Source organism: Pistacia vera, unplaced genomic scaffold, assembly GCF_008641045.1.
Source record: "Pistacia vera cultivar Batoury unplaced genomic scaffold, PisVer_v2 Contig598, whole genome shotgun sequence".
NCBI lineage: Eukaryota > Viridiplantae > Streptophyta > Magnoliopsida > Sapindales > Anacardiaceae > Pistacia > Pistacia vera.
The window spans coordinates 368054-484337 of record NW_022196443.1 but is presented as its reverse complement, the minus strand read 5'-3'; the positions used below and the strand labels follow the sequence as shown (position 1 = coordinate 484337).

The 116284-nt window shown below is 36.7% G+C and overlaps 11 protein-coding genes, 1 long non-coding RNA gene and 5 pseudogenes across 13 annotated transcripts; 13 read left to right on the top strand and 4 right to left on the bottom strand.

The window, feature by feature from the left end:
* Positions 1-4213: 4213 nt before the first annotated feature.
* LOC116110168 lies at positions 4214-5187 on the top strand (annotated as a pseudogene).
* Positions 5188-6932: 1745 nt separating this feature from the next.
* LOC116110167 lies at positions 6933-7423 on the top strand (annotated as a pseudogene).
* Positions 7424-17879: 10456 nt separating this feature from the next.
* On the top strand, positions 17880-18852 carry LOC116110166 (annotated as a pseudogene).
* Positions 18853-25318: 6466 nt separating this feature from the next.
* On the top strand, positions 25319-28227 carry LOC116110131 (bifunctional phosphatase IMPL2, chloroplastic). The gene is given in 11 exon segments (XM_031396360.1): positions 25319-25397; positions 25400-25501; positions 25668-25689; positions 25691-25744; positions 26081-26175; positions 26267-26316; positions 26452-26576; positions 26851-26917; positions 27162-27251; positions 27656-27767; positions 27941-28227. Coding segments are annotated over 11 exon segments (852 nt in total). The 5' UTR covers positions 25319-25333; the 3' UTR covers positions 28012-28227.
* A 2758-nt stretch (positions 28228-30985) lies between these two features.
* LOC116110130 (probable receptor-like protein kinase At4g39110) lies at positions 30986-33302 on the top strand. Its single transcript, XM_031396359.1, is given in 2 exon segments — positions 30986-33280; positions 33282-33302. Coding segments are annotated over 2 exon segments (2316 nt in total).
* A 2313-nt stretch (positions 33303-35615) lies between these two features.
* Positions 35616-36407, top strand: LOC116110195. The gene is made up of 2 exons (XR_004124860.1): positions 35616-35805; positions 35893-36407. It is a non-coding gene; the product is annotated as an uncharacterized LOC116110195 (long non-coding RNA).
* An 814-nt stretch (positions 36408-37221) lies between these two features.
* LOC116110140 (SUMO-activating enzyme subunit 2-like) lies at positions 37222-42795 on the bottom strand. Its single transcript, XM_031396377.1, has 11 exons — positions 42672-42795; positions 42492-42581; positions 41561-41644; positions 41255-41473; positions 40495-40596; positions 39772-40230; positions 39420-39649; positions 39038-39131; positions 38769-38951; positions 38548-38645; positions 37222-37861 (listed from the first exon to the last, which is right to left on the bottom strand). Exons 1-11 carry the CDS (start codon positions 42702-42704, stop codon positions 37546-37548), a joined length of 1908 nt encoding a protein of 635 aa, XP_031252237.1. The 5' UTR covers positions 42705-42795; the 3' UTR covers positions 37222-37545.
* Positions 42796-46641: 3846 nt separating this feature from the next.
* LOC116110183 (protein CHROMATIN REMODELING 35-like) lies at positions 46642-52571 on the top strand. The gene is made up of 7 exons (XM_031396404.1): positions 46642-46800; positions 46906-46977; positions 47609-48117; positions 48439-48654; positions 48910-49068; positions 50609-52371; positions 52468-52571. Exons 2-7 carry the CDS (start codon positions 46929-46931, stop codon positions 52469-52471), a joined length of 2700 nt encoding a protein of 899 aa, XP_031252264.1. The 5' UTR covers positions 46642-46800; positions 46906-46928; the 3' UTR covers positions 52472-52571.
* Positions 52572-53756: 1185 nt separating this feature from the next.
* Positions 53757-54782, top strand: LOC116110165. The gene is made up of 3 exons (XM_031396393.1): positions 53757-53803; positions 53883-53959; positions 54403-54782. Exons 2-3 carry the CDS (start codon positions 53917-53919, stop codon positions 54780-54782), a joined length of 423 nt encoding a protein of 140 aa, XP_031252253.1. The 5' UTR covers positions 53757-53803; positions 53883-53916.
* A 24-nt stretch (positions 54783-54806) lies between these two features.
* Positions 54807-58889, top strand: LOC116110164 (annotated as a pseudogene).
* A 2415-nt stretch (positions 58890-61304) lies between these two features.
* On the bottom strand, positions 61305-66814 carry LOC116110127 (serine/threonine-protein kinase BSK1-like). Of its 2 annotated transcripts, XM_031396356.1 has the most exons (10): positions 66728-66814; positions 66025-66530; positions 65824-65959; positions 65015-65148; positions 64892-64940; positions 64216-64301; positions 63400-63588; positions 62812-62976; positions 62608-62721; positions 61305-62082 (listed from the first exon to the last, which is right to left on the bottom strand). In XM_031396356.1, exons 2-10 carry the CDS (start codon positions 66343-66345, stop codon positions 61831-61833), a joined length of 1446 nt encoding a protein of 481 aa, XP_031252216.1. In that variant the 5' UTR covers positions 66346-66530; positions 66728-66814; the 3' UTR covers positions 61305-61830. The 2 variants fall into 2 exon arrangements, with proteins under 2 accessions (XP_031252216.1, XP_031252217.1); XM_031396357.1 differs by lacking the exon at positions 66728-66814 and having other exon boundaries at positions 61308-62082; positions 65824-65976; positions 66025-66154.
* Positions 66815-68059: 1245 nt separating this feature from the next.
* LOC116110163 (nitrate regulatory gene2 protein-like) lies at positions 68060-74415 on the bottom strand. Its single transcript, XM_031396391.1, has 5 exons — positions 74325-74415; positions 71826-72533; positions 71351-71562; positions 70505-70728; positions 68060-69567 (listed from the first exon to the last, which is right to left on the bottom strand). The coding sequence occupies exons 1-5, from the start codon at positions 74413-74415 to the stop codon at positions 68829-68831; spliced, it is 1974 nt and encodes a 657-aa protein (XP_031252251.1). The 3' UTR covers positions 68060-68828.
* A 7495-nt stretch (positions 74416-81910) lies between these two features.
* LOC116110186 lies at positions 81911-83301 on the top strand. The gene is made up of 2 exons (XM_031396408.1): positions 81911-82358; positions 82449-83301. Exons 1-2 carry the CDS (start codon positions 81981-81983, stop codon positions 82917-82919), a joined length of 849 nt encoding a protein of 282 aa, XP_031252268.1. The 5' UTR covers positions 81911-81980; the 3' UTR covers positions 82920-83301.
* A 3880-nt stretch (positions 83302-87181) lies between these two features.
* Positions 87182-87793, top strand: LOC116110162. Its single transcript, XM_031396390.1, has one exon. The coding sequence runs from the start codon at positions 87182-87184 to the stop codon at positions 87791-87793; it is 612 nt and encodes a 203-aa protein (XP_031252250.1).
* Positions 87794-105156: 17363 nt separating this feature from the next.
* LOC116110160 (putative disease resistance RPP13-like protein 3) lies at positions 105157-106185 on the bottom strand. Its single transcript, XM_031396389.1, has one exon. It carries the CDS (start codon positions 106183-106185, stop codon positions 105157-105159), a length of 1029 nt encoding a protein of 342 aa, XP_031252249.1.
* A 4327-nt stretch (positions 106186-110512) lies between these two features.
* LOC116110159 (aluminum-activated malate transporter 12-like) lies at positions 110513-113002 on the top strand. Its single transcript, XM_031396388.1, has 6 exons — positions 110513-110903; positions 111019-111159; positions 111511-111783; positions 111863-111981; positions 112071-112208; positions 112292-113002. Exons 1-6 carry the CDS (start codon positions 110513-110515, stop codon positions 112943-112945), a joined length of 1716 nt encoding a protein of 571 aa, XP_031252248.1. The 3' UTR covers positions 112946-113002.
* A 1739-nt stretch (positions 113003-114741) lies between these two features.
* LOC116110158 lies at positions 114742-115541 on the top strand (annotated as a pseudogene).
* The last annotated feature ends 743 nt before the right edge of the window (positions 115542-116284 follow it).

Genomic DNA, 116284 nt, shown 5'->3' with positions numbered 1-116284 from the left:
TTCTTATATATATATTATTATATATTTTATTTCCATCGCTATCTGGAGCAAAGAATCTATGGTGGAGAGAATCCAAAACCTTACGAATAAAACATCGAACGATTGACTTTAATTGTAAAAGAATCTCTTTTGTGGAAAAATAAAATGAAAATAATAAATAAATAAAATAACTTTCGAGCGGCGTGAAAAGCATGGAAGGCGTACTACGCACTCCGCGTAAGATAGAAGAAAGCAGCAGTGATTAGTCCTTTTTAGAACTCTTTTCGTGTCCACTTCTGTTCACGCCTGAACTACAAGGTACAATTACACACAGCACACTTTCACCACCAACTTATAATTTTTAGGGATTTTTTTATCGTCAAGTTAGTATTTTTTTAATTAAAAATTTAGAGAATATTTTTGGGTGGTTTGATTATTGGTTTGGGTTGAGTGAGAAGATAAACATAGCGACAAAAAATACTTTAATAAGAGTTCAATAAAGGAGTTTATTTGCGTATTTTTCAACGTCGTTTATGTCATTATTGTATTTCATGAGATTATTTCAATTTTAAGGAATAACTATTAAACGAATAAGATTAGGACTATTCTTAACCACTCTTGGTGATCGAGTAATTGAATAGGGACTTTTATGGTATTACTTAAGAGTTCTGAGTTCGATTCATCTCGGTTGTTAATAGGAGTGTCATTGGAGGTTTATTCATTTGTTAACTTTAGGATTTCGGAGATTAGTTGAAGTACGCACAAACAGACTTAAACACTCTGGTCACAAAAAAAAAATATTATATCTTAAACTATAACACTCTTTTATTATCATATGAAAGGTATATGTATCGTATTGAGTTGTGGTCTTCGGTATTACTTTTTTATCAAATAAGACCATTACTTTGTCATTCCTAAGCCTCCGTATCTCTATTTTTGTTAAAACCCTTTTAGAATTTAGTATAGTTCATGGTTAAAGGAACATCGTTTTTGGGTTTAGATTGATATTGCTAATTTTTGAAAAAAAAATCAGAAAACGTTTTCGGAGAATGCTTTACCAAACGCAGCCTTATTATGCTACTGTAAAAGTACAACCATATAAAGCAGCATCACGCTTTCACTTCATTTATTTAACTTTCTTTTGTTTTTTTTTCCCATTTTACATTTACTTAGAATAAAGGTGAACACATACGTGGCGCATAAGCCCGCTAAAGACGTCACTTAGCGCCGTTTAGAGTGACGGCAGAGACCGGGGGGAAAGTGTGTTCATTACAGATTCTAACGCCGTTCCAGAAACCGTCTAAAACGACCTCACTCCTTCCCTCTCCTTCCTCACTGCAACAAGGAATCAAGTTTCAGTCTCTCGGAAAAAAACGCTCTGGTTCTCTCTCCAAAACGCCGCCGTTTCGAGATCGACTAACACTTAGGGATACGGTTCGGCGATTTCAATCTCGTCAGGTCCGGTTATTTCGTGTCTGTATACGGAGAAAGCTTTGGTTTTTGGTTTTTGTTTGTTTCTGTTATGACGATAAGCTGATGACTGAATGTATTTAATCATGTTCGATTTTTTTAAATTAATTATAATTCGTTTTGATAAAAATATATAGTGTGTTTTGACTGTAAGGGCCGTTTTTGAGGCGTGAATTGCGGATCTGTTTGACCTCCCTCGCTTGGATTTTAATTTTTTAATGGTTTCTAAAATTAGATTTCATTTAAAAAAAAAAAAATTATTTATTAGATTTGATTAGACTCACTCTGTAGTCTCCTTAAGAGTAGCAGATTGAACGATACTTGATTGGTCACTATTTTAATTTAGAGCAAGTGTTTTTCAGTTTTTATTTTTTGTGTTTTGATTTCGGTTGTTTGTTGTTGGTGATGGCTGGTTTGAAGAATAGTGAGTGTAAGTTTTTAATTTAATTTTTTTTATTTTTATCATCTTTACTGAAAACCGATTTGTTGGAAGTGTTTTACATTTCATTTGAGTGTCCACTTCATATTATTAAATGGGTACTATCTATCGTTTGGGTTTTAGTAAGTATTGTTTTTTCGACATGGAAGTTTCATCGAAGGGGGCTTTTGGTTTTTTCTTCTTTTAAGGGTTTGGAATTTTTTTTTCTGTTTTTCACTTGCTTGTTTTGGTATATTCTGGTTATCTAATTATCAAGTGATTGATTCTCAACGTTATTTGAATTTCAGAGAAGATACCTGGGTTTTTTTTTTCTGAGAATGGTGTGTGGATTACATTTCAAGCTAAAACTTGGAGGATGTGATGAGAATTTTAGGTTTTCAGTCGAAGTTTATATTGAGTTGTGTTTGAGGATGGGGTCCGCTTGCTGTGTTGCTGCCAGAGACAAGCGTATAACAAGTGGAGTGGGTAGTGAGCTCTTGCATAGGAATGTTCGGCATTCACCAACATGGACTTTCGTGGGATACCGAGGGCGAGTAGCTGGTAGGAGACTCTGTAACTTGTTTTCAGATGGAATAAGTCGGAATGATGGATCAGATATAATTGAATCGGCATATGCATCAAGGAGGGAAGTCCATTAGATAGTTGTCCGAGACTTACATGGCAAATCCCAGTTTCTGAAGGAACTACTGCTGGGAATGTGAGGACTCCAAATTCAGGTACACTTTCCTGATGTTGCTCTGGTGTATTGTTAACGTGTGTGTTTAAATGGAAATTACCAGTTGATTTAGTCTTTTTACATGGTGCTATATAATGTAATATTAGGGTAACAAAATCGTGATCTTACATGCAATTAGCATATCAATGCAACTCATGTAGAATAGGCAAGAGCCAACAAACATCTAGCTAAACCAAAATGACTTGACGGACAATTTTTCTAGGAAATTTTCCAATGATCAACCACTGATTATTTGTACTCATTGAGAGACACCTAGCCTATTGTATCTTATAAATTTGAATGTCCAAAGGCTCTTTTAATCACAGATAGCCTGAGAGTTGGCAAGTTATGCTCACTTTGGACCATTTATTAGTTTTGTACACCTCTACTCCTCTATGTTATAGGACCTTTTGTTTAGATAGTTGCTTGGGAGGAGCCGTGGATTCCATTGGATTTTGCAGCATGATATTTGTTAATTGCTCCAATACCTATCACATCTGAGTGACCATGAGATTCCACCGGAGTTCAACTTTAAGTTTGCTAGATAAGGAAATCTATGTATCGTGGACAATAATCTTAGATGTTGAAAGAAAAAGGAGGAAAATGTGATCAAACTAAAACATAATTAGAGTAAAACATGAATCTCAATTAATAATTTTTAAGGTTGATTATTAATTGAAATTCCTTTAGCTGGATGTTGACGCAAAAGACAAATAAAGAACATAAACATGAGGCAAAAGTTTTCTCTAGTTAATTTGGAATTTTTTTCTGTTCTTTCCTCTTCCTACCCTTCACTCGTAGGAGTGAAACTTATTAAGCTGGTCAATTTCTTCTTTGCAGCGTAAGTAAAATGACTTGTTGGAGTCATGCAATCATGACACCAACTTGGAGTTTCTTGAGACGTTTAGGTTTATCTTTCTTTATAGTTTGCTCTAGAAAAGTTAACACTTTTAATTTATAGTTTTTAACATGCATGGAAAATCTGTCCTATCTGGTGCACGTGCTATGCTTAACTTTAATATGTCAGAGGCATCTCTTAATGAATAGAGGAGCTACAATGGTTGAGCCTTATCTATGGCGCCATTTGTTGGTCATCGTATAATTGGAGAGTTCATTTGATGCCCTCCTTTGTTTTGTTAGGATAATTCAGTTGTTGGTCATGTATAATCAAATATTTTGATGCCTACCCTCTGTTTTGTTAGTATTATATTGTGAAACCAGAGCGGTATTTTTTAAATTTTGTAGGGCCCAGAGCTAAGTATGTCCTTTATTAATAATCTGTTGGGTCTACTGTAGTAAGTTTTTAAGTGCAAATATTAAAGAGAAAATAAGATACTGCAATACCTGTATAAGCCTAGGTATCCAACCCCAACAATTAGTTTATTAGGTGGTGACAATACTCCTTATAAAGACTAAGATTGCCATTAATCATCCATTGTAGGACTCCCTGAACTCATTAAATACCTTTTTCTGTTGGCATATCTGGATACTAAAATAAGTTACCTGTCAAATTTCTTTTTGCTAGTTTGATCTTACATTTTTAGTAAGCTCACTATGGTAATCTTACATATTTTTTTTTTACATATAATGACGATCAATCTATTTCAGAAATGTCTCTATGGATGTGAGTTTGGAACAGGTTTTTTTATTTATTTTATTTTTTTTTTGTGAAAGGCTAGTTTCATATGATTTAGATTCTTTTACTTTAAGTTTCCGCATTGAGATTTTTTTTTAATCTTAATTATGTATCAGATTAGGAGTCCTCGAATCCTCAGCAGTTTCACATCCATCTCCCCCAATTATCATTTTCAGTGCCATCACTTCTTCGTTGTTGGCATCCCCTTTATCATCCCAACATCATCTGTATCCCACCAGTTCATCCACACAAAGTGGCCCCGTCATTCTCCTGGCCATCCACTCCTAAGGCAGGTATCTGATAGCCAGATCTCAGGATTGAAGTCATTGAATGGATACTCCGTTAGTGAGGAAGGCCAGTGTCCCATCATGGAGCAATGAATCAACTGGGGGCTCCCATGCTGGGTCTTCAGATGGTTGGTCCTGCATGCCTTTTCTGAACTCATGGCCACGTCTCATAAAGAAAGGTGGTCTTTTGATAACGAGTCCTTGGGCTTGTCATGAGAAGATAACCAGATCCAATAGCCGAATTTCAGCTGTTGCTTCTATTGATAAGCAAACATGCGGTGCTTGCTCTAGCTGTTGTCAGAGCTTGCTGTGGTTGCAGTTCTAACCTGCGGCATGTTTTTCATGCTGAATGTTTGGAGAATATAACTGCTGAGATTCACAAGTATGACCCTCGGCCCAGTTTGTATTTTAGGGGAGAAAAAAACCCTTAAGTTGTCTGAAAAAGCATTGAAATCGGAGATGGAATCAAAGGCTAGAAGTACAAGAGATCAAGGAACCGGATTGTGGATAGCAATCTTGATCGTAACTCTTTCATGTTGGATTACCTTAAAAGTAGTCAAAATGAAGGAAAGAGTTCCAAGATTGCTTCCACTTCCAGCATGAAAAGCTCCTTAGGAAAGCCTTTCTGATGCGACACTTCTCCTTGGATCAAAAGGAGTAGGTCCCCATCAGAAAATCATTCACATGGAAGAAGGGGCTTTTCTGGACCAAATCTAGCAAACATACTGCTTCTCCCTGAAAGAGGTGATAATTTTTCTCTTGTTGCATTTCTCAGTGTACACTAAATTAGCCATTTCCCTGCTTTGGCTCATTGCTAAAATTTTATACCTTTCTCATTATGCGCTTACCAGATATTCTGGGGACTGCACACTGACCACTGCACACACATACTCATTCATACAAATTGATGTTGAAACCTTTGGACTCACCAAAAGTTAGTATATCTTCCCTCTTTTCTTCTTCACAACTTTTCTAAAGAAGGTTTCATGCATGTTTACAGATGCCATGTTTTGATCCTCTCTGGAATCTCGTTAGATGAGGAGCGGTGGCCGTTTTTCAGATATTTAAAGAACAAATCTTCATACAGACTTGGAAACTTAAACAATTAGTTACTGGAATTACTTTGTACAGAAGTAAAAAGAAATAGATAAAGGGGGTAATTATGCAAAAGAAAGAAGTTTGTAGAATGAAAATGCATTGTGAACTAGTGTCCTCTACTGACAGATAAATTTGTTTCTTGCTTGGACAAAATGAATTTTATTCTATTGAATTTGAAACCTCTGTATGGCTGGCTGGCTGGCTGGATTGTAACCTTACCTTGATGGGTTTGTTGTTGGATGACGTCTTGGGTGATCTCCTTTGTAAATGGAGAACGTATGGTCACTTTAAAGCAATACGGGACCCTCTGTATGATAAATTGAAATTCAGTTTGTTATATGCTCTATTTGATCGTCTTTTTATCTTCCAAATATTATTTAAATAGATTAATGGTTTTAGCCATTTAGCTTTCCCATTGTGTGCAGCCATGAATGTTACTAGCTCATAGCCATCTCATGCAGTGTTTAAAACCTAACACGGGGTATAACCCAGCAGAGTGGTTAGTCCCCGTTGACTGGTTTAACCGGTTTGATCGACGGGTCAAACAGATGTCAAAGGTTAAAATTTAACAAAAAATATTCTTGAAAATTACATGTAAGTTCTTATAGTTTAAAATCTTGCAAAACACCTCGAACACCATGTTAGCGTCAGCACATAGCTTTGCGATTCTGATCGATTCACTCATCGTTCACTGAAGTTGTCACCATTGTACTCATCGGTTATTGATCTTTAAAATCCCTAATATTATAGCTTTTAATTGTTTACGGTTGATGTTCTAATGTTTAGTTTCAATTAATAGAAAAATGTATAACCCGACCTGAATAAGGCTTCAAGGTCCCGGTTCAACCGATCGGGCCAGCCAGGACCTAAACCTATTAGATAATTGTGTCATCTCTCTTGACCTCACTAATTCATATTAACCTCTTGTAGGGCACTTAAGGAACAAGGTCAGGCAATGCAACCTGAACTGAGGCGGTGCTCAAATAATCCATTTCATGGCGGTTGTTTTTGGCCTTTCATGCTTCGATCCAACAAGTTTGATCAGGAATCAGGATAATATCATCAGACGATGGAAATCGTTAGTAATCCACAAACGACACCTGGCCTCATTGCTGCTACGCGGCAACATAGCCTGATGTTTCGTGTTTCACTCGATTATTACGTGTAGACACCAGATTGACATGCAAAAACCAACATTACTCCTTGCTACACCGTCACTGGATCACGTTCACTCTTTAAAGTCCCCCAATAAGCCCGAATATGCTCATCCAATATCCAATATACAACAAAATTCTCTCCAAATCGAAAATGGCAGATTTACGTGATGAGTGGGAACCCAATTCAGCTGACAGATGAAGCGGAACCCAGTTCAGTTAACCGACGAATACGGTAACCCCATGCAACTTACGGGTGTTGCTCTCACAAAGGTGAACCTACTGCTACGAGCCAAGTCCACGGCGTTGGTGTTGGTTTTCCACCGGCTGCTGCTCATTTGCCTGGTGGTGTTCATGATGAGAGTTCAGCTCAGCTGTTTCGTGGGAAGGTCAACATGAGCGTCGAGATTTGAAGCAAGAGTTGGACATGAGCGCCAGCGTGATCAGCATTTGGGTGCTGGAGAGACGATTCAGCGCTCGGGCAGTTCAAGCTCTAGCTCGGTGACATATAAATATATTATATATATATTCCCCATGCACCTTCTGATCTATTTTTTTTAATCTTTTTAACTCTAAAATTAATTGCCTTGGTGCATGCATACGCATTCTGAGGATGATGGGCAAGAGGAGAGGAAGAAGGACTGAAGGAAAAATAAAAGAGAAACTGGGGCAAGTGGGAAGAACAGGAAGAGCATTCACAGACTACAACATTTCCACCACCACACCACCACCCGCTCCAGGGCAACACCACCAGCAAGAGCAGCATCATGAGAAGAAAAGTATGATGGAAAGATCAAGGAGAAACTTCCTGGTATCATTCCCATTAATACGTTACGTAAACATATATATATATATCAACTTGTACATTGGATTGTGGTGTTATGATAAGCTTGTTTTGTGCTAAGATCGATGTGTGTTTTTTGTTTTTGTTCTGGTTAAACTTAAAACTGCAACTAGCTGTGTGCCATTAGGGCACAGGACTGAGCTAGCTTATAATTAAGTTGCAGCAATTAATAGGTTAGATCAACTTGTATGGATGTTTACGGCAATTCACAATGTTTATATTGTTAAATTTTGCTTCAGATCTTGTATTTTTTTTAGTGTGTTTAGTGTAATATTATTTGCCTACCAATTCATGGTGGGTTCATCTTTTAGAAGTTCAAGGCTCCGTTTGATATAGTTTTTTTAATAATATTTTCTGAATAGATAGGATAGTATTTAATTAATAGAATAATCTAAGATAAATGTATTGGGTATATTTTTGAAAAATTTTGATTATTTTTAACCCTTTACATTTTTTAATTTAGTTAAACACTCTCAATTATAAAGTTTATAAATTAATAAAAACACCTTCACTCACTCAATTGATTGTCGGTAGCCGATCATCACCGTCGGACGGTGGCTAAAAGTTGTTGGAATGATATACGATCGGTTAGATCTGGCTGGTTGTGAGCTGATTTGGTCGTTTTTTGGCCAGATCCACCTGGATCATAGATCTGGCCAGAAATGGCAAGATTTATAGCCAAAGATCTGGCTATTGATGCTCGTCATATCTTGGCAAGTGATTGTTGTTTGGTGGGTAGAGGTGTTTTTTGTTGATTTATAAATTTTTATTGAGAAATGTAATTATTAAATGTTTTGAGTTGAATAGAATATGATCGGATTTTAATAATATTAAAACAAACACGTTTTTCATTTTTTATGAAAAATAGTAAACACAATAGGGTTGGAAAAGTTAAACAAACAGGGGTAATGTAAGACAGTAAGAGTCAATATTTATTTCAAGGTGTACTGAAATATCTCATGCTATATCTAAGATGGCAATGGGCCCGATATTTTAGGGTACAGACCCGACCCGAAAAGGTCGGGCTTTATCCGGTGTCGCGGGGCTTGAGCTTGGCCTGAGCCTGATTTAAGGTCCGATCTCAAGTATGGGCGTTTGGGTATATCTTTAGGCCTGACCCGGTCTAACAATTTTAGTATTAATTTTACTAAATTATCTTATACTATGTATTTAATTACAAGATTATCCTACATATTATAACCATTTTTTCCCAAACTATAATCTCATCCCATTTGATGAGTTTCAAAAATAAATTAATATTTAAAACATTTTTTAGAATTAAAAATATGAAAAAAATTAAAATTTTAATATTTAAAATTCACATTATTAAATGGGCAGCTTGGGCTGGCCTAAGGTTACAAAAGCCCGTCAGGCCGGGCTTGGGCTTTACCTATCATAACGTGGACGGGCCCGACTGCTTGAGCCTTTGTCATGAGGTTGGGCTTAAGCTTGGGCCAAGGGGTACCCATCCCGGCCTAGCCCATTGCCATCACTAGCTATTCATTGTAAACCCATTTTACATGTTTTTAAAATAAATTTTTATTTTAACCCATAAAATTGATCGGTCTATCTCTTATTTTGTCGTGGATTCGAACTATTGTGTTAGAGTGTATTTAGTGTCTATCTTCGTTCTGTTGCTAATCAAAATTTTGTTGAAAAGCTTTAGACAAATACGTAGTGAATCATTATATATACATATTGTTGATGCTTGATTTTTACATCAATTACTCGCACGTGTAAAATGCTAAAAGACTTAGAAGTCACACGTGATATAGGGGGATTGAATTAAACAGAAATTTGTTGGGAGCTGGGTGTGGCAGTAAATTGAATAGGTGGTAAGCGACTTTGGGTTGGCAAGGTTGGACCGATTTGGGAGAGAATGGTGGTCGGAAAAAACACAACACCAACGCAACCAATCAAACCCACTAATCGAGCACCAAAAACCCAACGATTTGTGGGGGAAACAACCACAAATCATGATTGTCCCATAGCGGAAAGAGCTGGACATGGCCGGCAAATGGTGAGCACAGAGGGTTAGGAGAGGGGTGGGTTTTGAAGAGTAGAGGGTGGGCAGTTGAATGGTGGTTGTAAGGGGCGTTTTGGGTGATTGGATCGGTCGAAAAAAGGCTGAAAAGATAGGAAATCATGCAAAAAATCAGGCTGTGATTGGCAGGTGCATCGGGTTGGAGGTGAACGAATTAAGGGTGAGAAAGGCTCAGGGAAGAGGATGGAGGAGGCAATGAGTTTCAGGGTGGATTTCCGACACCAGAAACGATCGAAAATCTAGCTTGAAGAGTTAGCCATGTAAATGTAGGTGGTGGTGGGAAATGGTGAATAATGATGGCAAATGAGGCTTGGGCTTTGTAGAGGAGGTGATGGGGATTTTATGGGTGGTCTCGGAAGTGATTTTGGACGTCGGGATTTGCCGAAAAATGGAAAAAACTATTAACTACGACCTGCTAAAGTGTGTCGTCCCTTTTTCTTTTCTCCTCTCTGGTGACCATTCTGCCCTCACTAATAACAAACATTTGACCATTTTGCTCTTCACCACAACGAAAATTACTAGCAAAATTGTGCTTTGGGTACTAAAAAGTTATTTAAAAAGTGGGCGGGTATGAATTTGTCAATGGGCCATTTTTTGGATAGGAACATGTCGTCAACTCTATATTTTATTGATAATCTTTCTCCGAGGATTAGATGATGGCAACTAAATAACTAAATTGGGATATGATGAACAATTGAATAACAACATTATTTATATTATATATTGATTTCCGACACTTTGTTTGATAGGATAACATGAATATTTTTAAAGCACTTTCATTCATTAATTGGACCCCAAACGGGGCCTTACAAATTGATTTTGGGTATGATGTTAAACCATAACTCTACTTGTGGGCCTAATTGCCCAGACCCATCTCCATTTCAACCATAAATTTTGTATAAGAAGTTTGTTAAAATTTAAAGTATTTTTAGCATAAATCAAATTATTTTTTATTTAATGTATAGTATTTATTTAAAATATATAAAAGCTTTTTTTTTTTTTTAAAATAATAATAAATCAATGAGGGTATTTTTTTTCCTAAGAGGTGATTTCTTTTGGACGAGAAAGTTTTTTATGTATTCTATTACGGTGCAATCTTCGAACGAGAATATGTTACATTAGCATAATTATATTCATCAGGTAAATTATATTACACCCAGATGCACATAAGTATTTTTCTTTTTAGAGAATATTAATAGAATTTAAGGTTGACTTGACTTTTCACCCAATAAGGTCTTATTGGGTGAAGAGTTAGACACACCTCAAATTCTATCATGGTATCAGAGTTGGACCCAATTGAGCTGAGTGCTTAACCAATGGATAAGGAGTTAGAGCCAACAACTATCTCCATTAACAAGAATGATCCAACATATGGGCTTAACTGCAAAGGAGAGTGTTAGAGTCCCACATCGACTAAACATGCTTAAGCTTATTGGTTTATAAGAAGGGATAATTCTCCCATTCAACAAGGCCTTATTGAGTGAGAAGTCAGGCCACATCAAATTCTATTAGATTTGGTTTGAAAATGGTTTCCTTTTATGCCTTGTGTAACGAATCCCACATCGAAAGCGTAATGAGGAGGTATTGGACTTATAAATTGGAGAAGTCCCTCCACCTAATAGGTTAGCCTTTTGGATGTGAAACTCCCATCTCGTGACAAGTGGTATCAGAGCAGACCAGATCTGTCTTTCGATGTTAGGCAGGGGGTTCCACCTGTGACGAGGGCGTCACATGATTAGGTGAGGGAGAATATAACGAATCCCACATAGGAAGCGTATTACGGAGGTCCTGGACTTATAAATAAAGAGAATCCTTCCACCTAATAGGTTAACTTTTTGGGTATAAAACTGCCAGCCCGTAACACTTTGGTAATCTACCTCATCACAATTGATAATGATATTACAATTTAATTATTTGAGGCGTCTCTAAACAACAAACGCCAACACTTTGATTAAGACTAATAAATCCACCCCAACATATCAATGACATTTCAACCCTCCACTTTCCTCCCACACCAACTATCAGGTTTTGACAAATGTGAGGACATTATCGGAAAAACAAAAACTCAACTTCCTTTGACTAAAAACATCAACCACATATAGTGTTTAATTAAGTTCAAATTTGGCGTTTACGTATACAACTCGATGTCTAATTTTGTTGGGTTGCATTAAAACCATTACATCAAAGATATTGTTAATTCAAAGTATTGGACACGTATAGGCATTTGACCTCAAGTTAATCATTCAATCAAAATTAGACATTGCATCATAGAGTGTGACACATAAACCAATTTATCATAACCAAGTTTGTTTTGGATGATAATGACTTTGGATCTTGGTCCTGCACAGCTGAGCGTGAGGAAGAGTGATAGAAATTGTATTTGTCTCGCATCATCAAATTGGTGAACTGTTATAGTGTATATATGTGATTGTGATTCCTTCTCCCTTGAGCTAGCTTTTGAAACGAGTTATACCTCTTTATAAGCAATAACATGAGATGATAGTAAAATATTTGTAAAAAATGATAATCTACATATCGTTCATTTGTGTTTGACAAAATTAGACGATAATTGAAAAATAATCATAAAATGCTCACTCCTCTTTTAAACCAACTTTTGAGAGTGAGTTTTACCTAAACACCTTTATCATAGTATCAGAGCCAAGTTTTATGATAATGAGTTTGAATCTTGGTTCTGCACGCCGAGCGTGAGGAAGAGTGATAGAAATTGTATTTGTCTCGCATCGTCAAATTGGTGAACTGTTATGGTGTATATATGTGACTGTGTTCCCTCCTCTTTTGAACTAGTTTTTGAAACGAGTTATACTCCTTTATAAGCGATAATATGAGATGATGGTAAAAGTATTTGTAAAAAATGATAATCTACAAATCGTTCATTTGTGTTTTGACAACATTAGACGATCCATCGAAAAATAATCATTAAATTTTTACTTCCTCTTTAAACCACTTTTGAGAGTGAGTTTTACCTAAACCCGTTTATTATAGTATTGTTTTTGATGATAGAGGTTTGGATCTTGGTTCTGCACGTCGAGTGTGAGGAAGAGTGTATAGAAATGTATTTGTTCCACATCGTCAAGTTGGTGACTGTTATGGTGTATATATGTGATTTTGTTCCCTCCTCCTTTGAACTAGCTTTTAAAACGAGTTATACTCCTTATAAGCGATAATATGAGATGATAGTAAAAAGTATTTGTAAAAAATGATAATCTACAAATCGTTCATTTGTGTTTGACAACATTAGTGATAACGAAAAATAATCATAAATGCTCACTCCTCTTTCAAACCAACTTTTGAGAGTGAGTTTTACCTAAACCCGTTTATTATAGTATCAGAGCCAAGTTTGTTTTGGATGATAATGATTTGGATCTTGTTTCTACACTCGAGCTGTAGAGAGTGATAGAATTGTATTTGTCCCACATCGTCAAGTTGGTGAACTATTATGGTGTATATATGTGATTGTTCCCTTCTTCTTTAAACTAGCTTTTGAAATGAGTTCTACCCCTTTATAATCGATAACATGACAGGATAGAAAAAGTATTTACGTTTTGACAACATTAGATAATAATAAAAAATAATCATAAATCCCTTGAAAACTTGATAATGAATGTTAAAATTATATTTTTTTTTGTGGAATGAAGACTAATTAATTATGATTTAAACATAAATAATATATTTTACATTGTATTCGGATTTATATCATAAAATTTGAAATTATTTCTAAGAAAAAAATTGTATTCAATAAAATTTGATATAATTAAATTAATAAATTTGTAATTCGATAGCTTTATCATCAATGATCTATAATATAATCTTTATACATGACAAAAGTGAGATTCGTAACTTGTTAATGTTGGTGTATGACATTAATAAAAAATATTTTTTTTGTAATTTTATTTTATATATTAATGTTTTTGTAATTAATATATTTTCCAATTTAAGCACAAAAATTTTATAATGAGTTCCCTATTAGTTAAAGGAATCCCATAATTATTCTTATATATATATTATTATATATTTTATTTCCATCGCTATCTGGAGCAAAGAATCTATGGTGGAGAGATCCAAAACCTTACGAATAAAAACATCGAACGATTGACTTTAATTGTAAAAGAATCTCTTTTGTGGAAAAATAAAATGAAAATAATAAATAAATAAAATAACTTTCGAGCGGCGTGAAAAGCATGGAAGGCGTACTACGCACTCCGCGTAAGATAGAAGAAAGCAGCAGTGATTAGTCCTTTTTAGAACTCTTTTCGTGTCACTTCTGTTCACGCCTGAACTACAAGGTACAATTACACACAGCACACTTTCACCACCACTTATAATTTTTAGGGATTTTTTTATCGTCAAGTTAGTATTTTTTTAATTAAAAATTTAGAGAATATTTTTGGGTGGTTTGATTATTGGTTTGGGTTGAGTGAGAAGATAAACATAGCCGACAAAAAATACTTTAATAAGAGTTCAATAAAGGAGTTTATTTGCGTATTTTTCAACGTCGTTTATGTCATTATTGTATTTCATGAGATTATTTCAATTTTAAGGAATACTATTAACGAATAAGATTAGGACTATTCTTAACCCACTCTTGGGTGATCGAGTAATTGAATAGGGACTTTTATGGTATTACTTAAGATGTTCTGAGTTCGATTCATCTCGGTTGTTAATAGGAGTGTCATTGGAGGTTTATTCATTTGTTAACTTTAGGATTTCGGAGATTAGTTGAAGTACGCACAAACAGACTTAAACACTCTGGTCACAAAAAAAAAATATTATATCTTAAACTATAACACTCTTTTATTAGTCATATGAAAGGTATATGTATCGTATTGAGTTGTGGTCTTCGGTATTACTTTTTTATTCAAATAAGACCATTACTTTGTCATTCCTAAGCCTCCGTATCTCTATTTTTGTTAAAACCCTTTTAGAATTTAGTATAGTTCATGGTTAAAGGAACATCGTTTTTGGGTTTAGATTGATATTGCTAATTTTTGAAAAAAAAATCAGAAACGTTTTCGGAGAATGCTTTACCAAACGCAGCCTTATTTGCTACTGTAAAGTACAACCATATAAAGCAGCATCACGCTTTCACTTCATTTAATTTAACTTTCTTTTGTTTTTTTTTCCCCATTTTAGCATTTACTTAGAATAAAGGTGAACACATACGTGGCGCATAAGCCCGCTAAAGACGTCACTTAGCGCCGTTTAGAGTGACGGCAGAGACCGGGGGGAAAGTGTGTTCATTACAGATTCTAACGCCGTTCCAGAAACCGTCTAAAACGACCTCACTCCTTCCCTCTCCTTCCTCACTGCAACAAGAATCAAGTTTCAGTCTCTCGGAAAAAAACGCTCTGGTTCTCTCTCCAAAACGCCGCCGTTTCGAGATCGACTAACACTTAGGGATACGGTTCGGCGATTTCAATCTCGTCAGGTCCGGTTATTTCGTGTCTGTATACGGAGAAAGCTTTGGTTTTTGGTTTTTGTTTGTTTCTGTTATGACGATAAGCTGATGACTGAATGTATTTAATCATGTTCGATTTTTTTAAATTAATTATAATTCGTTTTGATAAAAATATATAGTGTGTTTTGACTGTAAGTGCCGTTTTTGAGGCGTGAATTGCGGATCTGTTTGACCTCCCTCGACTTGGATTTTAATTTTTTAATGGTTTCTAAAATTAGATTTCATTTAAAAAAAAAAAAATTATTTATTAGATTTGATTAGACTCACTCTGTAGTCTCCTTAAGAGTAGCAGATTGAACGATACTTATTGGTCACTATTTTAATTTAGAGCAAGTGTTTTTCAGTTTTATTTTTTGTGTTTTGATTTCGGTTGTTTGTTGTTGGTGATGGCTGGTTTGAAGAATAGTGAGTGTAAGTTTTTAATTTAATTTTTTTTATTTTTATCATCTTTACTGAAAACGATTTGTTGGAAGTGTTTTACATTTCATTTGAGTGTCCCTTCATATTATTAAATGGGTACTATCTATCGTTTGGGTTTTAGTAAGTATTGTTTTTCGACATGGAAGTTTCATCGAAGGGGCTTTTGGTTTTTTCTTCTTTTAAGGGTTTGGAATTTTTTTTTCTGTTTTTCACTTGCTTGTTTTGGTATATTCTGGTTATCTAATTATCAAGTGATTGATTCTCAACGTTATTTGAATTTCAGAGAAGATACCTGGGTTTTTTTTTTCTGAGAATGGTGTGTGGATTACATTTCAAGCTAAAACTTGGAGGATGTGAGTGAGAATTTTAGGTTTTCAGTCGAAGTTTATATTGAGTTGTGTTTGAGGATGGGGTCCGCTTGCTGTGTTGCTGCCAGAGACAAGCGTATAACAGTGGAGTGGGTAGTGAGCTCTTGCATAGGAATGTTCGGCATTCACCAACATGGACTTTCGTTGGGATACCGAGGGCGAGTAGCTGGTAGGAGACTCTGTAACTTGGTTTTCAGATGGAATAAGTCGGAATGATGGATCAGATATAATTGAATCGGCATATGCATCAAGGAGGGAAGTCCATTAGATAGTTGTCCGAGACTTACATGGCAAATCCCAGTTTCTGAAGGAACTACTGCTGGGAATGTGAGGACTCCAAATTCAGGTACACTTTCCTGATGTTGCTCTGGTGTATTGTTAACGTGTGTGTTTAAATGGAAATTACCAGTTGATTTAGTCTTTTTACATGGTGCTATATAATGTAATATTAGGGTAACAAAATCGTGATCTTACATGCAATTAGCATATCAATGCAACTCATGTAGAATAGGCAAGAGCCAACAAACATCTAGCTAAACCAAAATGACTTGACGGACAATTTTTCTAGGAAATTTTCCAATGATCAACCACTGATTATTTGTACTCATTGAGAGACACCTAGCCTATGTATCTTATAAATTTGAATGTCCAAAGGCTCTTTTAATCACAGATAGCCTGAGAGTTGGCAGTTATGCTCACTTTGGACCATTTATTAGTTTTGTACACCTCTACTCCTCTATGTTATAGGACCTTTGTTTAGATAGTTGCTTGGGAGGAGCCGTGGATTCCATTGGATTTTGCAGCATGATATTTGTTAATTGCTCCAATACCTATCACATCTGAGTGACCATGAGATTCCACCGGAGTTCAACTTTAAGTTTGCTAGATAAGGAAATCTATGTATCGTGGACAATAATCTTAGATGTTGAAAGAAAAAGGAGGAAAATGTGATCAAACTAAAACATAATTAGAGTAAAACATGAATCTCAATTAATAATTTTTAAGGTTGATTATTAATTGAAATTCCTTTAGCTGGATGTTGACGCAAAAGACAAATAAAGAACATAAACATGAGGCAAAAGTTTTCTCTAGTTAATTTGGAATTTTTTTCTGTTCTTTCCTCTTCCTACCCTTCACTCGTAGGAGTGAAACTTATTAAGCTGGTCAATTTCTTCTTTGCAGCGTAAGTAAAATGACTTGTTGGAGTCATGCAATCATGACACCAACTTGGAGTTTCTTGAGACGTTTAGGTTTATCTTTCTTTATAGTTTGCTCTAGAAAAGTTAACACTTTTAATTTATAGTTTTTAACATGCATGGAAAATCTGTCCTATCTGGTGCATGTGCTATGCTTAACTTTAATATGTCAGAGGCATCTCTTAATGAATAGAGGAGCTACAATGGTTGAGCCTTATCTATGGCGCCATTTGTTGGTCATCGTATAATTGGAGAGTTCATTTGATGCCCTCCTTTGTTTTGTTAGGATAATTCAGTTGTTGGTCATGTATAATCAAATATTTTGATGCCTACCCTCTGTTTTGTTAGTATTATATTGTGAAACAGAGCGGTATTTTTAAATTTTGTAGGGCCCAGAGCTAAGTATGTCCTTTATTAATAATCTGTTGGGTCTACTGTAGTAAGTTTTTAAGTGCAAATATTAAAGAGAAATAAGATACTGCAATACCTTGTATAAGCCTAGGTATCCAACCCCAACAATTAGTTTATTAGGTGGTGACAATACTCCTTATAAAGACTAAGATTGCCATTAATCATCCATTGTAGGACTCCCTGAACTCATTAAATACCTTTTTCTGTTGGCATATCTGGATACTAAAATAGTTACCTGTCAAATTTCTTTTTGCTAGTTTGATCTTACATTTTTAGTAAGCTCACTATGGTAATCTTACATATTTTTTTTTTACATATAATGACGATCAATCTATTTCAGAAATGTCTCTATGGATGTGAGTTTGGAACAGGTTTTTTTATTTATTTTATTTTTTTTTTGTGAAAGGCTAGTTTCATATGATTTAGATTCTTTTACTTTAAGTTTCCGCATTGAGATTTTTTTTTAATCTTAATTATGTATCAGATTAGGAGTCCTCGAATCCTCAGCAGTTTCACATCCATCTCCCCCAATTATCATTTTCAGTGCCATCACTTCTTCGTTGTTGGCATCCCCTTTATCATCCCAACATCATCTGTATCCCACCAGTTCATCCACACAAAGTGGCCCCGTCATTCTCCTGGCCATCCATCTCCTAAGGCAGGTATCTGATAGCCAGATCTCAGGATTGAAGTCATTGAATGGATACTCCGTTAGTGAGGAAGGCCAGTGTCCCATCATGGAGCAATGAATCAACTGGGGGCTCCCATGCTGGGTCTTCAGATGGTTGGTCCTGCATGCCTTTTCTGAACTCATGGCCACGTCTCATAAAGAAAGGTGGTCTTTTGATAACGAGTCCTTGGGCTTTAGTCATGAGAAGATAACCAGATCCAATAGCCGAATTTCAGCTGTTGCTTCATTGATAAGCAAACATGCGGTGCTTGCTCTAGCTGTTGTCAGAGCTTGCTGTGGTTGCAGTTCTAACCTGCGGCATGTTTTTCATGCTGAATGTTTGGAGAATATACTGCTGAATTCACAAGTATGACCCTGGCCCAGTTTGTATTTTAGGGGAGAAAAAAACCCTTAAGTTGTCTGAAAAAGCATTGAAATCGGAGATGGAATCAAAGGCTAGAAGTACAAGAGATCAAGGAACCGGATTGTGGATAGCAATCTTGATCGTAACTCTTTCATGTTGGATTACCTTAAAAGTAGTCAAAATGAAGGAAAGAGTTCCAAGATTGCTTCCACTTCCAGCATGAAAAGCTCCTTAGGAAAGCCTTTCTGATGCGACACTTCTCCTTGGATCAAAAGGAGTAGGTCCCCATCAGAAAATCATTCACATGGAAGAAGGGGCTTTTCTGGACCAAATCTAGCAAACATGACTGCTTCTCCCTGAAAGAGGTGATAATTTTTCTCTTGTTGCATTTCTCAGTGTACACTAAAATTAGCCATTTCCCTGCTTTGGCTCATTGCTAAAATTTTATACCTTTCTCATTATGCGCTTACCAGATATTCTGGGGACTGCACACTGACCACTGCACACACATACTCATTCATACAAATTGATGTTGAAACCTTTGGACTCACCAAAAGTTAGTATATCTTCCCTCTTTTCTTCTTCACAACTTTTCTAAAGAAGGTTTCATGCATGTTTACAGATGCCATGTTTTGATCCTCTCTGGAATCTCGTTAGATGAGGAGCGGTGGCCGTTTTTCAGATATTTAAAGAACAAATCTTCATACAGACTTGGAAACTTAAACAATTAGTTACTGGAATTACTTTGTACAGAAGTAAAAAGAAATAGATAAAGGGGGTAATTATGCAAAAGAAAGAAGTTTGTAGAATGAAAATGCATTGTGAACCTAGTGTCCTCTACTGACAGATAAATTTGTTTCTTGCTTGGACAAAATGAATTTTATTCTATTGAATTTGAAACCTCTGTATGGCTGGCTGGCTGGCTGGATTGTAACCTTACCTTGATGGGTTTGTTGTTGGATGACGTCTTGGGTGATCTCCTTTGTAAATGGAGAACGTATGGTCACTTTAAAGCAATACGGGACCCTCTGTATGATAAATTGAAATTCAGTTTGTTATATGCTCTATTTGATCGTCTTTTTATCTTCCAAATATTATTTAAATAGATTAATGGTTTTAGCCATTTAGCTTTCCCATTGTGTGCAGCCATGAATGTTACTAGCTCATAGCCCATCTCATGCAGTGTTTAAAACCTAACACGGGGTATAACCCAGCAGAGTGGTTAGTCCCCGTTGACTGGTTTAACCGTTTGATCGCGGGTCAAACAGATGTCAAAGGTTAAAATTTAACAAAAAATATTCTTGAAAATTACATGTAAGTTCTTATAGTTTAAAATCTTGCAAAACACCTCGAACACCATGTTAGCGTCAGCACATAGCTTTGCGATTCTGATCGATTCACTCATCGTTCACTGAAGTTGTCACCATTGTACTCATCGGTTATTGATCTTTAAAATCCCTAATATTATAGCTTTTAATTGTTCACGGTTGATGTTCTAATGTTTAGGTTTCAATTAATAGAAAAATGTATAACCCGACCTGAATAAGGCTTCAAGGTCCCGGTTCAACCGATCGGGCCAGCCAGGACCTAAACCTATTAGATATTGTGTCATCTCTTGACCTCACTAATTCATATTAACCTCTTGTAGGGCACTTAAGGAACAAGGTCAGGCAATGCAACCTGAACTGAGGCGGTGCTCAAATAATCCATTTCATGGCGGTTGTTTTTGGCCTTTCATGCTTCGATCCAACAAGTTTGATCAGGAATCAGGATAATATCATCAGACGATGGAAATCGTTAGTAATCCACAAACGACACCTGGCCTCATTGCTGCTACGCGGCAACATAGCCTGATGTTTCGTGTTTCACTCGATTATTACGTGTAGACACCAGATTGACATGCAAAAACCAACATTACTCCTTGTACACCGTCACTGGATCACGTTCACTCTTTAAAGTCCCCCAATAAGCCCGAATATGCTCATCCAATATCCAATATACAACAAAATTCTCTCCAAATCGAAAATGGCAGATTTACGTGATGATGTGGGAACCCAATTCAGCTGACAGATGAAGCGGAACCCAGTTCAGTTAACCGACGAATACGGTAACCCCATGCAACTTACGGGTGTTGCTCTCACCAAAGGTGAACCTACTGCTACGAGCCAAGTCCACGGCGTTGGTGTTGGTTTTCCACCGGCTGCTGCTCATTTGCCTGGTGGTGTTCATGATGAGAGTTCAGCTCAGCTGTTTCGTGGGAAGGTCAACATGAGCGTCGAGATTTGAAGCAAGAGTTGGACATGAGCGCCAGCGTGATCAGCATTTGGGTGCTGGAGAGACGATTCAGCGCTCGGGCAGTTCAAGCTCTAGCTCGGTGAGACATATAAATATATTATATTATATTCCCCATGCACCTTCTGATCTATTTTTTTTAATCTTTTAACTCTAAAATTAATTGCCTTGGTGCATGCATACGCATTCTGAGGATGATGGGCAAGAGGAGAGGAAGAAGGACTGAAGGAAAAATAAAAGAGAAACTGGGGCAAGTGGGAAGAACAGGAAGAGCATTCACAGACTACAATCATTTCCACCACCACACCACCACCCGCTCCAGGGCAACACCACCAGCAAGAGCAGCATCATGAGAAGAAAAGTATGATGAAAGATCAAGGAGAAACTTCCTGGTATCATTCCCATTAATACGTTACGTAAAACATATATATATATATCAACTTGTACATTGGATTGTGGTGTCTATGATAAGCTTGTTTTGTGCTAAGATCGATGTGTGTTTTTGTTTTTGTTCTGGTTAAACTTAAAACTGCAACTAGCTGTGTGCCATTAGGCACAGGACTGAGCTAGCTTATAATTAAGTTGCAGCAATTAATAGGTTAGATCAACTTGTATGGATGTTTACGGCAATTCACAATGTTTATATTGTTAAATTTTGCTTCAGATCTTGTATTTTTTTTAGTGTGTTTAGTGTAATATTATTTGCCTACCAATTCATGGTGGGTTCATCTTTTAGAAGTTCAGGCTCCGTTTGATATAGTTTTTTTAATAATATTTTCTGAATAGATAGGATAGTATTTAATTAATAGAATAGATCTAAGATAAATGTATTGGGTATATTTTTGAAAATTTTGATTATTTTTAACCCTTTACATTTTTTAATTTAGTTAAACACTCTCAATTATAAAGTTTATAAATTAATAAAAACACCTTCACCACTCAATTGATTGTCGGTAGCCGATCATCACCGTCGGACGGTGGCTAAAAGTTGTTGGAATGATATACGATCGGTTAGATCTGGCTGGTTGTGAGCTGATTTGGTCGTTTTTTGGCCAGATCCACCATGGATCATAGATCTGGCCAGAAATGGCAAGATTTATAGCCAAAGATCTGGCTATTGATGCTCGTCATATCTTGGCAAGTGATTGTTGTTTGGTGGGTAGAGGTTTTTTTGTTGTATTTATAAATTTTTATTGAGAAATGTAATTATTAAATGTTTTGAGTTGAATAGAATATGATCGGATTTTAATAATATTAAAACAAACACGTTTTTCATTTTTTATGAAAAATAGTAAACACAATAGGGTTGGAAAAGTTAAACACAACAGGGTAATGTAAGACAGTAAGAGTCAATATTTATTTCAAGGTGTACTGAAATATCTCATGCTATATCTAAGATGGCAATGGGCCCGATATTTTAGGGTACAGACCCGACCCGAAAAGGTCGGGCTTTATCCGGTGTTCGCGGGCTTGAGCTTGGCCTAGCCTGATTTAAGGTCCGATCTCAAGTATGGGCGTTTGGGTATATCTTTAGGCCTGACCCGGTCTAACAATTTTAGTATTAATTTTACTAAATTATCTTATACTATGTATTTAATTACAAGATTATCCTACATATATAACTCATTTTTTCCCAAACTATAATCTCATCCCATTTGATGAGTTATTCAAAAATAAATTAATATTTAAAACATTTTTTAGAATTAAAAATATGAAAAAAATTAAAATTTTAATATTTAAAATTCACATTATTAAATGGGCAGCTTGGGCTGGGCCTAAGGTTACAAAAGCCCGTCAGGCCGGGCTTGGGCTTTACCTATCATAACGTGGACGGGCCCGACTGGCTTGAGCCTTTGTCATGAGGTTGGGCTTAAGCTTGGGCCAAGGGGTACCCATCCCGGCCTAGCCCATTGCCATCACTAGCTATTCATTGTAAAACCCATTTTACATGTTTTTAAAATAAATTTTTTATTTTAACCCATAAAATTGATCGGTCTATCTCTTATTTTGTCGTGGATTCGAACTATTGTGTTAGAGTGTATTTAGTGTCTATCTTCGTTCTGTTGCTAATCAAAATTTTGTTGAAAAGCTTTAGACAAATACGTAGTGAATCATTATATATACATATTGTTGATGCTTGATTTTTACATCAATTACTCGCACGTGTAAAATGCTAAAAGACTTAGAAGTCACCGTGATATAGGGGATTGAATTAAACAGAAAAAGAGTAATATTTAAAGTGGTTCAGATGCTCAAAGCAATCCTACGTCCACTGCTATTGTATAATAAAAAAGAGAGGTCAGTCGCGTTTACGAGTTGAGTTACAGTTTAGAGAGAGAATACAATGAGAAGAGAGAGAGAGAGCTATTTAAGTGTAAATTAACTAATCCCTGAAAATAAGAGGGAAGTCCTCTATTTATAGTGGGAGAGTTCAAGATAATGATATAAAAAACTGCAAGTGGGTGAGTGCCGTGCGAATCATTTTTCTTGTGTGTCCCATTGGTCACTTGCCCGAGGGTTTTCCTCGATTAAAGCATGACTTTAACATGTGGCGATCTCCAGTTGTTTGCTGACCTGACATTCACCTGCTGCACTGACAGGAACCATACCACTTGCGCTAGATGCGACTAGCCGCACCTGGACAACACCGAATCCCTATGAGCTCTGACCATCCTTTACTGATGGCTCCACGTCAGTTCTACCTTTTCAGGCATAACATATACATATAGTGTCAACTTCATAATGTATTGTCATCTCCCATTAATGTTATATATGTGATGACTACCCAATGGTGAATTGGACTCATAAGACTTCCATTATTATTATATTTTCATTATTTCGTTCTTCTGATTGCATGGCCATAAAGCTTTATATATAAAGTGAATCTCCACTCCCATGAAACATGGGAGTGACCGAAATGCATTCACCTCCTTGGCGTTTCCTCTCCTTCACGTAGACTACTTGTTTCCATGGTGGGTGGTTGTTAGGATGACGAAGAGACGCACCTTCCTTTCTTAGATAGTTGCTTTTGGTTGTATTCAATGAATGATTTTGATTTTATTTATTTATTATAATATGCGATAATACTTACAAGTTTGTTTCGTGTTCAAAGTTGTATTTGTCTTACATCGTCTAATTTGATAGGTGATATGATGTATATATATGGTTGGACTTTCTTCTCGAACGAGTTCTTCGGTTTGAGTTCTACCTAAACTCATTTGAAAGTTAAATGTTTTGAGGCTGTGGGTTTTAACTAGCTGTTTATTGAGTTAACGACTTTTTTTCCACCCAAATAATGTTAATGACATTTAACTTTTGAAGAGGGGAGTCGAACAAAGAACAAACTCGGTCCAATTGTTAGGCTTTTGAAGATGGGAGGCCGATGAATCTTTTGATGGTGAAGGTTGAATTTTGGTGGTTGTGATTGATCGAAATTTACTTGGAAGGGACGACTACGAAACTCTAATTGCTTGATTGCTAGTGATTTGCGGGGTCGGCGAGAGTTGAGTTGAGGAGTTTTAATGAATAATAATCGGGGAAGAGAATGTGGTGGTGTAGGGTCGTAACGATGTCGAAATCGAAACGGAATATAAATTTGGATAACAAAATGATTTTTTAAAAGTATATGGGCGGAAAAGTGTCATTAAACTATTATTTGGGTGAAAAAAGACTTTCCTCATATTTATCAGAATGATGAGTTTCTTTATTATTATTATTTAAAAAAAATTAATATTAGTCTATTTTACTATTTAAAAAATAAAAATTAATAAGACTTAAAATTATGAGGTTCGAATTCATTAGAAAAATCGACACCTTGATCTTTCGGTTTTATAGGATATTTAATGGACTTTAGAGATTAGTTAAGATACATGTAAAATGACCCAATATCCCTGTTATCGAAAAAAAAATCGACAAGATATTTTATTTAACTACTTATATGCATATATTTTCTCTTTTTCATTTATATTTCCATTAAAATAGTTTAAAATAATAAATATAGATTAAAAATGAAAAGAAATTATACATGTATTAAACAATTGTATAAATATTAGTTTAAACAATTATAAAATTCAAATTGTCAAAAAAAAAAAAAAAACTCTCATCTGGAAATCCAACGGTGCAAAACACGTCAACTTCCACTAATTCAAACTCCAAAGCACTCACTCTTTTGAGACAGCTCTGCGTGCGGGTTCCTTTCTCACGTCGTCAGTGGTCACTTCCGTTCAGTCTTCTCCTCTCAACGCTCCCACTTTTCCCGCCTATTTAAACCCTCCTTCTCAAATGCACTCTCAACTTCACTTCCTCTCCCTGTCCTCCAGACCTCTCGCATTGGTTCCCTCCACTTCTCTCCACAACGGCCGAACACTCAATCTTCGTCAAAACGACGACGCTCTCTCGTTTATTCATCAGCTTCCGGCGCTTAAGCGTCCTTCGCTCTCTCTTCAATCAAGAGCCGCTAAAATCTCCGCTATGGCTTCTAATTCTAACCTCTCTAACCACGCTGTCGCTGCTAATGGAGTCGGCGAACCTGACCTCATCTCTTCGCTGACGTCGGCAATAAAGTTGCGGATGCTGCCGGAGAAGTTATTCGCAAATATTTTCGGAGTAAATTTGAAATTCTTGATAAAGAGGACTTGAGTAAGTAGTCAATTGAATATGTTTTGTTGATAATTTTTCTATAAGTGAAGTTAGTGTTATGATTTTGAATAAAGTTATTAATTTTTTATTTTTTTATTTTTTTTATTATTTATTTTTTTTTTTATAACTCTGATTGGTGTATCTTTGTTAATTTGAATCTTTGCAGGTCCTGTAACATTGCCGATCGAACGCAGAGGAAGCTATGATTTCAATTATATTAGAGATTTTTCCTTCTCATGCAATGTAAGTTATGTATTGGGGACTGAGAGAATTGAAGTCAGTAGTTTGCTAAAATTGAGGAAATGATAATATTTTCCTTATGTTTACTACTGTTTTCAGTCCAGAAAATTTGACAATTTAAAGCTAAGTGAAGAAAAAATATGGTCATGAGTGCTTTGTTTATGGTTTTTTTGATATTAAGATATCTATTGAGGAGAAGTATTCATTTAATTCTTTTTTCGCCTTTCCTTGCAATTACAGAGTAAAAGTTAAACATTTAAATCTTAATAATGCATGTAAGTTCTTGAAGTTTATTATTGATATGTTGTTGCTGAAATGATTGAAGAGTTGTAACTGTAGTTTTGGAGAGGAGAATGGATGGAGGTGTAAAGAGAAGTTTGCAGACTATGTTTGGGTTTTGGATCCAATAGATGGGACAAAGAGTTTTATCACTGGTATGTTTCTATCTGTTTTTTCAAATTACTGTCACTAAGTTTATGCTTTGAATACTTTGCCAAAGAAATTCTGTATGTTTACTCATGTCAGGGAAACCCTTGTTTGGTACTCTCATTGCACTGTTATATCGAGGGAAACCGGTAAGAATCTCATCTCGATTGGCAAAAGTTTAGTTATATAATTTTTTTCACCTTTACTATGTTGAGTGTAAAATTGCACAGTGAGTTAATTGCATAATAGGTTCTGGTTGAAAACTGGTATTCATGTGTTTGCAGATTCTTGGCATAATTGATCAGCCTGTTTTGAGAGAAAGATGGATTGGAATAAGTGGAAAGAGAACTACATTGAATGGACAAGAAGTGTCTACACGCACTTGTGCAAAATTGTCGCAAGCATATTTGTGTTGTTTTCCTATCTTTTGAATATATTTTTTCTCTAGCAAGACTAATTGTGCCTACTGCTAGCTTCTGAGCCCTTTGCTCCAGGACAGTTAAACTACATCTTTACAAGTCCTTTGCTGGCTGATATGCACAATTTGTTTGCAACTGTTTAAATAGTGATAAAAAAAAAAAATATGCACAATTTGTTTGCAACTGTTTAAATAGTGATAAAAAAAAAAAATTTTAATAAAAAATAACCTGCTTTCTCTTTGACCTTTTCCTCTCTCTGTTTAGATACACTACAAGCCCTCATCTCTTCAGTGGAGATGCTGAACATGCATTTGATCGTGTGAGAAGTAAGGTCTGTGCTATTGTTTAAAATTGATTTTGATAGTGTTCGTTTTCTCTTCAAATGCAGTAGTTAACAGGATGAAATGGCAATATGATTTGACCTTTGTGAGATGTTGACATATGATGTCTAAGATATTAAAGAAATTACAGTCTTCAACTATGGGTCTGTCAAGGTTTCCTTGTAACCTTATAAAATCCTTGATTTATTAATTCCCAAGTCTGAAGTTTTCCTTCCACTTATCAATTCTGTACAGGTGAAAGTGCCACTGTATGGTTGTGACTGCTATGCTTATGCCCTTTTGGCTTCGGGATATGTGGATCTAGTTGTTGAGTCTGGTCTCAAGGTAAACTGCATGCATTTAAGTCTGCAATAGTAATTCTGTTTTGTTATGAATTCACGCAAGTGTGGCTGTGAAGAAAGCACTTTCATTAATAAGGGAGATAATGCTAGCAATTCAAACTGGGGACACTTTGAAGAATAAATAAGCACCACCTAATCTTATTTGAATGAGAAGGCCGGGTTGTCCAAATTTCTAATGCATTCTGTAACTGGAGAGAATTTATCTCAACAAAATGCAGTAAAATTTAAATCACTGGCTTTGTTTTTACACCACTTGTGCACTTTTGTGTTACTTTGTGGTTGGATTTTGTATGGCATCCATGTGAATATCTTATTTCTTGTATTATTTGATGCCCAAAAGTGGGTTGATTTAATTGTCTTCGTCTAACTAAAACTGTGACTTCACAGCCATACGATTTTCTTGCTCTGATACCTGTAATAGAAGGTGCTGGGGGTGTTATAACTGATTGGAGAGGAGATCAACTTTACTGGGAGGCTTCTTCAGATTCACGTCCAACAAGTACATCCCCTTTTATTAACATTTTTTTTTTTTTTTTGGAATCTTTGTTCTTAGTTCCCTCGGGTTAAACTTTATGAAACAAGTTCTGATATCAGATCTGCAAATTTCAAAGGTGCCATTTAATAAATTGCATCTATTTGTCTTCATCCATCATGTTTTGTCCCATTATCCAGGTTTCAATGTGGTGGCTGCGGGAGACAAACAAATTCACCAACAAGCTTTGGAGTCATTACAATGGCAGTGAAGATTTGCATTTGTCTGCAACTCATGGAAAAATGGTAAAATTCCACCAGTTCCCTTGATCAGGAGTTGGGTTCATGTATTTATCTCGAGAACAAGCGTGACCATGGGGACTAAATGAACTACTAGAAATAAAATAATGATTATTGAGAGGATTAAATGTCATTTGTCTTTGCCGTATATCAACAAGAAAATTGAAATATTGCTTTATAGAATTGCTTTCAGTTTCTTTAAACAACTAGAAATATTGCTATATCAACAGGATTACATGACATTAATCTTGTTGGGTTTAAGGACCCTTAATTGTGGATTTTCCCAAAATGTTTTAAAGGATCATATTTTACAGCAAGTGTAATTGAAGCCACTTATCATCAGTTGTCAAACATCATGTATTTGTTGTATATGTCATGTCTCAATTGATCACAATCGGTATCTGTTGCATGTATAATTCATGTCTCGGCTTATTGCAAAAGTTGCCAGCCTTAATCTCTTATATAAAAGTTGTAATGGGAAAGGGAAAAAAGGGAACGGCAAAGAGAATGGTAACGAGAAAGGGAAAGGGAATTGTAACGGGAAAAGGAAAGTGAAAGGAATCGTAGTGGGAAAAGGAAAGTGAAAGGGAATGGTTATGGGAAAATGGAAAGGCAATTGTAATAGGAATGGGAATGGGAGAGGGAATGGCAATGGGGATGAGAAAGGGAATCGTAATTGGAATGGGAGTCGAAAAGGGAATCCTAATTGGAAAGGGAAAGGGAATCTTTATAGGAAGGAGAAACAAAATCTTAATGGGAATGGGAATAGAAAAAGGAATTGTAATAGGAATGAGAAGCGGAATCGTAATGGGAATGGGAATCGAAAAAGGAATCGTAACAGGAATTAGAAGCGGAATCGTAATGGGAATGGGAATTGTAATAGGAATGAGAATGAGAATGGGAATGGAAATCATAATGGGAATGGGAATCGTAATAAGAATGGGAAGGGGAATGGGAAAGGGAAACGAAATTGTAATAGGAATGGGAAGGGGAATGGAATGAGAATGAGAATGGGAATGGGAAAGTGAAGCAGAAACGGAAACGAAATTGTAATAGGAATGGGAAGGTGAATGGAAAGGGAAAGGGAAAGGGAAAGGGAAAGAGGATTGTATTAGGAAAGAAAGGGGAATGGGAATGGGAGTGCAAACGAGGAAGGAAAAGGGAAAGGGATGGGAATACGAAAGGGAATGGTCATGGGAATGGAACGGGAATATGAATGGGAATGGCAATGGATAACGGGAATGGGAATGAGAATGGGAATGGGCACAGGAATGGGAATGGGAGTGCAAATGGGGAAGGAAAAGGGAAAGGGATGGGAGTAGGAAAGGGAATGATCATGGTAATGGGAATGGGACGGGAATATGAATGGGAATGGCAATGGATTACTGGAATGTGAATGAGTATGGGAATGACTATGGAAATAGGAATGAGAACGGGAATGGGAATGGAAAAGAGATGAGAACGGGAATGAGAATGGGAAAAATTATGAGAACTAGTACAATGATAATAATTGGAATAGGAATAGAACTCAGAACGGGAATAGAAACTAGAACAAAAACAAAAACTAGAACAAAACCCAGAATAGGATTAGAAAAATGAGACGGTGAAGAAAATGCTTCAAAAAAACTCTACGATTTACCCATAATTAAAAGTCATTACCAGCCGAAAAATTAAAAAAAAAAACAGGGTAATCGGGGTTTTGTGGCTTTTTTGCTTGTTTTAGTTACAAATTTTTGAGGTAACATTTGGTAAAAGCATCTTTTGTCTTCAATCCATCATGTTTTATTCCCTTATCCAGGTTTCAATGCGGTGGCCGCTGGAGACAAACAAATTCACCAACAAGCTTTGGAGACATTACAATTAATGGCAGTGAAGATTTTCATTCACCAACTGCAAATAAAAGTAACACTATTATAAAGCAAGTCTTGAGTTCGATCCACCCGGATTGCTAACAAGAGTGGCCACTAATGGGATTTATCCGGCTGTTAATTTCAGGGTCTCGGAGAATTAGTTGAGGTATACCTAAGTGGACTCGGACACCCAATTTATTTTCCAATAATCGTTCTCAATGAACCATAACTCTCATCAGCTTTGAACTGAAATCTAAAACAAGAGTCACATTTATATTGAGCTGACTGATCAATACACATATGACCCTTAAATCTGAATTTTCGGAAAGTCTATTAAAGGATCAGATTTCCCCAAGTCTCATTTATCTGTTGCATGAATATGCCATGTCTCAGTTGCAGCAGGTTATGTTGGATTACTGACATTAAATTACTTCAATTGCATATGTTATCATTTTATTTTTTGTGACCACGGTATTCGGGCCAGTTTGCACACATCTCAACTAATCCCCGAAACCCTGAAGTTAACGATCGGATAAACCTTCAGTGGCCCTCCTACTAGCAACCGAGGTTAATCAAACTCGGGACCTTTTGAATAATACCTAAGATTATATTGATAAGATTCGCTATATCCCAATTTCCATCAGCTTAATTTGAACTACAATCTAAAACAATCAGTGGAGAGAAAGAGAGAGATATATATGGAGTTTGACGGGTTCAAATGGGTGTCTCCTGTTTAGCCCCAGCGCCATTTTCTGTTACCACTTACTAAAAAAAGCCTTACCAGAAATTTTACAGAAAAAGATCCTTCTCCATAAACCTTGCCCTTTTTTCAGGAATGCAAACTTCTTTCAGGCTGTCAATGGCTTTCCTCCTCTGAGAATAAAGAAAACTCAGTAAAAAATAACACCACACCCCCATTTTAGTAAATAAAAACAAAATCCTCTTCAAACATCCTTTATTGGATCCAGTTCTAAACATCCCTTCTTCAACCAGGAGGGATGGACATAGAAAAACAATAAAACTGAAATCAAACAAAAAAAAAAAAAAGAAAAAAAAGAAAAAAAAAAACTAAGCAATCCCATTTCTATGCTCCTCTATGTCGTCGTCTTCATCTTCTTCATCGATGGCTATCCTCCTGGTTCTTGTTTTTGCTTTTGTCTCCAGCCCCTTTACCGCCTTTTCAGACACCACCACCAGCTTCACTCCCAAAGATAATATCCTCATTGATTGTGGAGGCAAGTCCTCTTCTGCTCTTCCTGATGGAAGAACATTCAAAACAGATAAGGAATCCTCTCAATTCTTGCAAACTAAAGAGGACATTCAAGTTTCTGTCCAGTCAGCTGATGTACCTTCACCTATATATTTAACTGCTAGAGTTTTTACAGAAGAAGCGACTTACAATTTCCGTTTGACAGAAAATAGATGGCATTGGATACGTCTCCATTTCTTTGCCATGTCTGTTAAGGAACATGACCTGACGAAAGCATCGTTCTCCGTTGAAACAGGAAAACATGTTCTCCTTCACAACTTCAAACTCGAAAATAATAATCAAGTTGTCCTGAAGGAGTACTTGCTCAATGGGACTGACCCTACATTGTCTCTCAAGTTTATACCAATGAAGAATTCAATGGCTTTCATTAATGCCATTGAGGTTGTTTCTGCTCCGGATGACTTGATCAGTGATGAAGGCTCCAGTCTTTTCCCAATTAATAGTTATCCTGGTTTGACCAAATTTTCATACCAATATGTGCACAGGATTAACATGGGGGGAGCTTTGATCACCCCAGAGAATGACACACTTGGTAGGACTTGGGTGCCTGATGGTCCATATCTTAAGGATAAATCCTTGGCTAAAAGTGTCTCTGTTGGTTCTGATAGCATCAAATATCCAGAAGTAGTCACACCATTGATTGCACCAGTAGCAGTGTATTCTTCTGCTTCGGAGATGGGTGAGTCAGCCACAATTCAACCAAATTTCAATGTCACATGGAACTTTGATGTCGACACAACGTTTAGCTATCTGCTTCGGATGCATTTTTGTGACATTGTAAGTAAATCCATGGATGATCTATATTTCAATGTATACGTTAATGGGAAAACTGCAATATCTGGGTTGGATTTGTCTACCCTCACAAAGGCTCTGGCCACTCCATACTATAAAGATATTGTAGTGAATGCTACACTCATGTCCGGTGGACTCAGCGTTCAAATTGGTCCAATGAATCAGAATACTGGTACAAGAAATGCAATTCTAAATGGGTTGGAGGTTATGAAAATGAGTAATTCAGTAAATAGTTTGGATGGAGAGTTTGGTGTTGATGGCAGCAAGGAAGGTTCATCCAACCGTGGTACAGTAGCTGCAGTTGGATTTGCAATGATGTTTGGAGCATTTGTTGGACTTGGTGCAATGGTGATTAAATGGCACAAGAGACCCCAAGATTGGCAAAGGAGAAATAGCTTTTCTTCTTGGTTGCTTCCTCTGCATACTGGTGACACAAGCTTCATGACTAGCAAGACCGGCTCTCACAAGAATGGCTTTAACTCAGCTTTAGGCCTAGGCAGGTACTTCTCTTTGGCAGAGTTGCAAGAAGCAACAAAAAACTTTGACAATAGTGCCGTAATCGGTGTTGGTGGATTTGGCAATGTGTATCTTGGTGAGATTGATGATGGAACCAAAGTCGCTGTCAAGAGAGGGAACCCACAATCCGAACAAGGTATCACAGAGTTTGAAACAGAAATCCAAATGTTATCTAAGCTTAGGCATAGGCATTTGGTGTCACTTATTGGCTACTGTGATGAGAATTCAGAAATGATCCTGGTTTATGAGTACATGTCCAATGGACCATTTAGGGATCACTTGTATGGAAAAAATCTGCCACCATTGTCATGGAAGCAAAGGCTGGAGATATCTATTGGTGCTGCTCGCGGACTTCACTATCTTCACACTGGAACTGCACAAGGTATCATTCACCGCGATGTTAAGACCACAAACATTTTGCTTGATGAAGCATTTGTTGCCAAGGTAGCAGATTTTGGACTTTCCAAAGATACACCAATGGGACAGGGTCATGTAAGTACAGCTGTGAAGGGAAGTTTCGGGTATCTGGACCCAGAGTACTTCAGGCGGCAGCAATTGACAGACAAATCAGATGTGTACTCATTTGGTGTGGTTCTGTTTGAGGTACTGTGCGCCAGGCCTGCAATTAACCCACAACTGCCAAGAGAACAAGTTAATTTGGCTGAATGGGCAATGCAATGGAAGAGAAAAGGTCTGCTTGAAAAGGTCATGGACCCTCATCTGGCAGGTACTATCAATCCTGAATCAATGAAGAAGTTTGCTGAGGCTGCAGAGAAGTGTTTGGCCGAGCATGGTGTGGACAGGCCTACAATGGGAGATGTATTGTGGAACTTAGAGTATGCTTTGCAATTACAAGAAGCTTTCACAAAAGGAAAAGCTGAGGATGATGAGTCTGTTACTGCCTCCACTAATGCTGTACTTCCACCAACCACTCTTTCTTCCCCCTCGGACAATCGTCCGGTTACTCATCCGGAGGAAAACACAGGACCGGCACAAGTTGAGGCCATCAATTCACATTCAGGAACTGCAATGTTTGCCCAGTTTTCAGGGCTTAATGGTAGGTAAATTATGAATATGTTTTGAGTGATTGAAGAATGTGTAAAGTGGTGCAACACCAAACAGTCTTGTGGAGTAAATTTATACATGTGTAGCACTGATGGTCTGTTCTGCTTCTTCATGAATGGGAAACAGTTAGCATTTTGAACGTCCATGGATAGCATTTCTGATATACTAATGTACAATGTTGCTGAATGTTACAATTATTTGAAGTAGACATTTTTTTTTTTTTTTGTATTTTTGTATTTTTTTTCTCCTGTCTATCTTGTGCCTATGTCGCAGGGTATATAGTTCCATAGTGACACACATTTGTATCAAACATAATTTATGATCAATGTATTGCACAGATGGGTGTTATATGATGGTTTAGCTGTTTTATCAGAGTAGAAAAATATGCAAATTTTGTTGTAAATTTGCAAGAAAATGAAGAACAATTTTTTACTGATATGGAGCTTCATATCTGATTGTATGTTGGAAGACTAGCCAGAGCAACAGGAAAATAAAGGCAATTCTAGACCCTGATTAGCTGATTCAATCTCATAGGCATAACAAGGCTAATCAGAGAGACCAACTGAAAGTTTACACCAAAATTTAGTGCTTAAACCACCACCGAGTAATCCAGCGGTCAACTAGGACTCTTGGGTGCATTACTCAAGAGGTCCTGAGTTTGGTCCACCTGGGTTGTTAATAGGGATGACCATTGAGGGGATTTATTCGGCTATTAACTTCAGGGCTCCGGGGGATTAGTTGAGGGGCACACAAACTCGTCCGGACACCCCCAATCACCCAAAAAAAAAAAAAAAAAAAAAAAAAAAAAAAAAAGAAGAATTTAGTGCTTAAGAACTTGAATCCAATAAAAAAAATGCCAAGATTTTGTACTGCTTTCTGTCTCAGTATTAATATAATTGGTTATAGTAGATCTGTGTAGACTGTCTGATACCTTCACTTTTATTCGTATCTGCAGAAACTACAAGAAATTTTTTTTACTGATAATTAAAAACCTTGGCAGCATAATTTGTCAAGATACTGAAAAGTTATGAAGAAACTAGATTTATTCCATGCATGATATTGAGGCTTTACTAATTGATACAAAGAAAACCAGCTACCATACATACCGGGTGCTGGTTTTCAGAACCCAGGATATGGGTCCATAAAATGTGCAGTTCTTTAGCTCATGACAATAAGCCATTTCACACTGTGGAACTTGACGTTTGTCATTTATATATTTTGGTATCCGGGAGTGTTCGGGTCAGCTTCCGCGTATCTCAACTAGTTTCCTAGAATCCTAAAGTTAACGGTCAGGTAAGACTGCAGTAGCTATCTCCTTATTAATAGTCGTGGAAAAACGAAATCAAAACCTTTTGAGTAATACATCTAAGAATCCCAAGTAAACCGTCAAACTACGTAGAGATAATTAGGTTTGTCATATTCCATATCGCTAACAAAAGGGAATCTGAGATTTAATTTATAAGGTTTGAATTCTCGTAATTAGCATTTTAGACGAAAGACAGCTTAAGTGAAGACAAAAACAAATCAGTACCAGCTGAACTCAAAACTGATAATATATCCACCAAAACAATTACCAGTGGAGCCTAAAATTATTCAGGTTTGCTGTAGATATTCCAAAGGAATTAGAGATGGAGCATGCCCTTTTGACTTATATATATATATATATATATATATCCAGGTCAGCTTGCGTATACTTCAACTAATCTCTCAGGGTTCTGAAGTTGACAACCGGGTAAATCCCCTCAGTGGCTATCTCTATTAACAATCCAGATAGATCGAACCCAGGACCTCTTGAACAATACATTTAAGAGTCTTAGTTAACCGTTGGACCATCCAACGGTGGATAATGCGACTTTTATATTCCTGAAAGAAAGTGGTAAATGGGTTAGTTTTATTCCCACTCTACAACGTGGTGAGCCTAAAGAATGGTTTAGATCAATTGCTTTATTAACATATATCCTCAATAGATAAAAAGGAGCGGTGGGAACAAAAAGGTGTAATATGCGAAGGTAGATTTGATTGAACAAGAGCAAGTATAGATAAGGATGTGGATATAAGATATATAAAGCTAAACCAAATTAAGCAACATGGCATGGTTCAGCCCACATTTATAGATAAAGCCAATACCTCCTCCATATCAGTATTAAAGCTTATTATATAAAAAACCATTGACCCTGAAACTGTTTAACTCCATCGCTTTTGGATATGGATCAATATGAAGATGAAACGAGGTGCTTCGACATGGGTTCGTTGCAGACAAGTCTTCCTAAAAAGTAAGAAAAGACTTTTTTTGTTCATTAATGGTGGTGTTTAATTGTTGTTTATGAAATATTGAATGTTTATTATATTATGATTTGCAGAAGAGGGTTGTCAAGGTATTACTCAGGGAAGGCAAGATCATTTACGTGCATGGCGGATGTTCGAAGTGTAGAAGACCTTAAGAAACAAGAAAAACCAGACGCCAAGAAAAGGAAGGTCAAATATTTGAATAGGAATGAAGATGTGCAAAATAATATAATTCCTCAATATCCATGTCGAAGGGTTTCAAGTACCACCCACTTTGCCGCACCTTATGTTCATTAACCATTACGCTTCTCCTTCTGTAAATTTACATAATTTACAACCCAAATTTCCTTGGCTTCTTGTATTCTGATATATATATATATATATATAGTGTCACGCCCCCTCCCGGGTATCCCTCTCCCGCCGCATCCGGACACTCCAGGAGACTCGGGATTCCGAGAGGAGGGTGAATATTATCATGGGACAGGGACACCCTATAGACCCCTATAACAATTGTTTTTTTTTTAATGTTTGGCTTATGTACAGAAGTCAAAAACTGATAATTTTATAAATATATAATCCATTGGGCAAATTAATCTTCTAGTTTGATGCCCTTTTTTAGCTCGAGGATGACATGCCGGCCGGTTTCAATTTTTTTTTTTTTTTTTTTTTTGTGATAGAGGGTGTCTGGGTTAGTTCGCACGCTGCTTAACTAATTTCCTGAGACTCTAAAGTTAACAGTCGGATATATCCTCATAATAGTTACCTCTATTACCTCTCGAGTGACATATAGACCCTTGTAACAAATTTTTTGTTTTTTTTTTTTTTTTTTATGTACACAAGTAAAAAATTGACAATTTTATAAATATATAATCCGTTGGGCAAATTAAACTTCATGTTTGATGCCTTTTTTTACCTTAAGGATGACATGCCGTTTCTAATAGTGTCAAGTAAACGATTTTTTTGTTTTTGGTGATTGAGAGTATCCGAGTCAATTTACACACACTTTAATTAATCTCCCAAGACCGTAAAATTGACAGCCAAATAAATCCCTATAATGATCATCTCTATTAGCAAGTTAAGTGGATCAAACTCATGACTTCTTGCATAATTCAACTTTCTTGTTTTTGGTGATTGAGAGTATCCGAACCAGCGTACACATACCTTAATTAATCCGTCAAAGCCCTGAAGTTCCATAATGACCATCTCTATTAACAAGTCAAGTGAATTGAACTTATGAGTTATGACTCCTTGAATAATATACTCAAGAGTCTTAGATAACCACTGGATCACCCGACGGTGGTTAGTAAACAACTCCTTCGCACACATTTATTTCGTTTGCTTTATTAACATCGACAACTGGACGTATGGAAATAAAAGACAAACTAAAATTACCCAGATCGCAATTCAAGAAACTATGGTATTTAAGTTCAATTCTTTCACTCATTTAATCGTAGGGTCAATAAATATCCAACATTCCGTCACTAGCAACATTACAGTCTCATCTCATCCATTGTCAACCTAGCTGGGTAAAAATACATATATATTGTTGTTATACAGAGAAATGGAGGCTACAATTAAATACTTTATCTAACACTTACAAGATACTCTCCTTGTTACCTAATAATTAACACTTTATGCACCAAAAGAATTTTCCATTCCTCACTAATGGTACAAAATTAGGAAGTAAGAAGTCTTCCACAGTCAAAGGTTGATTCCCACCACCAAAACTATTGCAATCTTTTCTTCTTGTTGGTGACTGAATCAAAATCATCAAGCATCACCAAATCGTCATCGTCATCATCATCATCAAGCTCTTTAACCTCCTTGTGATTTCCAGTTCCATCAGCAGCATTTGGAATATCCACTTCCGATAATTTACGTTTCTTCCCAGAAGGTTCTGAAATTTCATCCACCTCAGTATCCTTTTCAGCTTCTGCTTGCCGTGCATTTGATGTGCTCCCACCGTTTCCAACCACTGCAGGAGCTTGTGTCCATCCAGTTAGAACCATTCCATCCGGCTCCTTTTCTTCATCAAATTCATCCCTGATAAAATTCCAAGTATGTGATATATATAAGCAGCTGATCAAACGTAACAAAAAATTCATGACAAATCATGAGAATCGGGATCCAAATATTCATCACAAATCAACCAATCCAAACAATTCATGAAGCTTTGGACCATGTAAATCGGGCAGTACTACAGATTTTACCACACAACTGAATCTTCAAAAAGTCATCCGAGTTAAAGCAATGAAAAGTCTACTTTCTTCCTACTGATATCTCAATGAAACAAAAAATACAAAAAAGTTAAGGCTATTATCATTCAAGACACTAATGGACCATCATGAAAACCAACACAACCATAAGCTAAGCCATGAGAATATCAAAAAATAAAGAAAATAATCTGATCAACAACAGACACTTGTAAATTTACCCTAATCCCTCTTGAAAGAAAACAGAGGAACCGAACCCCAAAGCAATGATTATACAAGCTAAAGATCACTCACATGAGTGTATTTTTCCAGCCACTATACCAAAGGCCTTGATATGAGATATTACAAAACATGCATGCACTTATAAAACTTTACGAACAGATTTGTAAGGGAATGAACACTCTCCCATCCCCAAAACGAATGGAAATTAAGCAGCATTCTGCAAAATTTCAGGAGCAGTCAATAGAATGTATTATGCTTGGCTTTGAAATTTGCCTTATTAAAGTAAATACAAACCTATGTTTGATATTGATACTGCAAACCAACTCCTGTTGAAGATCCTCTACAGTGAGCATCGTCCCACTATTAACTGGAGAAGGAAGTTCAGATAGCACCTGAGGCAAGAACAAAATTGATTTAAACTAGAAAATGAAGGAGAGCGGAAGAGATACAAAGAAAAATGCATGGTTGCAACATTAAAGCAGTAAAGTCATTCCTAGCAAAAAGACAAAATTTACCTTCTCAAGGTTGGCAGCATAATTTGCTACCATATCTTCATCAAGATCATCACCAACTTCATAAAGAAGGTTTGAACCATGCATAATCAATGGAAAGTTCATGCCAAGCTTGGCCTTAACAATTTTTTCCACAAAATCCCGCAACTTTGAGCGATAAGTATTAATCTCAAGCAATAGTGGTGTCTGTTTTAAGCAGCAGATTACCATCATGACTGAGAAAAACATATAAAGAGATTTCCACAATAGTGTTAAAAGGAAATAAACTAGACCTCAGAGCAAACATAGCAGGACTTGTTTGGTTCATAAGGTTCCACTGGCATAAGGAGCATCTTTCTGCTAACATGTTCAAGACAATACGTCATCCTGCATATAAGTTCCAAATAAGACTTCAGCACATTCAGCAGTTGCTAATCTTAGATATAGATACAAAAGGCAATATTAATATCATCAAGCAAATGAATTTTGCAGAACAGAGTACAGAAACAGACCATTGGTAGCAGTTATCTTTTTCAAGTATTTCAAACAAGTAAAAGAATAGTCTCAGTTAAATTTCTTTACTAACTTATCATTGTACAGAGAATAAAGATAGATGTTCAGCAGACTACGAATCACATTAACATAAAACAAAACCTAAACAGATATGAGCCACACCGATAGTTATCAGTATCCTTCTGTAGCACCTTGATTGCTTCAATCACAATCAACCCAGCTATAATAGCATTTGTTGTTGCAACAGCATGCACAATATTACCAGCAATGCCTTTGGCTTCAAAAAGGCTATGCAAAGGAATGCCAAAAGAAGCAGCCCGAATATTTGCAGCAGCTGTAACAAATTCTACTGCCAACTGATCATCTTTATCGAAACTCAGGTTTCCAATCTCCTGCACAAAAATATGTTATATATACAATATTTAGCTTTGAACGGGAAAAGGAAAACTAGTTAATCAAGAAATTCAAAGGTTTTTTCCAAACATTGGTTTAAAAGCATGAGATCAAGACAAACCTTTTCTCTCTTCAGAAAAAATTGTTTCAAAGCCTCAAGAAAAACTCTTGTACTTTCCAGAAGGGACCATTTATCCTGTGGATTCTTCAGACCCAAAGACGCCATGGCAGACACAGATGAAAAAGCATCAGTTAGGCAACTGTTATCCACATTTCCGTTCTGATGATTCAGTTCTTCAGACAGGAAATCCTTACTATATATAGGCCTTGGTCTTTTCCTTTTATTCCAAGTCTCTTCATTAGACAAAGCTAATTCAATGTTATAACCAAACACATGGTCATATATTCTTCTTCCATATTGGCCAAAATCTTCATCCTTTCTTCGTTCAAATACATCTTTTGCTTGTTCTGATGAGTTAGTAGCATCACTGGAGCGCACATTTAAATCATTTTCCTGATTCTTGTCTCCAAACAACTTAGCAAAAAGCAGGTCCTTAGCCCATACAATACAGTGAACAAACTGCAAATTCAACATAGACACCATTACCAAATAAATATTTTGTCAACAGCCAAGAAGAACCTGAGCAAATTTTGATGAATAAGATCTATACTATCTTAAGAGCAATCTTAACATAACAAAACCCACTTTCTTTCCCATTAAATTAGTAATAACAATTAACCACTAGTAATAACATTATAATCATAACAAGCCACAGTCAACCAAATATTCCATTTTCCAACACAAAACTAAACTTCACATGCTTGCAAAAAGAAAAGCACGCACCTTTGATGGAGTGCTTGTTATTGTACAGACAGGATAGGTTTTCGGTGCAGGTTTGGGCTGACATTCATAACATTCGGTTTTTCCTTTTATATGCACTGTGACCTGGTTCCATGAAATTGGTAAGAACCAAGGATCATGATCATGACCATCAGAAATGTCGAACAAATCAACACAACCAAATTAAAAGCATGAATATCTGGTCAAACAGGCAGAGAGAGGAAGGAACATGGATTTGTAACATTAGAAAGTAATAAACAAAAGCAGATTTTCTTTTCAACCAATAGGTGAAACTCAATATTTTAGATGCTCGGGTATCAACTACCAAGCATGAATAACAATACTAAATAAATGTCTCTAAGTCGAAATAATTCTTAGAAGTCCATACCCACACATCACATTGAATGCCAGCTTTCTTGAAGGAGACAAAATTTTCATAACAATTTTAAGTCACAAAGATCTCATCAATAAAAAATTACTTAACCTTTGCAAGTTTAAAAAAAACATGTGATGTACTAGGAGGAGAAAATAAAAGGTAATTCCCAATCTGGTTGCAAGTTGTTTAACTAAATTTTATTTGGCTGTTAAAATATCAGGTGGTTGAAACCTCTGTTATACAAAAATGAAAGCAAAATCAATTGCAGTAAACTCACAGTTCCAAGAAGTGGGCATAAAAAAGAAAATGTATAATTAGATGCAGTCTTTTAATAAACCCCTTTAAGGATATAGATTGTTGCCAAAGACTAAATATCATCTTTATTACCTGTCCCAGGAAGCCTGTAGTCCCACTTTCAACCAAAGGAACATCAGCTGCCAAGCAGAGGCGGTTCACATGCCGCCTTGCATCTAGATTGTCTAGTCCATTCAGAACAACGTTAAATTGCTTGAAGAAATCAACATTGAACTCAGGATCCTTAACATTGGCATGATGTGGTGTAATGCTCATGCCAGGCCTAAAATTTAAGACAGCATCGCGAGCAACCTGGTTTAAATATTGATGAGAGAGTTATGAACAACTTAAATAGTGCTTCAGCAAGCATTAAAAGAAAGACTCTCACTGCGGTTCTACCTTGGCCTTAGACTGGCCAACATGTGATTGACGAAATAAAAATTGCCTATTCAGGTTACTGACTTCGATGGTATCCATGTCAATCTGCAAACAGATGATTACAGAAAAAATTATTATATGCCAATAACACATGCCAGCACATGTTGCAAAAACTGAAGGAATTTCCGAAACTCGAACAAAAACTTTCATAGATAAGCGACAAAAGAAATATGGAAATCACCTATACTAATTGTAGCAAATAAATGATTTTAATTTAAGTTCCAAAAACGAACAATAATAAACATGTTACCAATTATCAAGGACAGAGGTAAGGAAAAAATGGTAATAGGATAAACACCAACTAGATGCCCCTGGATAATTAAGGAAAATAATGCCCAAAAAAAAAAGGCATTACACAGGGTTTACCTGCTTTATCCATATTTATATGCAAAGAATCCAACAAAAACGTCAGATTTCTTAATTGTAAAATTTAATATCAAGGGTGAACTCAAACTCCATAAAGAAAATATAACATAATCAGTTATCGATACCAACAACAGCTATGCTTTAATGCCAATACCCACTAACATCAAATTTGATATTTTACCATCAGAATCCAAATCACCATCAACATCCACACCACCTTTCAAAATTGTTCCACAACCAGAGTCTAAGAAATTCATTTGAACCCACTAAGCAAACTCAAGCACAAAACTAACTAACTCCTCAAGGTGGAATCTTTCCATTTTTCCTGTTCACACCAGTACCCAAATATAACAAATTCGACACTTTAAGCACCAAATAACTAAACCCCAGTAAATTAAATTACAAAATAAAAATAAAAATTACACATAATCACCCAGCTAGAAACCCTAGTAAAGCACAAGTAAACCAAAAACAAAACCCATACATAAATTTCTTCAAAATTAAAAACAAAAGCGAAAGCACTAACAATATGAATATCTTGAAAGCCGGAGAGAGCGAGAGTCTTAAGCAGCTCGCAGCCGATACCACCAGCTCCAACCATAAGCACTTTGGCGCCCTAAACAAAACAAAAATCAAAACCCGAAGATACGAAAATACAAAACCCTGTAATCCAGTTAAAATAAAAGTGGGGGGGTTTTGTCGGTACCTTTATTGCAGGTAAGTGTCCCTCTGAAGCCATTGGGACTCAAGGTAGAGAGACAGACACAGAGAGAGAGAGATAGAGGGGGAAACTGAACAGAGCGAGTCAAAGAGAGAGAAGTAAATTAGAATCAGAATATGAAATTTTATTAGTGCGAATAAATAATATTTAACAGAGACGAAATTGTGGGGGCCGTGGGGAATCGAACACGGGACGTGTTGGATGGTGGAGAATCTAAGAGGTCGTGACCCAAAAAGGACGGCTAAGCTTAATAATAAATTAATATTTTTTTTTATTTTTTTTAAGATCTAAAAAAAAAAAAGAAATATACATAAACAAATTTATATATTTTAAATTAACGGATTAAAATATTTATATCATGTTTGGTTACACTAATTTAGGGTCAAAATAGTTTATTTATTAGTGTATTACTAAATATTTTTAGCTGATTTATTGCATTTTAAAAGTGCTTAAAAGATTTTACTATTAGTGAAAAATGCTCAAATTATTAGTCCTTCCCGTGAGCCTTTTTTTATCTTATTTAAAGTGTTAAAATTAAAAAAAAAAATTCTATTTTATTTCATAAATTTGACCTATATCTATTATTATATATTAAAACTTTTCTAAAAAATTAATGCTTAAAATCTCTTTAATTTTATTTAATCTAAATAACCCCAAAAAAAAAAAAATAAATAAATAAATCTTCCACTTTCTACTAATGACCTATACTTCAATGAACTCGACTTGAATAAATCGTCTCAAACAAAGCCATAGACCCTGCTTAATTGGGCATACTTTGCTAGAATAACTTATTTAAAGTTTATAAATATTCTTTTAAAACACGTTATTTTGCATCTTTTGGGAAAGACAAAATCTGGGCTACTTCCCATAAGCCCTTTTTTTTTTTTTGGTGATCGAGGGTGTCCGGACTAGCTTATACGTATCTCAACTACTCATTCGGGGCACTGAAATTGATAGTCGAGTAAATCCTCTCAGTAGTCACATCTATTAACAACTTAAGTAAATCAAACTCAATACCTCTTAAATAATACATCCAATAGTTCTAGTTGACCGTTGGACTATGGTGGTTTCTCATAAGTTCCTTTGAGTTCATTGAAAGTGCCAAAATTTCCAAAAATACCATAAAGCTCTTTTTTATTTTTCTATCCCAACAATTATCAAATTTTTTGTAAAACTCGAACTCTCATAAATTCTATTCTAGTAAAACTCTATTTGAATAAACTATAATAAACGACCCTTAATACTCTTAGTTTAAAGTAGGAGATTTCAAGTGGGATTCAATTATTTTATTTATTTATTTAAAATGTCATAATTGCATATGATTAATTATGACTCTTAGGTGTATTACTAAGAGATTCTGAGCTCGATCTATCTAGGTTGTTAATAAGGATCCTTATTGATCGAATTTACCCAATTATCAACTTTAGGTTTCTGAGGGATTAGTTAGGGTCACAAAAAAAAAAAAAAAAAAATTGCATACAAACCCAACATCTTTTTGTTTGAGACAAATTGTATAATTAATTACATTAATATTGTTTCTTTTCTTTTCTCTTAATTATAAGAGTTTATAAAATAAGTGGGGAACAGGATAATCCACTCCCTAGATCGGATTACATTTTAAACATCAAATCGGATTACACTATTACCAAACAATCAAACAAAGCGGCGGCAGGTACGGACTCGTCACTCGTGGGCTCGGCCCCACCTTTCTATTCTTAGCGTGAGTATGACGGTGACGCCACGTTTCACATCTCCATTATTTCCTCTAACATCTTTTCTACCAATCATATTTTGCCAGCTCGTCGGACTTATACTAACTACGATGGGTCGAAGAATCTCGCCGCGATTATTTGTTGAGTCTTGAGACGTTTCCTCCGTCACCATCACTCCAAACTTCCAAAGTAAACACGAGACGAAAAGGGAAATTACAGTGCCACTGACAGACTTCTCTGTAGCCAGCGGAAGTCGCGGAGGAAGTCCAACCGCGCCTGCCAACTCTTCTGCATTATTTTGGTGGCCAATTACAAAGTGTTTGGTTCGGATATCTTGTATTTTTTTAAGGAACTGAAATCAGGAACCGATGATTTCTTGAAATTTAAAACTAGAATTGGAATTGATGGTTCCGATTCTTAGATACCCAGAACCAAAACTTGTAATATCGGTTCCAGTTTTGGGTATCTTGTAATAGGAAGCAAAAAAACCCTTAAAAACTTAAAATACCCCCCATCTGGTACTTGTTAACAAAAATAAAATTACAAATTATAAGTTCAAAATTACAAACTCCATTACTTTATAAAGGTAGATTTTCAAAAGTCAAACCAACTTACTTTAAATGTTATGAAATATAAACATAAATGTATTCACATTATTTTTTCTACAAAAGTTTTTATTAACCCCCATAATCTTTAATTTTATTTTATATTAGTCTCAGTTTCTGGTTCCTGGTTTCGGTTTCTATTCCTAACTATAGAAACCAAAACCGGAACTGCACAGTAACAGTTCCAAAAATTTGGAACTGGAACCTACTCGTTGACGGTTGGTTCTAGGTATGAACAGGAACCGAACCCCGGGTACCCGCCAATTCCAGTTCTAACCGATTGTTTTGAACACCCTTATGACTAAATACTGTTCTTCCAAGTTCATTTCAATCATAAAATGGAACTATAACAAGAATAATGAAGTGATAGTAATATTAAATGATATGGCATCTTATATGGAAGGCATTAGAACAATGAAGTGTTTGAAATGCCGACGAACCCCATGAAGATAGATAACATTATAGCATATGCAGATAAAGACAAACACATTGAACAATGACGTCAAAGGAACTCCGGGAGTTGAATTCTCAATTAGGTTTTACTGTTGATACTAATCAATCTGTTGATTACTTAAATTGCAATGTGATATTAAAAGCGAAGATTTCTTCATCCTGTATATATATAGGAAGGGGAAAACCTAGTGCACTTCAAAATAATGTTCTGAAAATCAAGTCTCGGTTCACGGTTTGACCGGTTAAATAGCTGGTTTAACCAATTGTTTACAAAGTTTAAATGCTTACACACACACACTTGAGAACTTTTTAGTCCCTATAGGTTTGAAATATAGAAAATACACCCCTATGATTAGTTCGAGTTTTGAATTTTTCGGCCAAATTCTAGCTGATTCTGACTGCTAAAGTTCAATCCGACACCACCACCTGAACTACCGTCCTCCACTCTACAAAACCTCTCTAACCTCAGAACTTGGCAACCCTTCGTTCGTCGGTCGTGACTTACAAATATCGTCGTTTTGGATTGATTTTTTGGCCAAATTTTAGCTGATTCCGACCTCCAACATTCAATCAAACACTATCACCTAAATCACTAACCTTCATTCTACAAAACCCCTATAACCCCGACACTGGTCATAACTCCCATATTGAGTTGAATTTTTTGACCAAATTCTGACTTATTATGGCATCAAAATTTCAATCCAAGACTACCCCTTGAACCACCGCCCTCCACTCTATAAAAACTATTTAACTTTGACATTTATTAGCTCCTCATTCATCGATGATTAAATTAGGGATTTGGGTGAACAATAAAATTAAAATTTTGAACCGAAAAAGAGGTCGGTGGACGGGTTGGACCAATCCGACCGACTGGTCCAGTCCTGTCTAGTTTTCAGAACATTTCTTTATAGAATTGCATTATGTTGGGTCGGGGCTTCGAATCCCATGTATGAATGGGTAGGATTGCCCATTTACCACATCGGATTACAAACAAACAAAAAAACTCCAGAGTACGGACTACGTTCCGCGCGTGAGCTTGACGGCGATACGCTTTTTCAATTTCTTTCTTATTATTTATTAACTTCTCTTTACAACGTGTCAAATATTTTTCGGTAAACTTCGCTTTGCATAATTTGTCCAATTATTTTCTGCCATCTCACCCGAACGCAGTAAAATTGTGATCCACAGGAGAATTTCTCCGCGATACCTTCTAGAGTCCGACTCCACTCTCACTCATCGTCGTCTCGCCTATAACTAAAACGGCAAAAAGAACACGAGACAGTGACGGTCAACATCTCTATGTAGCTGCCATTAACGGAAGAAGAGACGTCGTTTCGCTGAAATGTAAGTCGTCTATTTGACCTAAATTCAATGCCGATAATTTTCTTCTAATTTTTTGTTAGTTTTATGAGGTTTTTAGGGTTTGATTATGTTATTTTCTTTGTTTAGTTTATTGTTGATTCTTCTCAGCTATGGAGTCTGCAATGATGGTTCTTCCATTAAATTACGCCTCTCCAAACGGTAGGCCTCTTAAGTTATGTTTATAGAATGGTTTGTCGGTTTCATTTGTGACTGTTTGCTTGTACACATTGTTTTTTTCACGGCTTGCATGTAAGTTATTTGGATATTTGTTTTGATTGTTTGCATATCTCTATATGATTGGCTAATTTACGTGCTAGTTGTGAAGCCAAGAAATTGTTAATGTATATGTTTGTATTGTGGTCGAAAGACAAGTTTTAAGAATAATCTAGTTATATGTTCGTGTTCTTTTGTGAAGTGTTGAATTGACTATCAGCCTACGAACTGGTAAGGAAGGGACTAAAGTATTGACCTGTTTATTGCTTCTTCAAAGATGTAAAAGAAATACAATATGTGTTTGGTCTTTCTAGGGTTCATTGGTTTCCTCACTTTGAATTCTGAAAACACCCAATTCTTGACTTTTATGTTTTGACAAAGAAAGCATTTATAATTATCTCAAATTATGTTTTCCTTTTTTTTTTTCTCCTTGGTTTGGTGTAATTTAATGTGTAGTGGTTGCTTTTAAGATTTTTTATTTGTCTAGCATGGTTGATTTTTTATTTATATTTTTCTAATTGTAATGCAGTTGCTCATTTTCTGCTTGATTTGTGTATTATTTCATTTGTTTTGATAGAGTCGTATTCAAAGGGACATAAAAGAATTAAATTATTGAGTGATGCGAACACTTATGGTTGTACTACTTCCTCTGCATCTGTGAAAAATGAAACAGAAGAGAAGAAGGCAAAGGTTTCACAGAATATTGTCGATTATTCTGATCCATTTGCCATCTCAAATTTGCTTGATAACTTAGATTCTGGTAAATTTGGGAGTGTAACAAAAGACATAAAGGACCTCATAGATCGGAAGGTTCGAACATGGGGTGCTCTTTGTGCCAAAAATCCATTACTTTCAAATATATTTGTGAATGCTGAGAACCCAAGTAAGCAGGCTACAAAGTTGGCAAATCAAAAACCTATTCGAAATATCATTGATTTGGAAGATGACACAGAGGCTGTAGCTCATCCATTAGTCGTAGTTCTTTCAGACGATGAAGATGAGGAAGACAAGAGGCCTTATAATCCTTTTCGCGAGGTTGTCTTGACGCAGCCTCCTGCAGGACATTTTTTAACAAAGGACATAATGGTATGTTTCTCTAACAAGTCTAATCTTGGATTTCTTTGGAATCGTAATGCTGACAAGGATATATCACTCAATACTTTGATAATCAACTGTGAGCATTGAATGTAATGGGTAATCACTCTCCAAAAGAGGAGACATGTAAATATCAATGTTTTTTTGTTTTTACCATGCAAAGAAGTGACTGAGATGAGCAGAAAATAATATGTTTGTGTGTTCAATAAGGAGTACTATTCCTTGATATTTAATTGTCAAATTTAGTGTATTTTACTGTTCCGACGTCTTTTATATCATCTCTGAAAGTGCTTGTGTTGTTACCAAATTAAGGTTAGGGGCTATGTTGAGAACACAATTAAGGTTGGGGGCGACACACAGAAGATAAATCAAATGAAAGAAGAAAGTTTAGTTGGTGAAATTGCCATCAACAAAGATCAGGGTGTTTATGTTGGTGTCGAAGAGGATGATGATGATAAGACCAAGGCTGAAGATGATGGTTTGGGGGATATTTGGCAGGAGATGTCAATGGCATTAGAATGTTCTAAGGTACTGTGTTCTTTTTAATTTTATTTATCCTTTATTTATTCATTTCTGTTACGTTCATTTTGCACTAAAAATTTTGATTGTACAAGGACATGTAGGTTATGCTAAATTCTTAAAAATTTATATGTTATTTAATTTTTTAAGTAACCTGTATTGAATAAGATCTTTCCAACTTATAATTCTTTTATTGTCCTAACCATTCACCCATAAGTTCCTAAGTTATTGCAATATTTATCATGATTTTGCTGCTTTTGGTAGGATGTGGTTGAAGATAATTCAGCCAATGAACACATGGAAAAAGATGGAGAGGACTGTGATCATTCATTTATCTTGAAGGATGATCTTGGCTATGTTTGTCGTGTTTGTGGAGTGATTGACCGAGGAATTGAGAGCATAATTGAGGTCCAGTTCAATAAGGTAAGAGTATTGTTGTTTATTCATTATGTTCAATGCACCTCCACCTCTCTTATTTATTTATTTATTATTATTTTTTTTTAATTTTTTGTTAGCAATTATCTATGCAAATATGTATATGGTGATTCTTCCTATAAATGTTGATGTTGAGTCTGGGAAACACTTGATTTTTGTTTGGGTAAGTGCCTTTAGAGGGTTGAGAACATTTTTCATAAGCTATTGCACTTGATTTTGATAATGACACCGAGTTGAGTCAATGCTTTCAAGTGCCTTTTGGCTTAATACATTTGTTAATGCCTAGAAGTGACGGATTGGGTTGGAATTTATCTCACCTATTCTTCTTCTCTATTTTATAGGACTACTTGGGAGACATGACATTTTTACATCCCTTTATTCTCTGCTACCCCAATTATTTACATTTTGTTCTCTGAGCTTTAGCTTGATTTTATTGTAGTCTTTGGGTGCTTGTTAATTTGGAAACTTCTATATTAATATATTAAGAAAAAGCCCGAGTTTTTCTTAACCAAGGTAGTTGACTGAATTGTTTTCAATTGAGTTGGTGACTGAGTAAATTTTCTTCTTCTTATATCAAAATGACCGTATTAGCTCTGCCTACAATTTTAATAATATTGGAACTTATAGGGGTAAGAGGGTAATAAATCTGATGTTTTTTCATATGTTGGCCACAATATTGCTTGTGCATTTTTTGTTGGGATATTGTGGCTCGCTTTCCTATTTGTTTCCATGTGAAATTGTATGTCTTTAGGAAATCTATTTGGTAAAGAATACAATTGGAAATAGGAATATAATTTAGGAGTCCTAATAGGAATTGAAATATGAATCTTATTAGAAAAAGAGTATCTCATATACTACCTATCAATATAGGGGTGAGAATCAATTTAAGGTTATGAGAGAATGAGAGAATGTGAGAACATAGGGTATTTGATGTAAGGGTTATTAAACACCATGGGAAGAGTGTCTTAGAAATTGGGATTGTTTCCGCTCTAGGTACTGGGTTGAGCGTGGTTAGAAACTGAGATTGTTTCCTCGCTGTTTTATGTACCAGGTTTATGGTGTTATGTACTATTGTATATCGTGTTCATGAAACTATAGTAGATTTCTCTCATCCATGGATTTAGGCAGGTTATGTCGAACCACGTAAATATGGTGTCTTCTTGTGTGGTCTGATTCTATTCCTTTGTTATTTATCTCGAATGTATGTTTTCTGCTGCGCGATCTCCTAACATTTTTAAATCCCTACACATTGAATGGCCATATGGGCTTATAAAATATATACCAGAGAGTGTGTGAAATGCAAAACTAACTGTTACGATTTTGGGTTACAATAGCTTTAATTTAGAAGTTAGTTTTGTTAAGCATACAACCTGACTAGCATAGAATGACTAAGTTCTTAAGTTCTATTTGATGTTGCATTTGCATCTCATTGGAATTAATTTATGCAAATGATTAGGCTTGATGGCTTGTTTAGTAGTTGTCCTTGCTTGCTGCCTTAGATTTTGATTTTTCTTTTTGTTAAATTTAGGTGAAAAGGAGCACGAGAACGTACATGTATGATCCTTGGAATGGCAAAGGCAGAGATGCAAGCAACATAGATGGAGTTAAGTTGTCTGAAAATGACTTGATGGTGACTGACATTTATGCTCATCCAAGACATATGAAACAAATGAAACCTCATCAAGTAGAAGGATTTAATTTTCTTCGAAGCAATCTGGTGACTGATAATCCTGGTGGCTGCATTTTGGCTCATGCTCCTGGATCTGGAAAGACGTTTATGATAATCAGCTTCATGCAGAGCTTCTTAGCTAAGTATCCACAGGCTAGACCACTGGTGGTGCTTCCTAAAGGTATTTTGACAACATGGAAGAAAGAGTTTCAGACATGGCAAATAGAAGATGTTCCACTCTTAGATTTTTATACTGTGAAAGCTGACAGTCGGGCTCAGCAATTGGAGGTGTTGAAAAAGTGGGTGGAGCAGAAGAGTATTCTTTTCTTAGGGTACAAACAGTTCTCTGCTATTGTTTGCGACTCTGAAAACAGTAAGACAGCAGCCACTTGTCAAGAGATACTGCTCAAGCAACCTTCAATTCTGATTTTGGATGAAGGGCACACTCCGAGGAATGAGAATACCGACGTATTGCAATCCCTTGCTAAAGTACAGACACCTCGAAAAGTTGTTCTTTCTGGAACCCTGTACCAGAATCACGTGAAAGAAGTGTTCAATATTTTGAATCTGGTGCGTCCAAAATTTCTGAAACTGGATACCTCAAGGTTTGTGGTAAAGCGCATAATGAGTAGAGTACATATTCCAGGTTTGAGGAAGCAGTTCAAAGCTGGTGCACATGCTGCTTTCTATGAGTTGGTGGAGCATTGTCTTCTGAAGGATGATGATTTCAAAAGGAAAGTCACTGTCATACAAGATCTTCGTGAAATGACCAGCAAGGTCCTACATTATTATAAGGGAGATTTCTTGGATGAGCTACCTGGACTTGTTGATTTCACTGTGGTACTGAATTTGAGTTCCAAACAGAAGATTGAAGTTTCAAAGTTAAAGATGTTGGGTGGGAAGGGTGGCAAGTTCAAGCTTTCTGCTGTTGGGAGTTCTGTACTTCTGCATCCAAAATTAAAGTCCCTTCCTGAGAATAGTGTCCCGGCAGATGATAAGATGGATGAGGTTTTAGAAAAACTAGATGTGAAAGATGGAGTCAAAGCTAAATTTTTTCTTAGCCTGTTAAACTTGTGTGATTCTGCTGGTGAGAGGTTACTTGTCTTTGGTCAGTACCTTCAACCCTTGAAATTTTTAGAGAGATTAGTAGTGAAAATTAAGGGATGGAGTCTAGGGCGAGAAGTCTTTGTGATCTCAGGTGAATCAACTGCTGAGCAGCGAGAGTGGTCTATGGAGCGGTTCAACAATTCTCCTCATTCCAAAGTTTTCTTTGGATCAATTAAGGCTTGTGGAGAGGGAATCTCACTGGTTGGTGCATCCCGCATTATTATTCTCGATGTTCATCTTAATCCATCAGTGACTCGCCAAGCAATAGGCCGTGCATTTCGACCAGGCCAAACAAAGAAAGTGTATGCATATAGATTAGTCTGTGCTGATACCCATGAAGAGAAAGATCATACCACTTGCTTCAAGAAGGAACTGATCTCAAGAATGTGGTTTGAGTGGAATGAATATTGCGGTTACAGAAATTTTGAAATGGAGACAGTTGATGTGTCTGACTGTGGTGATCTCTTCCTGGAGACTCCACTATTAAGGGAAGATGTTAGAGATCTGTACAGAAGGTCAGTACTCAATTTATCCTTAACCCCAGTCAGAGTTCCCTAGTATGATTATCTATCTTCCGCCTTATAACACTCCTTTTTGGTATATTTTTTCAGGTAGATTCCAGCATTTGGAACTGAAGCAGTGAGTAGAATGCCATTTAGAAAATATGTATTCCGTCTACGTTACGAAAGCATTAACTTTTGTGTACAGGACTAGAGAAACAGGAAATGTAAATTTGTTCAGCTCAGAATTATCATTTGGATTTCCTTTCCTTTTCTTTTCACTTTTCTTTCTTCAACCTCCTCTGTGAAGAATGAACATTGCTATCTGAGTATAGAATTGTGGTACTTTCTAATTGAACGCTGGCAGTGTATTTATGGGCCAGGATTATCTATCCTCCATGATGGAGTACACTAGCACCATCAGACAAACGAACAGCACCTCTACGGACCTGTCCCTGCAGTGTAAGGGATCAGACAGTTTTGCTCCTCACAGCGCTCATACCACAGGATTATCTTTGGGACAATATTATCTTGGCAAACGAATCTCACAAACTTTCTAGACTTAATGTAACACTGAATTAGTATTATCACGTCAATTTACAATTTTGACTAAACATAAACAACCATATCTGTTCATTGTATAAGGAATGACCATTCCATAGGACGGAATGATTGTTCCTTGGAGATGGAATGGTGTTCCTAATCCAAGGAACAACTATTTCTCCATTAATAACTGTCATTTTTTCATGAAGGAATGACCTTTTTTAAGTTTTACTTTTTTTAGTTTTAGTCTAAAAGAGTGTTTATCTAAGTTTATAAGCTGGTCAAACTAGCTTATAAGTTCTAAAATTAAGTTGATCTGTTTGTTTATAACTTTTCTGAGCTTAGAAGCAAAAAAAAAAAAAAAATGTTTATAAGCTAGTTTGACCAAGTATATTATTATATTATTCTTATTTAATTTTAAAATTTCATAGTATACCCTTATTAAAATTTCATAATATACCCTTATTTAATATAGTATTATTTTTAGTCATTTTATAATAAAATGTACTTATAAATCATATTTTACTAAATACGTCAACTATTTATTAATTACTTATAAATACTTTAACCAAACATATAATTACTTAAAATTTCAAATACTCACGCGTTACTTATAAATTAATTTTCATCGCATTCTGCTACCGTTGCATTAAAAAAACATGTGAATAATATTACTGGGAAAAAGAAAAAAAAAAAAAAAATTGTCTTAATGGCAAGGGCTGGACTAATGGAAAGTAATAATTATTTGTGTCCCTAAAGAACATCTTTTTTGTCCTTTTTCTCTCTCTCTGTCAGACTCAGTAGGCAGTACCATTCCATTTCCCACCGAGTCCAGAGTCTCTGCAGCTTCCTCTTCCGAAACAAGCAGACCCCGCTTTTGAGTTTCTCTGCATATATCGAAAACGTATACCAAAAACAAATAGCTTTTACGACTTTATTTGATTCTTGAATGATTAACTTGCTTATTGCTCTTGTTTGTGTAGTACGTTATTGAAGGTTGGTTGAGTTTGTTTAGAAATGAAGCCGCCACTGACGGTTTCTCCGCTAGCTTCCGTGTCCGGTACTCTCTTCATCTCTTTTTTTATGTTATCTGGATTTTGTTGATGCAAGTTTTTGTTGCGTACAATGCGTGTGTGTGTGTGAACTTCGTGTTAACCATTTTTGTCGTTAGGATTTGTTGCTGTAAGCTGTGTAAGCTTACGTTTTTCCATGATCAAAACATCCGTTACTTAAGTAGCAAAAATATATGTAACAGTACCGGTAGCGGTACAGGTACTGTAGCATGAACCCGTGCTTTATTTTGTATTTTGTGCTTGTGTGTTTTATGATATGCATGTTGATGCTCTGTTTGATTGGGCACATTGTTTCCATATGCTTCAGTTGCTATTTTTATGTTTATTGTTGCTGTTTCTGATTGTTTGTTCTTTTACAGTGAGTGTCACGGTAGTTTTCAAATATGTTGATGCTTAATTCTTCTAATATAATTTATAATTTTGTTGATAGAGTCATATTCCAAGGGACACAAAAGAATGAAAATGTCTGGAGATGCAAAAGATTCCAGTTTAACGGCTTCCCCTTTTACTACAGAAGATGAAGCGAAAGAGGAGACACCAAAGATTTCTCAGAACGTTAACAGTTATTCGGGTCAATTTGCCTTTGCTGGTTTGAAGAATTTAGACTCTGGTTGTTTCGGAAGTGTCACAAAAGACATAAAAGGTCTTATGGAGCTGAAGGCTCAGGTATGGGGTCAGCTTTTCAGAAACAATCCTTTGCTCTCGCAAATGTTTGAAAATGCTGAAGAGAACTTGAGCAAACCAGTGTCAAAGTTGCCATCCAGCAAGCTCGTCCTAATGTCATTGATTTGGAAAATGATGTTCCGTTAGTAGTAATTCTTTCAGATGATGAAGATGAGGGAGAAAGGAGACCCTCTAATCCTCTTTGTGAGGTTGTCACGATGCAGCCTTCTGATGGACAATAGCATACCAAGGACACTGAGGTAAATATCTCTTGCAAGTGTAAATCTCATAATTCAGAAAAGTTATGTCTGTCAGTGCTTATTAAGTGGGCATTAGTTTATTGATTTTATTTTGTATTTTTCATTGTTCCAATATCATCTACATTCTTAAAGTGTGTCTGTGTGATTACCAAATTTAGGTTAGGGGCTATGCGAAGAGAACCATTCAAGTGGAAGAAAGAGTAGGTTTGGCTGTTGAAAGTGATTTTGAGAATTATGAGGATGTTGGTGTAGAAGAGAATAAGGTAACATATGAATTTCACTTTATGATTTTAACTTTTAAAGAATTGAATATGAGAATGGCTAGTGTGAAAGTATATTGTTGTTTGTGCTTGTTGAAGGATAAGGAAGCACCATTCCTTGGTTGTAGTTAATATACTTTATTGATCCAATGTCTCTTATATCCCATTGGAAACTCTGATTTGTGATTATAAAATTTAGGTTAGGGGCTATGCAGAGAGAACAATTCAAGTGGAAGGAAAAGTAAGTTTGGATGGTGAAAGTGATGCTGAGAAAGATAAGGGTGTTGGTGTAGGAGAGAATAAGGTAACTTTTGTATTTCACTATTTATTTTAACTTTTTGAAGAAGCGACTACAAGAATATGTTTGGTTGTGCTTGTTGAAGGATAAGGAAGCACCATTCCTAGGTTTTCGTTAATATTTTTTATTGATCCAATGTCTATCTAAAATTCTGATCTTGTGATTACTAAATTTAGGTTAGCGCTTATGCAGAGGAAACAATGCAAATAGAAGATAAAGTGTGCATGGTGAAATTGCTGTCGAGAAAGATAGGGGTGTTTATGTTGGTGTTGAAGAAGATGATGATAACCAAACCGAGATTAAAGGCGATGATCTAGGGGAAATTTGGCTTGAAATGTATATGTCATTAGAGTTTTCCAAGGTACTCCGTTTTATCAGTTTTCTTTATGTTTTATCTGTTTCTATTTTATGATCATTTTGCAATTAGAGGACTTCTGTATATTTATTATGGTTCTTGGTTAAGGATACTTTGCATAAACTCTTTTTATTTTTATGCTATTCTGTTGTGGAAATGTCCTGGGAAGTAGGCTTAGAATTTTCTGTAGAGATGACTAAGAACTCATTATTACTATTGATCATAGACATTATTACTGTTGATGCTTTTTAGTTCAGAGGAATGTGTGAGGTATGCAGTCTTCTAGAATTATAATTGTGTAGGGATGTTTGATTCTTTGACTCAATTTATTGAACGATATCTTTCCGATTATATATTTTCATTATCCTGACCGTTCATGCTTAACTTGCGGAGTTGCTGCAATATTTACTGTGATTTTATGCTGCTGCTGGTAGGATGCGGTTGAAGATAATTCAGGCAAGGGACACAATGATGAAGATGGAGAAGACTCTGATCATTCATTCTTCTTAAAGGATGACCTTGGCTATGTTTGTTGCATTTGTGGACTTATTGAGAGAGCAATTGAGAGCATAATTGAGGTCCAGTTTAGTAAGGTAAAGTTATTTTTGTTTATCATTTATCTCTTGTTTAAATTTTCCACTTTGATGCCTTAATCAGCTTAGCATCTGATACGACCCCTACTACTCAAATTTACAAAAGGAACCTTAAGGGCAAATAGCGGGTGCGCAAGTGGGAGTTAGTTATCCACGTGGTGAGAACAATGCATTGGGTGTGACGTTGGGGTATATATTGAGGGATTCAAATTGTAAAAAGAGGGATATCTTTTGAGTAGGAATTTGGGAGGAACTAGCCCCTCGAAGAGCTAGCTTATCTTTACGTTTACAGTCCTGTTTTTCTTATTTGATTTTCGCAGTGTTGCTTTTATTCCAGTTATCAATCAATACAGAGTAATATTCATAATAATGTTGTATTATTCATTTCTGTCGGGTGTTTGAACATTGTTTGTCTGGGGAATAAATTACCATCAATTGGGGTTGTGTTGAGCATTGAGGATCCAGGTTTTAAACAGTATCCCTGCTGGAAATTATTTTCCCTTGGGTTTTGATTTTTTATTTGTTAATAGTCAAAAGGAGCAGTAGAACTTACATGTATGATTCACGAAATGCCAAAGGCAGAGATTCAAGCAGTACAGCTGGACTTAAGTTGTATGAAGATGCTTTTTTGGAGACGGACATTGCTACTCATCCAAGACATATGAAGCAAATGAAACCCCATCAAGTGGAAGGCTTTAATTTTCTTCGTAATAATCTCGTGACAGATAACCGGTGGCTGCATCCTGGCTCATGCTCCTGGATCTGGAAAGACCTTTATGATAATCAGTTTCATCCAAGTTTCTTGGGCAAATACCCACAGGCTAGACCACTGGTAGTGCTTCCTAAAGGAATCTTATCTACATGGAAAAAGGAGTTTTAAGACATGGCAAATTGAAGATTTCCCCTTTTTTTATTTTACACTGTGAAAGCTGATAGCTGGGCTCAGCAATTGGAAGTGTTGAAAAAGTGGTGGTGCAGAGAGTACTTTTCTGAAACCAGCAAGGAAGCCATCCAAAGCAGGTGCAGACACAGCTTTTTGTGAGTCAGTAGAGCACCACTTCTAAGGATGATGATTTCAAAAGGAAAGTGAGTGTCATACAAGATCTACGTGAGATGACCAGTAACGTCCTTCATTATTATAAAGGTGATGTCTTGGATGAGCTTCCTGGACTTGTGATTTCACGTAGTAGAACTGAGCTGCAGACAGAAGAGTGAGCTTCCTAAGTGAATATTTGGGCAGGGAGGACAGGTATTTAAGATGTCTGCTGTTGGAAGTTCTATTTTTCTGCATCCGGAATTGAATTCCCTTCCTGAAAATAGTGTCCCTACAGATGATAAGATGGATGAGATTTTAGTGTGAACTGGATTTAAGAGAAGGTGTCAAAGCTAAATTCTTTTTTATATGTTGAACTTATGTGAGTCTGCTGGTGAAAAGTTACTTGTGTTTGGTCAGTACCTCAGCCCTTGAAATTTTTAGAGAGATTGGTTGTGAAAACTAAGGGCTGGAGTCCAGGGCGTGAAATTTTTGATCTCAGGTGATTAAGTGCTGAGGATAGAATGTGTTCCATGGAGCGCTTTAACAGCTCCCCTCACTCAAGAGTTTTCTTTGGATCAATCAAGGCTTGCGGTGAAGGAATCTCATTGGTGGGGGCATCCTGCATTATCATTCTGGATACTCATCTTAATCCATCAGTGACCCGCCAAGCAATAGGCCGTGCATTCCAACCAGGCCAGAAAAAGAAAGTATATGCATATAGATTGGTGGCTGCTGATACTCATGACGAGAAAAATCATACCACTTGCTTCAAGAAAGAATTGATTTCAAAGATGTCCTTTGAGTGGAATGAGTTCTGCAGTTATAGGTGAACGAAATAGAGACAACAACAGGAACAAAATATAATAGTAAAACAAATCAAACAGTAAACAAAGAAAATAACACGTGCGATTTACCCTAGTTCACCCAATGTGGGCTACGTCCAGCTGAGTCAATATTATTGCAATATGCCTCACATCTCTCGTTTACAATGAATGAATTGCTCTCACTTACATAACAAGAGAAAAGTATGTTTATATACTAGTTTAAGAGACTAAACCTAGTTTTATAAGGATTCTTATTCCTAAGTCCAACCCAATAAGGAATTAGTAACTTAAAAGAAATCCTACAGCGGTTATACATAGAAAAGCTCAAAACCGCCTACGGGCTCCGGGGCGCTGTCCTCGCGACCCCCGCCCGCTCACTGGGGAGCGGGGCACCCCAAGTGCGTCTCCGTTACCCATTAATGCTGAAGTAGTCGACAACTCTAACAATAGGAACTTTGAATTGGAGACTGTCGATGTGAATAGTTGTGATGATCCCTTCTTGGAAAGTTCACTCTTAAGGGAAGATATAAGAATCATATACAGAAGGTTATTACTCTCAATTTATCCTTAGCCGCAGTCAGTTCCCAGATATGGTTTCTAACTCCAGTTTTTTATATCTTTCAGGTAGATGCTAGCATTGTGGGATGGAACACCGGTTAGAATAACAATCAGAATATGTACTCCATCTAAATTTAGAATTTGGAAAGCTAGGTAAGCAAGTTTCATTGAACTGTTGATCGAGAACTCTTTTATTTGTCAGTCAGAAAATCTCTTACATAACTCATTGGAAGCTTGAGGATGTTCTGCTGCTTCTGTTAGTAAACTGCTAAGTTAAAATGCCTTGTTTCAGACCATTTTAGAAATTTGCTTTGCTTAGTGGGGACTTCTTTTATTTTCTTTTCTTTAACATCCTTTATGCAAAATGGTTTCTGCTATTTGAATATAGAATTATGTGCCTGGCTATTGTTACCCTTAATATATTATCTTTACCCTAACTGCTACTAACGTTTGGGGTCTACATGTTGACCTAAACATCTTTTCAATCCACTTGTGAAAAAGGTAAACCTTAGGGGGTATTTAACTCATCTGTTTTATATTCTATAGAACTGGATGGAAGATTATGCTTTAGTTAGACCTGATTTAAAGTCGATCTTTAAATGCATTTGAAGGATAGGAATTAGGGAACCTACATAAAACTGGAGTTTCCAAATTGAAATGGAAGATTTTCATAAAATCAGCATTGATAGTTGACATGTTATTGGCTTTTAGTATATGGGACCCAAAACCTTTTTAATATACACATAGCAAAGCCTTCACTTTCCCGTCCTTTGTCCTTTAAAATAAGGCTATGCCTCAGGAAAAATCCTAGACAAGCTTTGCTAGAATTGGTATTCCCTACAATTTTTACAGAGCCTAAGACAAGTCATGTGAGTACTGCCATTGAAGTACTTAATAAAAATACTTAAAAGTGGGAAGTTTCTTGTTTTTGAGAGAGTTCCTCCTTCCTCCTTCAGTTCACCTCTGTCATTATTTTCTTGGAGAGCACGGAAACGGCACCCTCTTGAAGGCGACAGATGAAGCGACAGAGAAGGTAAAAAGTATAAAACTAACTATCTTGTGTTATAACAGAGATGTGAAAAACAAGCAAAAACATTGCTTATTTTAACAAAGTAGGTAAGAGAGGAAGATGGTATAGCTGTAGTAGTCACACTTGAAGAGAAAGCTTCAAAACTTTCCAAGTATTTATTATAATAAGCCAATGGAATCTGTCTCCTTCTCTCTGTTTCTGTTGCTGATTGTGAAATTGACTTGGCAACAATGAACACCAACCAAAAGACAATTAGAGGTTATAAACTTATAATCAAACATCAAATGACAATAAGCCAATCCTTGCCAACTTATTCAAATCAGGGCATCTTTTTTTTTTTTTTTAATCAATACCAAAGTTATAACTAGTTGTAGTGTTGTACACGGTACACCTTTTCCTCCCACATATTGAACAAAAATTATGTATCTTATCTTTACAAATATGCTAACCAACCAATTTCTTGATATATTACAACTGTGTTCTACGTTTCATATCCAGAAGACTACAAATCTTTGGTTTACCATTCACAAAAGCAAAGATCGACGAACCTAAATGAACGGTCAAAAACCTGAGTTTTTCTTCTTACCATAAGAACGACTTTGAGATCCATCCGTGTGAGCATGCAAAGCAATCGCTTTTCAAGCTACGAAGTCGTGTAATAAATGGGCAGAACTGGAGACCAAGAATTTCTTCTAGAAGTTGTTAAGAAAATTGATAATCCTCTTTTATGAAAAGAATATCTAGAAAGATTAAAAAAATATATTCGAAAAAACTAATAGGAAAATAAAAAATAGCTTCTAGAATATTATTGACAAATTTGAAAAGCAAGAAAAGAAGAAATTAACATTTAGAAGATTTAACTAAAGAAATTCAACAAATAAAAGTTGAATTCAGAGAATTAAAAGAGCAACAAAAACAACATTCGAAATTACTAACTACTAAAAGGAAAGATAAATCAAAAGATTCTGGAGATGATGAAGAAAATGAAGAAATATGCTAACCCAAATAACTTATCAAAATGGAATATTTGATACTGAACCAGATTTCAATTGTATCCAAGAAGGGTTAGTTCGTATAAAATACTATGAACAAATACTAGAAATTGCTAAGTCAGCCAATGGATCAACACTTTTTATCAATGTTAGAGTCTATAATCAAAATATTTGTTTAAAACCCTCATTTTTATTAGTACAAAAATTGAAAAGAAATATAATATTAGGGACACCTTTCATTAGTTCAATACAACCATTTAGTGTTGATAAATCTGGAATATCCACAAAAATAATAGTTGAAGTTATTATCTTCAAATTTATACACAAACCCATTTAAAAAAATCTCTCCAAGAATACTCAACATCCAAGAACAAAATTAATCACATTATTCTAAACAAACAAAAACATATACACTTCCTCCAAAAAGAAGTCAAAACTAAAATAATCAAATCTCAACTTCAACAGAATAATATCCGCTCAAAGATAAATCAAATATAAAAAACAATTGAAACTTAAATCTGCTCGGACCTACCTAATGCGTTTTGGGAAAGGAAAAAACATATAGTCAATTTGCCTTATGAAAAAGATTTGGATGAAAAAGAAATACCCACAAAAGCTAGACAAATACAAATGCATAAAGAACTAGAAGAACAGTTTGGCAACATACTCCCACAAACTAGATCAATTGATCTTTAGATTATTTTGATCCATCAACAGCAAGGATATGCACATCTAAAAGCCTGCAAGCCATCAACTAATAACCAATTGATCTTTGATTATTTGTTGCTTTCAACTTAATGTATTTTATATGCACATCTAAAACCCTATAAAAATCATCCAGGAGGAAAATGTCACATGCACTACAAGTGTCTCTACATGTCACTTTTAGTTAAGAAGATAGTTATAGTTTCTAGCTCAGATTTTATAGAAACTTGGGGTAGCCTCAACATTGTGGATAATGGTTTATTGACTTATTACGGTTACCATTCTTATGGTGCCTTTCCTCGTTGTTTCTTTTCCTCTAATGCAGCTCCTTCATTCAACATATCAGTGGCATCCGTGTGCATGTTCAATTTGGCAAGTGCAACTGACTGCATGTAGAAGGCTGTTGGCCAATCTGGATAAACACACTGTGCTTGCATTGCATCTAAAAGGGAAGCATCTGGTTGATCAGAAAAGAGATAGCACAGACTACGCCGTGCATAAACAGTTGGGGAGACCATGGTTCCTACATTTATAAACTGCAAAGAAACAAGAGAACGGGAATGATAATGGTAAATTCCAACTTAAGTAGTTCTGATGATAGCTCACTTCTAGATTTTATTTGCGTTTAAAAAAAAAAAAAAAAAATTCACACACAAGGAAAGCTTATGAGAACCAAATGTCCAACATAAAATATATGTCATCATATCAATTATCACTTCAACCAAAAAGTGGCTGCTTAGTACTTTTTGCAACTTGATTAGAACAAAAAAAAAAAAAAGAACAGGATGAATTAGTAAAAAATGTTTGCAACAGTTGTATATAACTTTGAGTAAAAAGATTACTTCAAAAGGAAAAGAAAATGTGCATAAGAAATAAAGCAAGACAAATGCAAAACAACAATTAACAGTTGCTAAGCAAAGAAATCCAATTTAGCAACTAAGAAATCCAATTTTTATAACCTTCTGATTTGAAAGTATGTTAATAAGTCTTGTTCATACGGAAATTATTTCATAATCCATACTTGAACCAAGAACATATGAATGAGAAATTCAAGATTATACCTGAGAGTAAAAGTCAATGGCAGTTTTAAAATCTTTGTCACGGAATGCATGGTCCCCATGCTTCCTAGCCTCTAGCGTATCTCTCATTTGTTGCGTCCACTCTTGGAAAGATAACTACGCCAATCCAAATTCACATAAATCTCTTAGAATGAAATTCAAGTGTGGAGATAGGCAAGACCCTCTTGTTTACATGTCAAATTATACCTCATTTGTTCCTTCATCATCTCTATAGTGAATCATAACCAAGATCTGATGAATTGCAGTGAGGTCCATCCGTGAACAAGCCTCGCCCATTGGTGAAAGAGGGCGTTGCGGAGTCGGTTGAGCTTCTTCATGCTTTGCACTTGGAAGCATGACAGAGGATGGAACCTGCAAAACCCATAGTATATAACAATTAGGCTCTTAATATGAAGTGATGCTCTTACATGAACTGGGAACATACCACTTATTAACATAGTATATAACAATTATTCTACTCCATTATGCATAGGATGTTTTAAACTATCAAGATGTTTGCAATAGTTATCATATATTAAAAGAAATAATCATCTAAACGGAAGTCCAGTCATCAATCCTAGCCTACACTCAAGTGTTATATTTGCATATTAATTTCCACTTCAAGTATCCCCTCCAATGTCAAAAATAACCTTTTTTGCATCAGGTTACCTGAGCTACAAATTGAACAAAATTCAAAATATGTGAACATATGGTTTGAGTGGAGCAAACTGTAGCAACAAGGACTGCACTGATGACTGGAAATATGAATAGTAACCAAAAAACACAGTTCCTTACATCAGGTTTTGTTTGCAGTGGAGAAAGAGTAGCACAAAGATCCTTTGTACTAGGTCGCTCCCTCGGTTCATATTGCAAACATTGGGAGGCAAGGTCAACCACCACTGTTGCTTCTTCCATAGAAAACTTTCCCTCTAAATGTGAATCCATTAATAGAATGATGTTTTTTCCCCTTATCATGTCTAGAGCCTGCATACATACATAGCAGCAAAACAAATTTAGTGCTTGTATCATGTATATGAGTGACCAAAATTACAGAAATATTATCAGGTACTCATACAGAACTCTTACATCACACTTAGGATAGACAAAAAAATAATGATGAAATTTGACCTTAGAGGAAAAATAGAACAAGTCTGCAATTCTTATAAACAATCAAACTGGGTTGGCAATTTACCAATTAGATGGTCAGTGGGTTGAGAAACATGTTTATAATCCAATTCAAATAAACACACTCAAAGAGCTAACTTTATATGAGACAAATAATATTTAGGTGGATTGTAGAAAGAGCGCACATTAAAGGTATGGTTATAATCCACATTCAAGAAACTATTATGTACAAGAATTGAACCGGAAGGCCAAACTGAAGAGAAATTTAAAGGTGGTTGTTAAAATGTTTATATTTTTGTGCAACAGAAGCTGAATGTATGCAAGATTAAAAAATTGCAGATCTATAGTTCATAAATTGTAGTTGGAATAGCAAATTCTGATTAACACAAGCTGCAACAACCATAAAGCAATAGGTTCTTGATTTTCAGCCAGACAAAGACATTTACTAAAATATATGCCCACTCTGCATAACACAAATATACTTACATGACTAGGAGGGATATGCTTTCCGCTTAACAAATTCATCAGGACAGTGCCAAAGCTGTAAATAACACTCTCAGGGGTGACCCTTCCTTACAATACACAAATTATGTCAATTACAGAAATTATACTTCAAATACGTTCAAGAAAAATAGTTACTAAATTCAGCTATTATAATAACTCATATAATATCGAGCAATAACCAGCTAGCTTTTTATTGTGAAATTTTATTCAGAACAGCAAATCCCTGCATCAGTCTTTATAATTCCCTCATGTATCCAATCATCTTTAGTCTTTATAATTCCCTCATGTATTCAGTCATGTTTAGCCAATCATCTCCCTTTTTCTACACATAGTTATAGGCGATGACGGTTCTATATGGTGACTAAAAGCTATTATTATTATTCTCTCTTTTCATTGGCATTGAAAAGACATTATTCTTTATTCAACTTGATTGATGTACAGAATGTCTATTGATACAATAAATCACTAGATTAGTACTACAGCAACAAATTGATCTACATTCACACCAAGGTAGTCAGAACCTCTTAGAAACAAGTTCCAGCTTTAAATTACGAAAAGCAGCTGATCCTCTTAGACTTGAAAATTTAAATTATTAACAGAGGGGAAAAAAAAAAAAAGCAAACTGAAAGATTAAGTTTTACAGTTGCAAAGTAATTACCATTCCTATTCTTCATCAAGCCAAAACAGGAAAGACATGGATCATCATTCTGCGATGTCCAAGAAGTGAAAGAATGTTAGGTAATAATAAGATGAGTTGCATCCATATTCAAGGAAGAAATACCTCATCAAAGAGAACCCGATAAGCATTTAAATCATGATATGACGGAAGGCCCTCTATGTTACAATAGTCTAAGGCCTCAGCAATATATAATGCTACTCTTAGACGCATTGCCCACTCAATGGTTTGATTTTCCCCTGTAAGGATTGAACAAGAACACAAGATTAAATATCCACAAAAAGAGAAAATACAATTTCATTGATAATCCAAGGAAATTTCCAGGAAGATAATCTATGACAGACTGCTCTAATTTGGGATGTGAATGAGATGGTAACAACTACCAAAATCAATTCAAAACCAGTTTGCACTGAGAAGCCTGTAGTAATTCATTCCTTCTTAAATGAATGGTAAGTTGATCTTGAATAAACAAACTTCGCAATAATATCCAAGCATATATAACATAGAAAGAGACAATGTTGTCACTTTACATCAACTGAGAACACATTTCATGTTATTAATATGTCTCTCCTGCTCCCATTGGAAGATTTATATGCCGAATATCAAAGAGACTATCATCTTCGAGATTCAGCACAAATGTTTAGCTACAGAAAGTAAACTATAGAACAAGTTCCAAAGACTAAGAGCTAAAACAGAATTCCTGAATACTCTAGCTAAAGTTTGAACAATAAATTAAGAACTGACCCAACTAGATAAAAATAAGCAACGTTGGTAGGGAGACGCAGTAGCATCAATCAATTTAAGCCAAAAATAAAGAGTTCTTGCTCCTATTTCGACACATGCATAAATAATATTGCAACAAAAAGCATCCATGTATAATTTCAAAACATCGGAAACTAAAGAATCACACATACAGTGAAACAAATGCTTAGCAAGAGTATCATTGGGCATGAACTCAGCAACAAGCAACCGCTCATCGCCTTCACAACAGTACCCTATCAAATTCGCCAGCCTCTTGTGCCTCAACTTTCCCACACCCCTTGCCTCCTCCTACAAAAACAAGGCCACTTTATTCCCACAAGAATCAAAAGCCTAGAAAAAAAGAAGCACAATACCACAAACTGTTGAGGGTCAGGCCAAGCGGTCTTAGTAAACTTCTTAACAGCAATCCACTGGCGGTTGTTGAGGCGACCTTTGTACACAATATTCGGAGCCTTTTCACCGTTCTCAGAGACTATATTATTAGAGCTGAAGTTGTTGGTGGCGGCCTTGAGGTCCAAGAAGGAGAATTCAATGAAATTTGAAGCCCCATTTGTTGCTGGGTCAGGAAGAGAAGAAGATGAAGAAGGTGGTTCATGGTGGGGTGGCAGGTGAGTATCTTGATGATCTCTTTGTGAGTGAGTCCTTTCAAACAAGGATGATTCACAGCAACCCATGAGCTAGTTTTGAATGTTGGATAAGAATCATGAGCTGAGCAAAGAAACGGGTTCTTCTTTTCTTATTTCTTGGTTGCTTGTTGATTTAAGTTTCCTCGGTTGCCGTTGCTGGGTGTTACCATGTTTGTTTGTTGAGGGTTTAACTGTAAGCTTTTACAGTTAAACATTGATGTGGACTCCACAGTCTGACCAATATAAAATACAACAACAACATTATTATTATTATTATTATTATTATAGAATTAACAAGAAACCCATTTTAATTTCAGAGAAAATCGAATACAAGGTTAGGTGTTGGATCATATTTCATCACCTAATAATATATAATTGTTTTTTAAGATGAAATCAATCTATCATTACTTTTACCCAAATTGAGATTTACCTTGTAAAGGGATAGGTTAGAGTGGAGCATCATGCATTTATTTTCATTTTTTTTTCCTGCAAAATCTAAGAAATGGTGTGGTGTACTTTACTTGGAGACTCTCCTTATTTATATACAAATTGAAGATAAATAGGGGAAGCGTGTCGCAATAGTGTTGATCTATTAATTCCATGATCAAAGAAAGAATATTTGTACTGCATTTCAAGGCATATATTCTATACCAACTCATTTGCTGTATTTCTTTGGTATGTTTATAAAAAAATAATAAGAAAAATAAAGAATTGGGGGGTGAAAAGAGTTCCCAATACCATAATTTTGGTGATGAAAATCAAAGGGAATACACAATCTTTGGAATTGACATTTTTGTTCTTTTAAACAGTGCACTGAGATTTGCAACTTTTTTCAATTTATTACAGAGTAAGTTTGGGGAGNACTCTCCTTATTTATATACAAATTGAAGATAAATAGGGGAAGCGTGTCGCAATAGTGTTGATCTATTAATTCCATGATCAAAGAAAGAATATTTGTACTGCATTTCAAGGCTATATTCTCTACCAACTCATTTGCTGTATTTCTTTGGTATGTTTATAAAAAAATAATGAGAAAAATAAAGAATTGGGGGGTGAAAAGAGTTCCCAATACCATAATTTTGGTGATGAAAATCAAAGGGAATACACAATCTTTGGAATTGACATTTTTGTTCTTTTAAACAGTGCACTGAGATTTGCAACTTTTTTCAATTTATTACAGAGTAAGTTTGGGAAGGGCAGAATCAGATGGAGATGGAAGGTGGTCCAGACTCTTACAGTGCTTTCAAAAGCATAAAATTTACTAGATTTAACTCTTTGAGTGTGGATGGATCCAATGGACCACAATCGATTCTACTTCTAGATTCACAGTGTTATGTTTTTCCAACAACTTAAGACATAAAATAAGCCGCCACCATACCTTTACAACTGGATATATGAGTGTGGGACTTTTATTTCACTAGATTTTCTGCATTATCTGAAACAGAACTTCTGCTCCTGTCAATCTATTAATTTAATGTTGCCATAACATTCTTTTACCCCCTCAATCTATAAGTTTAACATCATGTAACATTACATGTATAATATATTATATAGAAAACTTATTTTAGCCGTCGTTCAATCTATTAAATAATTCTGCAGTTCGTCTAAGGTTGTTTTCCTTACATCATCAATAATATGATAAAACTTGTGGGATTTTGTTCTGATAAGTAACCCAGAATTGCTAGAATCGGCGTTTACATTGTAACCAGAAACATTGGGGGGGGGTGGGTGTTTCAGCTTGCCTGGTATCGAAGGTCTTCTGTACAATATAAATCAATATTTAAAAGAAAGAAAAAAAATTTAACTTATTATACAATATCTGATTTCTAAACATTTGCATGACTTGCGTCGCTAAGAAACAACCTCCATTAGTCTAATTCCAACTTATCTTCATGCAAAACTGAGATTTGCTCACTTGGATTGTTTCACCTCCAGCTGTGGTCATTTGCAGCAGCATGACCTGCCCTTGATCAGTTGATCATCTCTTTCACTACATGCTGGTGGAGAACCCAATAGGTTATTTTCGGCCATGAATGGCTATCAGTACAATACTGGGAGATGATGCTGACAAAGCCCCTCATGTTGTCCAGCATCAGCAATAGATGGAAGTGGCTTCATTTGGTTTCAAATCACCAGGTCTATCCCCTTTTCACCTGCATATTATAGCCCAATTGCATCGACTGACTCCAAATGGGTCAGAACTGTCAGTGCTCAATCAGCAGATATTTTTTAAACATTGGGAATTCAATCCTGCCAAATTTTATGCCACCAATATGTTTCAGAGCTGAGTGCTGATATTCATTATCATCATACATAACCAAGTCTCCTCCGAAGAGCAGTCTTAGAAAACCAGCCAAAGCAAATGGGGTTGGAGGTATATGACGAGAACAAAACATACCTGTAAGCTTCATAATCACAAACCCCTCAAAGATCCCAAGCTCCATAAAAGGTTATGGTTGAACACAAGCTGCAGATGATAACCAGATCAGCAAGAATTAAGAGATGACGGAATACCATCTCAATAAACAGTCCTACGAAACTCCTTCATTTTGTCGAGCAAGTAATTCTTCTTGGGTACGCTGCAAGAGCTCTTCATAAGCTTTCACAGATTCAGCTGTGAACCTCTGCATGGCCTCAAAAATGTGTTGCAGACTAACCTGAAGATTACTACTACTAGTTTCACTCGGATATACAGTTTTTTCCAACTGATTGTTACCATCCCCAGAAACCAGAATAATTTTCTTGTCTAATGCCTGAAACTCCTTCTGGATCTTTTGTTCCTCTCTATCCAAGTTCCTAACTTTTCTCTCGTAATCCTTATTTGTCACCATCTTCTGGCGCAGTTCTAGCTTATCATGTTCCCAAAGTTCAAGCACACTCGTGGCAAGAGCACGCATGGAATCAATTACTTCCTTCTCAGATATTCTGTCCAAAGCTTGTGACCACTGATTACAAATTACAAAAATAGGAGGTGCACCAATCCTACCAGGTGAGAAGGGAACTATTCCATCAGCTGTTTCTTCAGGTTCATACAGAAGACACTTCATAAGCCAACCATTCAAGGCCCTGACATAACCCTTCTGTGCACCAATCCAACTAGAGAATCTAAAAATCCAATTAAGAACCTCATGTTCAAGCTGTGATGTCGCATCAAGATGTGCATCACCAAGTTTCTTGCCGGATCCAATGTGACCAAAACCCTTGGCGTCTGTAATTGCTTGACACTGATTATGATGGCATTCAAGCATACTTTTCCACATTCTGGTTAACCTGAAGTAAAGAATTTCAAGGTAAACCATCATCAAACCAATTTAAAAAGGGTGCACATGAGCAATGGAGCCACAAAGGACAAACATTCTAAAAAAGCCACCATCAAGTAAACAAAACCCACAAACATCAACAAGCAGAGGACAGGATAAATTCAAAAAAAAAAAAACTACAATGGATAGAATATTTAACTGCCTGATGATTAGACACATAAAACCCCAACTAGATGAATGAACTTCGACAATTAACAAACATCTGTAAGCAGAATCATGAATGAAAGAGAACAAGAGAAATAAAGAGATAGAGATAGAGATAGAGAAAAATCAACAAGTATGGAACAGAAGCTTTAAGCTCAGAACTAGACACTATCCAGTCCCACTAGTCTATCGACTTAAAATTCACTTGGGCTAACTAGTAAGCCATAAGAAAAGCATCAGACCCACAGCTCATATATCTAAAGATTTAACAGAAACATGAGAGCATTTTATGAAATCAGAAATTACATTTACTGAACTATTGGGTAGTTATCATAGAAGAAAATGATGTTGCGACAGCAACAGGACCAAATCAGTATCATGCCATTGCTGTAGCTATAACATTTCCATAAAAAAATTCCTGGAGTTTACAGTAGCATATCAATATGATTCTAAAGCTGTAAAGACCTTCCCTCTCCCACACCAACATTACCACAGCCTTCCCCTGTATTAATTATCCAACAAGAGGATGAATAACAACACATTGTTAAACTAAAGCACTGAATCCCCTCAATATTAAGCATACAAGAAGCATCAAGGACTAGGGATACACATATCGAGAAGTATATAATATCAGCATCACAAATGAAGTCAATCAACCTAAAACTAAATGCTACAATCACAATATGAACAGATAACATCAAATTACCACAAAAAGAGCTAAAAGAAAATTACAGATCACATACCCTTGAATTAATTCATTTAGTTGTGGCCACAGCTCTTCATCCCTAATCTTGTTAATTGTCACAGAGATCTTATCAACAACCTGAATTGCCATTCCTATTTTTATGGACAAACTCTTAATTAAAGTTCGAGCTGCATCAACTTTGTGAGCCTCAGCACCCCTTTCATCCATGCGCTTCAGCTTACAGACCTTCCTGTCATGAATTACTCGCATCTTTTCCTCATTCTGTGAAAAAGTTATCACGGAAACATTTTGTTAGAAAGCACAGCAAAAAAAAACTAGCAAGATTAGAAACACAGAATACAAAAGGCTTGAGTGTCATCTAGGTTATAAAGCTTTCTAGGAACCACCAAAAGCTGATCTAGATCACTCACATAGTAAAATCTTTGCTACGCAAAAACTGCTGTAACAATGATATCAAAGAGGAAAATATTTAGTAGAAAAGTAGCAATATTGTATGAGAACATACAATAAAGGCCACCAATTGGCCCTTCAAAGGCCATATGCTTCAGTACCATAATCCCAAGGGAAAACATTTTCCTAAAATAGGATTTCAACAAAAAAAAAAAAAAAATATGATAAATCTTTCCTTTTGAGATTAGAATGAGCACTGGCAAGATGATAAAACAATATAGGCAATAAATGGATCCCGTACAAGTGAAAACACTATAAGAGAATTGTAATTTACAAGGACAGATGTGCCAGGAATCATGTACTTCAGGAAAACAATAAAGTAAAATCTGAATGGTTGTAGCAACCCAATGGCTGGAAGATTTTGAAGGTTTAGTGGAAAAAATGAAGTCATTCCAACAAACAACATAATTAAAAATCACAAGTTACAACATACCTTCACTTCATGATAGAGTTTCTTCTCCCAAAGATACAGCTTGTGCAAGGTAGAAGAAAGATTTCTTGTCCTCATTGCCATATCTTCATCAATATCCGCAAAAGCGGGGCCAGCTTTGTTAGCAAAGGATGATGATTCAGAACTCTTAGATGTAGATGGCTGTGAGGATACCACAGACAACGAAGGTGTAACAACATGCAACATCTTGGAAACTGGTTCACCGAGATCCATGAAATTCAAAGTTAAATTGCAGCTAAATTGGGTCCAATTCAAAATTATACAACCCCTTTGCTTAAATAAAGAAAACATTAACTTCTAACAGATCTGTAAACTTGATATTTGGGTCATTAAATTAGTCCATCATTTACAAAATTAAAACAGATCAAGCAAGGAAATGAGTGTATAACAGTCATTCACTGAAAAACAAAAAGATTATAGATATAACTAAACTATGAGAGAGCTTCAATTTTCATACCATGTTTCCGCTGGTAGGGAAGCTTTCCCACCTCAAGCATCTTAGCAATTTCACTTCCAGACTCAGAAGCTCTCACAAATTGAACCTCAAGTTCTCTTGCTACATCAAAAACATCTCGAGGACCAGCTCTAGCTGTACTGCTATGCTCTTCATTTCTCTCTTCATCCACAACCTTCTTGTCCACCACATGCACCTCATACTTCACATCTTCATTATCCACACTAGGCCTTGTCTGATAAAAAGACGGCTCGGCATCACCATCACCAACATTCGCACCGCCGCCTCCACCTCCTCCACCACTGCCGCCGCCGCCACTACCATCAACAAACTTCTCCTCCACATGCACTTTCTTCACCTCATGAGGATAATCCTCCTCTTCCAAATCAGGAATTCCCTCTTCCTCTCTCAATTCCTTTGAATCCCTACTTGGAGTATAAGATGGGTAGTACTTATCATAACTCTCAAAAGGGTTCAAGAAATCCCATGCCGAAGACTTTGGCGGGGAAGGAGGAGGCGGCGGTGGTTTCGAGGATGAAGCCACAGCCTCTGCCCTCTGCGGAGACCCATAAGTAGGTGGTGCTAAACCATAATAACTACCACCTGCACCACCACCAGGACCACCAGGAACACCATAACCATAATTNTGAATTCTAACTCCTTTTTCTCCATGATTCCCACCCACACTAACTTCAAAATGCGGCCATCCCACTTAAATAAATAAATGAAAAAAAAAAAAAAAAGGATGAAGAAGAAGAAGAAAAGAGAGAAAACTTCGTCGTCCTAAACAAATATCTCTTTCCAACTCCACTGTATCCTGAGGAGTTGAGAGGTTCAGACTTTTATTTTATATGTTTTTTAATATATGGATTTTCTTTTAAATAAAAAATTATTGATCAAGTTCTTAATATCATATTATTAAATCTATTTTTAATTTCAAGGGGTTTATGCTATTAATCGAAATGGTAGAACCTAGACTGGGGTGATTAAGTATTCTCTCTGTGCATGTGTTTATTTTGGTGTTATGAAATTTGTAGGGGCTCACCAAGGAAACGAGTGTCCCCACGTTTATTTTAATAATTTATGGTAACAAGAATATGTTATGCCTAAAAAATACAAGGGTTGACGTCAGGTTCATCTAGCCCACGAAAGTTAGATCATTGGAACAATCACCGCATGCGTCCGTCAGGATAGTGGGTGCGCATCAGGCTAGTCAAGAGCTGTGGTGCTCCCACGTGTCCAATCCCTGCTCTAAATCGCGCAAATCACTCTGGAAGGTGGGCAATGTGACATAAAGAAGGATTTGCACGAATAATCACATAAACTTACAGATTTAGTGATTATTATCTCAAGGCATCCCACTATAAAATTGGAGCTTCTCTCTCATTAAAGGGGATTGGCATTTTTACGCTTGATTAATTACTCTCTCTTTCCTAGAATTCTCGGCATTAGATACCTTGTAACATTATTGTAAAGTCAGTCGGCTAAAAGCGATCTGACCTTTATCATTTATATAAGCATCAGTGGACGTAGGACTTGCTAACTTAGCATTCGAACCACTTTAAAAACTGTCCCTATTGCATTTACTATCTCTTTTATCCAGTACATTCACGTGTGTTTTTGGGTCCGCACAGCATTTCACACGTGCGTTTCGTTGGTGCAAAAACACTCATCAACAGTTTGGCGCTAGAAGGAGGGCCTGATTTAGTATTCATCCTTCATCAGGAGAATCTCCAACTTACCAGTCCTACAGCAACAAATGGCCCGCCAACCAGAGCATGAGCAAACCAACCAGGGCACTGAGGGTCCCCCCCAAGTTTAGGGGGATGCTTCTTCCAAAAAACCTTCAGCCTCGCAAAACGCTGTGGGAGATATCCCGTCAAGTTCCTGCTTGACCCCGTTATAAGAAGCTACCTAGAGAGGTTTGACAATACTCTCCAGACGGTCAACCAAAGGTTGGACCGTTTGGACCAAGGCGCGCCATCTAAGTCAGTTGCGGCGGTGCAACTGCCAAAAACACCTGCAGGTCGCACGAAAGCATGACAAAGGGAGATAGCCCGTGCCGCGAGCATTGCAGCGCGTAGATGAAAGGGTAAGCAAGTGGCAAAAAGCAAGCCCACGGGCTCCAAAGGGCCAACCAACACCGACTGCGTCCCAAGCGGAATACCAATTTCGTTGAGACTCGGTGAAAAGACGAAGCCCGAGCTGTCCCATGCCACGTCGCAGGCGCATATCCATAAAAGTGCTGGACGGGGCGATTCTTATCACCGCCAGCAAAGCAATCCTGATCGTCACCGTGCAAGAGGGTCCCACACTTCGTGGGGCGGTTCTTACCACCGCGAAGGTCGTGAAAATACCCTGCACCCTTCATCGCCATCACACACCTCTAGTCAGCATGTGTCAAGAGTGGCTGGAACCGCCAGCTGAGGTGAAGAGGAACCCGACCTCCGGACATTACTCAATCGTAACCGCGAGAATCGAACTTGCATGGGTGAAAGTAACCCCCAAGCGGCTCCATTGCCGCAGATTGAGGAGCTACAACGAGCTCTTGACAGACTAAGAGCCCAGCAAAATGAGCAGGGGCAGGTCGCATCCGCGTCCCTCTTCTCTCCCGAAGTGTTAGCCGCTCCACTCCCGCCAGGATTCAGGATGCTCGACATATGGGCGTTTGATGGAAATTCCGATCCGCAGGATCATCTATATGAATTTAATGACCTGATGGAGCTTCACCAGGTCTCAGATTTAGCAAAATGCCACTGTTTGGCAATGACGCTGACCTCCCATGCCAAACGATGGCTCAGGTCGCTCCCAGCGGGGTCGATCGGTTCGTGGCCTCAGATGAGCACGACGTTCCTAAGGCATTTTCAAGCGAATCGAAAGTTTTCGATGCCTTTGAGTTACCTTAGCAATATATGGCAAGAAAGGAACGAATCCCTCCAGTCTTACATTGACCGTTTCCATAGAGAGCTCAACAAAGTGGCTCAACAAAGCAAAGATAACCTTTGAGAAAGAGACCGACTTGATATTCTTCATAAATACTCAGTTATTATATCTCTACTCGCTATTCGCTATACTTGACCTCTTGTAATCTTTCATATATAATAGAAACAGTGGACGTAGGAATCACTTATAAGTATCCGAACCACTTTAAAAATCATCTCTCATTTATTATTCAGTCTTTGCATTAGATTATCACAATCATTCACATGTAATTTCTAAGAACAACTTAGCACTTTGCATGTGCGAGTCGTTGGTGTCAAAATCACGCATCAACAGTTTGACATCTTTATTTTCAGAGCAGAGATAACCTTCGAGAAAAAGACCGACTTGATATTCTTTCTGAATACTCAGTTCTTGTAACTTTGCTCGTTGTTCGCTATACGCGACCTCTTGTAATCTTTATTGATCAAGACAATTGTCAAGCACAACAGATAACACTTGAGGAGGTCGTTCGAATAAGACATTTGTTCCACATGTCAAATTCGAACACTGAGCAAAATGATTCTCAATCTTCGACAGCAAAATATTCTAAGTGTTTTCAGGTCATGAATGATAGGTAGAGTGCAAAATACATTTTCATAGCACTGATCATGATCTGGATCAAGTTGTTGGACCTTTAAGAAACAATCATATCAGGTTGCTTGTGTAACTCAAAGACCCATGTCTCAGTTCGCTAGTCGAGTCAGACTATCAACCTCATGTCATATGTTACAATGTGGTTGTTCTCAACTGTTAGTTCGAGCAAATACTCCTCGAGACAAGTCAAATCGCAGCATAATCATGAAGTTCTTAAGATTCAATCTTTGAATGTTGAGAACTGAGGAGCTGCTGTTATGCTTGAAAAATCAGGGTTGACGTTAGCCTACGTCAGTAAGCACCAATTAGAGTTCAGGAAGGTTTTGCACCGCCAAGAAGCTGCCACGTTGCTCCATGACAGAAAGAATATGGTTGTCACCAACTTGGCAGATTTAAGTTTTGCCTATGAGTGATTGAGGGCTGCACACATGTTCAAGCCCCAAGTACTTTGAGGATATTTCCTAAGTTACCAGCCAATGAGAGGCAATGAAGGACTTGCATGTCACCTACCCACTTGCAGATTTGTAATCATCACTTTGAATTCCTCTACTATAAATTGAGGACTCCCCTTCTCATTTTCAGGATTCTGATACTGAACCCATTTTTTGATTGTAACATTTATTTTCAGAGCAAACATAACCTTCGAGAAAGAGACCGACTTGATATTCTTTTTAAATACTCAGTTATTGTACATTTGCTCGTTGTTCACTATACGCGACCTCTTGTAATCTTTCATATATAACAGAAACAATGGACGTAGGAATTCACGTATAAGCATCCAAACTACTTTCATTTATTATTCAGTCATTGCATTAGATTATCACAAGCATTCACGTGCAATTTCTAAGAACAGTAACATTTTGCACGTACAAGTCGTTAGTGTCAAAATCACACATCAACACATATAAAAGATTTCTTAAATTCACTTTCTTAAACTTCCCACTTGGAATTATTGTTTTTAGTAGGCATTACCAGATTTTACTGGAGATAACTCAAGCTCACTCACACCCTGGTTCAACTCCCATAGTAAAAGACATAATCTTTCTGAAGCTAGAAAAATACTTGTTTGTGCCCTAGATTATAAAATATTGAGGTTACTGACAAAAATGTTTGTGCCATAATTTTTTATTCTTTAATTCCTTACTATAGAAGCGGCGGGTTTTCCAAAAGTGGCAAGTTTTCCAAGAGCGACAAAAAGTAAGTCTTCCATTCCAATAACACACACTAAATGATGACTTTCAAAATAGGTTTCAGTTGTCGATACGTTTGGAAAGGGGACTTAACCAGTTTAATAATAGTTTATTGAACCCTCTCATTAAAGGTCCAATAAATCTTAAAGCCCACACTTTGTCGTCAATCCATATTAATGAAATGAGTGTACTGGACAAAATTTTAATAAAATCACATTAAGTCCATTAATATATCAGTGGACTATATATTTATCCGGTTTTAATTAAAACAATATATAATTAATGTTAGCTTACAATTAGAAAAAATTTCTAGCACAAGCAACCTAAGAAGATATTCCACATTTTAGAAGAATCACTCCAGAAACAGATGAAAACGCAAATTCTTTAAGTAGCAATCGAAAGCTACTTCTTCTCAATTTGTAGAAAAACAACCATTAATAATAATAATAATAATAATAATAATAATAATAATAATGCAGAAGAATGATGATAATAGCAATTCAAGAATTAAAAGAGTTATATATTATGTTGGAATCGTTTTCAATTTCAAATCTAATAAGTTATAAACGTCTAAATACCAATGTTTGAATCTTTTTCTCTAACCATGAAAGAAAGTAATTTAATTTTATCAAAGAATTAAGGATATAATTTAATATAATGTAATTCAGAAAATTAAGAAAATAATCAAGCAAAGATTTTAATTTATCAACAGTTTAATAGACTAAATAACAATTTTCAAGACTTCTTCCTAAAAAATGAAAGGAAATATGTAGTATAATTATGGTAAAAATCAAGAAAATTTATTAGAATATATTTTAATTGAAACAATAAAAAATTATTTAGAATAGAATATCATATGAAAATGGTATCAATAATTAAGCAAATAATTTATTTGTTCAATGTTTTAATTGTATTTTACTATTTTTTTCATTGTCTAAGAAAATATATGTATTTACATTTTTTGTTCAAATAATTTAGTAGTTAAGAGTGTTAAAATATTCCTTGATGCTTTGGAAACCTACCATAAACATTGATAATCAAATTAACTTTTAAATTTCAAATCAAATATAAAAAATATACATCTTCAACTTCCATCTATTAAAAGGAAAGCTCCAAAATTGTTTTAAAATGTTATTGTTAAAATTTCCTTATTATATATATATATATATATATGGATGAAAATAATATAAATTATTTTAAATATGTTAAATAGTATAGTAAAACTTTATAATGTTGAAAGGAAGTCTAAAGTTATAAAATACATATAAATTATTAAAAATTAATTTTTTTTTTTTTGTTTATGAAAACATGGGATACAAAAAAATAAAAAAAAAAAATCTAAAAATGTGTTTGATAGAAATAAGCTAAAATATTTCCAAAAACAGTTTTAAGATACAATCTTAAAAAGAAGTGCAAAGTTGCAAAGCAGTTTAATTCATTTTTACAGTTTTCTATAGTTTTTAATCTAAAAATAATTCTTGAAAATTATATCAAACATATTTTTAAATATTAAAAATATTAAAGATACAACTCAAAATTTGAATCGTGTTACAATTTTAAAATTATTTTCATATCACAAATCAAACGAAACTTAAATTATCCTCTTCCATTTATAAACCTGATCTAAATTAGATGAATGACATAACTAATATCCTAATATATATAATAAAAAAAAATTAAAAGCTGTGAATTTAGAGCAAGTTTATATATATATAATAAAATCTCGTGTGTTTGATCTTTTTATCGTGGGCATTCGTTGGCTTTGGAAATGTGACCTAGTCTCTAAGTATTTGGCCTTTTTCGTTGTAACCACCCGTCTATTTTTTACAAACTATTAGATTATTTTGTTTGAGTTTAAAAGAAATGCCATTTTTTACTATTCACCCAAATTCAATCAATCTAATCCAAAATGTGTAGACAATGTTGAGAGGTTAGTAACTTAATTAGTATGTCTTTTTCAAGTTAAATTGATGAAATGATTGATAAATTTGAAAGTTAAGTTGATAACATTTCCAAAACCAATAGGTGCTCAATACAAAAAATGTCAAACACATGAAAGTTAAGACATGTATTACCCTAATGAAAGAGTGCTTACTACAAAAGGGTCAAACATTCTAGGGTTTACCATTAGAAAAAAAAAAAACATTTTAAAAACCCATACCTTTAAAAAAAAAAATTGTAAGCAAAAGACCTATCTAAAATTGAAAACAAATGTACTACATTTATAATCTAATCTCACAACCTTCTCTTATAACCCTAACGTGACATCAACTGACAACTTTGACTAAACATGAACGGTTGTTCCTTAGAGATGAACAATCGTTCATTATGGACGAATGACCGTTCATTAATAAGAAACAGTTGTTTAATTCGTAAGAAATGATTGTTTCTTCAGAAACGATCGTTCATGTTTAATCAAAATCATTTAGTGTCTTGGATGTGATTGAAGTTGACGTGACAGTTGTCAACTTAACTGTCAGGTTAGAGTTGTAAAAGAAGATTATGGCGTACTATTACTCAATTGAGAAAATGTGGTGTGTTGTTGTTTTAGTTAACCTTATAAGCGCATCGGAATATATATTTAATTCCACATGAGCTCATATTTATCGGAATATACTTTTGATTTAAAAAATTAAAATTAATATCTAACGACTAATAATTAATGAAATCCAATAAGTAATGAAAGATTAAGGAAATCTGACTTATAATTTTATCATTACTAATTAATTCATACATTGTTTAAAAAGATAATTAAAAACTTAATCTTTTGTTTTGCATGAACATTAAAATTACGCCTAATTTATTTAATGGGCAATTATAATTTGAAAGCATTCTACGTATCCAATATTTTAATTAATACAATAACTCAAAGTTATTATGATAAACTTATATCATCGAAGCTTGACCATTTAAAGTTTAAACAATTCCGAGGATTGATAATTCATGATATCAAAGATGAAAATTCAATTAATAAACAAAGCAAGAAAATAACAAAAATTCAAGGGGAATCAATTCATACAAAAGAATTTTAAATTAGATTTTATAATTAATACTTAATCTATTCATTTTTTACTGTGTTTTGCTACCAAGTGTGATTTCAAATTAAAATATCATTTTCCGATAAATGTGTTGAACTTAATTTTATTTTTACCTTCTCAAAATATTATTTTTTAGATAAACATATCAAATATATTTCCATTTATAATTTGTTCAAAAAAACACAAAATGAATTCAAAAACTAACACACCCTTAATCACATTAGTACCACATCCGCGTATTTGCATTACACTAATGTGATGCGTGAACTCCAAGAGGTTGGTCTAACGGTTAAAGATGTTTACTCATTTCATTTAGTATTTAATGGATCCCAAATATTAGTTGAGGTACGTGTAAACTGATCTGAATATCTTAATTACTTAAAAAAAAAAAAAGTGATGCGTGACAACTTTAAGGGAAGTAATTTAAAAAGTAGTCCATAGTTTTAAGTTGATTAGTGCAACCCTCTCTTTTGATCTATATAACGCGTGCTACTAAATACGCCAATAGTATATATATATCGTTAATAAAATAATAAAGAAATTATTTTTATAAATGTATGGTTATTCTAGAATTCCCTAGCAGAAATGCAATGGTAGCGAAGTAGTTCAAGGCATTTATCAAGGTAACGTGATAAAAGTTTAAAATGTGAACAAAATATAACCGTCCGCAAGGATAATAACAAAGCCTTAAGTCATGTCTTCCAACCAAACGTTGATACTTATCGACAGATTTTCAACCAAACCAAATAAACAAATAAAATATGTTTATTATGTAAAAGCGTATTTTAGGTTGACATGCCAACAACGATTTTATTTCTATTCGCACACAATATGCATGCCGTTGTCACAAATTAAATCTTTTCGATAGATTCGATGTTCATTGTTTATAATATTATTAAATTATTATATGCATGCTAGATTTTTCCGAAGTGCCTTAGCACTCTCAGTAGCGGGGGAGAATAACAATTTCCTCCTCAATGTTTGAAAAAACCTTTTAACACACCGATGGATTCTAGAAATAACAAATATACCCTTAGTCAAGTTTTAACCATTACAAGGGTAAAGAATAATACTACACATATAATATTCTTATACAACATTTCTCATACAACATTATGTGGCAAAAGATGATTGGGTGAAAGTTTAATTTTAATTTAAAATCAGTCAATTATATTTTATCACATAATGTTGTATGAGAAATGTTGTATGTGTAGTATTACTCAAGGGTAAAATAGCCAAATACGTCAATTGTCAAGGGTAAAATAGCCAAATATGTCAATTATAAAATTAACAGAAACTAATTTTTTGAAATTATAAACACACCCAAAATAAAAAAAAAAAATTAAAACCACCACCATCACTATCTCTTCAAATTTCAATCTTAAAATATCACCGCTTCTCTCTTAAGACTCTTGCTTTAATAGGTAGAGTGGCAAGTTGTGGTTGGGTGAGGAAAATGGGAATATATATATTGGATACTTGGGGTGTCCACTGTCCAGGCCAGCTTGTGGACACCTTAATTAATTCCCAAGGTCCATTGAACACCCTACCAGCTCAATACTCCAAGTAAATCACAAATGTGATAGGTGGTCCTAAGGTGATTTGAACTTAAAAAGTCAACAAAGAGAGCAAACCTTCTTGACCATTGTTTGAGGTATTGTTGTAATTAACAAATTATTACATAAAAATAACTAAAAATATAGTTATCTTATTTTTAAAATTGAAATATAATAAATAATATTACAAAGGAGTATTATAAGACAAAGGACACTAAAGTATACTAACAATAAAGTTTTTAATAAAGATTAACTCACAACCCAATCTCACAAACTCTCTTTCACAATCCCGATGTGGCAACTAACAATTGGTCAGATGGCAAAATTTATTAGAAAATAATTATAAACTATCACGTCAGGCTTGTCAAAGAAAATTTGTGAAATTGAGTCTTAAATGTAGTATTGTCCTAAAGTATTAAATTATGTTTTCGTCTGACAATTGTTTGGGTGTATTTGTTAGTTTTCAGAATCTTCTGAGTTTTAAAAAACCTTAAAAGAAGTAATTGTCCCTCAGTGGTAGTGTTCATTAAGTTAACATAGAAGTTTAAAACATGGAGACAACGTAAACGTGAAAGAACTATGACTTGAGCAACAAAGTCTTCAGTCGTCTCTCCCAACCGAACATTCAATACTTATCAACTAATTAATTAATTAAAAAAATTTGATTCTGTATTATCGAATTGTTTATCATTTGGCTATTGACCTATTGTAATAGTATAGTGAGCCTAAAGCAGTAGCCAACCACTCCCTTTATTATTCCAAATCCTCCATATCGCCTCCTCGTATTCTCTCTCTGCTATGGTTACTCCAATCCAACAGAAAGCTCAAAAAACCAAACCCAGATCAAACACCTGCTTTCTTCTTCATTGCTTCGGGGCGTCCAAGAAAGTAGTAGATTCCGAGAAAGTTGTCCAATCTGACAGTAATAATAGCAAGAAAGATATTGGTTTGTTTCGTCGTCGGTCAATCTTTTGCATGGAAATGCCTAATAACAAAACAGTTCCTATAGCTGAAGCTACAGATCATAATCAGCCTAATACCGACGTTCATACACCAAAATCCAAGAAGTCGAAATGGGTTCTTTGTAAGCTCTTGATCAAGAAACATCAGAATTCGATCGTCAACATCACGCCGTTTGAAGAAACTCCTGCAGTCCCGAAAGAAATAGTTGAAGTGGTATGTATTATTAATTTATTATCATTAATCAAATTCAAAACTTACAGATTTTAACCTCGAATTAACTTTTAAGTGTTTTTCGGTTTTCAGGTGAGGGCGGAGGAATTCCAACAAAATCGCACCATTACTGAGGATCAGAAATCATCTGAAGACAACTGTCAAAAGACAGTATCAAATCAGCGGAGAAGAGAGGAAAAAAGAACTGGGATGTCGAGTCAACCCGGTTCTCCTCGAGTTTCTTTGCTGCAGGCTCCGAACCCACCATCTAATTCTCGGATCAAACAGAAAAAGATTCATCAGAACAACAATGTGACAGTCAAAAAATCCGAACACTTGATGGGTATGTCAATTATTATAGTGATTCTGATAATAACTATAGTTTGGGGGCGCTTATGTGCGATTATGTGTACGTCTGCATGGTTCTTCTTCGTCGCTCGTTACAAAAGTGAAAGTAAAACTAGTAGTGATTCAGGTGATCTTGATTTGGATTCTGAAGAGTATAAGAAGAAAGTGGTTTTCGAGGGTTTTCTGGAAAGAGATCACAGGGCTATCCCAAATTGATGATCGTATTCGCCGTGGATTGATGCGCATGTTAGCCGTGGCATATAGTTTTTGCTAAAGTGAGCCATATAACATTTTGTGTAAATTAGTTATAAAATTATGAGTAACTTTGCCTCATAAACGCGACGTGTTAACTTATAATTGGTTAGCTCACATAAGTCCCGTCTGCCCAATAATAGATCCCGTTTAATTAAACCAATTGTCAGTTAGCACATGTAGTTAGTGAGAGATGTTCGTGAGACTAGTATTATTGTAGAATTATATACTAGTCTTTCTTCTAGAAGTTTGTTTGGGTTTTCAACTTTTGACTTGATTCTCACGTGACATTGTAGAAAGGTACGTGCCAAAATTAATTTTAATATAATTCGTTTATATTATATTATTTATTATGTTATTTTGTAATTAAAGTGTTATTATCGTATCAAAACTTATATGGTTTGTGGAATCTTCAATTTATAATAGATTTTGCATTAATGCCCCCCCTCAATTCACAACATTTTAAGTTGGGCTCATTACTTAAGTTGCTAAGAAAATTATATTAAATTTTAGTTTTTCACTTTAGTCATCTTATTTGTTGGATTTGACATTGTGGCACTCCTAAAACTATGAGTAATGTTATATTGTTATATATATAAACTAATTATACAAATTATTCCCTACAAATTGACATAGCAACCCTACATGTTTGACAAACCATCTACTCTAATTTGTTTAAATCATATCTGATTTGAAATCATCCAATGATCACACTAAAACACTTCAACTTAAATCTAAAATCTGAAAACTTTTTCATAAACTCATAGCTTAATTACCTAAAATACCCTAATCATAATAAATTTAAATCATGACATATTTGAATATCATGCTGGTTCGGACGTTTGGGTAGAACTTATCTTGTTCGAATATGTTTGAAACCATTGGTTTCGGACAAAACACTGCTAATACCCTTGACAATGTTGATTTTTCACAAGAACAAATTGAATTTTTACTTTGCAATTGATTTTTTATGTAAATAAGTGGTTTTATTTAGTTGTTTGGGCTAAATTTTAACTAAGAATAATACTACACATACATAATTCCCATACAACATTTCTCATACAACATTATGTGGCAAGATGTGATTGGGTAAAAGTTTAATTTTAACTTTAAATTAGTCAATCATATCTTGCCACATAATGTTATATGGGAAATGTTGTATGAAAATGATGTATGTATGGTATTACTCTTTTAACTAAAGATGTTGTAAATCGAAGAATTTTGATGTTTTTGACAGAGCATGGGTTGTCTATTTGCCGGAATCGATGGTATCAGACATTTTTGCAGTCCAAATAGTACAAATTACCATTTGTAAANAAACTTTTTCATAAACTCATAGCTTAATTACCTAAAATACCCTAATCATAATAAATTTAAATCATAACATATTTGAATATCATGTTGATTCGGACGTTTTGGTAGAACTTATCTTGTTCAAATATGTTTGAAACCATTGGTTTCGGACAAAACACTGCTAATACCCTTGACAATGATGACTTTTCACAAGAACAAATTGAATTTTTACTTTGCAATTGATTTTTTAGGTAGATAAGTGGTTAATTTAGTTGTTTGGGCTAATTTTTAACTAAAGATGTTGCAAATCGAAGAATTTTGATGTTTTTGACAGAGCATGGGTTGTCTATTTGCCGGAATCGATGGTATCAGACATTTTTGCAGTCCAAATAGTACAAATTACCATTTGTGAAAATTAACCCTTATAGGTGTTAGGGCCAAAAATCGTCCTTGTCCCAAATAGGAAAACAGGACCACCAGTGAAGAAAAGACTAGACCCAATCTCAAAGAGGCCTAAGCCAAATTAGTCCCATTTAATACGAGATACGGCCTGTCCAAACCATCTGGGCATGGGCCTCCCAGTTTCAGCTCACTTCATAGGTCTATAGGCGAGTTCAGAGCCCACAGCCCCCACTGATCATATTCCTGTTCCTGATTAGTCTCCTATTCGAAGTCACTTTCCTGTTCCTGATCACTTTCCTACTCGGAGTGGCTTTCCTGTTCAGATCACCTTCCTACTCGGACGCTAGTAAGACAGCTCACCGACGCCCTAACTCTTCTAGGATTTGCATCAGAGTTACATTAGGACTCCTACTCCCACCAGGATTAGGAGACCAGACAGTCACTATATAAACAGAGGCCAACCCTCTCACAAAGGGCACACTACATTACACCTTCACATCCGAAGCTCCTACTTGAGAGCTTTACATCACTGCCGTAGTCACAGTCTCCGACTAGACTTTCGGTAACCTCTCTACTCCCTAGCCCTCACTATATTAGTCTCTTTCAGCCTTGTTGACTTGAGCGTCGGAGTGCCTGCGGCAAACACCACCCCGGTGTTTCCCGTTCGCTTCACGCGTTTGTTTCTCTACGTGTGCAGGTGCAGCGGATTGCTAGTGGTTTCAACCTCACGGGATCAGACCCCCCTTTCATACAGGTAGGTTTTTATGTCTATAGTTTGGCGCCCACCGTGGGGCCTCTAGCAATCATTTGGCTTGACGAACCTTGCTACGTAGAGGAACTTTCCATGGCTGACAACTCCGACAATGCTAATCCCGGCCTCGAGGCCAAACTAGAGGCTCTGACTGCTCTCATGCAATAGAACTCGGACAATGTAACCGCACTGGAAGCTGAGAACAATGCAATCCGAACTGAAAACGCATCCATCAGGTCAGAAAACCAGTCTCTTAAGGAGAAGGTAGTTAATTCTATGATTTAGAGTTCTTGCCTGGCCAAGCACCCCCAAATCGGTTCCGCGCCCCTGTTCCATCCATGCAACCTCTCTATACGCCAGAGCACCGACCCTCGGTCTCCAGCAAAAGATCACGTCTGTTAAACTCATCCGCGGTGGACGATTCTGTCTTGATTCATGGAGATAAAGATATGCTTGTAGAACATCATTCAGCCGATTCATCCCAGCGTCAAGATTAAGATGATCCAGTGGCAGAAAGCCCTCATCCACAAGACCAACCCAATCTAACCATCCCACCTTACCTCCAGTCAACCATCCCAACACATACTCCCCTCGGCTCGGCTCATCGTCACGGGATGAACGGCCAAACTAAACAAACCACAACACTCGAGCCCATCCATCCTGACCAACCGAATGACTATCAGATGACTCCCCTGACCATTCATGTAGGGCGAAACACCAGAACAATTACTATAGGAGTCATCCAATCGGAAGGAATAACGAAGATCTATGCTACCAGGGAACGCACGAAGGAACAACTCGTCAGACTACCCCACGAGGGATGACCCAACGGAATGTACCAAAGACATTTGCAAAGGCTAACTCGGTCATGCGGGATGACATAGTGGCGTCCCCTTCTCTTATGGAACAGGTACTAGCCAAGAGATTGGCCGATGTGGAAGTAGTGATGTGACGCATTCTAGGAATGCCGGTCCCAACCAAGAAGAGCATGCCCCATTGTTACGCGGATTCTCCCTTCGTGGATGAGATCGCCCTAGCCGACATGCCTCAGAAGTTTACAATCTCCAACATGAAACTATACGATGGCACAACCGATCCGGACGATCACATAGCCTCGTACAAGCAGCGGATGATCACCGTCTCAATACCCCGACCGCTTAGGGAAGCCTGCATGTGCAAAAGTTTTGGTTCGAGCTTATCCGGCCCAGCACTCCAATGGTACACGAATCTCCCAAACGGATCCATTGACTCATTCGCTCAACTCACCGACACATTTGTGGAACAGTTCACCAGCAGCAAGAAACTCGAGAAGCTGTCGGCCGACCTATATAGAGTATACCAGAGAAGGGGCGAGCCACTGAGAGAGTATGTTAGCAGGTTTAACAAAAAGAAGATCTCCATCCCTGCATGTAACCTTGAGACAACCGTAGATGCCTTCAGGAAGGGTCTCCTCCCAGACGGAGAGCTATACAAAGAACTTACAAAGCTAGGTTGCACCACATTGGAAGATGCCCTGGCCCGGGTAGTGATCCAAATAAGATGGGAGGAGGATGAGATAAATCGAACGATTCACTCTAGATACGATTCAAGGCGGAATGATAGGAAGCCAGAGCACAGGCTAGCAGAGCAACGCTACCAACCTCCAGCACGTAATTCGAGCAGAGTCAGGAAACCGTGTGATCGCCAGCAGACAAGAACCGAGAGCAGATAGTTCGGATCGAACCGATACAAAATACCGGAATACAGCCTCAATGTCGAGCCAACCCAGGTCATCGAGATTATGAAGGGAATGGAATCCACTGTTAAGTGGCCAGACAAGCTCAATCCTGAGGCAAGGAGAGACAAGACCAAATGGTGCGAGTTCCACGACAATCATAGGCATAACACCACAGACTGTATCGCCTTACGACTAGAGGTCGCTGCACTTCTAAAGAGGGGACACCTTCGGGATCTGCTAACGGATAAGGGGAAGAACGACATTAGCCATAAAAGTTCAAAAGAACCGTCACCCCCTCTACGAGAACCTACACCAAAAGGTTTCTGTTCGCTCATCTCCAGAGGATCAAAGATCAATGGGGTAAGTTACTCATCAGCCAAGCGATATGCCAGAGCCAACCACTACCATGAAGTCCAGTCCATCCATCCGGTCTCACGATCACACACTCATCAGGTAATTCAATTTGAAGATGACAAGCCGGTTACCTTGGCTGCTCCTCATCACGATGCCCTAGTCATCTCCCTACAGGTCGCCAACATCTTGGTGAAAAGAGTATTCGTAGATGGAGGCTCTTTAGCAAACATCCTATTCCTCGAAGCAGTGAAGGCTATGGGACTGGAAAAGGCAAACATCAACAGGTGGCCGACGCTGCTAGTTGGTTTCAGCTCTGAGTAGAAGTATACTATCGAGGAGATCATCCTCCCTATCTACGCCGGCGGAGTGAACAAACAGACCATTTTCCTAGTAATCAACTACCCTTCGCCATACGACATCATCTTGGGCCGACCTTGGATCCACGACATGCGGGCAGTCCCATCTACCTTCCACCAGACGATCAGATTTCCAACCAAGTGGGAGGTACGAGAGATCAAGGGTGACCCCAAAACTTCCAAGGATTGCTACAAGAATGCCTTCAAAGGTAAGGGTAACTCTTCGTAGCAATTACAGATTCATCCAACCCCACCGATCGAGTCGGATCAACCATCTATGGAAGAGTTGGATGAAGTACAGATACATACAGACGACCCTGAGAGAAAGACACACATAGGGTCTCGCCTCAAGCCCGAGACAAGAGAGAAGCTGATAGAATTCCTCAAACAAAACCAAGACTGTTTTGTCTGGTCCCACGCTGATATGACTGGAGTCAGTCCGGAAGCAATGGTCCACCAGCTCAAGGTAGACCCATATCACCCACCAGTGAAACAGAAGAGAAGGAAATCCGCACCAGAGCATAACCGAATTGTTAACAAAGAGGTCGAGAAGCTCCTGAGCAATGGCATGATCAAAGAGGTCCACTACCCCGAATGGCTGGCGAATGTCGTGGTCGTAAAGAAAAAGAACGGGAAATGGAGAGTGTGCATCGACTTTACAAACTTGAACAAAGTGATAATCCGTGGATTATACCGTTTTTATTAGACTTTTTAGTCGGATTTCAGGTACTTTCTAGTTTATTTTTAACTTGAATTGTTGCCTAATTCTTTACATTTCGTGTTTCAAGTTAAAATAGACATTTTGAGCAAATAAGGACAAAATTGAAAATTCTGGACTCAGAAGTAAGCTGATCTCTGAAGTTGGGAGAGTTCTGAAGCAGAATAAAGCACTATGAAGCTTGTTTGCAAGGGAGAGCACCAAAGATCGAAGAATCAAGCGAAGATACAAGCAAAGGGGCAATTCTATAATTTTAGAATCTTTCAAGAAGCTTCACCGCGGCGAAGATTTGTTCTTCATCGCGGCGAAATGCGCTAGTCACGAACCAGATCTGTTTCCTTCTTCGTCGCGGCGACGTCTGCAATTTTCAGTTTTGTAAAACGCACAGTTTTATTTTTCTAGGTTTTTTTGAGGTTTTTGGGGCGAAGTATAAAACGAAAACTTAGCCTTTTTGCATTGGGTCGTTGAGGAAGTAGGGTTAGCAGTTGTTACATTTTCTTAGATTGATTTTGGAGAGATTTAGAGATTAACAAGGGTGAAGATTCGATTTTGAACTAAGGGGATTCGTCATTTGGGGAGATTTCTTATCTTTTCTGTTATTTTCATTATGTTGAACTTTAATATTTTCGTTTTTCTTGTTTGTAGTATTGATTTAACTATGAACTAACCCATTTTGGGTTAGGGTTTTGATTGTAATTCGGATTTTAATGGGTTAAGTGAATGATTGTTTTATTTTCATATGATTATGCTTTGATTGTGTGTTTGCTCTATTGCTTATATGTGATGAACATGATGAGATTGATAAATGAATCATGTTAGGCTTCTTGGGTAATCACCATTGTAGTATTGGATGCTAGAGATAAATTCAAGAACCAATGAAATCATTTTAGGACTCTTGTGCTTAATGAGCTTAAAATTATTAACTTTCAATTTGTTGGGTGCGGAAGATTAATAGGGAAGAGTAGGAAAACATAGCCTGAGAATGTATGTTTGACACTTTAGAGAGTTCGATTTACAATCAATGCATGTGAATATGAATTTAGCTTAATTCTTTAGGTTTAACCCATAAAGTCCGAATGAAGTCAAAACCCTACCCGTTTTAATTGAATTGAATTTATCTGTGTTCTTCATCTCACGTTCGTAGTTAAATTTTTAAGTTGGTAATTTCAGCTTTAGTTTTTATTTTTAATTTGCTCTCATTAATCCAAAAGAAGTCGATTGCTCCAACTTGAGAGTAGTAGGAAACTTAGTGCTTAGCTAGCAATCCTCGTGGGAACGATACTCACTCATCACTTTATTACTTGAGCGACTAGTATACTTGCTACATATTTCATGTTGTAGAAAACACGCATCACAAAGCCTGCCCCAAGGATTCCTTCCCCCTCCCACATATCGACATGATGGTTGATGCGACCGCAGGTCACGAGCTCCTTAGTTTCATGGACGCTTTCTCAAGGTACAACCAGATCTTGATGCACCCGGACGACCAAGAGAAGACAGCTTCATCACGGAAAAGGGAACCTATTACTATAAGGTGATGCCATTCGGCCTGAAGATAAGCGCAACGTGAGTATTCAACATTACAACCGCAACGTGAGGATCCGAACTTTCAAGATAAGCGACTGGGTCTTCCGCAGGGTCTTCCAAAACACCAAAGAGATCAACTCTGGCAAACTCGGCCCCACATGGAAAGACCCTTACAAGATAACCAAAGAAACAAGGAAGGGTGCTTACAAACTCTAGACCCCCGAGGGAAAGACATTAGTAACAGTTGGAATGCCGTTCACCTCAAATGCTACTACTTCTAGGTGTACTTATCTTTTTTTTGTTTTCCTTGTTTATTTTAAAGGGATGAGTGGGCCTATCCACCTCCTTTTAGACAGTCGGCCTCATGGCCAAATATTAATGAAGTATTATTCAGAAATTTTACATCTCCAAATCGACTCCGGTCAATCAATTATTGTTAAACACCCTCAGACTGGCCATGCCTGATCCAAGAAATTGCACCTTCGAATCGACCCTGCTCGATTCACGATTACACCTTCAAGTCGGCCCTGTCCGATCCACGATTTCGCACCTTCGAATCGGCCTTGCTCGATCCGCCAATAACACCTTCGAATTGACCCAGCTCGATTCATGATAACACCTTCGAACCGACCGAGCTCGGTTCATGAAAACACCTTCGAATCGACCCAGTTAAGTTCACGAAAACACCTTCGAATCGACCTCACTCGGTTCACGAAAACACCTTCGAATTGACCCCGTTCAGTTCATGAAAACACCTTCGAATCAACCCAGCTCGATTCATGATAACACCTTCAAATCGACCCAGCTCAGTTCATGAAAACACCTTCAAATTGACCCCGCTCGGTTGACGGAATCATCTTCGGTTGGCCCCACCCGATCCACGAAAGGACGCCATCAAATTGGTTCAGCCCGACCTACAATTTACACCTTCGAGTCGGACCCGTTCAACCCAAGAATTCACACCTCCGGATTGACTTCATCCAATCCAAGAGACTTCGTACTCAGTCGGCCAGACCGAATGAATAGTTTTTACACCGGCAATAAGCAAAACACCAACCTAGCCCAACATAAGGCTTACATGCCTTAGCTACTAGGTCACACTAAAGTAACAAACACAACTTGGTGCACCTATAAGTAAAGAAACAACGAACTCATTCATCTATAAAGAAAGCATCAGAACAAACGATATAATACAGATAGCCTCAAACGGCATAGTTCAAAATACAAAATAACGGCACGCACCAAGAAAAAGGGCATCGTAGGCCCCAAAATACAAGGAGAGACTAAGCTAACTATCCTCAGTACGAGTCGCCTTCTCCATCTCCGACTCGATCATCATGTCTGCAATGCCAGCACCCGTCCTAGCAGCCCTGTCGCTCGCATCCCTAACATCTGACAACCCCAGTAGACTGGCAAGATCAGGCATCTGTTCCTCGTCCTGCCCCCCGGATGACCGACTCTCTCTTCCAGCAACTCCCGCATGAGCTGGATGTCTTCATCTGGATCCCAGTGAGAAGTCTTCCCTTCCTTGAACTCAAGCATGAGTTCACCACGGGCCTTGATGATAGCGTCATCAGCGATGGAAATACACTACTTCCTAAGAGACTCAATCTCTGCGGTCTTCTCGGCCAACTGACGCTTCAACTGCTCCAACTCACGCTCGCTATCCCTCAGACGCTGCTGAAACTCTTGCTCAGCCTTCCGGGCTGCTGCCTCTTTTTGGCGCAAGCTGGTGTTGGCCTTGGATACATCCTGTATCCATTTCTCCTGCGCCACGACAGACTTCCTCAGATGAAGACTGCTAGTGAGAACCTGCACAACAAAACATTACCATCAGAACAAAATTCAGGAACAAAATCATCAAATACTACTGTCATACCTGAACGGCGCGGGTTATACCTCAATCAGCCACAACGACTGCACCCATCTGGTTCAGAAGAGCCTCGTCCGCCGGGAACAAAAATGAGTCGGCCAGCTTACTCATGGTACTCATATCAGAGTAAGTTGACGCATTAGCCGAAATTGTGATCGTAATCGTCCCGGCCTCCTCATCCATGACTGGGGTCTGAGACGACCCAACTCCAGCTACAGGCTGCTGACTTAGCGGCGTAGCTAACACATCCTCTGCTCTCCTGTCCTCCCTAGCCAAGGACTCCCTCCTCATTTTCTCTCGGCGCCAGGCGATAGATTTGCTCACACTCGGGATGGTCAACTTCTTCATCAGTGATTTTGCAAGTGCAAACTCTCCAACGATTAGTGGGTTCAGCCCGGACTCACCAAAAATGGTATGGTTACAGTATCGACTTAGATGCATATCCCAAGTCTGCTTTAGCAAAGGGAAGGGAGTACCTCTCTGTATCGCCTCTACTCCAGCCCAAAGAATGCTAGTCCTCAGGTTGGACTCTGCTAGCACTACTCGCTAGTTCCTCTGCTCCAATGGGATGGCTAACACTTTCTGGGTCGCAACGTCTAAGCCGTCTCTGCTTTGCCCAACCCGATTGAACTCAAGCTCTGCAAACAAAAAACACAATCAAGATTTAGCAATCAAAAGAACAAAAGAAACAACTAATTTCTCACCAGTAGCTCGCCAGCCGATCGGGATCTCGTCCTCACTAAAGGTGGAAAAGTAACACGTCCGGCCCGGCCCGCGGCGGGTTACTTTGTTTGGCGGGCCGGGCCTAACCCGTCCGCCCGCCAGCAAAGACAGGTCAGGTTAGGCCCGTCATTTTCTCCAAAATGGCTGGCCCAGCCCGGCCCGCCAGCCCTAACCCGTCGGGTTAGGTGGCGGGCTGGGCCGGGTTAGCCCGATTTTCCTTTTTTTTTTTTTGTTTTTTGTTTTTTTATTTAACTTTTCAAATAAATAATTATAAATATAATTGTTTTTAATTAACTTTTCAAATATCAATAATTCAATTCAATTTTTTTGTTTGTTAACATTTCAAATATTAATTCAATTTTGATACAATAAAATTATAATATAAGAAAAATTATTCATTTATCAAAAAATAAAATAAGAAATTACAACAATTATTGCCTCGTTAAAAACCTCACCAAGAAAAACCCAATGGGAGAAAAACTTGGTAAAGAAAAAAGAGTGCAATAATTGACAATTAATTTACAAATTACATTTTACAAAACAACTAATTTGGGGGTGGTTCACTAGGACCTCCCTCATCTGTATCATCTATATTACAAAATTGAAACGATTCTACTAAAGTATTGTCGATAACCTCGTATTGATCTTGATGGCGCGATCGTTCCCAATCTCGAAGACATGTGAGGACTTCAATCATTTTTGGAGCAAGTTTAGTCCTCCTTTCATTTAAAATCCTTCCACTTGCACTAAATGTTTGTTCGGATGAGACGGTTGAGACAGGAACAGCGAAAACATCCAAGGCAAGTCTTGATAATACCGGAAAAATACATTTTCTGGCTCTCCAATACTCTAAGAGATCAAAGTGACCTGTTGAAAACATTTCGGGGGTTGCCAAATATTGTTGAAGTTCATTACTCTGCGACTCCATGGAGGACAGCATATTAGTTGTTGTTGTTGTTGGTGGTGGTGCGTCTGAAGAGGAGGCTGTGCTTCGGACTCGGGTCCTCTTCGGCCTATTCAGTGCATTCCAAGAGAATAAGTCTTCATTTGTTTCTTCTGCTACAGCTTCTCTGGATATTTCGCCTCTTTGCGACTGCGGGTTCCCATACCTGTTTTCATATTGGAAATATACTTCGAAAAGACTATTTTTTACCTCTCCTATTTGATTGATATATGATTCGTTTTGTAAATTTTCACTTAAATTGTCAAGACCATTTTCTAAACGTGCTAATTTAATTCTAGGATCAAATATAGCACCTAAACAATAAAGAAAAGGAACGGGTCTCCAATATTTCAAAAAAAAATTTTCCATTGCCTTTATTGGTGCATGTAAAATTTCATCATCTTTGTTTTTTGTAAATAACTCGGAAATTTTTATAATTGCATGTATTACCAATGGACTAGTAGGGTAATACACACCAGAAAGTTGTAAAGTGGCTTGGTAAAAACATTTGAGAAAAGAATGAAATACTTTAGCTATCTTCCAATCATTTTCTACCAAATGATGAGGACCTCTATTATTTGCTACAAAATAACTAATTATATTAGCATAAGGTAAACATGAATCAAGCATTAAATAAGTACTATTCCATCTAACAGGCATATCTAATGCAAAAGTTCTAGGAGACATATTTGATTTTATACAAGCTTCTTGAAATTCAGCATTTCTTTTATTACTACCAGTAATCCAAGCTAAAGATTCCCTAATTCTATCAATATTTTTTTTAATTGTTTTCATACCACTTTTCACAATTAAATTAATAACATGACATGCACAACGTTGGTGAAAAAACTTCAAATTGTTATATAAAGGATAATTATTTTGAAAAAAATCTATAGCTTTACTATTAGAACTTGCATTATCTAAAGTTAAACTTATCACTTTATCAATAATATCATAATCTTCTAAAACTTCAACAATTTTATTATAGATTTCTAAACCACTATGATCCACATCCATTAATCTAAATCCTAATAAAGATTTATTTAATTTAAATTCATTATCAAAATAATGACTAGTCACACAAATATAATCTTGTTTAGCTCTACCACTCCAAATATCAGCAGTTAAAGCCACACTAATATGACAAGTATGAAATTTATTTTTTAATTCTAATTTCATTTTTTTAAACAATTTTATTAAATCATTTCTAGTTGCAGTTTTAGAATAACTTTTAAATCCTGGAAAAAATGAATTTTGAACAAATCTTTCAAAATATTTATCTTCAGCCATATTAATAGGTTGATCAGCTGCAGCAATATATAAAGCTAACTGTTCCCTATATACATCAGAATTATAACGACAAGTAGTACCCATATTAGTTATTTGAGTTTGATTAATTTCTCTATTTTCATGTTGATTAATATGTTTATTAGCATGCCTTTTTAAAGTACTAGTACCATTACCTGAATCAGCTTTATAAACATTTGCATAATATTTGCATCTTGCTTTCTTAACTTGAACGCCATTTTCTGTCTCGTAAAACTTGTCGAAATGCGCCCAAACGTCTGATGTGTGTCTATCTTCGCTTTCGACGGCAGTTGATGATCCCGCCTCAGCTTGAGATGAAGTTGGACGAGGACGACGATTACGAGGATGACTTCTAGAACCACCGGGAGCTGTTGGAATCGACAGCATATTTTGAGGTGTATCGGATTCTGAGACTGGGATTGGGACAGGGGGACTATTTGAATCTCCTGCGTTCATAGTAAAATCAGTGGGACTAGGACTAGGATAGTAGTTTTCTTCATCATTGAAATTGAGGGGAGAGAAATATATATCCATTGTAGTTGAAAAAAAAATTGATGTAGAAGAAATAAAAATTAAAGAAAGAGAATTGGAATATGGAAATTGGAATTTGGAAAATTGGAAATATGAATTGAAAATTGCAAAAACTAATAAAAATTAAAATAAGAGCAAATTGATAACAAAAAGATTAAGAGAATAAATGAATAATTGAGAGAATATGAGAGAATGAGAGAATTTGAGTTGTGAGAAAAATATGAGAGTTTAGGGCCAATTTATAGAAAAAAATAGGGAAAGAAAATGACGAAAAAGACCCCTCCAACGGCTATAAAACGGCTATATTTCAAGGGTAAAAGTGTAATTTAAAAAACTAAATAAATTTTGCATTTTTTTTTAATTTTTTTTTGGCCAACCCGGCGGGTTGGCACACCCAACCCACCTGCAACCCGCCGGGTTGCGGTCCTCCTGCAGAGAGGACAAAATAGCAACCCGCGGGCAGGCGGGTTGCCATTTTGCAACCCGGCCCGCTCGGGGGTTGTTGGCAGGTTGGGCTCGGCCCGGCTAAACCCTCTTCATAACGGGCCGGGTTAGGGTTGACCCGCCTAACCTGGCCCATTTTTTCCACCTCTAGTCCTGACCTCTCTCTTCAAAAATAGCCTGACCCTTCAGGAAGAAGTATCGGTCCTTCCAGTTCTTATCACTGGACCGCAGGTTGGTCACCAGGTAAGACTGATCATGCCTCATGTTCAACAGATACCAACCCTTCTCCTTATCGTTCTCCTTTAAGAAGTACGAGTACAACAGCTTGTGCAGCCCGAACCTCACTTGATTCCAAACACAGAGGTCCTCCAAAGCCATCAGCAATCTTCAAGCATTAGGCATAAGCTGAGATGGGGCAATCATGAAGTGGTTCAATACCTCCCAGACGAGGCGAGGGACGAGTAGCCTCAAGGCCTTCAACCCATCATGAAACCACTTCTCGTAAACACTAGTCTAGCCTTGTACCTCCCAATCGACCCGCTCGTACAACTGCGACGTCCGAATATCAACCAAACTCGGAATGTGATACAAGGTTTGGATGCGCCACACATCACTATCCTTCAGCACGGGCGAATAATATCTAGTCAAAATCTGATTGCCCTGTTAGCTTGGTTTTTCCTTAGAGCTACTACTGGACAAGGATGGATTACCAACTCCGAACTTCCCCACTTCCCTTATGCCTACCCGAACCACTCGGGCCGGCAGCACTCGTAGTTGGGGCAGCTACACTAACTCCAGTCGGTACCCTAATCGGGACGCCCTCTTCGGGCATCATCACTATGGTCGGGGCACGCTCATACTCATCCCCAGCGTTTACCACCTATTCACTCGAGCTAGCCGATTCAGAATTTGACATGTTGGCTTGATCGCCCAACCCGACCAACGGACTCAAGCCTTGCTCCTAAACTCCCAATAATTGTGTCAAGTGACCACTCGGCCTGAGCTATCGACCGAATAAGCTCACAAACACTCTGTTATTACTAGCCCCTCAGTGCCGATCGACCTAAACAAGTTCTCGTAAACCCTAGTCGACCCTCCCTGCCGACCGACTCGGTCCTAGATTCAAGTCTCCCTTCGCTCGCCCTAAGTGATCGACTCGTCTTCAAGCTCAACCTATAGTCTACTCGCCGCTGCTCACCGACCCAGCAACTCAAAATCCCTCACTCCGTCTGGGTGACCGATCACGCAGTATAATCCAATTTGCACGCTCCCCTTATCACTCGGTTGGATAGACCGGACGTCCCACTTAATTACACAGACCAATCAATCACTTGATTCGGTCAAGCAGACCGACCGAACAAAATCAAGGTAATGCCTAAACTCGACTTCATCTTCTTGATTCCGTCCAAAACGCCCAGGAACACACCAAAATCCAGCCAACTTGCCGAAAACTTACCAGAAATCCAAAAATTCACGCCTATTCTAGAAAACCAAAACTCCAACACTTCTAAACTCTTCAAAACCAATCAAAACCATTCAAAATTTCATAAATTTCATCCTATTTTACAAAACTTCAGCAAACAAACAAATAAAAAGAAAGGCGTCGTGAAAGAAGAGGTTTACTGTGAGAAAGCCGCCTTCCGCTGGCAGAATCCACCATTGTTGAGGAAAAACTGGAACGAAAATGAAGAAAACGAGGAAAAAAAAATTTCTGTAGAAAGAGCGAAGAAAGTGCGAATGGGAGAAGAACAGTCCGCCCATTTGTTTTTAAAAGGAAAGTCTGACAGACCGAGACACGTGGCGCCCTGCGATTGGACGGGAGTCAGCGCGTCTTTTCGTTTTCTAGCCTCGAAAACCAGAAGCAGGCCGCCACCGTACACGTGATAGGGATCCAGGCAACCTAGGAAACTGCAGCAGAAGCTAGTTCCCATCGTCCTGCCTTCCCGACCGAACCACCACACGACTGCCAAAATGCACCCAATTGGCCCTATGATTCACGAGCTCGTGCAAACCTCCCGACTGGTCGACCAGCTTGGAACGGCCTGGCCCGAGCCCTCTGTAGGTAAAAAAGGTAAGAGGCCGCGCCCATTTGTCCTTCCAGAGCGGACAAACAGATAGCCAATGGTGAAGACTTCCACATTTCTTCCAACCTATCGCCCAATCCTCCCGACCGACTCAACCCTGGACTTCCAAAGGCATTCAAAATATCCCATGCTTTGCTGGCCCAGCAGGTCTGGCCGACCGGCTGATCAGCTTGGAATGGCCCAGTGCGAGCCCTCTTCGGAAGAACAAGACAGGAGGCCTCGACCGTTCGCCCTTCCGTAGCAGACGAGTGGAAAGTCGTTGATTGAGGTCCGCTATCTCATCCACCCGATCGCCCATGTACTCCGACCGAGCGAACCTTCATTTCAATATTATCCTTTATTCAGTCGACCCGGTATGACGAGCGAACACCCCGACTATAATACCGCAGCTCACCTCTCTAGTCGGCCGGACATACCAAATGAGCGCATGAGCCCTCGGGGCCTGGTTGTCTCTTTCCCTTCGGCCCTTCACACCGACCAGGCACATTACTTTGTAATGATAGCATACTCTAGATCAGGAATGGATACCGAACGACGCCCAACTAAGAATCACCTGCAACGGTCAGATCATCCACGCCGACAATCGTTCGTCCACGAGGGAAGACCGAGCTCACCTCGATCGCTACCTACTCTCTGACTTAGGAAACTCCTAACTCAGAGAGTGGGGGACAAACTGTTAGGGCCAAAAATCGTCCTTGGCCTAAATGGGAAAACAGGACCACCAGTGAAGAAAAGACCAGACCCAATCTCAAAGTGGCCCAAGCCAAATTAGTCCCATTTGATATGAGATACGGCCTGCCCAAACCATCTGGGCATGGGCCTCCCAATTCCAGCTCACTTCATGGGCCTATAGACGAGTTCAGAGCCTACGGCCCCCACTGATCACATTCCTGTTCCTGATCAGTCTCTTATTCGAAGTCACTTTCCTGTTCCTGATCACTGTCTTACTCGAAGTGGCTTTCCTGTTCAGATCACCTTCTTACTCGGACGTTGGTAAAACAGCTCACCGACACCCTAACTCTTCTAGGGTTTGCATCAGAGTCACATTAGGACTCCTACTCCCACCAGGATTGGGAGACTAGACAATCACTATATAAACAGAGGCCAGCCCTCCCACAAAGGACACACTACATTACACCTTGACATCTGAAGCTCCTACTTGAGAGCTTTACTGTCATAATAGCATGCATGCATGAAGAGTGGTGGAAATGGAGAAGAAAGCATGAAATGATGGATTCAAGAAATGGTTTTTAAACAAAGCATGGAAATGAGATTATACCTACTCCTTTGCTTTGGATTGATGAAGATTAGCCTCAAAGGATGAGACCTCCACACTTTAACACCACCTTGAGAGGATTAGAGAGTGGAAGTGGCTAGGGAGAGAGAGCTTTTAGTTTGTGTTTGAGTGAACAAGTGAAGAATGAACAAAAATGCAACCTTTTGCACTTATATATACTTGAGCAATTTTGCAATTATTTATTTTTAACTTCCAAGCCCAATAAAATCTTATTTTATAAAGGAACCCCACGAATTTAATATGCTACCCTTTGAATAATCAATATTATTCAAGGGCCCATGTAAGCTAAACTAGTTTACATTAACAACCCATAAATTTACCCTTTTTACCCTTTAACTATTAAAAGGTTATTTTTGTTCATCTTATTAATCTTATCACTTTAAGATATAATAATTAAATATAATTAATTATTGCTTGACCATTTTAACCCTTAAAATGTCACAAATTGTTTTCTATGTAACTATTACTATAGAAATCCCGTTATTACCCTCGGAAGGTGCTAGCCCTCTTCGGATAATCATTTCTCTCTCTCATCNCACACACACACACACACTATATATATATATATATATATATATATATATCTATATATAAAGACATAAGATATATTTGACACCCTTAATTTATATAACAGATAATATATTTAAAATATTAATATGAAACATTAAAAATAAAATAACATTATTTTATCATTAACATATCATTTTTATATTATTTTTTTATAAAATTTTATCTATTAATCGTTTATTATAGCTTAAAATTGAATTTAAATGATGAGGAGATAATCTTAAAATATATCTGAATTTAAATATGTGTATCGAAAAAAATTAAATTTTTCTGGATATAATTATTGTGCCATGTCTAGTTAGGTATATTATATGTAGTCCCTATAGTTTTGATTCATCACCGTCAAGGATGTATTTATTTTTTATTAAAGAAAACATTCTTCTACTTCACCGCTATCAGTATAAAACTAAACAAAAAATATATTTGACTTTTTATCAGTAATCAAAACTTTTTAAAATATATAAAGTTGTAAATGACTTGAGATTGAGTTTAAAATTTTTATTTTATTTATAAAAAAAGGAAAAAGTTTTTATTTTAAAATAAAGGACTTTTACATTTCAAACGTTGCTTTTGCAGGAGTTAATTACAAAAATACCCCCAAAGAAAACTTATATTATTGATTTTTTATCAATTTTTTTTGAAATAAAATAATAAAAAATATTAAAAACAAAAAAAATACAGAAACCATTGAATTGCCCCAATTTCTTTTATTTAAAAAAATTACATTTTAATATGTTTTAATAATAAAAAAATAATTGAAAATGTCTATTTTCAGTCTAATTACAGAGTAGTAGAAACAAAGTGCAAATGGAAGGTATGAACAAAGTGCAAATAAAAACACATCAATTTCATAGACAATACTCCGAAAACAATTACATATCATTGTAAATAGCCCTCAACACTTGTGGTTAATAAATCTAGAAGATGACTCATCACTAGATTCTCACAATAGTAGACACTTCACCTATTCATGGTAACATACAGAAATAATATAGAAGTTAGTCGAATTTAAATAATTATAAAAGCATTATATGATTAATACGATATTTAAGAAATAAAATTATAAAAGCATTTGATCATTATCATTACCCTTTTTATTTGAATAAGAGAAGTCACATTTTAAATAAACTTAATGATTATTACGTAATACAAACAAAATATGTGAAGAGAAGTGTTGACGCTTGATTTTGGACGCCAACGACTCGCACGTGGGAAACGCTGAGCTGACTCAGGAGACACACGTGATGGATCCATGAGATTTGAATATGGAGCTGAGATTATATATTTTGCAGAAAAAATAAATAAAAGATTGGCAAGAGGGGTTTTTATAGTGGATCGGATGCAACAAGCGATTCCTACATCCACTGTTATTTTATTTGATCTCTCACTATTTCTATAATTTTGCCCGTAAGGCATACAAAGATGAAGAAATACAATGTTTTTACAGAGAGAAAGAATTGAAAATAAAGCTCAAATCTCAGCCTAGCCTCCAGCCTCCCTTCTTCGGGAAGAGAAATGCCCATTTATTCACATTTGCACTTAATGCAATGAGAGCTTTTGCAAACTGCCTTGACACATGGAAGGCTCTCGTCCATTCATCTCTTTGAAATGAGATAAAATTGGTGAGAATATTTTTTGGAGATATAGGCTTGGCAGCTGGTACAAAGAGACATTAATTGTGCTGACATAGGCTTGACTGTTGAGGCATAACAAGAAGTTTTGAAAAAATTAATTAGGAGAGACGTTTTTTACAATAAATAAGGGAGAGAGATAATAGATATAAATTAATTTTATAAATATGTAATCCCTATCTTAACCATTCATTTTGCTTTAATTCAAGGGATAGCGGATCCCTGCCCACATATTTATACGGGAAAGGTTCCACAACCCCATTTTTTTGGACACAAGTTTTCCACCTTTAGATGAAAATATAATCAACGGTAAAAATATGCTGATTTATCAAGCTGATAAATATGTCTTAAATTGCCAGATTTATGTAATAAATATTTCCAAACAAATTAACATAACTCCATATCTATCACCCTAATCATTTCTTACTATCAATAAAGAGCTACAATGAAATTAACATAGAAAAAACGCTTTTCAAGAAATCATACCTGTTTTTTCATGGATGAGACTATTTTTCAACAAGCTGCTCAAAATCTTCACATGACAGAGATGACAAATATCTAGTGTTGTAATAAAAACCTATTCCAAATGCCACTTTATAAGTTACCAATACTTGTGGAATGTGTTTAGTGAGTTTCTCTCAGTTCTCACCTTTCATCATCCAATAAATCTCTTTCAACATCCCCACAAATACAAGTCTCTTAAGATATGTTAGATGCTCAATTCCTGTTGGAAGCTCCTTCAAAAGTGGGCATGGTCCAATAAAAAATTCTCTTAGATTAAGCATGGAACCTTTATCTATCATCATCCATTTTAATCCTCCAAAGTTAACGAGCCACAACACTTCAAGCTTCGGAAACCAACCTTCTTTGAAATGCAATATGTCATCACAATACGTCATCTTGATAATGAGATTTAATAAATTAGGTAAGGCTTGAAGGGCATTTATGGGATCAACATCAGTTGTTCCCTCTAAACCCAATTGTATTTTAATCAATGTTTTAAAACCCAACCTGGGGTGAAACGTGGCAAAGCTTCTAGGTCCCAGGTTGACAAAAACTTTTAAAATTCAGCAAATATACACTTAAAAATTTGTTAAGTCCCTATAGGTTTGAAATTTATCAAACACACCCCAACTGCAAATCGACCGATGACTGATTAGCGGCGGCGACACCCCAGATGCAACCTCAATCGTCCCTTGAGCCCATTTCCATCAAAATATACCCAAGATCTAGTGGAAATAGGTTCGATTTCGACCAGATCTCACCGACGTTGACGTCGACGTTGGCATTCTAGGCCAGATCCCATCGATTTCGGCAACAACAACTCTCCCCATCACCCCAGAATTACTCCCCTTTTTCTCCCGACCAAAACCCACCTCACCCCACCCCCGTTAGCCTCGTCAATCACCAGAAAAATCTCATCGTTGCTGCTGCCAATTTTGTTCGATTTTCGATCGATTTACTCACCGGAAATCAACTCTTTCACCACCATTACATTCACCGGAAATTGTCTTCAAAAGCCCCAACATTCCGACAGTTAATTGTTTGCCGATCATCACCAGAAATCCTACGGTATTGGGTGAATAGGAAAAAATTAAACCCGACCCGTTGAAGCTTCTAGGTCCCGGTTCATCCAGCTGGGCTGGGCCGGCTTTTAAAACATTGATTTTAATTAGATTTTGAAGTTCAAAAATCCCAAACGGCAGCTTCTTAATATTCCCTCGTAAAAACAAACTTTGAAGACATTGTGGAGGAGAGGCCACAGACGATAGATCAAGAATCTCTTCTTCAACTTTAGATCTTACACCCAAACGTTCAAGATTTTCCATATTCTCGACAATATCAAATAGATCCTTCAAAAATCTATTTTCAAGTGTAACGTCCAACTCCTCAACTGCCTTAGTTGCTTAAGCTCTGCAACAACTATAGAATTTCCTTCCACAAAATATAGCTTGTGTAAATTCGTTAAAGCCCCAAGACCCTCATGTATTTTGGGAAGGAAGTGGTCCCTATGCCATACAATTAGACAACGCAATTTTTTTACATTCTTGATTTCAACCGGTAGCTCAGTCACAAAAGAGTATTTCAAATCTAGAGTTTATAAGTTAATAAGCATGCCTATAGACTTGGGAAGTTCTTTTCTGTTTGTTCTTCTCAAACTAAAGTTGTGTAAATGAAAGAGCTTTCCCACTCCATCAGGAACGTACTCCACAGGGCCACCTTCAAAATCAAGTATTTTCAGAAGCTTGAAATTAGCAAAAAATGTACCCATGAAAGATTGAGGAAGTTTGTCTACATTAAAAAGACTAATAGAACGAACCTTTGAATCCTTGATTCTATCAAGGGCATCATCAGTACCTCTATTTACTGAAATACGACGGGTTTTATGACTCAAGTCTTCTCCACTTAGGTCATGATAGAAACCCAATTCCTTAGTCTTTTTGAGAAGGATTTCATGCATTAGATCATGAACTTTACATGTTCTAACTCGTCTTAAAACCGTTTTCTCCGAAACTTGAACCAAACTTCTATCAATGAGCTTTGTCAAGTAATTTTCTGCAACTTGTTCAAGTGAGTGGTTTTTGCTATACTGGACAAAGCCCTCAGCTATCCATAGGCGTATTAGTCTCCCAAAATAAATTTCAAAGCCTTGTGGAAACAAGGCAAAGTACAAGAGGCATGACTTCAAATGGTGAGGGAGATCTTAATAACCTTCAGATAAAACTCTATTGCAACTTCTCAGATGGGGAACGGTCCTTAACTTTGAGCCTAAACCACCAAGTAACTTTTGCCATTCAGAGACAACCTTGTTTTTGTTTGACGAAATACCACCTACAGCCACAATTGCTAATGGTAAACCTCCACACTTTGCTAGGATTTCATGAGACAATTTCTCTAGCTCCGTTGGACAAGACATGTTAAAGCCAAACGCTTTTCTACAAAAGAGTTACTGTTAGGGCCAAAAATCATCCTTGGCCCAAATAGGGAAACAGGACCACTAGTGAAGAAAAGACCAGGCCCAGTCCTAAAGAGGCCCGAGCCAGATTAGCCCCATTTGATACGAGATACGGCAGACCCAAACCATCTAGACATGGGCCTCCCAGTTCCAGTTCACCTCTTGGACCAATAGGCGATTCCAGAGCCCACGGCCCCCATCGATCTTTTTCCTGTTCCTGTTCAAACTCCTATTCAAAGTCACTTTCCTGTTCCTGATCACGTTCCTATTCGAAAGTTACTTTCCTGATCAAGATCACTTTCCTATCCGGACACTGGAAAGACGGCTTACGATGGCCCTAATTCTTCTAGGGTTTGCACCAGAGTCACATTAGGACTCCTACTCCTACCAGGATTGGGAGACCAGACAGTCACTATATAAACAGAGGCCAACCCTCTCACAGGACACACGACATTACGCCTTCACACCCGAAGCTCCTACTCAAGAGCTTTACATCACCGTCGTAGTCATAGTCCCTGACTAAACTTCCGGTAACCTTTTACTCCCTAGCCTTCACTATATTAGCCTTTCAGCCTTGCTGACTTGAGCATCGGAGTTCCTACGGCAAACACCACCCCGGTGTTTTCCCGTTCGCTTCACGTGTGTGTTTTTCTACGTGTGCAGGTTCGCTAATGGTCTCATTCTCACGGGATCAAACCCCCCTTCCGTACATGTAGATTTTTACTTCTACAGTTCCCATGCCTTATCTGAAGGCAAATGTTCAAGCTCATAGACATTCACAAATTCAACTGAATGAGCAACAGTTATGTATCGTGTTGTCAGCATTACTCTATTGCCTTTGTTATTATCAAGCAAAGCATACCTAACATCTTCCCAGAAATCATCTTTCCACACGTCATCAAACACAACCATGTAACACTTGTCTTGCAAGAGTTTTCTCAATGCAGTCATCAGATTCACCTCATTCATCTCTTTCGTATTCTCTGTCTCCCTTGAAGGGCACCATGTTTGACGGCAAAGTTCTTGTTTAATTGTCTTTAATAGATCTTTCTTCACGTATTCTTTCCCAATTGTGATCCAAGCCTGGCAGTTGAAATGCATCTTCACATCATCATTATCATAAATTTTCCTAGCAAGAGTGGTCTTGCCTAATCCTCCTTCACCCACCATCACAATCACTGAGAGATTTGGTTTTCCATTCACCAATAAATCAATCAATTTATGTTTAGAAGATTCAATGCCCACAATCTCTGAGTCCTCAATGAAAAAGGAGCCAACTCGAGAGTCATGTGGTATAACACCTCCTATACCACTACTTGATCCTTCATGTCTGATGTTGGAATTTTGTCTTCCTTGATTGATACCGTCAAGTGATGATTTGATATCTTGGATAGCAGTTGCAACTTCATGACGCAATTTCAGTTTCTTTACAAAACGACTTATTTTACAAAGAACACCAAGAAAGCCACTGCCACGAGGAAGTTGTGCCTTCTTGAAAATGTACTCATCAAGGACATCTTCAATATGAAAGGCTTCTTCCCTCAATTGTTTTACCCATGTTTTGACACCTTCGTTACTTCTTCCTTCTTCTTTAGCTGCAGCCTTTGCATCGGCATCCCTGAGGCAAGACCTTATGCTTTCCAATTTACTTTTGATGCTTTCGACTTCTTGTCTTGCGTTTCCCAGCAACTTGACTTCTTGGACTAGAAGGGAACTCAAGGTTACTATAGCAAACTCCATTGCAGCCTCTGCCATATCTCAACCTTTATCTCTTATTGGATTGATGCAATCTGGAAGAATTGATGCCAAGAAAATGAAATATAACATTAAATGTTTTTATTAATAAATGAATTGTTGGATAAAATTAAATGGTTAAGGGTACAAAACATCTTGTCAAAACCTTAGAGCTGACATGACAACAAGAGAAAATTGAATTAATTTTATTGAAGAGATAATAAATAATTTATTTTCTTGCAGTTATAATTCTTTGTGAATTTTGAGCCTTGATGTTATTGAGTGAAACCTATCAAGATAACTAAAAGTAAAACATGAACAAGAGTAGTTCAATTTTTTTTCTTTCTTTCTTTCTTTATTTTGTTTAATAAGAAACTGAATATTTATGAGATTCCTTTATACATAAATAGAATCATATGTTAAATATGTGATAATATAAATAAAGTGCAATGTTTTAAAACCTGGCCCGGCCCGGCCGGTTGAACTGGTTGAACCGGGACCCAGCTGGTGAGCCGGGCCGGGTGAGCCTAAAAACCGGTGTTTTTAGTCTATCCGCAGGCACCCGCGGTTGGACTGGTGTACTGTAGCACCAACCGGTCCAACCATCCATTTTAAAAAATTCGGGTCAACATTTATAATATAAAATAATTAAATTTAATAATAAAAAACATAAACAGTAAACCCCAATATCATTTCCTTTCCCTCATTTCCCCCCCATTTTCACGTGTTTCCCACCCTTTGCTTTGAAAGTTTGAACTCTGAAGCTTCACTCTCATTGAACTCTGAAAATTACCGCTGGAGTCTTCCCTTCACCGTTGAAACTCGTCCCTGCAGCCTTCACCATCGACGTTTTGCTTCGTCGTCAACTAGGGTGTCGCTCATTTCGCGATCTTCTCTGGCGTCCACTCTTCATCACCGCTGATCTACGCCATAATCCATCGTCTTCATTCTTGATTCTTCTCGAAGCTACACAGTGCACAGTCGATATGGATCTCGGAGCTGCACGCACTCTTCTTCACATTGTTTGAATCTGACTCAGCTCTTTATAGTTGCCCTGTTCACAACCGAGCTCCACCTCCCCGACGGGCAGCGAACGGCAGCTCATCTTCACCAGCAGGTAATTGTCACGGTGTAGGCATGTCTTTGTTTCAGCCTTCAGGTCTTGTGAATGATCAGGGCATTAGGCCTGAACCGAAATGGGAAGCCTTCTTAGTTTGTGGCTTCATTAACTACCAGTTCCTGGAGTGCTTCCTGAGGTGTGAGGGCTGAAATGTTAGGATCTTTGTTGCAGAAGAGTTCTCGGAATGTTGATTTCTGCTGCATTAGAACGATAACCTTCTGTACATATTGTCTCTAGATAAGGGATCAACCAACTCTGACTCTAGGGATATCAGCTTAAAACATTTACTAGTTGATGAATTTGTTGTGCATTTACCGGAGTTTTATTAACTAATCAAGTCATCAATTTTAATCAAATTATTGATTTGAATTTCATTGATTTTATCTCTTTTATGAATCTTCTAGGCTAGTAGAATGACTTAGGTTGGTACTTGGAAATAATTGGAGCAAGATCATAGTCATAGTTTGGGTTTAAAGAAATATTGTGCATCATCAAGTCTTTTTCAGGATTACTTGATATTATGCAATTTACATTTCGTTGCAGACATTTTGGCTGCTTGCTTTTACGTATACCTGCCTCTAATATGCTGTGATAGTTGAGCATAATGTGGATGTATGAAAATAAGAACTTGAGTAGGCTCATGGTTTCAGCCTTAAATAAGTGAAATGCATTTTCACTTTGTTTCCCACCTGCTTGCAATGGAGCTAATTATATGTCATTTATTATTTTATAAAAAGAGTTATCATTCTCTGGCCTGTTTGTGCATGATCAGGATTAGACAGAGCTTATATCTATTGAATTTACAAAAGTGGAAAAAAATGTATTCTGTGAACAGTATTTTGATGACATCATCAAAATACTGTTTACTTGTTGAACCAATTAGTTCAATCGGCTAAACCGGTTGACCCAAGACCCGCCCCTCTTGTCGGGTTTTGTCCCGTGTCCGTTTTTAAAACATTGATAAAGTGTGTGAAGATGTTAAAGTACCATTAATATAAATCCCTTTATATAATGCATTTTTATGTTAACCGAAAAACTATAAAATTCAGTTTCTAATTTACCACTAATTTTTATAAATTAAATAATGGGTTATTTTTATTTATTTAATTCTTAAATGACAAAGAGTGAAGTCAATAAAAAGATAAAATAAAATAAAAAATTTATTTCTGATCCAACTCTAGATAAGAAATATACAGAAAATAGTCCAAAAACAAGAGGCTAACTTTAGATGAAGCGCTAACTTTGAGTTTGGGTGAAACGCTTAAACGTTTTCTCTTGCTTTCTCTGCTGCTAAATGAATTTTCATGTATTATGTAAAAAGAAATTTTCGTGGAACTTGCGAGTTGCGACAAACCCAGAAGGAAACTTTAGCTACTGAGTACTATGAAAATATCGAGTAGATTACTATGAAAATTAGATCTGGAAAAATATTTAGTTAACAGAGGAGAAGAGAAGGAAAGTCAAGAAAAATATTTTGTCAATATTCAAAAGTGAAAACGGTAGATTAAAATAGTTGTATAAAACTTCTATATGAAAAGCAAAATTACAGAGAATATTTGAGAGAAAAATGTCAGCTTTTTCATTGAGAAGTAAAATTGATTTACAAACGTGTATATATTTTTGGCAATCCTTGTGACTGAAGTTTTACTAAATCTCAGCCACTCAATCAAACAGCAAACAAACACAATTAGAACTTGCGACTAACCCTGCACTTTTCGTNCAATTGTTTAATTTTGTTCTGGGATCAAACATAGGGAGTGTAAATAAGAGTTTGTTTCATATAAGTTTTAATTACTTCTGCTCATTACAGCTTTGTTTAGATTTATTTTCTTTTTTCTTAGAAAATCTTAAAGCATTATTAGGATTTAACAGTGGTGTTTTATAGTAGACTAAAAAAAAAAAAAATCAATAGTTTCATTTTAGGTATGCAGTTGGGTGGGAGAAATTATAAAATTCACTTGAATGACAGTATAGAAGAGCAATAATATCGTGAGACAAATTAATTGGGAGATGAATAATATAAAGAAAACAAGTGGAAAAAACAAGTGCCAAATGGCTGAAGCTGAGCTAAAGATTTAGAGAAGGTTGAGAATGCACGAGAACAAATATGAATTAAAATCAAAGAACACAACAGCTGTTCTTGAGAACAACAGTACTACAGTCTCTCGCTTTGTTACTTGAAAAAAAAATATTGTTAATTAGGTAAACAACAATTTGTTGTATGAAATTGGATGCCCCGTGAGCACTAAATTTTGCACATCCCCAGTTGATCAATTTGGTCAACTGGCGTTGCACCGCCAATTTATGTGTCAACCACCACCACCACCTCCGCCCTACCTCATCTTATTATAGTTGTAGGTCACTTAATTTGACACATAAAATAACTGAAAATTTTTGTTCAAAAATGTGTTCAGTATATGAAAATCTGTGATATAATTTTATGTTTACTAAAATGGTGTCATTGATGATTAGTAGTTAAATTTCAGAATACAATATTTGGACTGAACTATATGTTATTCCTCGATCTTAGTGGATTTATAGTGATTTTAATTTTGAAGTTTATGAAAAAGGTAGAAATAATTTAGGAATTCACATGCTTCTTGTTGTCTATTGTTATACTTTATAGTTCATTTTGCTTGAACAATGAGAAGCAAAAACAACACAATTATGATTTTACTAAGTTTGATTTCTTCTTGCTGCTAAATAATGTAAATTTTGATATTGATTGCAGCGGGGTTGTATATAAATGGAAATGGAAGATATATTATGAACAAGAAAAAATATATTAAAAAGAAAGCTAGATCACCATACAATCAAATTCAGCTACTCCTTTGATATTTACTGAGTATGTATATTTCCAACTCAACCCGTGATCTTATTAACTTTCAGATTTCCCATTTCTTCTTCATTCCTCCAGAGATTTATATAATATATAATTGTCAAAGAAACAACTATTTATCTTACCAAAACTTAAATTTTCTACGTCAAGTTGACTTATCTACAAATCTCACCCCCTTGTGTGAACTCACTTTAATATATATTTTTCTTTCACTTTATATTGTCTTGCATGTGAATCCGGGAAGTTTCCATGTATATATATTAAGTATTAACCTTAGTATCTTCGGCAAAATGGGGTGCTTTTCTTATATAAACTTCAAGAAAGTACCACTATATCTATATGCATGGTCTAGTATTACTGATTGATAATTGTTTCTAGAGAAATTGACCATGTCTACGAGGGTTCATGTTGGCATTGAGATGGAGGATCACACGGCTTCGGGAGATGCGGTTTCTCACCGAAATTGCGCTCAAGTTTTTGGTGACAAAGTGAGGAGGTTTCCGGGGTTGTTGTGGCATTCAACCTGCAAGTTTGGTGGATTTTTGAAGAATTATCTTGAAAGGTTTGATCAGAGAGTGTGGAAATTTCTGGGTTCATGGTGGCATACAATTTGGAAGGTGGGTGAAGAAGATTATCGACGAGTGATTCATGCTCTGAAAGTTGGGGTTGCATTAACACTGGTTTCACAGTTGTATTTGATTGATCCATTGCATAAAAGGTTTGATGACAGTGGCATTTGGGCTGTGATGACTGTGGTTGTTGTGCTTGAGTTCAATGCAGGTTATTGCTTATCTTTTCTGCGAATTAAGGCTTTGATTTCAAAGGAAAAATTAACAATGTTTGCATATACAATTTATTAATATATATATACTTTTTTCTTTCTTATTATGTACAGGTGCAACTTTTTACAAAGGATTGAATAGAGGATTGGGAACATTTTCAGCAGGATTCTTAGGCTGCTTCATTGAATATATTTCAGACGCCTCCGGTCATATTTTCCGAGCTGTTTTCATTAGTGTTGCAGTTTGTCTAGTAGGTAAATTTCGTTAGTCTCAAATGATTCTTTTACACCCGGATCCACTGTTAAGATATTGTAGATTTATCACTTACTCACTTCAAATTAATAGTGGAGTTCAAGTGCATTCCTCTTTGATGTGAGTAAGAGATGAATATAAAATATTTTGACAATGAGTCAAGGGGTTACAGATTTAATCTTCAATAACAAATATTAATTGGTGTTCATTCTTTCATTTCATACGGTTTTTGGATTGTGTCAATTAAGAATATACATTTCAAATGTTTACATGAAACTCAAAAGTAAGGTAGGGATCAAAGATGATTGAGTGATTTTGAGTAGTTGTAAAATCTTCCATTTTGAATCTAACAGGAGCTGGAGCTACATACATGAGATTCGTTCCTTCCATAAAGAAGAACTATGACTATGGTGTTGTGATATTCCTTTTAACCTTTAACTTGATTACCTTATCAAGCTACCGTGTTGACAATGTATTGAACATCGCAAAAGAACGATTTTACACCATCGGCATTGGCTGTGGCATCTGCCTCTGCATGACTCTTTTGATCTTTCCTATTTGGTCAGGCCAAGACCTCCACAATTCCACTCTCACCAAACTCGAAGGCCTCGCTAAATCCATCGAAGGTAATTAAGAACCGATAATTAAACTTAATTATCATCTCAATGTTATTAGTTTGTTTAATGTTATGTGTTAACTTTGCAGCTTGTGTGAAAGAATATTTCAATGATAATGATACTGAAGGAGTAGGCCAAGAAATAGATGATATTATCTACCAAGGTTACAGGGTTGTTTTGGATTCCAAATCCAATGATGAAACTCTTGTAAGTTTCTTAATTTCTACTGTAATTTAAGCTGTTAACTTCTTCACTTTTTCTGGGTATTAATTGAAGTGAAAGTTTGAGTTTTGCAGGCAGTTTATGCGAGCTGGGAGCCTAGGCACGCTAAACACAAAATTCCATGTAACCAATATCTGAAACTGGGAACAGTTCTTCGCCAATTTGGATATACAGTTGTTGCTCTTCATGGATGTTTGCAAACTGAAATTCAGGTAATATTTAAACAGCATTCTAATTAATTGCAATTTGAGTGATCATAATTGTATATATGATTTAAATTTTAATTTGATTATAGACTCCGAAATCGGTTCGAGCCCTCTTCAAAGATCCATGCATTCGCCTTGCCTGCGAAGTCTCAAAAGCGCTTACAGAACTTGCCAGTAGTGTTAAAAATCACCGCCACTGCTCCCCGGAGATACTCTCCGATCACCTCCATGAAGCCATAGAAGACCTCAACACCGCCATAAAATCTCAGCCGAGGCTGTTTCTTGGAGCCGACGAGAACCATGCTGGCAACATGCTAGCCCTAGCAGCTGCACATGCAACGCAAAAGCAACAAAAAGAAAAAGAAGCAAAAATATCATTATCGAGCGTAAAAACCGACTCTTCTGCGTTGCTCGAATGGAAAACGAAGAGCAAAACCGACCCCTCCACGTTGCTAGAATGGAGAGCCAAAAGGGCACCCGAAGCCGACCGGAAGACGTTGAGGCCACAGCTGAGTAAAATTGCAATAATGAGCCTTGAATTCTCGGAAGCGCTTCCCTTTGCTGCTTTTGCTTCTTTGCTGTTGGAGATAGTGGCGAGGCTCGATGGTGTCATTGAGGAAGTTGAAGAACTGGGGAGAGTTGCAGGCTTCAAAGAGTTCAACCATGGTGATGATCAGATCATTGTGACCTGTGAAAGGCCGTCTGAAAGGGATAATCATTTGCCTTCACATGCCGCAGAATAAGGGTTTTCACTGTTAGTTAGATATACTCTTATTTGATTGTGTATTGAAATTTCATGTCATTGTATTATTTATTTATTTTTTTTTTGTTAATAATTTTTTCTAAAGTTATAGTGGTTTTTTCTTATAAGCTTCAATAAATTTGGGAATATCTTGAAAATATTTAGCCTAATTATCTTAGACAATTTAAATTCGTGCCGCCGGATATTCTAAGGGGCAAAATAATCTTGTTGTAATGATCCGTTAAGATTCAGTTCTATATTGCTCTGATTCGTTTCTCCCCTCACTCGCTCCCAATTTTGTTCCTCTATTACTCAATGCATAAATTTACTCTCCCTAAATTTATTTGTAGAATGATTTTCTAACTTAATGACATATATATTATTGATGTTTGATTTTGACACCAATGTCTTACACATGCAAGGTGCTAAGTTACTCTTAGAATTACATGTGAATGATTGGGATAATTGAATACAAAGACTAAATAATAAATGAGAGATGGTTTTTAAGGTGTTTCGGATGCTTAAAGTGACTACCTCTACTGTTTCTTTTATATATGAGATATTACAAGAGGTCGCATATAGTGAATAGCAAACAGAGGTACAATAACTTAATATTCAGAAAGAATATCAAGTCAGTCTTTTTTTCATATGTTGTTTTTGCTCTGAAAATAAAGATTATAATCAAAATGAAGTTTTTAGATCAGAATCCCGAAAATGAGAGGGAGAGTCATCTATTTATAGTTGAAGAATTCAAAGTAATGATTATAAATCTACAAGTAGATAGGTGTCGTGCAAGTCATTCTTTGCATTCCATTGGCTGATAACTTAAGAAATATCCACAAATTACCTGGGGCTTAGACAAGTGTACAGACCTCTATCACTTATAGACAAAACGTGAATCTGTCAAGTTGATGACAACCATATTCTTCCTGTCATGAGTGATGTGGTAGCTCCTGGATGGTGCAAAGTCTTCTTGAACCCTGATTGGTGCTTGCTGACATAGGTTGACGTCAGCCCTGATTTTTTAGGCATAACATATATCATTTAAAAAATTTATTCAAGATAATAGTGACTAATTTATAACCTAAGTGACTGATAGTCATGATGAGATGTTTTGAAGATGGTATCAATTTTCACATGAAAGTTAGTACACAATTTTAAATTATTGACATGTAAAGAGTTTAGAATGTTTAAAATGATTGGAAGTTATATGGTAATTTTTTGAAAGAAATAGATTATGGTTTTCCGCTTGGTATCCATTAATGTACACAAGCTTTTAAGTTCTACTATTCTTTTTTCATAACAAGATAAATTATGTGAATCACTGTATTAACGAATTAAAAAATAAATAAATGGAATTTATAGGATAAAATTGTTTAAAAGGCCAACCGGGTTTCCGAACCCCGGGTGACCTCTTGATCTGCAGTCAAATGCTCTACCACTGAGCTATGGACCCGTTGCTGTTCTAAAAAACTTATTTAACTTTAAATTGTAAAACTTATTTAACTTATTCCTTCTCCCATTTGCGCTTTGACTTAGATTTTGTTTTTCCACAAAAGCCGATTTATTTTTTAGCCATATTTAGGCTATATCAAATGAATCACAATTTTGCTTATAGTTATCCGTTATGTTTGCACTTTTGTCATAAATATTGCATGTCTATTCATTGTTATTCTTAAAATAAAATTTTAATTGATAGAATTGTACAGGGCCGTAAAACATATCATAGGAAGATGACAATTCAGAATAATCGGCATAAGATGTGTTGTTTCGTACAAGTTTGACGAGGATTCATGAATGCAAGAGAAACTGGGTTTTTTTAATGGCTTTTTGTGTGCACAAACTCTGCAATTTTCCAGACCTGGATATCAAATCAAATCAACCCCACGTAGCTTGTTTGGTTGGAATTTTGGCAAGAAAATCTGACAATGATCAAACTCCACAGCCTAACTATCATCACACATTGATCTTCCCTTCTCCTTTCTCTGGTGGACAAAACTTTCCTCCGAGGTAACTTTTATCTTTCAATCAAAACTTGAAGTTAAAATTCATCCCATTCACATTAAAACTTCACAATTTATGCTCAGGTAGAGACCGAAGTGTTGCTACCAGGCCACCATGATGGTTCAGTGCAAGTGATTCCACAGCTGCTGTGATTTCAAGGACCATGTGTGTAATCGGATACACAAACAAGTCATTCAAGTTTGGAGCTTTTACTCTAAGGCTATAGGAGCACTGATGATTATTATGATCTTTTGATGCCTTTCTCTTTTATTGGATAGATAATGAGGAAATTGATCCATTCATTCTACCAAGTTGGGGGCAGTGGTGCAGCCCTTTTTGATATCTCGAGTGGGCCTCAGTTTGGGGCTGATGGGTTGCTCATGTGGGCCCCCTGCCCCCAGTCATGCGGGTTCGCCGGACCAGATACCAATCCGGTGTTGGGACCTCGCAAGGGAAGTCTAGATGGGCTTGTCATGATGCCAAGAGAAAGATGGGAAGGAGTCTATTTTTTGGTGATGACATCCAGGGCTACTATCGATGAAGTGCTTGTTTTTTGTAGTCCTCAATTGCAACTTATACTAAGTTTAGATTAGTTTATTGTTATGAAGTATATGTTTTGATTGTAACTGATAATTAAATTATGCCGCAGGAGCCACTGACCTTGAATAATGCACTTCTTTTAGAACTTTCACTTTCAGTTCCAATAGTGGAGCATATTTGCATAAGGGAGAGATTTGTTTAAACAAGGAAATCATTTATATATTTGGTGGGAAGACTGAGGAGCCAAAGGGGCTTGAGATAGGTTAGGGGGGTGGGAGAGACTGATTTTTACAGAGATATCAGTTTTGTGTTCATGAAAATGTTTATGGATAATTAGCTTTTCAGAAAGCACTCTTTAAAGTTACATTAGTGACACTCTTTTGTCAAATTCTCACCAAAGTAGAAATGGCGGGGAACAGTTTTGCAAGAACTTTGCAGATGGAATTGACATAATCTTATTTTCAAATGCATAATTGCCTCTTTCGGTCGCTCTGCTCTTCCCCATTCATTGAATTCCTTTCTTGGCTCATTTGTAATCTATATATATTTTACTCCAACTGGAATTAATTATATGGGGGGAGTTTGGATACAGTTGTAACTATTCTTTTGAATGGCCTCAGGCTAAGCAAGGTCCACATCACATCTTTGGAAATTACTTCAACTGTGTGGTTTCTTGTAATATTTAATAATAATGATCCTGAAACTTGGTAGGGGAAGTGGAAAATTTCTTTATAAAACTATCTGTCATTAGCCTTCTGGGTGTTTGATGTAGAAGCAGCTGAGGCTTGAACATGAT

Coding starts and splice junctions, on each gene's coding strand:
- LOC116110183 (XM_031396404.1), top strand. CDS start 46,929: ATGGAGTCTGCAATGATGGTTCTTCCATTAAATTACGCCTCTCCAAAC. Junction 48,118..48,438: donor TTTTAACAAAGGACATAATG/GTATGTTTCTCT, acceptor TACCAAATTAAG/GTTAGGGGCTATGTTGAGAA. Junction 48,655..48,909: donor TGGCATTAGAATGTTCTAAG/GTACTGTGTTCT, acceptor TGCTTTTGGTAG/GATGTGGTTGAAGATAATTC.
- LOC116110159 (XM_031396388.1), top strand. CDS start 110,513: ATGTCTACGAGGGTTCATGTTGGCATTGAGATGGAGGATCACACGGCT. Junction 110,904..111,018: donor TGTGCTTGAGTTCAATGCAG/GTTATTGCTTAT, acceptor TATTATGTACAG/GTGCAACTTTTTACAAAGGA. Junction 111,784..111,862: donor CCTCGCTAAATCCATCGAAG/GTAATTAAGAAC, acceptor TTAACTTTGCAG/CTTGTGTGAAAGAATATTTC.
- LOC116110160 (XM_031396389.1), bottom strand. CDS start 106,185: ATGGCAGAGGCTGCAATGGAGTTTGCTATAGTAACCTTGAGTTCCCTT.
- LOC116110186 (XM_031396408.1), top strand. CDS start 81,981: ATGGTTACTCCAATCCAACAGAAAGCTCAAAAAACCAAACCCAGATCA. Junction 82,359..82,448: donor CGAAAGAAATAGTTGAAGTG/GTATGTATTATT, acceptor TTCGGTTTTCAG/GTGAGGGCGGAGGAATTCCA.
- LOC116110162 (XM_031396390.1), top strand. CDS start 87,182: ATGAAGGGAATGGAATCCACTGTTAAGTGGCCAGACAAGCTCAATCCT.
- LOC116110165 (XM_031396393.1), top strand. CDS start 53,917: ATGAAGCCGCCACTGACGGTTTCTCCGCTAGCTTCCGTGTCCG. Junction 53,960..54,402: donor TCCGCTAGCTTCCGTGTCCG/GTACTCTCTTCA, acceptor TTTTGTTGATAG/AGTCATATTCCAAGGGACAC.
- LOC116110140 (XM_031396377.1), bottom strand. CDS start 42,704: ATGGCTTCAGAGGGACACTTACCTGCAATAAAG. Junction 39,650..39,771: donor TTTTTCTGAAGAGAGAAAAG/GTTTGTCTTGAT, acceptor ATTTTTGTGCAG/GAGATTGGAAACCTGAGTTT. Junction 39,132..39,419: donor AAGGATACTGATAACTATCG/GTGTGGCTCATA, acceptor ACTTATATGCAG/GATGACGTATTGTCTTGAAC.
- LOC116110127 (XM_031396356.1), bottom strand. CDS start 66,345: ATGGGTTGCTGTGAATCATCCTTGTTTGAAAGGACTCACTCACAAAGA. Junction 63,589..64,215: donor AGCATATCCCTCCTAGTCAT/GTAAGTATATTT, acceptor GTATGTATGCAG/GCTCTAGACATGATAAGGGG. Junction 62,977..63,399: donor CACTGCAAACAAAACCTGAT/GTAAGGAACTGT, acceptor TGGGTTTTGCAG/GTTCCATCCTCTGTCATGCT.